A 115,649-nucleotide genomic window follows, 5' to 3' on the forward strand; every position below is an offset into this window, starting at 1 on the left:
CCGGCTCCGGGCATGGGAGCCGGGCCGCCCCCCGGGCCGCTGCCCCTCTCCGCGGGGCCGCCTCGCTGAGCGCCCGCGCGGGCAGGGGCCGCGGCCGTCGCCGCCGGAGCCCGCCCGGGGCGGGGAGGCACCGCCCGGGCCGCCGCCGTCGCCCGGAGGCCCGGGGCGGAGTTGGCCCCGCGCCGTCCCGGGGGCTCCGGGCTGGGCCCGGGGTCGCCGGCAGCCCCGGGGCCGCGCCGTCCCCCCGCCGCCCTCCGGAGCGTCTGCCCGGCCGCCGCGGGGAGGGAGAGGATGTCTGGCAGCACGGCGAGGAAGGTCCAGCCCTTCACCATCAGCACCAAGCTCTCCCTGCCCAAGTGTGCCGCCGACTTCTCCGGGGATGCTTGCCCCGGCATCGCTCTCGCCTCCGCGCTGGATAGCCACCACGGCCTTCGACACAACCTCAATGAGCGCATCTCCCTCTACCTGGCCCAGGCCCGGGCCAGCCCCGCTCCCCCCGACAGCCAGCCCCACAGCGCCAGCCCTGCGGAAGAAGAAGTCACCGATGAGGACCGGCTTAACCGCAACTCTCTTGCCCGCTCCATTAAGAAGATCACGCTGTCCAACTGGCATGGGGAGGCTGTCTCAGGTGGCGCAGGGGGACCCGGGGACCCTGCCTGGACTGGCAGTGAGAGGAACCACAACAACAACAACAGCAGGCCAGGGAAAGCTCAGTTCAAGGTAAGGACTTTCCATACCCTGCACCCTGCTCTCCCGGTCCCTTCAGGGCTGGTCCCTCCGCCCTGCGGTCCCCATCCCTGTCTGCGAGGGGATGGGTAGGTCTTAGGGGAGTCCGTGCCCAGGTGGGGGGATCTCTGCGACCTTCTCTCTGCCCTCCCTGAAAAGCCCTGTCTCCGGGGAGAATTCACTACAGGGCTCCTGGGATAGCTTGCTTCCTCTCTGCCTCCCACGCCCTCGCTTCCCAGCACCGTGAGGCTGGAGGGTAAGAGGTCTTTTGAGGGGAGAGCTGGAAATGTGCTTTCCCTGGGACTAAAATGAAACAGAAAAGCTCTGCCCCAGAGCCTAAGTTGTGTAGGGCTCTGCTCTTTGGATGCCTGCGATAATCCGATTGTGTGAGGAGAGCTGGGAACACGCTTTTCCTTTTACCGGTAGGGAAACCGAGGCTCAGAGAAGGGAAGTGACTCACGAAGGGCCACACAGTGAGGCAGAGCCAGGACAAGGCTCCTGCCTGTCAGTCCCCTGCCCTGGCTGGGAGCAGAACCCAGGCGTCCTGGCATCCCGCCCTCCCAGTTTCAGTGCTAGCAGACGTGGACATCCTCATCTGTCAGTGCTGGAGCTCAGGAGACCCCCGAGTGGCTGGGACGGGAGGAAGGCAGCTTGGAGACCTCGTCCTCCTAGCTGGAAAGAACAGACAGGAACTCCTCGTGATTTAACCCTGACCCGCAGCAGCTGGTTTCACAGTGGGATAGCGCTAGGGAGAGCAGTGCAGCTGACTGCCAAAACCTTCTTCTTCATTGCCAATAAAGGCTAGGCACAGCCCCACAAGAGCTGCTGGTTGCTTCAGCACAAAGGCAGGTCCTTGCTGCGTAGCTTGAGCCTGCGCAACCCAAAGGGGATCTGCCTGAGGGCTCCCCTCTTTCAGATAAGGTGGGGGGACATGTGCTCGTAATGGTGGTGTTTTTTGGGACTCAGGAGCTTGCCAGGATCAGCCCTTCCTGTCTGTACAGCATGGGGGGGTGGAGCTGGACGGGAGGGGAAGACTACAAGATGGAGCTTTGGGAGGAAGAGCGAGAGAGCCAGGGCACAGTGGGAGAAATGGCGTGCTACGTAGGGTGGCAGCCAGGGGAGAGGAGGGGAGTGCTTTCCCCTAGTTCGGGCATGGGAGCTGGGCTGAAGCACAGCCAGAGCAGCTTGCTAGGGCTTACCCAAGCCTGTCCCACAGCCCCTGCTAGCCCCGTAGTCTGCCCCTGCCCCATGGCCCCTGCCAGCCTGGCCCTGGTTGCCCCAGCTGTGCCCCTGCCCCTCACTCCTGCCCCCACCTCCCTGGCATCCAAGACCTCTGCCAGGACTAGCACAGCCCAGCAGCAGCCTGGAAGGGTCTGGCCCTCCTCGTCTTGCTTGTATGAAGTCATTGGCACCTACTCTTCTAAGGGAATGCAGTGAGCTTATGTGCCACATTCGGTTTGCTTTTAATAAGGGAAAAAAGCATCGTCAGAGGATGAAGCTGAGGCCACTACACTCACTTCACTTGTTAAATGTCTGTGAAGTCTAGGTTCCTGCTGGTGACTGGTTAACGCATTACCTCACAGGCCCCAAGGAAGAAGTCTTTCATCTGATCCCTAGCTGTGAGCCAAGAACATGCTCGTGTATGTGTGTTCACGTGTGTGGATGCACATGTTTGTGAGGCCTGGGGGTAATGAACTGTTGGGTTAGACCTCTCTAATTTGCGTGGGCAACAGCGGTGGGAGGCACAGTTCCTCATCTGCAGCCTTCGGTCCCCGAGGCAGTGTGAGGCCTCAGAGAGTTTGTTGTTTTCAACGAGCAAGGACCCACCTCTGGCTGGACGGGCCTGGGGAGGTGTGTGGGGGCAGCCCCGGTGGAGCAGCTCTGCAGGAAGGATGAAGTCATCCTTGTGCTGACAGCCCTCTTTTCCTATGGCTAACGGATCGCAAGATACAGCCCTTAAATAAAGTTTCCATGTTACCTGTGGGCTTATCTCCCATGGCTGAGTGCTGGCTGGGGAAGGGCCCTGCAAGCTGCAGCGAGCGTGGGGCACTGCTGCTGAGAAGAGGGTCTTCCTAGGATCTCATGTGCAGCAAACTTTTTGTCTTTAGCTCCCTGCCGTTCCCTAAACAGGTATTCAAACCTCTAGGCACCGCAGTTGGGGCGGGCGGGTGCGCTCTCCTCAGCAAGAGAGCAGTGCTTCCCGTAGCTGCTGGCACGGCCCTGCCAGAAGCACTGAGCTCTTGCTGCCTCGGCTGCTCTGTGACTCAGCCTCGCTCCCTGCCCACTCTTCCTGCTCGGGATGGGGTGCTGCTGCGTGGCCTGCTGAGGGCGGCTGGCTGCAGCCAGCGGCGCAGGCTCTGCTGGCCATCCGGGCTCGACGGCCCCCTGGTAGTGGTCGTCTGCTATGGAGAGCCCTGCTGAAATCATTTGCAAGAGGGTAAACGGGGTCAGGGCCAGAGTGTGCCTTAAGCAAGGGGTGCCTGATGTCAGACTGTGCCAGAGCTGGGGACAGATTTGTAGGTGAGGGCAGGCAAGGCTTCCCACCTGTCTGTAGTATGCTTCCCTTCTGTAAAAGCACCTGTGGGGGTAGGAAGCTGTAGGATCATGAAGCTGTTCATGGGGATCTGAGCCTTTCTGGTGGCAGGAGCTCTTGGGCTGTGGTACTCCTTGAGTCCTGCTGTGGCACTAGGAAGCTGCTTTCCGCTCAGGGAGTGAGCCCTGCTTTCTCCGGAGTGGTCCGAGTGGTGCTGGGCCAGCTCTGGTTCTGGCTGATTCACCGCTTCTTCTGCTGTGGCCTCAGGGGAGACTTGGGAGTGTGTGTTAGGGCAGCACACAGAGCCCAGCACCTCATGTTGTATTGCGCATGCTTGGATGGCTATTATGGAGAAAGCAAAGTGGCACTGGGCAGGGGGTGGAAGGAGATCCCTAAATTGGCCTGCTATATCTGATGGTATAAGAAAAGGTTCAACAGTACAGGATAAGAGTGACTTCCTCTGTGTATGATCCAAGCAATCCCACGCATCTCTCGTGCTGGGGCTGGGCTCCATTAGCAATAAGGTAATGCAGAGTTCATCCTGGACCTCCTCTCCACGCCTGGCCATGGCTCCTGGACTTCCTTCCTCCTGCCTCTCCTGCTCACGCCTGCAGCCCGTGTCCCAGGGGAAGCCCTTCTCTGTGAGTCAGCCACCCTCTTAACTCTTACCTCCCAGCCAGGCTGCGGTCAGATATCAGTGGCTGAGACAGTTCATGCCAATGGTGTCAACCTTTTCCTGTGCCCTCCACCCCTCTGCCCTTGCTGTCATGAGGAGGCAATGGGGTCTACACCTACCCACAGGGAGAAAGTCATGCTGACACTGCCAGGGACTGGAGGAAGCCACAGAATGGGTTTCTGCTGCTTTTAGAGACAGTTCAAGGGGAAAAAGTATGGGGAAGCTAACACGCGGAAGGCACTGTGCAAAGCCACCTTAGAAGCCCTTGCTGCTTGCTGAAGGCATGGAGGGAGCTAGTGGATGCTGCCTGGAGGGGCCTGGCCTGGATGAATGAGGAGGGCTGGGGAAGAGCCTCACCAAGCTGTGTCTGGGTATCATCAACAGCCTCCTCTGGCCCGGGGCAGGAGGAGGCTGGCAAGACGTGTTAGGACTCCTTGGCCACTCAGAGGGTCAGATGCTGCAAGACTCATGGGGCTGCATCTCCTCCTCTCTAGGTCTTTCTCAGAAAGGAAGTGGATATGGAGGAAGAGAAGCAGGAGGCCAGGAGCCCCCATACTGGTGGTTTCTGCTCGCCGGTGGACCGAGGCTCCCCCTTTTATGCAGTATGTGCCCCAGCTCTCACGGTCTAGACAGGCCTTACCAAGGGGTGCAGTCTGGCTAGGGTTGGGGCCAAGCAAAGGCGGGCTGCGAGTCAGCTGCCAAAGCTGCAGTGTGCAGTCAGAGCACTGAGGCATACCTGCTATGGGCTGGTGGTGTGCCTGGGAACAGAGATGGATGGAGTGTTTCCGGTTTAAACTAGCAAGGGGGCAAGTTGGGCACAGTGGGGCACTACGGCACAGTAGCTGGGGTTAGTACCTAGGCCATCCCCTGTGTCTGAGTGGTTTTATCGCTTCCAAGTGGGCCGAATTAAAGGCGCTTCCAGCACTGGCCAGTGTCAAGAGACCGAAGATCCTGAAGTCACAGGAGGGTCTGAGAATCTGTGTTTCTACAAAAAAACAGGGAGGGGGAGGATTGTGGTTAGGCAGAAAGGCTTTGAAAAGTGACTCCCATGTCATCAGCGGGGCAACACATGCCAGAGTGGTTAGAGAGCCTGAAACAGTTGCCTGAAACCTGCTGCTCCACAGACTCCCTGGAGATACCACCCTGGCAGGCTGCTGGGTACAGCTGGGACCCCCAGCGGGGCAGATCACAGCCGAGCCCACCAGGTGAGCCCACCAGCAGAGCCTGCCCTCGGGGGTGGACTGTTTTCCAGTGCAGATCAAGGGAGCAGTTGCTGCCTGATCAGAGGAGGCAGCAAGCAGAGTCCTGCACCTCCCCACTTGGCTGGGCTTGGGTTTTGACTTGGGAGAGGTTTCTCCAGCAAAATGCTTCAATGCTCGGTCTCCTGTTTACCTTAGCTTAGCACTGACCATCATGTGGTCAAGGGCTTGGCCTGAGTTAACCTGGGATGCAGAAAGTCTGACTGCTGAGGCCTGGGGGAGAGCACACAGCCACCTGGCTGGGTGCTGGCTTGACCTCGTGTGAAGCTCAAGTTCAGCTCTGGGTTAGTTTGACCCCCTGCTTAGAAAGTGGTGCTTTGGACAAGACCAGGCCCTAGGGGCAGCTCTGTTCCTGAGCAGCAGTGGGGCTCTGGGCTCCTCCGCTACGCTGGGAAGTGACTGCCTCTGAGGCTGCGCCTACCCTAGGGGTTTCTGCAGCTGGGCCTGGGGCTGAGCTTGGCATGGGGCCAGCTCTTTTTCTGGCTGACCTTCACTGTGGCCCCCGACAGGGCTGGAGCCCTGATAGAGCATTTCATCAGCGCCGGCTGCCCGTGAGACCGAAGCCCAGGGGAAATGCCATGCTTCTCCCCCCGCCGCCACTCACTGAGAATAAGAGTCTCCAGATGCCCCTGAAGGAGCCACGGGCTGAGCTCATCGGGAACGGCGGCTGCCCTGGCACCGTGTAGGCAATGGCGGGAGACAGCTAGGAGAATCACCCTTTTGTTTCTGCAGCTCTCCTGCCTCGTTGCTCGTCTCATCGCTCAGAGGGATGGGACGTGTGTCCTGGGAAAGGCTGTCCCCAGCACCCGGTGGCACTCGGCAGGGGAGGGTGCAGGGGCGAGCAGGACAGCTACAGAGCCAGGGACCTCTTCAGGAGCTCCCCGTCTGTCTGGAGACTATGTCTTAGGAAGGTTGTTCACAAAGAGAAAAGCAAATTGCATTCTGAGTCAGCTCTGTGACACTCTCACTGCTCCTAGAGAAACCTCTCCAAGCATGGCTCCATGCTCCAGCTCTGCCCCGCAGCGCCCAGCCCCATGCCCTGGCTCTGGCCCTGACTCTCTGCAGCTCCGGCAGGATCTTTCATGCGGTAGTGACTGTGATGGCTGGGGAGCTGGCTGCCAGCTCTGCTCTGTTTGCCATCGGGAGCAGCAGCACAGCCCTCTCGGGTCACTTTGTCCCTTTTGGGGCTCCGTGTGGAGCCCTGGGATAACCTGGGGGCCCTGCCAGGGCGATGCAGAGCGAACACCATGGATGCATATGCTCCTTGCAGAAATGGACAGCTTCAGGCTGGAAGGGCAGTAAACGCGGCATCTGCCTCTGCCAAGGGTGCTGGGACAAGCCCAGGCGTTAGATGCCAGCCTGTCAGCTAGGAGTGACCTGGGAATGAACAACAGCCTGGTAACCCCCCTGCTAGGGCTGCGAGCGCAGCCAGCACGGCTTCTGCAAAGGGAAATTGTGCCTCAGGATGCCGTGAGAACACTCCAAATATGTCAGTGAAGCAACAGGATTGGGGATGAGGGAGGCTGACATAATTTATTTGGGCTTCTAAAACGCCGTTGACAAGCTCTCTCCAGAGAGGCTCTTGGAGGGCTCCTCAGGGAGGCATGCTGACTCTTCCCCCCTCTGCCCACCCCAGCTCACAGGAGGCACCGCAGCGGCTCCTCAGAGAGAAAGCCCCAAGAGCAAGGAGCCCACCGCAGCTGCTGCACCGAAAAGCAGTGGGCGAAGCAGCACAGGACCGGCCAACCTTCTCGACCTCAGCCCCTTGATAGCCCAGTTCAACCGGGAGATGCTGCAGGTGAGCCCCCGCCGGGGGTCCCTGGCCTCAGGGCTGTGCCCATGGCCCAGCTCTGGCAGAGGGGCGAGGGGGCCGCCTGCACCCGGGAGCCTTTCAAGTGAGCTGCAGGGTGGGGTGTGCTGCGGGGAGGGCTGAACTCTCGGCCTTGAGCGAAGCCATTGTTGTGGCATGAGATCATTTTTGGCTGCCTCTCCCTGGCTGTCAGCCCCAGGGAGAGGGGGTCAGCTTGCACCAGGGCCCAGCTTCCTCCACACATGCACACACACGTTCCCCCCTCCCCCTCCTCTTCCTCCCTCCCCCGGGTCCCATTCCCTTGCCAGCAGCATAGGAATAGGGATGGCGAAGAGGGGCTGCATCTGCGTGCTGGAGAGGGCACGCATGCGCATGCACGTTCGCATGGGCGAGGAGAGCAGATGTCTCGCACGGGGACGTCTCGCGCAGAGCCTCCTCACTCGGCCTGCCGCGGCTTCTCCCATCAGCCCGCACCAGGCTGGAGCAGGCAGAGAAAAGAGGTGCCACTCACCTTCCCATCCCCACTGCCACGGCCTCGGGGCTCTTGCAGAGCCAGAGGCTGCCCAGCTCATGGCTCTTCCCCGTGTGGCAGGCGGAGGGTTGGGTGCGAGGCAAGCTGCGGGACCTGAAAGACGGCTGCGACATGCAGGACTGGGAGCAGGTGGCTCAGACCCTGCAGAGGGACATGAAGGATTTTGAGAACACGATGATAAAGCTCAACCAGGTGAGGCCGGACTGCGGCGCAGACCCCCTCGCCGCGGGGACCTGCCCTGCTCCGAGCTCTTCTCTGCCATACCCAGGCAGTGCCGGCATCTCCGTGCTCTTCCCATGCCTCCCTGGTGGGCTGGGGCCCCCGGGGCAGTGCCTTCCTCTGAGCGGGTCCCTTGCCCCCACAGATGGGCGAGCAGCTGATGAGCCGGCCGAGCCCCAGCACTGAGACGGTGCGGCGGCAGCTGCTGGCCCTGCGGGAGCAGTGGCAGCTCCTCCGGCAGACGGCCGCCAGCCAGAGCAAAGCCCTGGGCGGGCTGCGGAGCCTGCAGGACTTCACCAGGAAGGCCGAGCAGCTGGAAGCATGGATCAGGCAGAAGGTACAGTGTGCCAAGAGCCCGGCCGGATCAGGGTCGGCCAGGATGAGCAGGGCCTTCTGCTGCTCCCTGTGTGTGCTGTAAGCAGCCTGGCCACCCACGGTGTCCCTGAGGCCCAGTGCTGCATAGCCCAGGAGCAGGCATCTGTCCCTTGGGAAAGGCCATGGGAGAGGGGTCCTGGACTCCAGCAGAAAGTAATGTGTCTAAACCTTGTAGCTCCATGCTCCTGCTTGTAGATGGGGCGCGTATCTGATCCTCTACAAGATCCAGGTCCCTGCTCTCGCAGGCAGTGACACTGCTCAGTGTATTATCCCGGGGGTAGAAGGAGACACAGAGGTATAAGTAAGGGACATGAGGCACCCATAATCATCCTGTCGGTCAGGAATGGGATGTGGGAGTGACGGGTTTAATTACCCTCCATAACTGCCCTGGCTACCCTGCTTGGCTTAGGCTGGAGAGGGGGGCAGCATGCCTGTCCTCCTGTGCTCTCGCCACCTCCTCACAGCCTTCCCCTGTTCCAGGAGGAGAAGCCCTCTCTGGCAGCCCTCCTGCAGGAAAGCCTGGACAAGATCCAGCTCACCCGCCGCATCCTCGACTTGAAACAGGTAAGAGGCTCTTGGGATGCTTCTGGGGGGGCAGCTCCTGGGGAAGAGCTTGGCCTTCCCACCCAAGTCCCACTCTATCTCCCCCTTCCTGCCCAGGAGTGAGATCTTACAGTATATGGGTAGTGGGTGGCCCAGTAATACCGAGCCGTGTCCATCCACTGTGGTGAACTGGGTCACCGAAACCACCAACATGCTCTCCAAAACCTATCCAAAGTCTGTAATGCCAGGAACCCTGAATCTCACCAGCCCTGGGACCCCAATGCTGGGGCAAGGCCCAAGTGCAAGATCTCTGAGAGAGTGGCAGGCGGGACAGATGGAGGACCAGCCCTGATGAGGGATGGTGCTTTCTATCTCTCTATTTGGGCCAGGAGGAGCAGCAGTTCCAGAGTCTGCATGAGGAGTTGAACAGCCTGGCCCAGAAGCTGGAGAAACAAGGCAAAAGCGAGAGCAGGAGCATCTCTGCCCGGCGCAAGCACCTCAACAAAATGTGAGCGGAGGGTGTACAGGCTGAGTGGGGTGGGGGCCAGGCACAGGATGCTGAAGGACATCATAAATCTCCTGCTTCCTGTCCTGCCCCTCCTCACCTCTGGACAGCTTCCTGCAGAAATGCTGTGGCACAGGCTGCCCTTGACCTCTTCCCATTTATCCATACAGGTGGCTGCGGCTCCAGGGGACCCTGAAGGAGCAACATGAGGCTCTGCAGCTGGCCTTGGAGGTAGCTGCCTTCCTCCAGCAAGCAGATACCCTTCTCGCGGCCATCCACACCAAGGTACTGAGCACTCAGGCTAGCGTCAGCCCCGAATTGCACAGCCTCGTGCTGAGTTACTGCATGTACAGAGCGAAGGCTGGGTGGAGAGGATGTAGCTCTCATCCCCTGCATGGAGGCTGCTGAGGACCGAAGTCAGGGAGGGAGCTGGAGGCTGGAGCCCAGAGTGAGATGGGGAGCCAGAGCAGCAAGCGTGGCTCTGTGGTGTGCCTCTCTCCTGAAGCAACGTGCGAATGCTGGCACCGAGGGCAGGGCCTGGCTTCTTTTCACCACTGACTGCAGCTTCTTCTTGCAGTGGAGGAGTGTCTGTGGTGTGGGGAAGCAAGGGGAGGCCGAGCCAAGCCGGGATTGGGACATCAGGGACATGGCCAGCCAGGTGATGGTGAGTGCTGGTGATGCCAGGGAACTGGGGAGGCAAGCCCTGCTCCCGCTGCTTCTCCTGCTTCTAGACAGCTGGCTGTGCGTTGCTGTCGCGGACTTGGCACTGGTGCCACATGTGGCTTCTCCCTCACCAGTCGTGTCATACTGGCCTGCTCTCTCCCCTCCAGATGCTGGATGTGACTGTGTCCCAGCTCCTCAGCCTTCAGCCCAGCCTGGCAGCACGAGTCACCCACAAGCACCGAGATGTGAAGGAGAGCTGGGCCCAGCTCCAGCAGGCGCTGAGGTAGGACACAGCCTGGCAGGAGCCCTGGGGTCCAAGCCCCGCTCCCTGCAAAGTTCAAAGCTGAAGTGGGTGGCCACTTCTGATTCCCGACAAGGCTGAGAAGAAGAGCTCATGTTTAAAGTGTAGTTCTAGAGTCTGGACTTGGTCACGTTGCCAGCTCCTTGACCTTAGAGGGCACCTCCCCACCTTGTTCCTTGCCTCAGTTTTCTCATAAATGCACTGAAAGGGATGGTCTGACTCTCTCTGATACAGGAGGGGCTGCATGCGCGAAAAGCAGGGGTGGCTGGTTGGAAGAAGCAGGTGGAAGGGCCAACATGCCCTGCAGTGGTCTCTGCCTGCTGAGTTATCACAGGAAGCAAATGCCAGCTTTTCTGGGCTCCCATTCATGCAGCTCCAAATTGGCCTGGCCACCAGGAAAACTGACCCACAGGAGAAGTTGGTCCCACTCTGATCTCTGCCATTGACTGTGCTAGAAATCCCAATACTGGAGCGAGAGGCTTGGGGAAAGACTTTGGTTAGCATTTAGTTCTTGGCAGGCTGTCTCTGGGGGACCAGCTCAGCTTAGGTCTCTTTTCTCCATCCACTGCTCCACCAGGCTTCCCTCACATCCCTTCTCTGCCCCTTTCCCAGGAATGAGAAGTCTCCAGTGCTGGGTCTAGCGAGCAGCTTCTCAGGGGGTGAAGCTGCTGCTCTGAACCATGAGTCCCAAGGAGATGGTAGCAGCCATGGGGTAGCGGGCAAGGAAGCAGGAGACAAGCAGAAAAGAGGTTCTGGGAGCACAGTGAGTATGGCAGCTTGGCATCTGCTTAGAAACACGGGGAAACTTGTGGGGGGAAAGTATTCGGTTGTTGGCCAAAGCCCACCCCAAGTACTCCACCGTGGCTCAGTGACCCATCATACCCTTTCCACTGAGCCCAAAGCAGTCGGTCCCGTGACCTGCCCCCACTGCTCGTGGGAGGCAACAAGTGCCAGGCCTGGAGCAAAGAGAAGAACATTTTGGTGTGGGCAAAGGAAGATTTGGGGCTTTTGTGCCGCAGGTGCAAAAGGACATTGGAAGGAGCGTGGTGGAGCATGTGAGAGGCGAGGAGAGCAGCCCTGGCTGTCTCACAGCCAGGCAACCCCTTCCCGGAGGTGACAGCAAGAGGTACCAGCACCCAATGGCTGCTGCCTGCAGCAGGGGCAGAGGGGAGAGCTGTGAGATTGCAGAAGGGCGGTGGGAGCAAGGGGCACTCTCTGGGACCCAGCTTATTCCTTAGTTATGAAGATCCGTCCCCAGGCCTATTGCATGGCCCTTAAAGGGCAGGGATGGGGGCTAGCTATGAGGACAGAAAGGGGCTCTGAACTGGGGGACCTCTGTGGCAGGTCCCAGCCCCTCTTCCCTCTGGAAAATGATGAGGAAAGAGGGGTCCCTGTGCAAAGGGAGAGCCTGACCTTCCTTCTTCCCACAGGAGGAGGAGGATGCCAGGACGCCCAGAGGCTGAGTGGGGCACCCAGGAGCCGGAGACCCAGGTGCAGGACTTCTGCCAGGCTGCGAATGCGGTAACGTCTCCCCAAGAGTCAAGGCGCGTCCCCCTTCCCCTTCCCGTTCACTCCCAGCCTGTCCAGGGGACCTGGTGTTGGGGGATCCCCTTTCCCACCGCTCCCTCTGCTCATGTGCATGCATGCTGGCACATGCGCACCCATCCCTGATCTGGGCACTAATGCACAGTGTCTCCCCTGCTCCTCGGCAGGCTGTGTCCCGGCTCAAGGAGAACGTGGGTCCCAGTGTCCACTTTAGTCCAGTGGAGGATGCTGAGAGCCTGGAGGCAGCACAGACACAGCGGGCTGCGCTGCAGCAAGAGATCCTGGACAACAGCTCCAGCATTGAGGCTGTGCTCCTGGTGAGCCCCCTCGGGTGCAGGGCAGAAAGAGGGATACAAAGCAGGGCTGGCTGTAACACCCATCCCTTCCTTCTAGGAAGGGCAGAAGCTGCTGGGCACAGGGGCCAGGGGGAGCCCACAGGTGGAGGCCATGCTGCGGGAGCTGGGGGAGCTCTGGGAGAACTTGCAGAGGAAGCACCAGGAGAATGGGGCTGTGCTGAGAGAAATTGATAAGGTACGTGGAGGCAGCACTAGAGCAGAGCTCAGGGATGGACGTGGAGAGACATCTCCATTGCACCAGGCTGCTGGGGATGGCTTTGCCACCTGCACCTTCTGGCCTTCCTGGCTGAAGGGGGTCCAGACCTGGCCTGACCTCCACTTGGATCAGCAAATGGGGTTGGTGCCCATGGGGACAGAATCCACGGGATCGACAGTGACATCTCTGGCTGGTCTGGCTATAGCCTTGTGGCCTGCATGCCACTCCGAATGGCAAAGCTGGAGCTGCCTGTGCCTCAGGCACCTTGCCGTGGGGCCCTGCCCTGTGCTTGGCCTTCAGCGTGGCTCCTGCCTCCCTTGGCTCAGAGCCAGGCAGATGGGGCCAGTCCCACCTCCATGCTGTCCCTGCAGGCCCTGAGGATGGTGGGGGAGCTGGACCAGGCTGAGCGGTGGCTGCAAGCCGTGGCCAAGTCGCTCTCAGAGCCAGCCACCATGAGAAGCCCCGCAGAGCTGCGCAGGGACCTGGAAGAGACAGGGCAGCTGGAGAGGCAGCTCCTGGCCTGTGGCCTCAGACTCCAGGGTCTGCGAGAGGAGGTGGCAGATGAACCTGCCACGGAGCATGAGGCGGCAAGAAAGATGCGGAGGAAGGTGGAGATGGTGGAGGAAAAGTGAGTCCTGAGGGAGGCTCCCTCCTCTCTCGTCCCCCTTGGGCCTTGGCAGAGGGTAGGGAGAAGGAGGATGCTCCCCACAAGGGCTGGCCGCGCGGTCCCAGCGCCTGAGCGAGAGTTGGGTGACGCCTGTGCCCCGGCAGGCTGGCACGCGTGCAGACAGCCCTGCGGCGCCGGGCTGCGGACCTGCGCGACTCCCTGGTGCTCTCCGAGTTCCTGCAGAATGTGCAAGAGGAGGAGGAGGCACGAAGCCGGCACCAATCCCCTCCGGTGAGCCGTGGGACTGGGCCCCACACCCCTCGGCATTGCTTGGCACTGCCCGTTTGCCTCTCGGGGTTCCCCTCACCTCACTGCAGCAGGCACTTGGGTCTGGTGCCACTGCCGTCAGCGCACAGCAGCCAGGACCAACCCAAGGGTTGACCTGTGGCTCCACGGGTCCCCACTCCAGCCAGCCATTTTAGGTGGTTGCTCCCCATCTTCCTCACACCTGGTATCTCTGTTGGCTTCAGCCAGGGAACGGGCATCGTGGCTCGCAGGGGTCTTTGCCCCTGCTCTCGGCCCCAGCCAGACAGCTGCCAAGCAGTGAGGACATGAGCAGCCCCTTGGGACAGCTGCAGGAGGCCGTGGAGATGCTGAACGATGCAGTGAAGGAGCGAGAGCGTGTCGTGGAGGCAGCGGCGGAGATGGAGAACCTGGAGCGCCTGGTAGGGGCTGGATCCAGGGATGCCGTCTGGGTGGCTTATCCAGGGCTGGCCATGCCACCTAGCTGGAATGGGGAGCACAGCTGGGCCTGTCCCAGTGGGATGTAAGAGAGCCAGGACAGCCAGGGACCACTCAGTGCAAGGAGGGTGTCCTTGTCCCTGCTGTGGCTGGTACTCCCTGCCCTGCAGCAGAGTGCCCTGTGGCTGTGCCAGGCGCAGGCTGCACCACGAGGCTGAGGAGCACAAGCTGTGGCACCGGGGCTCCCACCTTGGGGCTCATCTTTCTTGTCCCACACATTCAGCTGGCAGATGTGTGCCCATGCCTGGAGGCCATCCGATGCAGAGCCGAAGCCCTGGCTCGAGACACTGCCCAAGTGGAGAGCGATTTCGCTGTGGTGAAGAGTGAGAAGGACCTCCAGGGGCTGCAGGGCTTGCTAAGCCGGCAGCAAGAGATGGAGGTGAGACCGGGTAACAAGGAGGCACCCTGCCCACTCAGCGTGTGTCAGGAGACGTGGTGTGGAAGTGTCCCAGCTGGACAGGGCTGTCCTGGGGAGGTTCTGGCCCCTAGGGGCCCAGGTGTCATAAGCTTTGGCCCACTGCAGAGGGCTGGGCTGGAATTTTCCAGCCGAGCGGAGCCTGGCCCCGCTCCCCTCTGCCGGCCTCGGCCAAGGAAGGGGGGAGAGATTGCATCAGCTCCCGTGTGCCAGCACCAGGCTGCCAACACCTCGCTCATCTTTCCATCGGCGGGGAGGTGACTCACACGGGCAAAGCAGGCTGGTTTAGAGAAACCACATTCCTCTGCACTCGTGCAGCCCTTCGTGTTGCCCGTCATCCCCATGGAGCATGGCTTTTCCTGCTCCCCACAACCTGGACCCCCCATGCCCTAGAGTAGCTCTGAGCTCCCCTCCAGCATGCTTCTTTCATCCCCTGCATCCTGGGGCACAGAGGAGACTTGCCACAAAGGGTTAGTGCTTTCTCTGACCTTATCATGCAGAAGGAAATAGGATGGGTTGGATGTGTCCTGATCAGCAGGTAAAGTGTGTCCTCGGGCAGGATGGGAAAAGGAGTCAGGTGTCCCTTGCCACATTGCTCTAAGTGTCCTAACCTTTTTTGCCTTGTGATCTTAGTCTGCTGTGTCAGAGACCCTGCAGGAGCCACTGGAGGAGCTGGAGAGGGCTGCTGCCCGCTTGGAAAAGCTCTGCCCTGCTCAGATGTGTACTGTCGGCCCGGAGGTGCAGGGAGCCCTGCAGGCCTGGGAAGGACTGCAGAAGCTTCTGAGGGAGAATAAGGCCCACGTGCAACAGGCTGGCCGGCTGCGGCAGTTCTTCAAGGATTATTTAGCCATGATGTAAGTGGTGACGAGCGGTCGGAGTTGCCTTTGCAGTGCTACTCTGAGGGGGGAGCTGATGAGACTGTGGTGTTCCCAGAGTCTGGGTTGTTCACAAGTCCGTCAGCAGATGGTGGAGTAGAAACCAGGCAGGGACCATTTGTGACCTGAAACGAAGGGGTGCATTGGAACTGTGCAGACAGAACAGCCTACTGCGGGGCCCAGACCTACCATGGGCCACCACATCACCAAGCTGTCTTAAAGATTGTGACAGCAGGCAGAAGATAAATGATAGTTGCAGCAGAGATTTCACATGCCTCCTGATGATTTCCAACTGCTGTGCCAAAGGGGATCACTGCTTCAGCATGCTCTCCTACACACACACACACACACACACACACACACACGACCCCCATACTCCTGAGCCTGCCTGGGATGTCCCCATGGGGACTGTGCTCCCAGCTGACCCCTCTCGCCCAGTGCAGCCTTTGCTCTTGACAGCTTTGCAGTGCCTCCATCCAGCTGCATTCACTTTTCCCTTTGCTCTCTTTTCCTTGCATTCACCTGTCCTCTCCTCCTGTATTTCACTCCTGTTAGGCTTTTACCCTTCACATCCTCTTTCTCTGCCCTGCTCCAAGTTCCTGTTTTCAAACTGGAGAGCTCGATGATCAAGGTGGATGACTGAGAGATGGTGATTGCCTTTACTGGAGGAAGCCTGCTTGCTTTGCACCAAATTCTGGCAAATAGCAGCCTTCTTTACCAAGGGCACCATGCAGCCTCAGCTTGGAAGGCAGGGGCCACTTCTAGTAAGAGCCAAGTCCTTATTAAAACTATCAGGGCTCATATGGACAACACGTCATCCATAAAGGCAGCACATCTCATCGCCTCTTGATGCTCGCAGCTCTGTTCTTGGCTCAACCATGGGAGGGGATGGCAGGGAGGACTTGGGATCCTGCACAGCTCTCATGTATTTAGGAGTGCTTGGTATGAGTGGAGAGCCATGTCCCCCTGGAAAACAAGGGCTCAGCCTCAGGCTGGTTGGGAATTGCTTGCCTGGGATGCTGTAGGGCTGAGAATGAGCTGGGTTATTCTTACACCTGGCCTCCCCCTGTCCTTAGCTCCTGGACGGAGGACACACGGGCTCAGATCTTCTCAGAAAGCCTGGGCAGCCATGGCCTTTTGGACACTCACTGTGAGGAACTGGAGAGGAAGATTGAAGGCAAGTTCAAGGAGTTTGAGGAACTGGCAGCAGCGGGGCACACATTGGTGTCTGAGGAGCACTATCTGAGCGAGACGGTAAGTAGCAGGGAGCATCGCCCCCTTGCAAGGGTGAGGATCCATTTCTCAGCACCTCACTGAAACCCTCTGGGGCTGCTCCCTGGAGGAGAGAGAAAGCTGTGGACACAAAGTCCCAACAAACTGGCCAGAGCCAGCTGCACTTCTCCCATAGCTGCTGAGGGCTCCGAGACCCTCATCAGAGTGTCTCCAGTAGCAGGATCACCCTGTGTCTGGGAGAAGTTCAGAAAGGTGTTTCAACCAGTGCTGGATGCAACTGAGTCCTGGTCTCAAACACCTCCTGAACCGCTCCTGGTAGGAGGTGTCCTGGTAGGGTCTGTGTCCCTGAGCCCAGGCTGAGGGTATGAGCAGGGTGTCCTTGCAGACTGCTCAGCACCTTTCCCCCCTCTCAGATAAAGGAGCGCATGGAGGAGCTGCAGAGCATGCTAGGCTGGGTGCTGGTACGTTGGCGAGCGCAGAAACACCAGCGGGACCCTGGGAGCAAGCAGGAGGACAGAAAGGACCCTGAAAGTCCCTTGGGTGTGTCCCCCACTGGCCAGGTGAGTACCTGACTGCATGGTGACCATCAGGGAAGCGGGAGGACCTGCCTCAAGGGGCAAGGCTGAGGGTAGCAAAGTCACCGAATGGAGCAGGTGACATGGAAGTAGGAGAGGGATGTGTCACACCTTGGCGGTAACACCCTCACCACTCTCAGGTTCAGAAAGGACAGGGAGGGAAGACTGCCCAGAGAAAGCACCTGAGCTGCCAGGCCTGGGCTCCCTGCCTTCAAGGGGAGCTTGGGCAATCTCCATGCAGCTGTTTTCCTCCCTGAGCCTCTCTGGGAGCAAGAGTGGGGGCTGCGAGCCTCCAAGAGTGCTTGGGGACCCTGGAGCAGTCCTCTCCTCCAGCTTCCATGTTCCTTCTCTTGTCTTGCTCCCCAGGAGCAGCAAGTTCCATGCGCTCAGCCCTGTGCGGAGAACATGCTTGGCCTGAAAGGGTTTGCACCCTGCTCCCTGCCCGAATCTACACAAGGATTAGAGCTGCAGCCGCAGGTGCTGGAAGAAACGGCCATCTCACCTCCAGTGTCACCCCTCTCGGATACCCTGTTGGGACCGGAGCCCAGCAGCTCGGTGCCCCATGGTGCAGGACCCCCTGAAGAGGACAGTCTCGTCTGGGATCCCTCCGAGAGCTCCATGGTGTTGCTGCCGCCACGGGGGGCTGGCAGCCTGGGGGGGGCAGTCAACTTGATCCTGAGCATTGGCAAGAAGGGAGAGAAGAAGCAGCCGCAGCTGGCGTTGGGCAGAGAACAGCCTGGGCAGGAGGCTCCACAGACGGTACGTGAGGCTGCGCGGGGGCTGTGGCATCAACAGGGCCACGCAGAAGCTCCCCGTGCCCGTCTTGGGCCTGGCCACTGCCACTGCTCTCTGGAGCTGCTGTGGGGAACTGTGTCCCAACACAGATGTCCTTGCGTGGTGGGCAAAACCGGGTGGCTGTGGCTGTGTAGCACATGAAGGCTCCCGGATCACTCCCATGGGTGGGATCCACCTAGGCCATTTCCAAGAGAAGTGTCCAGGCTGTAGCAGAAAGACAAGAGGGACCTTTGGCTCTGTTGGATGTCGGGTGATTCCTGAGGGCTAAGCACCAGCTTGTAGCACCTTCTTTGCCTGCTCTCTCCTCTCTGTAGCTGGCCACCCTCGCCCTTCCCTCAACTCTCTTTGTGTCTCTCTCTCCCCATGCTCAGCTCCCTGCCACTAAACCCTCAAGCTGTAAAACCTTTTGGAAGCGTTGCCAGGGGCTTTTAGGAAACACTTGGGGTAGTTTAAAGCGAAAGAGAAAGCCGTCTCGCCAGTCCGTGGAAGAGGTAACATCCCGAGGAGGCTGCATGTGGGCAAAGCGGCTGCATGGCATGAACTTTGCCTGCTACTAACCTGCCTGGCCGTCCTGCTGTGCCCTCTCTGCAGTGCTACTCCCTGCCCTGGCAGGCTGGCTGCGGTCAGCTTTCCCCCCGGCAGGGCCAGTGGGTGCAGACATGGCGATGGGCCACCTTGTAGAGAGGGAAATACCACTGGTGTCCCGGGGTCCAGAGTGTGGGAGCTGGGGCATGCAAAGAAAGGTCTCAGCTGGAGGGGGCTGGCCGCAGTTTGGCCCCGGGGGTAAGTGGTTTTGGTGGCTGTGGGAGGTGCAGTGGGAGGGTCTTGTTCTAGTTGTGGGAAGGCAGGAGCAGTTCCTTGTGCAGCTGGGTGAAGGGGGCAAGGGTGGATGGGCCACGGAGCTGGCCATTTGCGTGTGAGTGTGCGTGTGTTGGGAGGGGAGCTTGCTCTGGGTGCATGTGTGAGGCTTGCAACCCCAGCGCTGGGAGCCTGGCATTTTGCCGGGGCTCTGCAGCCACATAGGATCCACTTGTTGCTCTGAACCCTGCGCAAAGGGCTGTTTGTGAGAAGCTCCTGATGCCAGCAGTGCCTCCCTGCATACAGCCAGGCTGGGTGACCAAGGGAAGTGGCCAGGGCTGCCAAGAAGGGGCAGGGAGGAGGGTGCCAGAGAGGCCAGAGGGCCTTGCAGCAGGTCAAAGAGACACCAGAAGGGCCTGGGGTGACAGGTACCATGCAGCCTAGGGTGTACAGGGAAATGCTGTTCCAGCTCTCCCAGGCAGTCATTTGCTTTCATCCTTGCAGCCACAGAAACCCAGAAGAGAGGCTGAAACTGCCGTGGGAAGGGCTGGAGACAATGCTCATGGGAAAGGAGAGTGTAGAGAGTGGAAAGGGACATGCTCTGCCCTTGCATTCACCCAGCGCTGCTGCCTGGTGGCACATACAGGTGGCTGCCAGCATGCCGCAGTGACCGCTATCTGTGTAGACCCCAAGGGGTAGCTCCTTAGAGGGCAGAAGTGCGGGAGGAGAGCTCTGTGCTGCAGGCAGCCCCCTTATGCTAGGGTAGCAGGACACACCTGGGGGGCTCTAACACAGGCAGGGTGCCCCCTTCCTGCATCTTCCACCACGTGCCGCGGTGGGAGCAGCCCTTGGGTGCCAAGGATGAGGCCATGAAGCTCCCAGCTATGGAAATGGTGCCAGCGCCGAGGGCGAGCATTTTTGGAGCATGACGGGGCTGCCTGGCCCCCCGAGTCCTCACTGCCCTAGCTGCCATGTGGGGAGAGGGCTCTCGGCGTGGGGTGAGCAAGGGCTGGGCTGTGCCACGGTGCCTACAGCTGGGGCTCCCCTGGCGAGGAGCTCACCCCTCTCCCCTGCGCTGTGTCCCCAGGCGAGCACCTCTTTGCGCATGGAGGAGTGCTACGGAGAAAGGGCTAGGAAAACCTCCGCCATGCTGCAGCCAGCAAAGCAAGTGCCTGCCACAGCGTGCCGCCCTCCGGCTTCGAGTGCTGGGGCCGCGGCGGCCTCCCACACCCTGCCCAAGGCCGGCCCCAGCTCCATCTTCAACAGTCTGCAGAGGAAGGAGAAGGTGAAGGCCGAGCATGCGCGGCTGCTGACGCTGCAGGGCATCATGGGCCCCAGCTCCCTGCAGCCCCTGCCCGAGGAGAGGCACGGCCCCAGCAACACGTGGCCTTTGAAGTGCGGCTGGAGGAAGGCGGCGCCAGGGGCGCCCGGCCCCCAGCTCGAGGAGCTGCTGCTCTACGTGAAGAACCCGCTGGTGCGGGACATCGATGCCGAGTGCGGGGCTGCCCCCGGGGACCCCAAACCCAGCATCCCCCACCACAGCGGGGGGCCCGGCGCCACACGGCCCGCCACTGGGCCAAAAGACACCTGCCCCCACCTCTCGCTCGGGTCTGTCCTCAGCCTGGAACTGCCCAAGGACTTGGCCGTACTGGGCTGCCTCCGAGGTGCCGCGGTGGCAGCACGGCAGGAGGAGGCGGAGGGGAAGGAGAAGAGGCAGGGCAGGGGGGCAAAGTGGTGGGAGGCTGCAGGAGGAAGCGGGCCTGGACGGCAGGAGGAGGACGCGGATGGACACAGTCCCCAGGGGCCAGGCGAAGGCCTGGGGAAGCCCCCCAAAGGCGAGCGAGGAACGTGGTTCGAAGAGGTGAGCTTCAACCCTAGCTACAGCCGGCAGAAAGCACGGGGCTTGGAGGCGGCCCGCAGCGCTGGGGAGGAGCAGAGCGGCATCGGCGAAGACCTGCTGGACTTCAGGCTGAACCGGCTGTCCTGCATCAGCGTGCTGCACGAGCAGGTCGGCCAGGAGTGGGACAAGCTGGCTGCCAGGCTGGGCCGGGATGGCAGCCCCGGCACCGCGGGGGCCGAGAGAGCGGCCGGCTGCAAGGCCAGGCTGTGGGAAGCCACTTGCGTGGAGCTCAAGCCCTCTCCCACCGCCCCGGCAGCCAGGGCGGACGCTGTCGCCGGCGTTGCCCGGCCGGAGCGGCACACCGGCAGCGGGAAGTCCAGCGAGGAAGTCCTGGCAGGACTGTCCAGCGGGGGCCTGGACTCCCCTCCCGTGGCCAGGCGGGGCCCCCGAGCCGCCCCCCAGCTCTCCGTGTTTGCCTGCGAGCTGGGCTGCCAGCAGCGCGGCCCTGAGACCCTGGGCCCAGCGGAGATCTGCCACCCAGCCCACGGGCTGTTTGAGGAGGAGGAGGAGGAGCTGCAGGCCATCTGGGACCACGCGGAAGAGCAGACGGTGCCGAGCCCGCCGGCAGAGAGTGGCACCCGACGCCTGCCGGCCAGCGGGACGGGCGGCCTGCAGAGCCCCAACATCGCCGGTGGGCCCCTGATCCTCTCGGCAACCAATAACGTGCTGGTGGCCAAGTTCACCCTTCCCACCTCTGCCCAGCTGCTCCACAGCCCAGCGGGAGAAAAGGGCCCTGACGATGGGCACAAGGGCAGTGGCAGCCCAAGCAGGCGTGGGGCAGCCCTTTCCCGCACGGAGGTGCCCCACGGCATGGGGCAGTCCGCATCCTGGGCAGATGGCCCCAGCGCACGGGATCGACATCAGGATGAGGAGCGAGAGGGCGGCAAGGTGAGACCCGCGGGCTGGGCGTGCTGTTGCTGGGGGTCAGATAGGTGCCCGAACCCCGTGTGAATGGCAGGGGTTTCCACTGCCTGGCACAGATGCCACCGAGCTGCAGCGCCCCGGGGTGCATGCAATGAGCTGGGAGGTGCTTGGGGAGCCTCAGCCCGGCCCCTGAATGGGCTGTAACAGCTAGGATGGCCCTCGGATAGCACTGGTGGCTGTCAGTGGCTTCTCCGCACCGCCAGCACCTGCTCCACTGTGGACCTTGACCACAGGCCACTGCGTGGTCCTATGCAAGAGGGAAGCATGACCTTGTGCCCTGAGCAGCACAAGGGCTGTGTGTGCCCACGCTTGGGCTTGGGAGGCAGGTACCTCCCATCGCACGCACTGCTTTTGCGACCAAGGGACACCTTGGGCAGTGGTTGCAGGGCTGAGGTTACCAGCAGGTCCAGGTTCCCAGGGCTGAGCTGTTACCATTATTCAGGGCTGCTTTGCTTATCTTTTGTCTCCTTGCAGGCTCCCCCCAGTAAAACAGAGTTTCAGATGATGGAGGGGACGCTGGAGAGGAAGCACGTGCTGCAGACAGGAGGCAGAAAGGTAGGGTCATGGCTGTGTGGCCCCTTTGGGCCCTGGGGCACAGGGGCATATGTGACATGTGAGTGTGGGGGCTGCCGGTGGGCAGGCTCCTCCACGCACCCCTTGGCACCCTCCTAGGAGCAGCTGGGCCCAGCAGGTACTCAGCTGTCCAATGAGGAGACTGACTTATAATGAACTTTCCCCTTGGCTGGACAGCCAGACTCCAGCCTGCAAAAGCAAAACAACAGCCCCCCTGCCGAAAAGGCACAATGCAGCCAAGCCAGCAGCTCCTGGGAGCTGGCTGCCACCAGGCCATGGGGGCAGAGATATGTTATCTCTAGCACACAGAATTGCAGAAATGTCACCTGAAAAGGACTCCATCTGTTCTGATACAGGCATCCCTAGCTTACACCCCCACCAATGTCACTTGTCATTGCACCAAGGAGGCTGTCACTGTTGCGTTCCCAAACACAGGAGCGTTTTCTAGGAAAGGCAACAGAGGACAGTATCCTCAGCACAAAGCCACTCAAAATACTGGCCCTCAGTGGGGAGCTTCTCATAGTCTCTGCTCCTGCCCAGCCCTCCCGAGCAGCAGTACCATGTCACAGCAGAGCTGCTGAGGACTTCACTGCTCACCCATGGGAGGGGAGGCGTGACTGCTGGAAGGGTATGCGCAGCACCTTCACCGGGTCTTCCAGGGGCCTAAAGGCTTTTCAGGTTTTAAGGAGGGACTGAAACCGGAGATGCTACTGGCACTAACATTGCACAGTTGCTGGCCTCACTGGGGTCACAGCTTACAGGGGTCCAAGGAGTGTTTTGGCTGGCAGCAGACCACCTCTCTTTTCCCAAACCTTGAGCAGTAAATCCAAGGCTGGAGGGGGATAGCGAAAAGGAGGTGTTGGCCTGAATGGCCCCAAAAGGGGGACAGTTGTGCCAAAGCTCCGTGGCCAGTGCTTCCAACCCGCATGGGGAGGTGGGATTAGCAGTGGCTAGAAGAAGGGTTTGGGGTGAGCTAGGGCTGCCCTGGCAGGTGTGGACAACCCTGAGGAGGTTGCCTGGGCATGCTGCCCCTGGGTGCCTCTGTCCATCCTGCCACTGCGGGGAGAGGGTGTCGGGCTGGCGGTGGGACTGCTCAGGCTGGGATGGGGCAGATGTCCCCGGCAGCTCCCACTACTGCATAATTATAGGCTTCTGCTGCAAAAAGATCTCCTTCACCTGGCAGGGCCCTGCCTCACTGCTGGCATCCGTTTGTGTCCCATAGGCGACCTGCCGCACCTGGAGCCTGTTCCACACGGTGCTGATGAGGCAGACACTGTGCTTCTACCAGGACCGGAGAGACAGCCTTAAGGTACCATGGGGTGGGCAACACAGCGGGAGTGCAGCGGGTGCAGGATGGGGAAGGCAGCAGCATCCGGGGCTGGAGCCAAGCAGACTTGGGTCCTTTATTCATTCTCTGTGCTTCTCCCATGCCTTCAGCCTCGGGAGCCCAGCTGGCCCTGCTGGAGCCAGGATGGGACTGGCTGGAAGGAGCAGTACAGCTCGGGGACTGCCAGGGGGTTCCCTCGCTCGTGTCTTTGCCAGCTCTGGAAAGGGGAGCCTGCAAACCCTGCTGTTGCTTTTGCTATTCCCTGTGCTGCAGAGCTCCGTGGTGGCCCTTCCCCTGAACCTCTCCGGGGCGGTCTGCACCGCAGACACAGAGTACACCAAAAAGACCAACTGCTTCAGATTACAGTGAGTAACTCCAGCCTGTGACACCAGGGGATGGGAAACTTTACAGCCTCAACACTCACTAGAGAAAAACCAGCCCCAAGGTCTTTACGCTGCTTGGGCAAGTGTGTTAAACCTGGCTGTGTGTTGCTGTTACGTAGTTACCTCCAGCAAGGGCCAGCTTAGAGAATGGAGCAGTCCCAGTGCCTGCATCATGATTTCTTTATTTCTTTCTTTCTCATCTGCTTCCCTTTTTTCCAAGGCTGGTGGGGGCCGCGGTGTCTGCAACCCACATTTTCCTTGTTGCTGACTTGCTGTTTTTCTCAGGCTACGGGATGGCTCTGAGTATCTTCTGAGGGCCCCATCCCAGCTGCTCATGAATGAGTGGGTCTCCAAGCTGCAGCAGAACTCAGGTGAGCAGCCCCTGGCCACAGGCAGGGGGGACATGCAGGTCCCCAGTGGGGCACACAGGGCCTGGGCCGGGCTGGCAGGGGCTGTAGGGCAGGAGAGAGGGACAGGGGCAGAGCTGGAGTGGGAGTACAACTTCACTGTCATCTTCACACACTCACTGTGTGCATGTAGCCTTTTCTGAACTCTCTGATGAATGTGGGATCAGAAGAGAAGAAATACAGCACTGCCTCTGATTTATGCAGTCTTCTAACCTGCCTTGGGAACTGCAGTTCTTTGCCAGGCAGGATTTGGAGGCTTTGTTTTCACACCGCATACACAGTTATAAATCAGAAATAACACAACTGACGTCAGTGGAGTCTCAGCAGCATAAAAGCAGTGTCAGGAAAATTACAATTGGGCCTTGGTCTTCCCATGCCTCTTGTTTCTCTGTCTCTTTTGTGGAGTCTGGAAACCCCTTGCCTGCCTTCCAGGCAAGGAGATCTGCAAGACTGAGGCCTTCCCACTGCTATAACCATTAACCAAGGGGGCTCAGGCACTGTAATGAAATGCTGGGCTGTGTGAGCAACAGCAAGCCCTAGAGCTAGGTCAGAGGAGCCAGCTCTGCGGTCTGGGCAACCCCATGATTCAGCTGGTCGGGCAGGGAGCCGAAGCCCGGGCTGGCTCAGTGGGGTGGTCCTGCATGCTTCCAGCACTGCTCAGTGATGCAGCATTTCTCTCTTGCTCCTCAACGTGTTGTTTTCTTCGCCCCCAGATTTCCCCGAAGTGGATTACTTCCAGGCAGCAGCACAGAGTGTCGAGGGCACCAGCTCTGCTGGGGGGTGAGTAGCCAGGAGCAGGCTAGCCAGGTCTCAGTTTGGCCAGAGCCAAGTCTCCTTGTTATGATGATATCCCACACTTGCTGGTGCAAGCCACTTGCCTCTTATCATGTTTCATGGTCAACACCATAGTAGTAAGTGTGCTGTCGTGCACCCTCCTGCTCCTGGAGGGGTCAGAGTGCCAAAATTGGGTGTTAGCCACTTCCCCACCTTGGCCCTTCGACTGAAACTCTGTCCAAGCTGCCTTCCTCAGCTTACAGCAAGCAGATCTTCTGTAGGCCAGTGTGATTTCGTGACTCTCTGCTATTTTTGAGTTTCAGCAAGGTCCCTGGGCCTGGAAGCTCCCACCTCCAGGGTCACTCTCGGGCCATGACTGCCAAGAGCCAAGAGATCATGGTATTACCCCGCTCAAACACCAGACTGCAGCTGCCTTTCGGGAGCCAGGATGGCCCAGCGGATGTAGCAGCATCCTCAGCAGGTGACTTTCCTGCCCCACAGGCCTCCCGGCCACAAGGCCCATGGGGTCTACCCTGCTCACTACACAAATACAGTACTATTAGGAGATCTTTGGGTTGCTCTGCTCCTGTCTGGGGGGTCCATGCTAGACAGCTAGGCCCGCTGTCGCATCTTGCGCCTGTGCCAGTGCATCCTCAGGCAGGGTGGGTAGGATGTAAGCAAGTGAATCCAGTGTTGGGGAGTAGGGGGAGCAGAGCCGAACAGGGGAGTCTGCTCTTTCCTGACTCCTCTCCCCAGTCCAGAGAGGGGTGAGGGGGAAGTTGTAATGCTATAGGTCAGTCTTGAATTCGATGGTGTCTGGGCCAGTAGTCCCTCAGTCCTTCACCCGGGAATGGGGTTGGGGGATGGACAGGGAGGTCTTTTGACTGGTTCGCAGAAGTTACCTCCCTTCACTGCCTGAGAGTTACCAGGATAACCAGGCCTCCATGTAAGTTTTCCAGTGCCTGCTGGGGCTGATACAAGGGTATTCCATGGTGACCTTGCCTTGTGTCGTAGTGCAGTGGTAGGACCTGCAGAACGTGTTGGGTTTGGGCCAAGGCAACCTACTTTTAGAGCCATCTGAGCATGTGTTCACCTGCCCCACCTGTCTCAGTTCCTTCTTGGCATGTCTCTGTTCTGCTTCAGAGGATGTTCGTGGAGCTGCCAGCCACACAGCCAGGCACAGGGAGCACCAGTGGTCACCCAGTGGGTCCCCTGGGTCATGGGACAACAGCTGCCCAGAAGATGACTACGGGTTGGTGGCCAACAAGAGGAGGTCCTACTCATTCACCTCAGGTATAGCTGTGTCAGAGTATATGCACACATGCATGGGGCAGCCTTGCCCAATGGTCACTGTGCCCTTCTGCTCCATTGCTTGTCTGCTCAGCACACAGACCATCCCACAGCCCAGTCCTGGGAGCCACTGGCCAGCCTGAGCTATGAGCCTATGGCCAGCTGGGACCCACATCCCTGGGTGAGAGCTGCAGCTGGAGGAGCATCATGTCTGGAGCTTCTCCTGGAGGGGTGTGCACTGGCTGCTGCCTGGTACTGCAGCAGCTCCCTCTTGCGGCATGGTACATCCATGTGCCTGCTGCCTGACCTGGCGTCCTCACTCCTCTCCTGGTGTACAGGGCAGCCCGTGGGGTCTCGCAGCCCGGCAAGGAGAAGGAGGCTAGAGAAGGGGGTAGCATGGGGAGCTGGGAGCTGATGGCTCAGGGCTCTGTGTCCATGAGGAGCGGACATTGCATCTTTGAGCTGCCTGCTGGCAGTCCTGGCCCAACTTCTACTGAGGCTGTGTTAGCACATAGGATAAATCCAGGCCAAGGAAGCTCCGGCTTTCTGGAGTTCCCATGAGACACCCTGCCCGGGTGGCCTTTATGCTGGGCCAGGAGGATGTGTTTCACTCGCCCTTGGACTGCTCCCCTCAAGTGTCAGTCACACATCTGCTCAAGTCATGCCAGCCGCTGGCACCCATCCCACCAGGAGCCACCTGCTGTGCAGCCTCTTTGTGTGGGGTTGAGGCACACTGTTGGGCAGCCCTACTCAGCCCCACAGGTATTACGTGGGGTAAGCTGGCTTCCCTGGGCGAGACCCTAGTTTCATTGTGACTGCCAGGAGGTGGCACCATCGCCCCTGTCCCCACAGTCACCGCTGGGAGCAAGAGGGGTGTGCTCAGGACAGGGTATGATGCTGTCTCTAACACCATCCTGGTGCCTGTGCCCTTGCAGCCTGGACTCCGGTGCCTCGAGCCCTGCACACGTGCCCAGCTCAGAGAGGTCCCTAGGTGAGCTGGTAGACCCCAGCTCGTGCCTCGGCTTCCCTGCTCACTGCTCCCTCTCTTGCAGCCACCTACCAGAAGATCACGCCCATAGCAGTGCCCAAGGAGCCCATGGAGCCCGGGAGCAGCTACTCCGTCACACTGTACATCGGGGAGCAAGCACCAGCCATGCCCAGGACGCGCTGCCACTCCTTTGTAGCCAGGCCAGGAAGCCCGCGGGAGGTGCTGGGGGAGAAGACCCAGGGCCCCCCTCGCCCCAAGAACAAATCTGTCTTCAAGAAGTTCTTTGGGAAGAAGGAGTGAGCCCCAGACGAGGAGGAGAAAAGCGAAAGCCTGCCCCTTTTCCTCCTCTCAGGCCTGCTTCAGGTGCAACCTTAGTACAGTCTCTCCTCCCAGCACCAGCCCTCACCACTCGCCATCGCCTTGGGGCGCCCAGCACCGCGCAGGGGAGAGATGCTGCAGCAAGCAGCTCTGCTTCAGCACAGGCCCAGGGGCTGCACCTCACCCCCAGACACCACTGCTGCCTTCCTCAGCCAGGCGCTGAGCCCCTCGTCCGCCCCGCGAGCCCTTTCCCGGCAGGCAGGGGTGTTCTCCTTGCCCTTGCCAAGCTGTTGGTGGCTCTCCCTGCCGCCGGTTCAGCTGGATCCCCAGGCATCCCTCCTACACGCAGCACAAGCAGGGTTGAGGGGATTGTTATTTTTATTAAAAAACGAACAAATGCTTAGTCTGGGAGCATCTTCCTCCAGCTCTGCCACTGCTGGGGGCCAGCGCCTGTGCTGCTGGCAGACAAGGAGGGGGCTCTGCAAAGCAGCCCTTGCTAAGGGGGGTGGTGGTAGCTTCAAACGCGAAGGGGGGCTCCCGCAGCCTGGGTTCAGTCCCCCAGGGGGATGCGGTCTGAGCTGCCTGGCCTTCCTCACAAGGAAGCTTTGTCCTGCAGTTTTCCTGTGCCTGTGTCCAGCCCAGCTAATCCCACATGGTGCCTGTGCCCCTTTTCCCTGCCCTGGGAGCTCAGTGGACCAGGGGGCAAGTCACTGCCTGGAGAGCAAATCCTGCCGGCGCAGCCCAGGGCCCGCGCAGCCCTGCCTAGCGTGCTCAGCACAGGGGCAGCTCCCATCTTTTCCTTCCTGTCTCGCAGGCTGGCTCTGGCCAAGTCACCATATCAGTGGTGTGTGGTTTGGAGGTGGCCAGGGGAGCTTGGCCGGACCCCGGGGCTCCTTGCATCCCAGATATTTTGCAATAGCTTCTCTAGGTTACGCTGGCTTCAGCCACTCCAGTTCCTGTCCATGCTGGGAAGGGGAAATAACAGCTTGCCCAAACTGCCCCCTGAGCATGCACAAGCCCTGAGAGGAGGAGGGGAAGTGTCCCGGGCTGGCGATCCTGGCCACAGTAGCAGGGTCTCTCCCTAGCAGGCTTCAGTCTCGGCCTTGCACACCGTCTCCTCCACACACGCAGGATGGGGCTTAAAATAGAACTGCTGGCTGCCTCCCAGAGCTGCAGCAAGTGTCGGGAGGGGAAGGATCTGAGCTGCGGGCTCAGGGCTGCTCCTGCTGCCCACCCCTGCCCCTCCTCTCCCCTCACTGTGGCCCCCGGTGCCGGCGGGGGGGCAAGCACTGTGGTGGGCGCTAGCGGTAGCAGGAGGAGCAGTGAGGAGGAATTGGGCACATCAGTGCCACCTGGAAAGGGGCTTGCTTTGCGCTCCCAAGAGGACGTGGGAGGAGATGGCAGTGCGAGGTGCTGCCGCCTAGGCGCGGGGTGAGTTTGGGGACCCGGCAGCCCAGCCCCATCCGCCTCCCCTGGGGCCTCCCCGCGCTCTGCTTGGCTCCATGGTTCTTGGCTCGGTCACCTGTTTTCCTCCAGCCCCGAAGCTGGGTCCGTGCGCGCTGCCTTAACGGGAAGAGACGAGCCGGCCAGCTCGCCAGCCTCCTCGGGGCCGGCAAAGGGGCACGGCCTGGGCTGAGGCCAGCGCCGGCCGGGCCAGGAGGCGAGCGAGGGGCGGCGCGGCCGTGCGCTGGGCGAGTGCCACTCGTGGGCGCCGGGTCGTCCCAGCGATGCCTGGGGGCCCGGCTGGGGGGCCGTGGGTCCGGGGCGATGGGCTGCAGGCTCGCGGCCCCGGGGCGCGCGATGCAGCCTCGAGACAGGTGCTGACCCGCAGCAGTGGGGTGCAGGCTCAGCAAGCGTCCCGCGATGGCCCAAGTCCAGCACAGTGGCATGGGGTGACACGTGCCACAGGAAAGGGGACGGGGCACCTTTCAGCCCTGGGTACACCCCAGGCGTGCTGGCTGGGTGGGCTTTTCTGACGGGGCTGCTGCCCGCGCGCAGCCTCCGGGCGCTCCCCTCTCCCTTTTCCTCGCGCTGGCACTCAGCCCCGCTGCAACCCGCTGATGAATCTCGCTTGCAGTTTCTATGGAAGAAGCCACTTCCCCCTGCTAATCCGTGTGTGCACGCAGCCCCCACCTGCTGAGCCAGCGGGAGCTGTGCTGAGCCGGCTGCAGCCAGCGCCGAGGCTTTGAAACCTGCTCTGGCCGCAGAGCGCGTGGCGCGGTGGCGGCTCCGCAGCAGCCCCTCCACGGGAGGAGGCCCCGCCGCCGCGGGCACTGCGTGGGGAGGAGAGAGCCGGCAGCAGCAGCCTCACCAGGAGAGCCGAACCCTCGAGGTAAGGGGCAGGGTGCAGGCAGGGTGCAGGCAGAGGGGCGAGAGCTGCCAGTGCTGAGCTTGCGCCAGGGTCCTGGGGAGGGAGGTTGGCTCTGAAGCCAGGGACTCGCGCTGCATTTTGGCAGCACGGCTGTCCCAGCACAAGGTCACCCTGCATTCAGGGCCCTGTGCTGACCTCCAGCCCAGGGAGCTGAGTCGAAAGCTGGGGCTTTCCAGCCCCGTGGCTGGGGAGCGCATTTGGAGCCCAGCACTGGTGCGAGAGGAAGTGAAAGGGCCGGCGGGGAGCCAGCGAGGGTGGCACCGGCACCCCCTGCCCTCCTCACACAGGCAAAGGCTCGCAGCAGGGCGATGCCCCACGGCACAGGCCCCCAGCCGGGTCCCCCTCAGAGGGCTTGGTCCCCACCAGGGCATGGTGGTGGGAGTGAGCCCTGCCCGTGGGGCCGGGAGGGGAAGCCCTAAGTCCAAGGAGAAAAGGAGACACTGGGGAAAGACAGAGCATGCGGCATCCCTGCGCTGGGGATGCCTGGAGCAGCGCGATGGAGGCAGCATCCCTCTCGCAGGTGCCGGTTCTGTGGTTCGGGGGGGGGGGGGGGGGGGGGCTAGGGCAGTGCTGGGTGCAAGGCAGGGTTAGGCAGCGGTGGGGGGTGCCGGGTTGTGGGACAGGCTGCCCCTTGCCCGGCCCTGTGCCGGAGGTGATGGCTGTCCTGCAGTGGCGTGCAGCGTGTCCTTGACACGGCGGGCAGCGCGCTAGGACCTGGTGAGCACTCGGCGGGTGCTGCTGTCTGGGCTCTGCCCCAGCCGAGCGGGATCCTGACTCGTCGGCCAGGAGCGCTGGGGAAGCAGCCTCCCTGACGGCCCTGTGGCCACCAGGAAAAGCATGTAAGCAGCCGTGGCTGTGCCCTGGGCCACCACCAAGGTGGACTAGCTCTGCCTGCACTGCGTCCCATGGGCTGGGACAGCCACCAGTGGGAGGGCTAGGGACCAGCGCTGCAGGGACTCACCGGTGGTAAACAGGGCAGGGGGTTAAGCGCCTGTGCTGGGTGCTGGGAAAGCCAGGACTTCAGCGCCACTCGCTCTGGCACCCGTCCCATGGCAGTGCAGGGCAGCTGGGGTTGGCGTGCTGCGCAGGTGGCGGGCTGCCCGACATGCGCTTTTACCCCTTTTGGCAAAGGCACACTCTCACCTGCACTCCTGGATGCTGCTCCCATCCCTCCTTGGCTGGGACCCCGCCACGGCGCTGTGTGCGGGACCCATCCGGCAAGGTACAGCTGGCGTCGGGGCAGCAAACACCTCCTGGCCCCTCTCCCACCCCGGGTCTGGCCAGCTGGGTGCGTGTGTGATTAACCTGCCCCTGTAGCAGGGCACTCTCCCACGACTCTTTCCATTTGTAGACTGACTGCTGAGCACCAGTAGCCCACCCTCAGCCCTTGCAACACTGCCCATCCGGCTCCTTCCTCCCCACAGGCTTCTCCCACGCTGCCCTCAATGGGATTTGGCCGGGGGGAGCTATGATCCTAGCCGCCCCCGGGCCCGAGGCGCAGCCCCGGCTTGTTTGCCCTGCATGCAGAGGCGAGAGACAAGGTACGGGCTGAGCAGGTTCACGGCGTGCCCCTTGCCCTTGCCGCACGAGTGCCTTGCAGAGTTGCAGCCACCCTGTTAAAGGCCTAGCACAGGTGGCACATGGCCTCTCTGTGGTGGGGGAAGCAGGGTCCCTGCTCCGGGGTGGCTCCTCTCTGCTCCTGTCCCCTCTCATGCCCTGGCGTGGCCTCCGGGAGGGAGCAGGCACTGTAGTGGCTCTATGGGGAAAGCTAAGGCACGAGGGAAGCCAGTATGGATCGATGGTAGGAAACGGTGCCAGGGGAGGACCTAATGGTCAGTGGGGGCAATTAGGGCCCAGGACGCCTGGGCTCTGCCTCTGGGCATTGCCTGCACTGCTGCACCTCAGGGCCCCCCCCATCCTGCCACCCCGTACAAGACAGGACTGGAGGCTCCGGGTGGCAGAGTGGCTCACAGGGCTGTGATCCTCCTCTGCTGAGGTCCCCGGCCCTTGCTGAAAAGGTGGTGGAGGATGCAGTGGCCACATGCTGTTGCTGGCTTGCTTGAGCGGGGCATTGCACAGACGTATAAGGAGACCCTGCTCCTTGCCAAGCAGAGGCACAGCATTTTTGAGGACAAGCTGCAAGGAGCTGTAACCAGCAGGAACGGGGCGGGAGGGGGGGTGCAGGACAGCAGTGGCCAGGCAGGCTGTTCTGTATTGGTGTGGATGACTGCTGACCTGAGCCAGGCAACTGCCAGGAACAAAGCCGCTCTGGGGCTTGCTGGGAAGCCTGCCTTTGGTGGAGCTCTTTATCTTCTCAGAAAGCAAGCTGCCTGGCTTTTTGCCTGGCTTTTTGCAGGAATCCTAGCATCTCCGTAGCTACATCTACATAGCAAGGGCAGAAGCATCAGAGGAGTAGCACTGCTGAGTGCCACACAGCAGCTCGGCTCTTCTGCAAAACCTGCCAACTAGCTAGCCCTGGACACAGCACTAGCAAAAGCCAGACAAGGTTTTTCCACACCTTTGCACCAGCTGGAGATGCCAGGTCCTGCAGGGAGAATGGAGAAGGCAGGGAGTAGATGATGTTTGAAGATCCTCCTTTTGCGGGGGGGAGACTCTTCCTGGGAAGCTGGCCACTGCTGCTGTCAGGACTGACCTTCACCTTCTGGCTTACCAGAAAGATTTACTCAGTCCAGGTCACAGTGTTAGCAGAGCAGGCTGTGCTTCCCTGGAGATGGTGAGTCCCATTCAGCTGAGAACAGATGTGTCAAGTCAGCCTTATGCCATAAAACCCTGGGAAGGCAGTGGAAGCCCCTCCTGTCCCTACTGTACTGGACAGCAGCACAAGGACACCTGGTTGCAACAGCCAGCTTTGTTCCTGCTCTTTGCTGCTTTTTCTTCCAGTGCAGACAGGAAAAGCAGTCTAACTTCACATTGCCCTGTAAGAAGTCAGCCACACCGAGGTGGCTGGCCGGGGAAGGAGAACCTCTTGTCTTTGCCAGTCCCATCCTTGTGAGACTCAGAGCAAGCAGAGGACTAGCCAGGACCCCTTGCACTGTGGCCTGCATTTGAGCTGCAGGCATAGCCCTGCAGGAGAGGTATTGTGCTCAATGCAACAGGTACTGTCACTATGTTGTGTCCTGCCTTGATCTATCCAGGGTGGCAGCAGGACCCCAAACTCTGCTTCCTAACACAGTCCCTGCCCTCTCCCCTCTGCACTGTGTATCACTTACAGGCAAACACTGCCCTGCTCCTTCTTACCAAAGAGCTGGAGCTTTTGCCCTTGGATCTCCCTGTTTACACCACAGACTTCCCGGCTACCACTCATCCCCCAGTTCTCCACTCTACCCGTCGTGGATTAGCATGCCACACAGAACAAGCCCTGCAAATTGCTTCCTGTACTTTGGCGATATTGGTCCCACTTTGCACGCACAGATCCCGATGCTGGTGACACCTGCATCTCCATGCTCCCTCACACTCGTGTTTGGACTCAGCACCGCTGGTGGTACAGTGGCTCACAGCGCTGGTCCTCACTTGGCCTTTGCTAGCCCAGTGCCCATAGAGGGCGGTTTGGGGAGTTTCATGGCAGAACTGGTGTCCGTGTCCAGGTTCCTCTCCTGCCAGAGGTCAGCTCCTTCCTCTTTCAGCCCTCTTTGCATGCCACTCCAGCACTCCCTCCTTCTGCTTTCTCACCCTCCCTCCCACATACATCCAGTCGCAAAGGCATCTAAATCTATAGGCCAGCTAAGCTGTTCCCCGTGAGCCTCTTGTGCTCCCCTGATCCCAAGGAAGGCTGGAATCACAGAGCAGGCTGGAAGGCACTCTGTGCACCCAGGAGACTTTGCATTTCTCTGCCCTGCTGCTGCAAAGGGTCAGGCCATCCACCCAGGGCTGACAGGAGCCCAGCACCTTCTGGTCTCCACAGTCCCTCTGGGGTTGAGCCAAAGGAGAAGGGTTGCACTAACCAGGGGAGCCATAGCTTGCTGCCCTGTGTTTGGATGTGCAGGGTCAGGCTGGAGCTCTCCGGCTGGGCATTTGCCAGCTGGCTGTGGGCTGGCAGTGGCGCCCCATAGCCAGCACAGCCATCCAAGAGCTGGCCCTTAAGAGGAGGCCGAGGCAGCTGGGATGCGGGTTGTGCAGGCCGGCTCCTGCCAGCAGAGGGTAGCACCTCCCCGTGCTGCCTCCCTGCAATGAGTTTGTCTGTGCTTTGCCCCCATGCTCCCGGAGGGAGGGGATCACCCCTGCTGCCACCTCTCCTGAGCACCCTGAGAGCAGGGAGGAGCGGCTGGTGTGCGTGGGGGCAGCGCTGTGGAAATCCCCGCAGGGCTAGCCATCAGGGTCCAGCGAGCCAGCATGATGGCACATGTTCCACACCACAGCAAAATTTGTCACCTCTGCTAACACTGCCATCGCGCTAGCAGTGTCCCCAGTGAAGGCTGTCCTGGGTCTCCCTGCATTCAGCCAGCTCTGAAGCAAGTGCTCAAGCCCAGATGTGGGCATGGGTCAGCAGTGGGTGCCTCCCCTAGGTGCCATGGTCTGCCAGGGCTGCCGGCAGCACACACACAGGGAGACGTGGGCTTGGTGCTTCCTCCCGGCCACGTGCCCCAACCCTGCACATGAGGGGTCCAGGACACCCCTTGTGCCTTGGGCAGGAGAAGGAGCAATGTCTCCCCTCTGGTGCAGGTGCCAAGGCATGACCAGGCCTTGTGATGGGTAAAGTCAGCAAGCAGTAGAGAGGTGGGGGGGGGGATGTCGCTGGGGAGAGAAACATAACCCCCGTCCTGTGTCCCTTGCAGGCCACATGGCCAAGCCTGGAGAGGAGTCAGGGACTGCAGCCCCATAGCTCCTTGTCACCTGACATCTCCTTATTTCAGGGAAAGGGATAAGGCCATTCCCAAGCGCAGCACAGGAAGAACAGTTGCCAAGCCCTAAGGCTCAGCATCACCGGCCTCAGCTTATCTTAAACCCAGAGAGAAGCAGGTGTGGCTCATTTTGAGGTCTGTCTCAGAAAGCATGTTACGTGTCATGCTCCCTTGCACACGCCTCTCCGATGGAGCTGGGGACATTTGCACGCCAAATGCTGGTAGTACTTGACAGGGCAGCTTCTGAGGGTTTCCTTCTCCCCAAGAGTGGTATCTGATGAGGCGCAGGCCTATCTTCTCCCCTGGGCTGGCCATGTGAGGGTTGCTTGGCTGGAGGTCATGGTTTTGGCCTGCCATTTGTTTGATGTCTCATGGCTGTGCTCTGTCGGTTGGCCTTGAGGCAATGTTATGGTTTAGAAACACATGAAAGCATGACTGGCAGGGGAGGTGAAATAATGAATAGCTTGTACTGTTGGAAGCTGTGGGAAATGTCCCTCCTGGATGCCTCCCCAGGAGATGTTTGGGTGCATTCAGGCACAGCTCCACAACTGAACTGCCCAAAGGGAAAAAGCATGACAGGATAGAATTCATTCTCCAAACAGGATTTAATCAGCCATGCCAGACATTTACACAGAGCTGAATTCCTACACGACAGCCAGAGACTGCATCGGGCCTGGGCACAGACTTGGGCAGGCACCGCTCTAAAAGCTACTGGGGCTGTTTCAAGCCCTCGTCCCCGTACGTGGCCACATGCCGGGCCAGGGAGGGGAGGGTCCTCGGGGCCATGGCAGCTGCAGTGCTGGTCCAGGTATAGGAGCTTGTTGCTCCAGGCCAGCAGTGCCAGGAAGCGGCAGGGTGGGAGAGCAGTGGCCCCTTGCTCCTGCCCTGCGTGGAGGGCAGCCAGCCCCTTCCACCACGGCAGTACTCACTGGGATTCAGCCACCCTCCCAGAAAGGCTTGTTGTGGCTTTCGAATGGGTGTGAATAAGAGGGAGGACGTGCCCGGAAATCAAAAGAGCACCCCTGCGACCCGGCTCCTCGTGGGTTTGGATGGGCACAGAGGGCTGGAGGCACCGGGGAGACCACAGGGAGGGAGCGGGACCACACAGTGGCTCCAGCCCTCCCTTCGCCCTGGCAGCGTCCTGCTTTCCCAGCCACCCGCAGCTCCCCTGTCGGGTTTTACGAGTGTGGCTGGGTGCCAGCCAGCTCGTTCCTCAATGGCCCTGCTCCTTCTCAGGGCGCTGGTGCTGCCAGCCAAGGAGCTGGCTGTGCCCCCAAGCCCGGCTTTAATGAGCCGGATGACCTTGGAGGTACATGTGGCTCCCTGTGCCCACGCTGCTCCTGCCAGAGCAGCCTGCCAGTGCCGTCCTCCGCCAAGGGCAGCCCCACGTAGATGCTGGGTGGCGAGGGAAGGCTGTGGGCTGTACCCTAGGCCTGGGATTTCCAAATCCCGCAATGCATTCCTGCCTACCTCGCCTCGGAGTAGCCAGGGAAGGCCCCGCTCTCCCAAGGGTTAAGCCTAGCACCTCCTGTACTAGCCTGATCCCACACATTACTAGCACAAACTCAGTGCTAGCATCCTGAGTTCACCATGATCTCAGCTCAGCCCCTTGCAGGTGGAAACTGCCTGCTGCGGGAGAGAGAAAAACCCTTTACCCTGGGCCTGGTGGCTGCTCGGCTGTCACTCAGTAACCAGCCGCCCAGCAACTCCAGGGCTAATTGGCGTCATTAGGCAGTAAACACTTGTAAGAGAGAGCAAAGGGGCAACCAGGGCTGAGCGTAGGGCAGTAACAGGGTGGCTGTTGGGGCGAGGGAGGGAGGACACGTGGGGTGTGGAGAAGGTGGAGGAGATGGGGATGGAGGAGGGAGGAGGTGGGACCTCCAAGGGGAAGCAGGGATGGGAGACCTTCAGCAGTGGCTTTGGCGGGGGCGGGGGGGGAGGGCTGCGCCTCAGCATCATTCCCGGCGGTGGCCCCGGGCCCGGCGCGGCCTGGACCCCTCGAGGTGTCCCCGTGCTGAGCTGCGCCCGCCCGGTGGACAATGGGGCTTGTTTCCGCCTGCCGAGCTGGAAAGGCAGAGCCTGCGGCCCCGTGGCCCCCCTCACCCGCCACGGGGCTGGCTGTGCCGGGGGGCTGAGGCTGCTCCTGCTGCGTCTCCGGGCTGTTTGCTCACCACGGACACAAGTGCTTTGGGGGGTAGCAGTGATGACCTGTTGCATCTCGGTGTTATCGCCACCTAAAGGGATGCTGAGGGGAGCGGGGAGATGCCGAGGTTGACTGGCAGCAAATGCTTTCCTCTGCCTTGGCTCTGCTTTGCAGGTTTTCCCCCATTTCTGTCCTAACGTGCCCTGCACACACTCCTTTTTCGCCCTGCATGAGCACTTCCCCCTCCGAGGGTGCTGGCAGCCCGCCTGGTGTCACTGAGGAGCCCAGGGAGAAGGGTGGCGGGGAGGCTGAGTTGCCGAAATGAACGTGCAACACGCCACCCGGCCCTGCCTCACCGCCTGAAAAGGGAAGAGTCTGCCTGGCGCAGAGCCCTCGTGGGAGGAGGAGGTGGAGGCTGCTGTCAGGCTGCAGATGGAGGGGGGCGCAGGAGCCTGCAGCCCACCGGGGCAGCCCCGTTTCTGCTTTGTTTCCATTTTGGGCTGTGGCCTGCGCAGGCAACCACAGGCAGCAGAGCAGGTGAAGCACGGCATCGGGGCTGCTCCTCTGCTGGCGGCAAGCTCCTGCCGTCCTCAGGCCACCCGGTGAAGGAGTCCCCGGTGCCTGGCTCAGCGGGGAGCCTGGCACGGTAGCCGGCGGCCGGGAACTTTAGCCAGGGACCAGTCACTGGAGAGGAAGATTTAAACAGCGAGCTGTCTAACTTTATCACGGCAGGTCGGCTTGTGTGAGAAAGCTGAGGGACGGTGGCACCCGGCCACCTGTGTGGCTCCCCGGGAGCGGTCACACGCATGGCCGGGTTCCCACGCTTGGGGGGCTCACGGTCCGCTCCGTCCCACATGGCCCCGCAAGGCGCTGGCGGTCGGGCGAGTGCCACCTCTGCCCGCCACCTCCCGCAGCGTGTCCACCCAGACGTGTTCCCAGGGGACCACCAAAGGGCTGCCCGACAGCGCTGAAACAAGGACCTGCTCCTGTGTGCCTGCAGTAGCCAGGGCAAGTGAGTGAAGAGCAAAACTGAAGCGGTCCCTGGATCAGTCGCTGAACCTCACGTCCCCACAGCAAGAGGCTCAGGCAGCTGATTTTTGTTGACAATCAAAGCGTGCAGAACTGTTAGAGTATCATTATAACTGGATTTCCAGGGGCCTATAGTGTTTTTTTTCCCCCATTGGCTAATAGGTTAATAACCTGCTGGCACTTGACAGAGGTCCAGCATCTTCTATGTTTCCCTCCATGTGACCGATTAAAATGCCCCTTCTCCCCCCTTTCCAGCAAGGCTCTGCTCCCGTGGGCTGTCACACGTGCACAAAATCGGATACTGATGCTAATCCGCTTGCCACCCTCCCTCCTGCTTGTCTGCTCTGCCTTTTAAACACACTAGGTCTCTGTTTCTTGACAGCCTCAGGTTTTCTGTGGTGCTTGTGGTTGGAGCAGAGGGTCTTTGAGCTGGTGCACCCCTGCCTTCTCCGGAGGCAGCATGGGCCTCCCTGGACGCAGGTGGAGGCAGCTGCTGGAGGCTGGCAGGGGATGTTGCAAGAGAGGCACAGCCCTTTGCTGAGCATGGCCTGCCAGTGCCTTCCAGCCCCCGCTGAAGGTGTTCACTGCTTTCCCCCACCATGCTGCAGAGCGGCCCGCTCTGCAGTGCCCCGCAGGCTATGCTAATATGATGAGATCTGGTTTTCCTCCACCCTGCTGAGGGCTAAGCAGGGCAAACCAGCTTCGCGTTGTGCCCCGAGTGCCTGCAGGCAGTGGGGACCTCTCCTGAAAGTGGGCCAAGGCACTGCATTATGCCAGGTGTGTTTTATGGCCTTGCTTTTGCGTGAGCAGGACACTGGTGACGCAGGTTCCTGCGGCTGCCTTTGCTCTCGCAAGGGTCTTCTGAGAGCGGGATGCCTCAGCATCAGCACCGTGCCTGTGGCTGCTGGACCCATGGCCCAGCTGGGACGAGCCTGGCACAGTCCTGGCGCTGCCAGTCCCAGCCTCAGCTTGGGAGGCAGAAGGTCTCTTGGAAGGCATGGGCAGCAGCGATCTGCCTCACCCCTGCCCTGGCAGGACCATCCCTCAAAGAAAACGTAGTCCCTGGCCCCAGCCTCCACACAAACTCCCTATGTGACTGCGTCAGCAGGGGAAGTGGGAAAATCCCACTGATAAGAACTGGGAAACCTGCCATTTAAATGCCCCTTATTCCAGTCCCCTGGAATAAGAGAGCCTCCGTTTTGGACCCTGACGGAGCAGGCTGGGACTGTAGACGCCTGAGGTCCAGAGGGCAGCCTGAGACTCTGTTATTAGCTTAGAGATAGGGTTGCTTGTTCGTGGTGAGCAAGGCCAGCAAGCGGCAGGCTGAGCTCCTGGTTGTTCTGGGGTTGCAAAGGGAAGCATGGTTTTGTGATGGAAATAGGAGAGACTGTGTGGAGCCCCCACAACCTGTGCCCTTCGCAGCCTGATGTCCTTGCTGGGCCTTGTGGGTTAATTCATGTATGGTCGCAAAGTGCCTGGAAATCTCCAAGGAAAAGTTTCTATGTGGGTGCAAAGGGTGGAGGATTCTTGAAACACTTAGTTTATACAAATATTGACTAGCTCCTCAGGCGCCAAGACTCAAATATTGCCCAAGAGGCACAGAAAGTATTTCTTCAGATCAGACGATGCATTACCAACTGCCTAGAGTACATCTCACTTTTTGCTCTTGCTTTCAAAAACAGCTGTTTGTTTGCCTTCCCCTTTGGATTTTGTCACTTAAATTGAAGCAGGGAATTGCTACAAGAAGAAAAAAGAAGCTTTTGTAACATGTTTGGCAACAAGCGTACCTGAAAGGAGAGCACTTTGCCTATTTGTTATGCCTGTTAAAAACTAGTTGTGAGCATAGCCTACAAATTGGGCCCCAGGTGATGGCTTTCTTGCCTGTGGCACACTTCTGAGGTTCAGAGACAAAACTCGGTCAGCTGAGCAGCTTTTCTGTAGAGCATGCTGATGGGACTCACTGTGTTATATAAGAGAGGCTTTGCTGGCTATCTTCCTCCTGGAAAGCACATTTCTTCCCTCTCCCTTTGGTCTGGGGAGCATAGCAATCTGCCAACAGCAGCAGCATACTTTGGCAACATCCTGCTGGTTAGTGGAGAAGCAGGGTGGAAGAGCAACAAGCCCCCAGGCCTCATTTCAGGCTAGTTTTTCTCTTTATGCTGATTATCATACAAGAGAAAAAATAGCTGTGTGCGTTGTAATGGTATCCTATAGTGATGGTCATGGTACCAATTGCTGTGCAAAGCACCACTTGTTTCCAGTTTGAATAGTTTCCAATAGAAATAGTTTCCATAGCTGTTTGCTTCTTCCAGGAGGCTCGTTCCTATACTCACAAAAGTGAATGTGATGACATGAGAGCCACTTGGCAGCAGAGGGCTCAGCAAAGGTAGTATGTCCTGTCAAAATTAAGGTGGTTGTCCCTTCCATGAGGGCTCATATTTGTCTGCATGGTGATAATCAAGTTGTGACCAGCAGCACGGTCTGTTCATCGCCCTCCCTTACGGAGGAGGTATCTTCCCCGGCTCTAACCGCAGGCCTGAAGCATCATGCTGCCTAAGGACTGCCTGCCTGGGGTGGCAGCACCTGGCTCTTGGGAGCGGACCTGCTTGCAGGGAGCCTCGAAGCACCTCTCATGAGACAAGACTCATCGGGTGAAACCTCTGCTAATCTGGATCGGGCAGGTGAGCTCTTCTTAGGGCTGGAATTTAAAGGATATTTTTCCATAGCCCTATAGCTTTCCATAGCAGGACACAAGGCATCCTGCTGCCGCCAAGTCACCCGTTTGCCCGGAGAGCTTTGTCGGACCCAGCCCTGCAAGCAGGCGTTTGGTGGACTGAGGATCTGCGTGACGAGAAGCAGCGAGAGGACCGTGCTGTACTTTGGAGCTGGGAGCCACCGTGCTACTCGAGCCCTCTTGGGTGTTCAGCTGTCTCCCATCTGCCTGCGGCCACTGATGGCTGCGAGGCTGTTCGGCGCTAATGGATTTTAACCTCCATGTCTCATATTAAGAGACATCTCTATTAAGAGATGATTGTTCCAGTTCTTGGGAGCTCCTGCGTTGATGGAAAAAAGAGCTGTAAATTAGATAACATTTAATCCAGTGCTTTAATGATGGCAAGTGCAAAACACTGCTGCTAAAAGCCTGGGGTGAGGCAGCAGCTATACCCACTTGGTCCTGACACGGAGACTTCCTGGACTACCCTGTCAGAGGTAGACTTTGTGGTGTTGCTCCTCCCCACGCGGTCTGAGTCTCTAAATGGTGCTAAAAACTTTGGTGCTGGCTTCTGGAAACCCAGTGGTTCAAATGGGCACCAATGGTCTGGACCCAGCACTGAGGAAACCATGGTGGATTGGTTACCATAGCTTTTAGCCTGTGCTAAAATTGGATTTTATATATAAAAATAAAATTTTATTGATGCTAAAATTTGAGCTTATGCTGCTAAGCTTTGAATGTGGATTTCTCAAGGGGCAAGGCAGGGCCTGAGCAGCTGGGGCACCAAGTTCCCACAGCCCTGCAGAGGAGCTCACCGCACCAGGTAGGTGACCATGCGGCAGATCTCGAAGCTGGAGAGGGGATGGCCTTAGACCACTATGCTGTTTTTGTTTTGTTTTCCCTTGTGGATTTTGAGATGATTTTGGTTCATGTTTTTCCCTTTATACTGGAAAGGGTTTTTTGCCTGCTTTGGAGCTCACCCAGAACAAGCCCATCCAGATCAGAGAGGTTTAGGGAAAGGCCAGAGAAAGGCAGGCCCTGGTTTTGGATCCTTCTTTGCCTGGCTGTGGCAACAGGAGATTCAGCAGGAGCTTAACTGGAGGTGGCAGCTTTTAAAACTAATTTAATCTAATTTGAATTTCACACTTTGTATGACCGCCCCCACTGTTATTATTTGGGAACATTTTATGCTGCTGATTTCCTGTTTTCAGCCCACCCTAGAACCTGTCCTCAGAAACTTGTAATTGCCATAAATATATGCCATGAGGGCAGTGGGAGAAATCCAGCAGCCAGAGGCTGCTGCCAAATGAGCAAAGAAGTGACTTCATAACAGTGACACTCCAGTGTCACCCCTGGCCTTCAGAAAGCACTGGGAGCTCTCTCACTCATGTCCCCACTGCCTTTTTCTCTGGCTTTGTGCACTCTTTGCTTACACGTAGGTGTTTTGCTGTTCCATTTTAAAATGAAGGCTTAATGTTTGGATATGATTCAGCAGAGAAATATGTATGATCATCTTGCCCAGAGTAATGAGGATGGGAATCTACAAGACGATATGGGGTTTTTAAACTTCTAATTTTAGTTCCAAACTGAAACTGATTGCTATGTGGAGCAAATTTTCTGAGGTTGCTTATTAATGTAGAAACCCTGTAGCAGTCAAACCAGGCAGTAAGTGTATAAACCGTTGCAGGAACTTCCTGGCGTCATTGCCTGCGACTGCGCTGTATAGGTGAACAGATACAGAAGAAAAGGGCCATGTGCTGAGTGTGGAAGCACTCTGAAGCACTAATCTGTGTAGAAATATTTCTACGGATGTTTAGCCAGCTGGGTTGGGACTGAACTCACGTGCCCTCCAAAGTAGTTTGCTGTGGGACAAACTACCCTGTATTCCAGCGCACCTTACTTTGCTTATGCAAAAAAAAAAAAAAGTTTTTGGTTACAGGTGAGTAGGTAGATATCTTTTCTGCTTGATTAGCATGATAGGCTGTGAAAAGGAGCCTGGAGATGGCAACCTGGCAGAACAGCCCCTTGGTGTCGATGCCAGCCCACCGGATACTGGCACAATACTGCTTGCAGGCAGGAACGATTACATTTCAGGGGGTCTGTGGACTGGCCCTTCCCGGGTAGCAAAGCCACGAATACATATTGCAAAAGCCTCCTCCATCGCCGGCGGAGCCCGCGCGTTTTCGGCGCGGAGGCTGCGCCCTGCCCCGCGGGGCGGTGGCGGAGGCGGGGGCCGGCAGCGGGGCAGGCGCAGGGGAGGGCCGGGGGCAGGGCCGGGGCCGGCGCGCCCCAGCCCGGCCCTGCAGCGCGGAGCGCGGAGCCGAGCGCGGAGCCGGGCGCAGGTGGGTGCCGCCGGCGGGGCGGGCACCGGCCGCCCGCTCCCGCGGGGAGACGGGCACCCTTCTTCCCCTTCCCCTTCCCCTTCCCTCCCTCCCTCCCCGTGGCGCGCACCCGGCGCGCACCCCCGCGCCGCCGCCGCCTTCCCGCGGCTGCCGGCGGGCGGCGCCGCGCGGGGACCGCGTGGCGCTGGCGGCGCTTGAAGGCGGCAGAAGCGGGAGGAGGAGGAGACTCGCCCCGTCCTGGCGGCTGGCGCGCAGCCGGGCGGCGGGGCGGACGGGGACGGGGACGGGGACGGGGACCGTATTTCCAGGCGGCCCGGGGGGACGCAGGGGGCTGCAAGGTCCGAGGAGCGGCGTGCGGCGCCGGCCGCCGCCTTCAGTTCCTGAGGTATTGACCCCGGATCCCCCAATTTCTGCCCCCCCCCGCCCCGGCTCACCCTGAGCCCTGGGGCTGGTCTTCTTGCTAACGGCGGTAGCGAACGAGCGCTAGCAGCGCGGCGGGACTCCCGGGCGCCTGTGGCCGGTGCCCCGGCAGAGGGGGAGGCTGCGTGTGGGTCGTGGCTCTGTCTTGGGGGAGATGTTTAATCCCCTAACTGCCTTTTGGGGTGCGCTGTTTTCCTTCCTGCCCGTCAGTGCTGCTTCCCACTGGAAGTACAAATCCCCTCTCAGGGCTATTCCCCGAGCAAGGGGGAGAGCGTGCCTGTGTGTGGTTTGAGGGACCCAAGGCACACTGGTGCTGTGATCCCTGCAGGTTGGGTGAGTGGCTCCAGATGCAGGATTTCACCATGGGGTCTGTGCAGTGGTCCCCACTCTGCGAGGATGTGTGTCTCTGGCAGTTGGGATCAAGGCTTGTGTGTTTGCACAGCAGTTGCTGCTGGACTGCTGCAGTCGTGCAGGTGCTGCGTAAAGCTGCTGGAAGGCGCGCGGGCTGGGCACCACGTGTTGCTGTGCAGGGAGGCGGGCAGAGCCCCCTTGTCTGCTGGTGGAGCAGGTGGGCTTGAGAGGCCCTTGCTTCAGAGCCCTGGTTCCGGGTCCTGCATGAGGAAATGCTCCGAGCTGGTGGTGGGATGCAGTGGAAGGTTTCTGTGAGTGTTTTTTTATGTTCCTGTGCAGATGAACTGTGCTAACAGAGAGTCTGGTCCAGGCAGGAGCACAGATAGCTCCACGTGGAGCCCTCTGTGCTGTCCTCCCCATCCCTGTGGTTAAATCCGCTCCCTGCTAGGTGCTAATGCTGGCCCGACTGACACAGTCTCTGCCTATACTCGCCAGTGCTCACATCTGCCTTTCAGGGGCGGTCTGTGGAGCTGCAGACTGTGGGAAGTCAGCAGTGGCCAAACCCCAGAGCTGTGGGATCGTGGACAAGTGAGCCTATATTCTTGAGCCCCATAGACTCCCCAGGGCTAGGGGCAGCAGTAGGAATTCATGCAGCTGGTGGCCACAGCTGGATGTGCTTCCTTGCTGATTTGAAGCAGGAAGCTGCTCGGCTGCCCCTGAGTTGCCTGTTGCAAGCTGACACAATTGAAGGAGTGCTGTGAATGCCGACACAGGAAATCCCACTCCCCTCCTGCCCTGCATCTCGTCTCGGCTGCATCTTTTCCGCTCGTCAGCCCCAGCAACCTGCTGGGCAGCCATGGGCTTCCCAAGGCCTGCCTTCACTACAAAGCTAACACAAGATGTGACTACACAAGGATACCTTTCTTTGAGGCTGCTGGCTGGCTGAGGGCAACTCGTGGGCTGTTGTGCACACAGTGCAGCATGGATACTGGTGAGCCCTCTTGAGCACTCCTATTCCTGCTGTTGCCTTCTCTTCCCCGTGAGGAGAGGTAGGCTTTCTCTCATGTCACTGAGAAAGTCTTCCTGGAGCAGAGGAGCTTTCCAGATGGCACTAAGGGCTGTAGCATAGGCAATAGAAGGGAGTTTGCAGCCTGGCTATTCGCCCCTGCCCCAGCTATTTTGGACAAGGGCATACACTGTGCAGGGTACCTGGAGTGAAGTAAGGGGAGAAGAGGCTAAAGAAGGTCACCTCAGCCTGACCCAGCAAGCACATCCCCTGCATATAGGGCAATAAGGCAGCTCCATCCTGCTATTGTCCCGCTTCTCCCTCCCTCCCCAAACTGCACAATTAACTACTGGCATCATTTCCCCATCATGGCATTCCTCCTCTTATTATCTGCGGGGTGGGGGGTGTTAATGAGCCTCCTGCTCTTTGAAGATGAATATGGGCTTTGTTGTTGCCCTGGCCTGACCAGTCTTCTTCCTTGTTGTGGTCTGGGAGGAAGCCAGAGCACAGAGGATACAGCACCCCGTTCACCCACTCCTGGGCTCCACCTCCCATGCTCCATCCTCCGGCACCACTCAGCTCCCCTAGCAAAGGCAGAGCTAGAGACCGACCCTTTGGGCAAAGGGGAGCCCAGGAGCAGCCATCTCCCCTGGCTGGATGGGAAAGGCCTGAGCCTGGGCTTTCGGAAGCCAACAAGTACCCTCTGGGCTTTCATTGCTTTTTCTGGGGCAGATTAGATCCTGGTTGTTTTCGCCTGGGTTCTTGGCAACTGTGAAGGAAACTGCAAATCCTGCTTTTATCAGCATGGTGCTGTTTGCTTGCATTTGTTGCCAAATGAGTACTGACCCTGAAGTGCAAACTGCACTGACCTCCACACACCTTCCTGAGCACCTAGCTCTACCTCATTATTCCCATCAACCTAGTGCTAGCTCTGCTAGTGCTGCAGCCTCGCAGAGCAACAGGGTGAGCAGCTGAGGGGTCGGAGCAATGCGAGCTCTCAGATTCTCTTCTCCATGCTAACTCGGCATTCCCCCATGCTAACTCGGCATTCCCCCATCCCTTTACTCACCTGCCAGCAAGCTCAGGCTTAAAGTACTATGTGCAATGAGCTATGGCCTTCTGCGGATGGGCAGGAGTCAGTGTTAAGGGCCACACAGCTATTATGATTTGACTGAGTGGTGTGATGGAGACAAGGTGCTTCCTAGATTAATAGTGTGCAAAACATAGGATTGGGGAAGAAGCGTGTGGAGTAGATGTGGTTGGTCACATCAGGATGTGTGGTCTGGTGGACCCTGGGAGTAGGACCCCACTGCTCCCAGCTGAACTAGCAGCGAAGCGTTGCACCCCCTTTCCCACTCCAGGATCCTGCTGGCCTGGCAGCAGGGATCCCAGCATGGGAGAGGAGCCATGGTGCTGCAGGAGGAATGTATACGAGAGTCATTGCTCCCACAGGCCAAGTGAAGCTGTTGGGTAAGGGCAGTGTTGGCTTTTGTAACTTCATTTCTGATGCCAGAGGTGTGAAGACAAGTCAGCTTTGTGACATTTTGGTCCTGCTCTGGCTTGGACTAGGCTTTGCCCTGATCTTACCATTCTCTGATAAAGGGGAAGCTCAAAGCACTGGATTTACATGCCCATCCCAGAGCCAGGAGTGACACAAGTTGGTGAGCCTCGTGTTCTGGGTGCAGCACTCTAGGCTGTCTCTCAGTCTCTTGGATAAGCTGTGGGTAAGCACAGACAGGATGCATCTCTGGGAGACCTGTTTTTGTTCAGGCAGATGAGGGGCAGAGCCTTACTGTCTGCCTGTTGGGTCATACAGAGGAAGCCAGCAGAAAATGAGAGAGATTTCCACAAAGCCTTGTGTTCTTCCCCTCACACCAGTGCCAATGGGTTTTTCTTTTAGTTCATTTCCTTTAGGACTTTTCTGACGGGAAAGTACCTCACTGTGAAATTTCCAGTGCCTCCCATTGAGAGCTGGAAATTCACTGAGTGAGAAATCTAGGAAGCTACAGAGAGAGGAGGCAGAGAGGGGCTGGGAAATGGAAGAAAACAGGGCTGAGAAAATGGTTCGGTGAGTTGGGAGCAGCGGTAGTACCAGTGGGGTGCACATTTGGCCTCTTGTGCCAGGCTGCGCAGCCTGCTCAGGGCACATACCAAACCGCCGTACCAAGGGTGAATCACTGCAGTAGGGCTGGGTCTCCTTGCAAATGTGTGGCGTCAGTCTATGAGCTTCGCTGGGCAGAGGACAAGATGTCAACCTGAACTTGTATCGTCACCCCCAAACTGGGAGCGAAGCGGCTCCAGCCTCCACTGCTGCAAGGCTCCAGGAGAGCCAGCCTGGGCCATCACGCCAGCATGCTATGCACTTCTGGGCGCTGGTGCCTGTGGCTGTGAGTATGGTCATTGCCACTCCTTGATAAATCACACCTAGCACAAGTAGCCATCAATCCCAAACAGTGACAGGAGCCAATATACACATGCGGCTGAAAGCTGGGGCAGTCCCCGGCAGCAGCCACACTAGTGACTTCCAAAGCACTTCAGCCAGAGCTCCTCAAGGAGAGCAGGGATGGTGAGGACTTTCCGAGGCGCGCAGCCCTGTTTCTGCCTCTGCATTTCTGCAGGCTTGCTTGTGGGAAACCCTCTTGAGAGAAGCTCCATCCTTTAAGGCTTGGGAAATACCCGCGGAGAATAGATTGGAGAAGGTGGGAGAGACTGATCATACGTCCCCTTTCTTGGTACAGCCAGGAGCTCAGGGTTGATGAGAGCCTGCCCTGCTTTCAAAAGTCCTTGTCTTTTTCTAGCTTCAGGACCAAGATGGAAACAATTTCTTCAGATTCCAACTAGGGGTTTGACTTTTTTTTCCCTTGGTGCTGTGGACAAGCTCCCTCATGGTGTTTCTCTGCATGGCATCTCTCCCTCCTTCTTGGAAAGCCTCCTGCCATGGGGTACCCCAATGCCTGTGTGCACCCAGGGAACATGTGCCTCTCTCCATCCCAGAGCCGTAACCACAGCATCTCCGAGGAGCAGCCAGGTAGAGTACAGACCGAAATTAAGAGAGAGGTGCATGTTGGTGGAGGCTGTGTGACTATGGAGCCAGCGCAGTGCTTTCAATCAGGATTAGTAGGCTTTGTGCTGCGGTTGAGGACTGTGGTCAGTTAGATCTCTGTGCCCTCCATACAAGAGCAGGAGCATTATCCATTAACTGCGGGAGGCAGATGATACCAGCACTCAAATTGAAACTCAACCAAGCTATTAAGAAGCAATCCACCTTTCCCTGCAGCTTCTCCTTCCTGTCTTCGCACCCACTCCCCATGGCAATACGAGACTGGTATGACCATGTGGCGAACCACATTGGGGAACCAATCTGCCAGCATGATCGAGGCTGGGGCAGTTATCCCAGAAGCAGCAGGAGCTGGGCAGCAAGGCAGAGGAGCTCTGGCTTGCCGGGGGACACGGGAGCTGGCCAAGGGGTGCCGCTGTCCCCAGCGCTCAGGCTCTGCAGCTGGGCTGGCTCAGCCCGTGCTCGGCAGGCTTCCGGTGCCCTCTGGCTAACCCTCCCCATCCTCTGCACACAGCAGCTGCCGAGTCAGGGAGGCAGAGGGGGATGTCTCCTCGCAGCCACGTGCCTCCTGGGAGCTTGCCCAAGGGCTGGGGACGCCAGCCCCTGCCCACAAGTCGGCCTTAGTACCAGGCCTGCTTGGCATGGCCGTAGGGGTTGCTGTTTGTGGTATGGGGCGTAGTTTCCTCGCCCACCACAGCAACCTTCCCCAGACACCTCCCGAGTCCTGGCTCACAGGCTGTCGTTCCCTGCTGGGCTTCTGGCATGGGTATGAGCTCCAGGAACTGACTCCTTTCTTATGGCTGCATGGGGGAGAGAGCAGCCTCGTCCAAGGGTGAGTGCACAGGCCAGAGACTCGGAAACTCCCTGTCCCCCTAGAAGTTCAGGCAGCGACACTCTTTGTGGCCTTACAGCTTTATGGCCCCCTGCTCTCCTTGTCTCGGAGATGGGCTTGGGGAGGGATCTGCCTCTTGGCTTGCACAGCTGCACTGCTCAAGCAGTAAGGATGTGGTGCTCCTAGGAATTCTGCTCTCCTGGAGCACTCAGGGGCAGCATCCCACACTTTCAGCCTGCTCCCTAGCTGCAGGCCCTGGGGGGATCCTGCTCATCTCACTTTAGGACGGCCTCACGTAGAGATGCCCTGAAGTTCCCCAGGGAAGGACCTGCTCTGGCTGTGGGGAGGATGGGCAAGACAAGGATCTCGTTGCCAAGCCTGGAAATGGGGCCAAGCTGAGACAGGAGCACATCTCCCACAGCTGTGTAGGGGCAGCTCTTATAGTTACCTTCCATCATACAGCACACATCTGGAGCAAAGAGGAGCTTTCGGCAAGAAACAAAACATAACACTAGTGAAGTGCCTGGCTGTCTACAAGTCATCTGCCACCAGCTGTCCCTCCCTTCCTTCCCCTGGGTTCAGAGGGGGATGTGTGTGCCAAAAGCAATTGCTTAGGCAGGGTACAGCCAATCGAGTCCATATCATCTGGGATCACCGTGTGAGTACATCAACATATTCAGACATCTGGACAAGCTCCAGCAAGACTTGGGTGCATTGCCGGATGGCCAGTCCGCTCTGACAGAGGGTACGGTACGCTCGAGTCTGCTCAGCAGAGAGACTCAGATCTGTCCTCATCTCCTCTGCTCCTTGAGTTAATGTTCAGGAGACCCAGTTGTAGGCGTAGTCCCTGCCCTGAGGAGCTTGCGCACTAACACCAACATCTCCAAAACCCCGTTCATCCAGTTTCTGGATGAGCAGAGGAGGCAGCAGGCGGGCACGTGCGAGTTGCTTGTGGGGTGGTGCATGCAAGGCCTCCATGCAGGAGGCTTGTCCTTGCGTGGCTGGTGGTGTCCCTGAGGTGTCCCTGCTTGTCCCAGACAGCCCTTGACTTTGTGGCTGTGGCGCAAGGGGCGGGTGGCTGGTTACGTGGAAGTAGTGGCATACGCAGGGAGGGATTTAGAGGGGATCTGACTTGCCCTTTCCTAACTTGCAGACAGACTTCTTATTGTTGGTCATGCAGGAGAGTCTGAAGCCCTGTTTTGCTGGAATTTGGGCAGACGTGGGGGAGACCTCTGTACCTCCTGTTGGCTCTGCCTGACTAATCTTGCTCACATAAAGGTTTTCCTGTCCCACGCCAGGCTGATTGCCACGGGTTAGCTGAGGCCAGTGCTGAGAGCAGGAGGTTTGTGCTCTGACTTATTCCCTCCTAGGGAGGTGTCTGCCTGAGCCAGCGACACTTGGTCTGGCTGCACTCTGCGAGATCTTTAGTCCTGCCAGGGCATTTGGGGAAGCTGAGTTGTTCACGGAGGAGGGGAAAGGGTGGGAGAGGTGCCCTGTGTCATTTCCGCCACGGGTGTTTACTCCCATTCCTTCTGCTTGCTGCACTCTGCTGATGACTTATTGCTGCCTTTGCTTTCTCTCCCCTTGGTGCACAGACCATGCACAGACCACAGGTCCCTTTTGGAGCTGCCACAGAGCAGGGACGTGGCGATGCCAGTTCTCAGCACCCATGTGACAGCAGCAGCATCTTTCCCGGAGCCTAATTTAAAGGCAACTGGGAAATAGTGTGTGGGGATCCTGGAGGTGCCCCAACTCCTTAGACTTACGGGAATGGCTTTGCCCTGCTGTTGGGAACTGTCTGCAACTTTGGAAACGAATGGCTTTGAGTAGGGTCTGCATGGAGCGAGGAGACCAGCTAGAGCATCCATCCCTTATCACTCCTTTTGGTCCTGGAGATTGGGAAAATAATGGGGTGCCCCGTGGCTGTCACAAAGGGTATGTATGTGTGATGCAGTGACAGAAGTGCCCCATAACCTGTAGCAGACCTGTTGTGTCCCTGTCCGTCATGAAATGGCTATGTTTAGCAGCTGAGGCCAGTTTGGGATTTGTGAGATGCGGCGGCTGTCCAAGAAGGAAACTGATTCTTGGCAGGACAGGCAGCTGGCAGAGGGACTGTGCGGGACTGCGGCTGGTGCCAAAACCTCCTTTCCTGCTCAGCATCCCCTGTTTCCCATTTGGGCTGTGAACATTTCATGCCGAAAGCAGCGGTCAGCCAGGGTCTGTGTTCCTGAGCTGGCCTACAAGTGAAAGGCCACTTGGTATGCGGGGGCCCAAAATAGCCCTTATATTTTTGTGCTAGCCACTGGCCACAGCTGACGCATAGAAGTTAGAGCCAACCTCAAACCGCCAGAGGCTCACAGTGGTTGGATGGGCCATGCATCCATCCCAGCTTTTGCAAGGGCCTGCCAATCGTTGGGGAAGAATTGCCCCTCCAAATTTTGGGAGCTGGAAGGATGGTGGCGCCGGGGGAACACTGTGTTGCTCTGGCTCTGGTTTCACTCCTCCATTCCCCCCCCCCCCCCCCGCCCTAAATTGGAAGCAGTTGCAGGGCTTTGCAGCTCACTTGGGCTTTCTAGCCAGCCTGCCTGAACCAGCCTCCGAAAAATTGCTGAGCAGGACCACAACTAACTGAAGGAGAACTCTGCCCCTGTGAAAGCATCCAGGAGGTATGGCAGCCTCCAGCCCTTTCTGCACAGTTCTGCTGGTGCAGAGGCAGGTTTTGCTCCATCTCAGCTCCAAAATCAGGTCTCCCACCTGCTCTTGGAGGCTTGGATGGGAGAGCACGGCACAGCCGCGTGGGCCAGGTTGGAGTCCAGCGAGCCAGTGCAGGACAGAGGCTGCCTGAGGCTGCTTTCTTGAAAAGGTCATGCTGTGCTGTCTCCCATCCCATCCAATACAGGGCAGCTCATACCAGCTCAAGCCAATGGTTTGAGCCCCAGGACAGATTGGTTCAGCAACTCCCGCTCACTGCAGGGAGGTCTTGCTTGCTAGGGGGTCCTGGCTGCTCCAAGCTCTGTGTGTTTCCATCTGGGACCAGCTTGATATGGGAAAGAGCCAGGGCTGGAACAAAGCAGCAGCTCATGAGCCTTTTCCCCTGGATGCAAAAATACCCCAGGATGTGGGAAGGTCCTGGGCTCACAGCAGGGAGGGGGCTGCTGTGGGAACATGTGATCTCCTCAGTGTTTGTCTGCAGGCTTCCCCCGCACTCCCTCTCGCAGGCACCTCTGCAGCTGCATGAGTCCTTGCTGGATTTCACTCCAGAAGTGCCCTGTTTTGGGGATGCGCGAGCGAGCCCCAGGGCTGTCTAGGGTGAGAGGAGCCCTGGTAAAGTGCACAGTGACATCTGGGAAGAGGATGATTGCTGGAGTTGAGTTGAGCCCTCCAGATTTCCTCCTGGGGGGATCCGCGCTTAGCTTGGGGAAGGATATAGAGGGGGCTTTTGAAATCACTCTCCAGTGATTTCATAACCCCATCCCCCACCCCTCACTGTAGGGGTGTTATGAGGACCTCCCAGCTGCAGCATAAGTCATTGCCATCCTTCGCCCTACAGCCTCACACCGTAGGTTGCTCCTTGCTCAGCTCACTTGTGTCGCTTCTGGCCTCACTCCTTCCCGGACCTGCCAGCTCTGAGCTTGGTCCCAGGGCCAAGGACATGAAGCGATGAGGGAGGAATCCTCTCCTCCCTCCATCGCAGCACCCCAGGGCCCACTGATGGGCAGGTGGCCTCCCTTTCCCCCCCCGAGCAGTGGCCTTGGGGCTGAGGTAGCCACATGTTGCTGTAGGTACAGCCATACCAACCCCAGCAAAAGGTCATGTATAAGGAGACTCTTCTTACCCCTCTGTTTCATTCCCTAGCCATGGGACTCTTTCTTAACCAGCCTATGGGTTTCTTCCCATAAATTTAGTTGAGTCCTTCTCAGCCTTGTCTGGCTGCAGGCTGTTTCTGTCTCACCCTGCTTCTCTGCTGTGTGTTTCCTCTCTATGGTTCTCACCCCTGCTCCTTTCAGCTGGGGCCATGAGGGAGATGGTGAAAAGTTCTTGTAGACTTGGCCCATCCCCTTGGCACACTGTTGCCCAAGGTGCAGCCTACAGAGATACCAGCTGTACAGACAAGGATTGATCTTGAGCAAGCCTGGGCCTGATGCAAGGGGAAATCTGCTAAGTCAAAAGAGATGCTTCTGGCAGCCATGCTCCGGGGGGGGGTGGGTCTTACCTAAGCACTGCCCCGGCCCGTCACTTGCGTGAGGCCCTTGCATCCCGCAAGGTCTGGCTGCAGGGAGTGTCTCGGCTCCCACCCTTTGGAGTGGAGATGAGAAGCACCTCCTGCCTGCAAAGTGGGTGTTGCGGGCAGGTAGGAGCCAGCACTGTGCCTTGTCCTGTGGCATGATTGAGATTGCCTGTAGCCACTGTGCATGGCTCTCCTGGTACGTGGAGGCCTGTCTCGCTGCTGCAGCAAGCCCTGAGCTCCTCCATGCAAGGAAGACCTGTTCCTGCCTGGGGGCTGCTTCTGGGCTCCCATTGTGCTCCCAGCTGATTTTTACATTAATGGTCTCCTGTCATTCCCCCCAGGGGTCCTACAGAGTTTTCTTGACTGAGAAGCGGAAACGCTGCTTCCTCCCATTGTGCCGCTTCCCGATGTGGGCCCCCGGGCTGGCCCTTGGGGAGCCCCCAGCCTGCAGCACCTCACACGAACAGCATTTATAGTCCCCTGCGGCACCATGGCTGTTGGCCACAGAGGACCAGGGTGAAGGTGAAGGTCTGGGGTGAAGCTCTTCAGGGTCTCCTCAACAGCACAAGAGGCTGCCGTGGGTCTCGGAGGGTATCATAGGCTAGGATTGCATCTAGACAGCCCAGGGGTGCGTCTGCCTTGGTCTCTTGCCATAGTTGTGTGCAGGAGATGAAACCATTTAGCCTCCTGCAGGCCAAGCCCTTTTCATCCCACATAGCTTGTCTTCCCCTTAATTAATCAGGTCTAGCCTGTTAATTAACCGCTAGGCTGTGCCTCCCAGATACCTGCCCCACCTCACCACCTTCTGTGTTTTGTGCACAGCTAGGTCACCTGCTGGTCCCGCAGGAAGTCCTGGCCAGACGGTGTGAGCTTTGCACAAGCCTCCGTGCCTGCCCATAGCTGGCCAGAGCCCGCACAGGGACCACTCACTCATTTCTCCTTCCCTTTCCCCACCTGCAGGACTGAGAGCTGGAGGGAGGCACTGACAAGGTCCCCGTGAATATTTCTGTTAGCTTCTGCTCTTTTTGGAGGTTTTTGCAGATGCATCGAGTAGAGCCCAGAGCAAATTCCACCCTCCACCCTTGGGAGAAAGGATCTTTTCTTTATTTTTCTAAACATCTGACAAAGGGGGCCTGAACCCAATTCTGGAAAAAAATGTCTCCTTTCCAAGCCTGGCAACCTTCTGAAGAAGCAGGTTGAGGCCTTGGTGTGGAGCAAATAGTCTTCTTCCCTAAGGGTACCAGTCAAGGAGAATAAGTGCTAGCTCATGTTTTCCAGGACATGCTAGTGTGCCCTAGGGAAAGCAAAGGTGGGAAGTGCATTGGGAAATGAGCACAGAAAATAGCTCTTGCTCAGTCCTGGGTTTTTTTGTCCTTCATTTATCACAGTTTTTCCCCTTTGAGAAGGGCTGAGGTGACAGTTTGTCTTTGAAAAGTGTCCTGGGGCCCTTTACCCCGACTGGGTGCAGCAGGAGGTAGAGGTAAGGTATCATGTGCGTGAGACGGTGCCATCCAAAATGATAGCTTGTTGGAAATGCCGTGACGAATCCCTGTCTCTGCAAACAGACCTCCGAGAGCAGCTTATCTCTTCCCCCTCTGCTGTTGACCCTATCTAGAAGAGTTACTTCTGCTTCCTCAGAAATAACGCTCTCCTCTTAACTCCTGCCCTCCCCTGGCTGCCCTATCTCCTCTCCCACTCCTAAACCCCTGGCCTTGGAGCAGACGACTGCTTGGATATTTGCAGAGCTTTTCCGGCCTCTCCCTACACCATGCCATCCCCAGAGTCCCAGCTGCCCCACGTGGCCTGAAGTGACCAGGCCTGAGTGTCTGGGACCAACCTGCCCTTCTGGTAAGCTTTTTGCTGCAACAAATGGGGGGATTGGCCACTGAGCCAGCTGTAGGGTCCAGTGCCTGATGGGAAGCTTAGCAGTGGGTAACATCCATCTCTGCTACATGGTGTATAGGTGCCTTGAGGATTTTTCTCTGGCCGGGAGACCAGGAGTGCCCAGGGTTGGGCACTCACTCTGTGCTGAGGAGAAACATGTATGCCTTTAACTGTGGGGCTGCTATTCCTAGGGCTTCTCTTCTGCTGTTTGTGTTTTTTTGGTTTCTTAGTAGCCTATCTTTTCCAAGTTGTATGACAGGGCTGGAAGCATCCGTGGTGGGGAGACAGAGGCCGATGGCTGTGGGGTGAGAGAGCTCTTTGATGGGCGGCAGAGTCCAGTCTGCATTGGTTTGAGGGGTTTTAGGGCTGGCCCTGCCCTGTTGCTGCCCACTCTCTCTCGTGGGACGCCCTGCAGAGACAGCTGATACCCCTGTGACCTGGCAGCGCTGGCGTCCCTCCAGGCCCCCAGAGCAATTTCCAGGCTGCAGCCCACAGTGACCACACTCGGGGTCAGTGTGGTGCAGTCAGAAGCTATGACAAAGCAAGTGGCCTGACGCGGGGCACGTAAGAGGGGGGTAATTGCCACATTTAGGACAGTACATGACTTGTGTGTCAAATTAAGCAAATAAACAGAGGGTGTGAGAACCCTTCTTCACAGATTAATTTACACGCACACCCGGGTTGCTTTACCTGCTGGGGCCCCGGAGCCTCTCTTGGCTTGTTTTACTGTCCAGATAAGGGCTTTTGCAGCTGGCTGATGTGTGCAGTTCAAAACATATCCCAGTGCTGAATGCTCCCCCCTCACCTCCCCACACCACCCGGCAGGCAAGATAACAGCCAGCAATGGGTGCTGGGAGTGGGGACATCCCCCGTATCTCTGGAGCTTGCGTGGTGGCTGCAGAAATCCTGTGTACGTGCTGGAGCCTGAAGGTGAAGAGGCTACGGAGCTGCCTTTCCCTTCCTCAGTAGAGGAGCCGGGGTGCAGCAGGCTCGCGGTGAGAAATGGTGCCTTGGAGTTGGGGCAGTTCCCGGGAGGCATAGAGGAGGCACAACTCTGCTGTGCATGGAGCAGGAATCCTTGTGGGGTGAGGGTGCTGGGGCCTGTTGCTTTGCAAGAGTTTTTTCAGCCTGCCAGGGCCTCGCAATGTGAAGGGGGTTGCAAGCAGTGAGGCAGCGGGGCTCAGAGATGCTGCTGTCCCGCTGCCTCACTAAGCTGCCTTCTCAGGACCCAGCAATGAGCAGTGATGGGAGGAACAGATGCGGCAGCGAGCCTGTTGGTACAGTGGCAGGACCTAGAAAGAAGGAGAACAAGAAAAATAGGAAGTATTATCAGCTCTCTGATGGTAACTGTAAATCACATCAGGAGTAGGAAGCCTGCCATAGTCAGTTGGAGCAGCAGGCAATCAGAGAAAATGAGGCCATAGCAAAAAAACTAAAGGAAGGTTTTTGCCTCTGTCCATTCTAGAGCAGCCTGGGGGGTTTCTTCCACACCTGCATCCTTCTTTTGGGGACTTCTTAGAGAATCTGAAGAGTCCAGAGGAAAAGTTACAAAACAGACAATACGAACGGCAACAGGTTGCTAGGACAAGACGATATTCACCAGGAGGGCTATAGGAAGGCAGAGATGGAAGAGTTAACTATTATCTGTCATATACAGTCATTCGTTCACAACCACCCTGGTCCCTGAGGAATGGGAGGTGGAAAAATTGTGACGCTGAGTTTTAAGAAGGGCTGGAGGGAGTGTCACGGAAAAGCTGCATAGTAAATGTGTGTGCCAGGCGAACGAGTAGATGTTAGCGGCAAATCAAATCAGTGGCACTGGGAGAGCTGTGTTGTCTGGAGGAGGCACCTGCTACTGGAAAGGCAGCCTCCCACAGCTATGGGAGTGCTTTGCAGGGTGAGGGTGAGCCCTCCAGGTGAGGGATGAAGGAGGTAGGGCTGCTGGTGTCCACACAGCTTTCCTAAAAGCATTCAACAAGGTCTTTCACCCCAGACTTTTAAGGAAACTGGCTGTTCAAGAGAGGAGGTAGTTGCATGGATTAATAATTGGTTAAAAAAACAGCAAGCAGAGAGCAGGAGTAAGTGCTCAGTTTTGCAATGGAAGGAGACCACGAGTGGGGAGCTGTCAGTCATACACCCGTATGGGGCCTGTGTTCAGTCCCGTGCTTTTTCAACACATTCATGAGTGATCCGGAAAACAGGATGTGCAATGAGATGACAGAATTTGCTGATGCTATCAAATTGTTCAAGTTAGTGAGGACATGAGACAACTGTGAAGAGTTACAGAAGACCGTTACAAGACTGGGCAGCAGGCAGATGGAATTCAATTTAGATAAATATCCAGTGAAACGCAAGGGGAATAAATAGTCCCAGATTTGCAAACAAAATGACACACTCTGAGCTGGCCACTCACAGCAACATTTGGGGTTATTTCAGATAGCTCAGTGTGCAACCACAGTCAGAAAAACACATCAAATCATTAAGAAAAAAAGAGAAAACAAAGCAGAAAACAGCTTTGTGCCACTGTTGAAATCTGCAGCTCACCCACCCTCAATCTCCATGCAGTTCTGGCCTCACTGTCTCTAAAAGGGTCTAGCAGAAGTGGGAGAGATTCAGAGAAAAGCAACAAGGAGGATCAAAGGCATGGAGCTGTTTCTGTATGACTAAGTAAGCTAGAATTTTTCTGTTTGGAAAACATGATGTAAAGTGGATATGATCCAGGCCTGCAAAGTCATGGCTGGCATGGAGAAGGGATCTAATATTCATCTGCTCTTTGAATACAAAAATGAGGGAGCATCAAATGAAGCTAGCACGTCCTTTGCACAAGGTGAACTGCCCTTCACAGGTGTAGCATAGCTGAGGAACTTCTTGCTGCAGGATGTGATCCTTCCCAAAGGACACATGAGTTAGAGCGGAAAGAGGACGTTTTCACAGAAGCAAAGCCTGCTGAGGGTTACAAAACACATAAAAAGTGCATCTGGCTCAGGGAGTCTCCAGAACAGAATTGGTTGGAGCCTGGGAGAGTAACTGGAGACATATATTTGCTTAACCTGTCCTTACACTCTTTTGGCATCCACCTTTGGCCTCTGTCAGAGAGAAGATATTGAGCTAGACAGATTGATCCTGTGTGCCTTCCCTTATTGTGTGAGGGCTTGCCTTTGTTGCAGTATTACAGTGAGATGCACAACTGTGCAGACTCATGCATCTTGTGAAATACAAGTGCACTCACAGCTGAAGGTGGAGGAGTGCAGGATGCTAACTGCAAAAGGAGGGACTGGAGCTGCAGTCTCAGCGGTTGGTTCCTGGGACACAGCTGGCGCAAGACACAAGGATCCCCCCTGCACATGCAAAGGGCCAGTTCAGAGTTCAGACACAAACATGAAATGTCAACAGGCAGTCTTAAAGCATTTCCCTTCATCCAGCAGAGTCACGGCCATGAGGGTTTCATGTCACTTGTACAGCAATATTGTGCCTGTTCCCTGCCCGCAGGTAAACCTTGATGGGCGCCCAGATCAGCCTCTCTGCCCAGAGGTATCTGCTGTCTCGGAAAAGAGCAAACTGAAATAAGGGATGGGGTGAAGCCTGGGAAGGCATCTGGCCCTGCCCATCTTGGCTGTGCTTGGAGGAAGTGTTGACCTTATCCCTGCAAAGTGATCCATTATAATCAGCAGTGGGAGGACGCTGAGGTATTCACCATACTGCCTGCCAGCAGCCCCTTATCTACAAGATGTAAGGAAAGTGCTGCGGCTCTAATGCAGGGTAAAGAGCATTTCTTTAAAGGATTGGTGTTCCTGGGTGAAAGCTGTAGCATGCCTATCCATTGCCATGAAACCACTCCTAACTGGAAAGCGAAGCTTGTGCTTGCTCACCTTCAGTGAAAGCAGCAGATGTGGAAAAAATAGGTGACACATGGGAAGGGAGGGAGAGGGAAATCTCCAAAGCCCTGTGGCAAACTGCTGCCTTCAGGTGTGGCCCTCCTGCAACGCAAGTTTTTCTAGGGAGGTTGGGCATTTCTCCACGCAATGGTTCTCTGTGCTGTGAGTTCCCAGGGGTTGGCCTGCAATGCGCTTGTGTATGTCCCAACACAACAGGTGTCACTTCGAGTGTGTCATGGCCTTTGTGTTGAGCAAATGGGCAATTATAATTATGCTATCTCTGTTTGTATTTGGTCAAAGGAAATAACCTGTTGTTTGTTAAGCCAGTCCTGCTTGTTACCTTGCTGTAACATGGGCATCCACAGCAGTGCTTACCCATCATGTGTGAGAAGAGGGGAAGGACGGAGGATGGATGCTCTGTGTCCAGGGACAAACTGGGTGCCCTTACGCCAAGGCCCCTCGTCAGGCCCTCCGCCACACAGCCCGTAGGGAGACTGTCGGGAGACCTTGCTGGGAGATGAGTAAGGTTAGAGCTGCAGTGTGCCAGCGAGGTGGCAGGGGGTGGCCGTGTGCGGACGGCTGGTCTCTGTCCCCCAGGCAGCTGTAGTAGGGTTGCTCTTGCTGGGTCGGAGCAAGGTTGCCACCTGTTGCTTGTGTTGGTGTGTTTGACCTTCTCTGTTTATTGTAGGGTTATTTGTAAGAGCTGGCGGCTGGATGCCTTTCCTGCTGTAATGAGCACTGACCGCGCGCCCCTTGGCAGGGACTGGATCTTTGTGGAAAACATTAGAAGGCACTTAGCAAAGTGAGACAGAAAACAAACAAAGCTGGCAGGAGGCTGCGGCCAGGCGGCTGGGCATCGCCTGCCCAGGAGGCCGGTGCTTCTGACGCCAGGCCGTGGGCGCTCTGCAGATGGGAGCGGGGGCCACAGGGCGCCAGGGGGAGCAGCACGCAGCCGTACCTCGGCTGGCGGCTGTACGCTGCCTCCTGCACGACACCCTTCATTTTCTCCCTTCCCTGGGCGCTGCGGGCAGGCGTCCGGGCGGCAGGACCCGGGCTGCCTGCCAGCCATGGTACCTGACACCTCTCCTCCTCCTCCTCCACGGATGCCGCTGGGCCTGCACGGCCCTGGACCCCGTGACTCAAGCAGGGGCCTGACGCTCGTCCCTGGGAGGCGGGGGCGGGCACAGGAGAGGGGGGACACACCGCCTTCAAATACACTGCCCGGGCACAGGGAGAGGATTGGCTTGCAGGGCCTGTCCTGGCTCCGTCCTCCCCAGGTACGTCTGTGGGGCCTGTCCCTTTCCTGGCCCCCCTGGACACCGGTGGGAGCAGCGGGAAGCAGGGGGAGGCTGAGAGCGGAGCTGGGGGCTTGTCTGCCCGACGGGCAGCTTGTTTTGGGCTTGCTCGGGACCCACTGATTGTCTTCTGCCCAGTGCAGGAGATCTCTTGGGAGAGATCATTTTGCACAGGGGCGACCGCCAGTGTATGTGTGTATGCGAGGGGGCGGCAGCCACACTGGCAGATCCTCCCCGCTAACCCAGTGCTGCAGCTCAGGGAGCCTCCTGCCTGCCGAGGCACTGGCAGCCTGCCGGGAGGGGAATTTTTGTACATTTTCTCTGGAAGCCTGGGTTGCGCTCAGGGGCCAGAGAGAAGCCATCATATCCTGAGCTGTCAGCGTGGGAAGGAAGAGGAGCAGTCAATGCCAGCATTATGGGGTGGGCGCTGCCAGCCTGGGGGGCTCTCAGTCCCATTCTGCACAGACCTGCCTGTTGGCCTGATAAGCCTTTTCTAAGCAGCTAATGGGCTTCCCAAATCCCTCTCCACACCTTGTCAGCTGCATTTTGGCTCTGGTTTCTCCTGTCATACCTGTAAGCTCTCCTGCACTACACAACCTGCGGGACCACAGTGCCTCTTTCTGCCTTTCTCTGCAAGGAAAGTGCAGAGGTGAAGGACACATGTACCTGCAACATGGCAGGGTCTCGGTTGCCTTTAAGACAAGCTGAGTCTTGCGTGGACTACAGATCCCAGCATGCCGCTGTCTGCCAGCCTCCTAGGACGCCTACCTGGCAGGCAGCGTGCTGCAGGCAGGCGGGGATGCTGCAGCTGCAGCGGGCCACGGGGCAGGAGGGGAAGGAGGAGAGGCAGGCGGCCGAGGGCCATGCCTAGGGGGGGCTGTGGGCTGCCCTCCAGGAGCCTTGGTGTAGATGAAGCCCTGGGAGAAGTGACTGGATACCCAATGCTGCACCAGCCGGACTGGAAAAGGATAAGGCAGGCCTGCGGCTTCTCCCGGGCAGCTAATTCTGCTCTATCTGAAGAGGGAGGGAGGGAGGGACAGGGCGGGGGAAAGGTCTCTTCTCAGAGGCCTCTGGGGATGTGTCTCCAGAGCTGGCCATCTGCAGGCAAAGCAATGCCAGGGTGGTGGTGGGGGCTGGACTCAGCGGGAGGTTTCATGCCATGCAGTGAGGGCACAAAAGGGAGAGGTGAGCAGTGTCAGGGCCCACTAGGGATATCCTGTGCTGGACCTGGAAATGCTGCTTCCAAGAGCGACACAGGAAAGGGCTGCAAGAGCCCTAGGGAAGAGGGAACTGGAAATGGAGGGTTGGTTTTTGTGGCTCTGACCAGGGGAGTCATTGAATGAAATATGTCTTTTGTCCCACCATGCCCCAGGCATTGGATGGACACGGGGATGGCAGGGGAGGGACACAGCCCACTGCGCATATGCTTTGCTCGCAGTGTGAGGATTGAGGGCAGAGAGGTACAGGCTCAGAAATCTCTCAAGCGCCTGCAGTGGAGTAGCCAGGCAGCTGGGGTAGAGCAGCTTGGGTAGCCCATAAAAGCGTTTTCCCTTTCAGAGGAAAGGGCTAGGCATCCTCTGGTGAGCAGCACATGGCCCCCTGTGTCAGCCTCTCGGCCAAAGACCTCTGAGCTGCAGGTTTCCAAAGCTGCTGCATGATGCTCTTGTCAGTTAAAGGACTCCGTTTGTCTCCCAAGGTTGTGGAGACCTCACCCAGAGTGGGTGGTTAAAACCAGTGCTGTCCTTGCCTGGTCTGTGGGCCTCACTTCCCAGTAAAATCCTCTATTTGTTTTCCAGACGGAGAACAACCACGAGACTTGCCGGGACCTTTGCTGAACCACGCCGCACAAGATGACAGCAAGAGACGGGCCCCAAGACAGGTAATGCCAGGCTCCTGTGTGGGGTGGGGGCATATCCAGGATACCAGGAGATCTGAGAGGACAGAGGTCCAGTCTTCCCCCTGTCCTGCGAGTTTTCTGGGCTAAAGAGCTATGATACCAAAGGGTCCACCCATGCTGTGCCCCTCAGGAACACCACATCACTGCGAGTTGGCAGCTGGAGGGAGCAGAGGTGGCTCCAGGCCTGGAAGCCCGTTGCCCAGCCTGGCATGCCCTGCTTGCTGCCTGTTCCCTTGAAGCTGTGGGCTGGAGAGCATGTCAGGGGTGGCCATACTGAGTCCCAGCCCGCTGGCAGTCTGCTCTCTGGATCTTCGTGCTCTGTCCCCGTCTGTGGAGTCCCTGTCCCCAGGACGCTCTTGCTGTCAGTTTTTCCATAGCAGATGGGCTGTAAACAGTCAGTGCTCGGACACGGCACCGCTGTTCCTGGGTAGCGTGACTCCCTCCCAGCTCTGGCAACAGTTGCTATGCGTCTGGGTGCCAAGGAGCAACCAGCCTTCCCCTGCTTTCACAACCTGCAGGAAATGCTGCCAGGGCCCAGGGAAGGGCCTCCCGTGGCCCCTGTGCAGGGCCACATCTGCTCAAGAGAGCCCAGGGCTGGGCGAGGAGGGGCTGTGGGGAACTGGTGAGAGCCAGTGGCAGAGCTAGGGGGAAATAAATCCCTTGTGCCATCCTGCTATAAATCTCCTTGCTATTAAGAGCACTGGTTCCACAGACAGCACTGAGTTGCGAATTTCCGTCGTCGCTCCTCCTCCTGCTCCGTCCCACAGTGGATCGGAGAACAGTCAGGTTGGCTCTGTCCCCTGCGCTGTCCAGATGGTGCCCTGCACTGAACCGCTTTGTCCCCCTCACAGGTATAAAGCTGTCTGGCTGATCTTCTTCATCCTCGGGCTGGGAACACTGCTGCCATGGAATTTCTTCATGACTGCCAGGGAGGTGAGAGCTTGCGTCCCACCATTGTCGGTGGCACTAATCATCCCATGTCACCTCTAGGGATGGCAGTGTGGGCGTGACAGCACGGGACAGTGTAAGGTCCCCAACGTTTGCAGATGGGGAGACAGGAATGTGGGTAACCCAGGTGGGACACATGTGGCACTGAGGTGGCAGGAGGAGCCCTGGGCTCAGGGGGGTGACACGTGTACCCCGAGTGTGCCGGGGGGAAGCTTTGCAGCAGCTCAGCCCCGCCTGGCTCCTTTGCTCGCAGTATTTCATCGGCCGCCTGGCAGACCCGGAGAACATGGACCGCCTCTGGAATGAGACTGGTGGGGCCACCTCACCCCCCTCCTACCTGCAGTCCATGTTTGACAACTTCATGACTCTCTGTGCCATGGTGCCGCTCCTCATCTTCACGTGCCTCAACTCCTTCATCCACCAGCGGTGAGCCTTGCCCTATCCTTGCCTTTGCCAGCCCTCACAGGACAGCCCAGCCCTCACCTGTCCTCCCGCCCCAGCACTGAGCCAAATTGCAGCCTGTTCAGAGTTAAGTCAAAGACAAAACACCAGTCTCCTGTGCTGTGGTTTGGCTGGGCCTCCCATGGGAGAGTCTAGGCCCTGGCTTTGGGTGCCTGTGGAGGGTGGGTTTTCCTCACTAAGACCCTCTCTTGCAGGATTCCCCAGCAGATCCGCATCTCGGGCAGCTTGGTGGCCATCGGGCTGGTGTTCCTAATCACTGCAATCATGGTGAAAGTCGCCATGGAGCCTCTTCCCTTCTTTGTCTTCACCATGATCAGTATTATCTTCATCAACTGTGAGTGGGGCATGGGGAGGAAGGAAAGGGGCAGAGCCCCACAGCTAGGACTGATCTCTGCGGCGAGGAGAGCACAGACCCCACTGCAGGAGAGTCAGAGGAAGGGGGAGGAGGGGGGTCCCTGCCTTGCTCTTCAGGACTACACTGTTGATTGCAAGGTAGTTCCCTGCAGAGATGCAGTACTTCCTTGCCTTTGGTTGCTCATCTCTGCTTGTCCTTCCCCTCTGCAGCCTTCGGTGCCATCCTCCAGAGCAGCCTCTTCGGACTGGCGGGGCTCCTGCCTGCCAGCTACACAGCTCCCATCATGAGCGGGCAAGGCTTGGCAGGGACCTTTGCCGCTCTGGCGATGATCTTCAGTATTGCCAGTGAGTAATCCCTGCCTCATGGGTGACAGAGCCTTCCTGGACCACTGCTGCTAACAGGCCCAACTAGAGACTGCAATCTGTGCCCACAGCAAGCGGAGGGGGGCACAAGCTGGGGACCTTGTCCCCTGCAGGGCCTCATCCTGGGATCACACTGTAGGGATGGGTCGGAGATGGCAGCAGGACCTTGTTGTCCTCACCTCCTTCATCCTCTTCCTTTTCCTCCCTTTCTCCTCCCTTCCTGTGCTCCCAGTTGGTGCTCAGCAGCTAGAGAGCTACATTGGTTACTTCACTACAGCATGCGTGGCGATCGGGCTGGCAATCTTCTCCTACATCCTTTTGCCTCGCATGGTAAGACTTTGCCTTCTTGGTGGTGAAGGTATGGGGACATGGGATCTTTGCGCATTGCAGCACAAGGCCCTTGGCCCACTGGCATTCCCGCCTTGGCTTCTACCAGCATCCACCTCCTGGGTCAGGGCAGGCCCTCTCCTGTCCCAGGGGAGCTGTCTGTGGGACTTCCCAGCTCAAATCTCTGTATCCTGGGGTACTGCATGAAAATGAGCCCCTGGGTGAGCAAGAAAGCATGGGTATCAGACACACCTGGAGCAAATACTTTGCCCATATTGCATGATCTGCTGTTACCACATAGCCCCAGACACCCGTTCCCTAGCAGCCTTCTTTCCCCACACATGAATGAGTTCTCTGTGACTGTGTCTCTGCAGGATTTCTTCCGCTACTACTCCATGAAGGATAAGACAGAGTACCGTGAGTACCATGCAGAGCTGGAGACCAAGAGAGACCTGATTAAGAAAGGTGAGAGGCTGAGAGGAGGAAGAGAAAGGGAGGAAGAGCTGAGGGGAAGGATGAGACAGAAAGACTGAAAATCCCTGATGTCCAAGGTCAGCTACATCCTATTCTCATCTCTCCCTGCAGACGAGCCCAATGGGATGGAGCAGAATAACTCAAAGATCATCCCTATCCGCAACCCTGATGAGAAGCCCTCAGTCCTCTCCATTTTTAAGAAGGTCTGTGAGTTGCCAGCAACCCCTGCCCTTCCCCTCACGTCAGGGGATGGACACAGCTGTAGGACATCACAGGGTGTTATAGCCACCCCTGCACTGGCCTCTTCCCCTGTGTCTGGTATCAGCCCCTTTCTTTCATTTCCCCAGCTCTGGGTCATGGCTTTGTCCGTCTGCTTTGTCTTCACTGTCACCATCGGGGTCTTTCCTTCCATCACAGCTAAGGTGTTGACTACACTTGGAGAGGGAAACAAATGGGGTAAGTGTGGCCAGGTATGGGGTGGGAGAAAGATGAGACTGGGAAAGAGCTAAATGAGAGGAAAGAAACTGGGGTTTGAAGTTGCAGGAGTGCCTGAAGGGAGGAAGAGACCATTGTGTGTGATGGCTTGGATGCAGATGCTGACCTGACTGGGAGAGTTTCAGCCCTTTGTGGGAAGCCAGGAGGGCTCACACCTGTGAGATGGTCTCTGTGCAGTTGCCAGGAGGGCCTGGGGCACCCTGAGCTTTTCAGTGACGTTTTCCCCCCTTCTGCAGGTCTCTACTTCATCCCTGTCTCCTGCTTCCTGATGTTTAATGTCTTTGACTGGACAGGACGGAGTCTCACAGCCCTCTTCACATGGGTAAGCATGGGACAGGGAGGAAATGCTGAGGCTCTGCTCCTGGAGCACCGAGGTGCTCTCCATCCCCTGGCCCCTTGGCCATGCCTCTCACTGGGGCTGCCATCTGGGGCTCCAGGGAGGAAGGAGGCACTGGGCTGACTCCTGCCCTGGCTTTGAGTGCAAAGCAAGAATTTATGAGTTAGATCTGAGAGTCACAATATTGTCCCATCCTCCTCCACCTCTTTTTTGCATGGTTTGGACGAAGCTGCCTTCTCCATTCCAGCCTCTCTGTAAACAAACCTTCACTCCAGCTATGCAAACAGCCAGGCAGGATGGCGGCAGGGCAAGAGGGTGAAAGACAGGGCAGCCCAGAATAAAACCTCTGGCCTCCATGTAGGACACAGCTGTTTTAAAGAGCCCTGCCTGGGAGCAGGGCAGAGCCATGCCATGTGGGACACTGAACATGCCCTGCCGTGTCCCACATCCCCTCGCTGCCATCTCCCCTGCCTGGTTTAGAGCTGCTGAGGTTGAGGTGGGAGCAGAGGCTGTGATGGCGGTGGGTGAGGAAGGGGGCTGTGCTGTCTGCATCTCTTCCTGCCCCTTCACTCAACCCGCAGGCCCTGTTTCCCCCTATATTGTTCAGGCTGTTTGTTTGAAGAAACTCCTTACAGTGCCACGTGACATGGGGGCTGTGCTGGGTTTCCCTGCAGCCTGGAGCTGCTTCTGCTTCTCTCCCAGCCATCGCTACTGGCTGCCCTCGGCCTTGGCCACGAGCTGAACTGCCTGATGTCCAGGCCACAACCCCAGTGGTGGGATGACCCAGCAGGAGATATTTCCAAAACAACACTGTGTGGAAAGTTTGACTGCATGTGGTTTGGGCCTCGTTTCCCTGGTTGAGGCCCTGCTCTCTCCTTTTCTTCTCCCACTCACTGAGCAAAACAGGATGCTGCTCTTGTGGGTTTGCCCAGACACAACTGTTGGTGTTACTTCAGTCACCCTATGTGCTCATGAAGAGTCCCACGGTGAGGCCAGCCCAGGCAGGGCCACCAGCAACCAAGGCAACTGCAGGTCCCTTCTGACCTCAGATCCTGTCATCTGTAACCCTGCCACCTCGCTGAGGGGACTCTAGACAGAGCCAGGCACATCCATGACATGTCCCCAAAGCCTCACACAGCCCCTGTACTGGGGTCTGCCTTGATCTCGGCTGCAGGACAACATAGGGTGACAGTGCCTGCTACTTTGTCCCAGCTCCACTCATCCAGGGACTCTGTTAGGATCTGGAGAGTCAGTGCCTTTCCCAGCACTGTCCGAAACAGTCCCAGTATGATCCCTTTCCCAGATTACTGGATCTCACCCTGCTTGGCTAGTGGATGATGTGGGAGGCTGAAGAGCTGGTTAAAGCCCAGTTTGCAGGCACTGATGTGCCAGAAGGGATTTACCTCAGCCAGCCTTGTCCTGCACAGTGGTTTGCTGCAGGACAAGACGGCGTCTGTGTGCATAAGGCTCACCTGTCTGTTTCCAGCAAGTGCTTAGCAGTTGCTCGGAAGTCCAGCTCAGTATTGTGGCTCTGGTGTTACTGCCCTCCAAGTCAGCTGGGATAGCGTTTTTAGGGCAGTAGTTAGACCTGGTAGCATAGGTGACCTGTGTCTCTTCTCTCTGCACACTGACTTCTCTACCCACAGCGAGTCATGTACTCCTGCAGAGGCAGGACAGCCTGCACTAAGTCATAGCAGAGCAGCAGCTGAGCTCAGGGGATGCTTGCCAGGCTGAGATAGCATGCCCTACCAAGGGAGGGAGGGAAAGATGAATGGCAGTGAACTTTTCCATATCTTCTTACTGGGGAAGAAGTGTTCCCCACTCACATCCCTGCTGAAGAGCCTACAACAGTCTGATATTTTTGCCTCTTCTTTCTTCTGGGGACCAGAACAGGCTGTCTGCATGATCCCCTCTCAAGCCAGATGTTCTCCACATGTATCTGGCCTTTCCCCACAGCCTCCGATGCTAACATATACATGAGGCTTGTGCAGTCATCCTTATCTCTGCTCCCTGTTGCAGCTCTCCTTCAATGCCTGCTGAAGCGTGGCTCCAGGCAGTGCCCATATCAGTGACAGATGTCTGGCAGTGAGAACCTGCTTGTGAGTGATGGCCTAGCAGTTACCAGGAAGGCTAGGGGAAAAGAGACAGAGAAAAGCACCCCAAGTCTCAGATAGCTGTATCTGATGCTGGGGGACGCTGCACTGCTGGATGCGGGAAGCTGTAGGATCAGGATAGACAGACCCAGAGGTGTATGCTGAAGGACAGCAGCCAGGAGCTGTGAGTCTGGAAGCCCTGCAGAGAGTGGGTCAAGAACTGCCCTGATCTCTCCCTTGCATCAAAAGGTGATGCTGAGATTTGTTGCAACAGAAAAAGTCTCGAGCAACTTTGCCCTCTGTGTGGCTCCTTGTAGCCCCAGAACAGACAGCAGGGACCCCTTCTGTAGCCCTTGCTGACATGCCATGGGACAGGGAACTTGGCTACTCAGTGACATGTGTTTCTCTCCCAGCCTGGGAAGGACAGCTGCCTCCTGCCAGTGATGGTGGCCCTACGTGTCATCTTTATACCCCTTTTCATGCTGTGCAATGTGCATCCCCGCAACTACCTGCCTGTCGTCTTCTCTCACGACGCCTGGTACATCATCTTCATGATCTTCTTCTCCATCTCCAATGGCTACCTGGCCAGCCTTTGCATGTGCTTCGGGCCCAAGTGAGTAACACCTGGGAACAAGGGAAGAGCTGGTTATACCTGCGGATGCTAGCCCAGGCCCGACTCCTTGAGTCCAGGCTCTGCCTAGCTCTGGCATCTGGATTCCCCCAGGGCAAAGAGGAATAGTTACACCACCTCCCCTGCGGGAAGACAACCTCAGTGTCCTCTCTCCTACCCTTGTGTTACATCCTAGAGCTGAGGATGCTATTGTTTGGGCTCCCCATTTTCCCTATGTGGCACCCTGGGGAAGAGGCTGAAGACAACAGGAGTTTGGAGGGGAGCAGAAGGTAGTGTAGCATGCACAAGGGGGTGAGCAGCCTTGCCCAGCACAGGAACAGAGGCAGCACAAGGAGCCTTGCTGGGGCTCAGCCAAGCAGCCTGCAGTGCATCAGGACAGGAGCCAGGGAGGGGTGTCCATGGCACCAGGAGCTTCAAGGCAGCCTGCCTGCCACTTTTTTTTATGAGCCCATAACTGAGAGGCAGGCTCTTGGAGTCGAGTGGGATTTGCTCTTGCCATTCCCCTGCCACAGAGGGACACAGCTTCTGCTTACTGTGTGGTCTCCCTGCATCTCTGCAACTGAGCTCTCAGCAGGGCACAGAGCTTGCTTCCCCAAGGATGGGTCTGACACTTGTTTCTCCCACAGGAAAGTGCTTGCCCACGAAGCAGAAACAGCTGGAGCAGTCATGGCCTTTTTCCTCTCACTGGGCTTAGCCCTAGGAGCTGCCGTCTCCTTCCTATTCCAAATTCTCATCTAGCAGAGGCACCTGGAGGCTGCACAGAGAGACAGACAGCTCCGCATCCTCCTCTGAGGCCCTGGGCACCTCAATGCTATGGGGAGAAAACACCATTCCTGCCCCTGACGAATTGTACTGCCGAAGCAGGTGTTACAGCCAGAGACAGTTCCACTCCTTCGGGCTGGCCTGGCTCCTGCCATGCTCAGCTGTGTGATGCCTTCAGGCCCACGTGCCTTTGCCATGCTGCAAGACCCCTGGGATCTCACAGAGGTCCAGCCATCCCCTCATGCTGTGTATCTTCCCCAGCTCAAGACCTAAAGCCATTCTCACTCAGCTACCTCCTCTCTAACAGGCAGAGTTGAGGGCTGGTATCCAGTGTCTTTTCATCTCCCACCCTGGTTCCTGAGGCACCTGGGGACTGGATCTCCTTTTGTCTCCTTCGAGGGGGCCTGGAAACATCCCGCACCCCAACTTCTCCCCTACTGGGGAAACTGCAAATAGGAAGGAGAGCCCCAGACAGCTTTGCTGTCCTCATCCCCACTGTCTGCTATGAGCATGTCCTCCTGCACACTAGTATCTGAGGGACAGGTCCATGTCCCACCCAAAGAGCTGCCATCCAACACCATGGCTAGACTGAGGGAGGAAGAGGTCTCCAGACCCTGCCTTTTCCCAGTCTCTTTGCCTTTGTTCCCTGCCTGCTTATTTCCCAGCCCCCTCCAAAACTGGTTAGTGATTCTGCCACTGCTTTCTGTCTCCTGTTCATGTGACAGGAGATGGCACCATGAAGTGTCAGAGGAAAGCAGGCAACTCTTTTCCCACCAGGCTGCCCTGCTTACCCCTGTGCTGCAGGGGGAGCCTGACCTCCCTGCTTTTCTCTCCCCTGCCTTGTAAATGTATCTGTACAGTTGCCTTTTTCTATAAAAAGACCAAAATACCCTGCTGGGTATGTGTGTCTGTCTCCATCGCCACAGGGAGGAGGGCCATGGGGGCTGAGCAGGGCAGGAGCTGAAAGGAGCAGGTGCCAGCTTATTCTGGGCATCCCCAGGGTCCCCTGTGGCCTGCACCAGGCAGTGAGTGGTGCATGCATAGAGGATGGCTAGGCCCAGGGCCACACTGCTACATTACATGGCCGAGATGGGGAGGGGGTGCTGGCCTTGGTGCAGGCCCCTGGCACCTCTGCTAAGGCAGGAGGCACCTGCACGTTTTGGGGGCAGCAACCAGAAGCCCATGCACCCAGCAGACTTCCCTGTGCCTGGAACAGCTAGAGTGCCACCTCCTGCTCCAGGGGAGAACTGCATCACCTCACCAGTGACCATGGCCCCACACACTGCCTCTGCCCCGTATGGCTCATGGCCATCGCTTCCTCAGCTCCAGGGGCTCACCTGCTGCAGCACCACAGCCCCCCAGGCTCAGAAGGGCCCAGACCCCCTCATCCCACCTTCTGCTAGCAGCCACCTGGGGCTACTCTTGCAGCCACGCGCAGAGGTCAGAAATCGCCCCAGCTCTGCCCCGTGAGGGATTCAGATCCACATGTCCAAGAGAAAGGATAAGGCATGGAATTTATCCTGTGTGCCCTTAGCTGCTGCTAAAAACAACACTTCCCAAACACCTTCCCTGCCAAGCTGACTTCTGATCAGGCAAACAGGCCTGCTCTGCTCTCTGAACCCAGCTCTACCAGCGCCCCGCAGTCCTGACATGATCCCTGCAGCATGTCCTCCCACAAAGCCCATACGCCTCTGCCTGTTCCCTCCATCCTGTGTGTTCGCCCTCTGCACTGCCCCAGTATGCTCCTTGCTTGCACCCACCATCTCGGAAAAATCAGCATGGCAGAGCCATGAGTTCATCAGCCAGAGATGTGCCTAGAGCCAGCTGCTCTGCACTTGGCTCTCAGCCTCAGGAGAGCTGTTGTCACCCCATACCAAGTAAAGAGCCCTGCATGCGACAGGTGCCAGCAATGTAGAGCATGAATAAAAAGGTGCCTTGTTAACTGCCCAAAGGGCTGACACCTCCCTGTCTTTCCCTGCTGCTCCCCCGCCCGAGTTACCTTGCATGCTCAGCCTGGAGCTGGCATTTCACATATAGCCAAAGGTCCTGACATAGCAGGAAGTCAGAACAGGGGAGACTGAAGGACATCTCTGTGCTGCATTGCCCAGCTGTAACCCCCCAGGAAGATGGGGTGGGCAAGGTACGCGTGCCCTAGGCCCCCGGGGCTGTGGCTGCACCCCAGCTTGTTCCTATAAAACACCCCCAGCCTAGGTCCCAGCGCTGCAGCCTGGGGGAGCTGAGCAAACACTAACACGGATTAACAGGCTCGTTCCCCTTCTAACACTCGAGGCGCCCAAATAACTGCGACAACAACGTGCCACTAGACATGCTGAGGAGCTGCTCTGCTGCGAGGGCGGCCAGGGGAGGACCCGGAGACCAGGACCTGGGCGGCAGGACAGCAGGTCCCAGGCGGGGCCTGCCCCGAGCGCCGCTGTTGCTGCCTTTGCCCGGCCTGCTACGGACGCAGGCGCCCGGGCACCGCAGGGCTGGGGACAAACTGCCCCGCACGGCGCCCGCAGCGCCCCGACCGGCCCGGCGCCTCCCGTGGAACCCTCTGGAAGGGCCGCTTCACTGCCTCACCCCCTCCGTGCGCCTCCGCCGCCCACGGAAAATAGTCCCCCCGCTGCCGCGCCGGGTGCGGAGGCCCGCGGACAGGGGCGGCCGCGCGTCGGAGACGCCCTGCCGGCCGGCTGCTCCCTGCCGCGGGGCGGTGCGGGCCGCCCGGCCGCGGCAGGGAGGCCCCGGGGCAGCGGTGAGGACAACCGCGGGCCGTGCGGGCGTGATGGTGAAGGCTGCAGCCGCGCCGGCGCTGCCCGAGTCATGCCGGCCACCGCGCTTAAACGGGTCTCGGCGATGGGGCCCACACCCCTGCCTGCCGTGGGTCGCTGCCGGGCGGGAGGACGCTGCAGGCACCCAACGGAGGGTCGCGACCTCACCTTCCCGGCGGCGTGGGGCGAGGCAGGCGCCGCCCGGCTGCAGGGGCCCACGTCGCCCCGTGGGGCCAGCAGCGCATTCCACACCCTTTTAAGGCGGAAGGAGCCGGCGGGCGGCGCCGCCGCGACACCGTCCCTATAAAGAGCGGCTGGGGGAAGCTGTGCCTCCTTTTGAGGCCCGCCCTATTGCTGCTGCTGCGGACTGTTGCTGCGGAGTGCTGCCGCGGTAAGGGCGCCGTGCCCGCACTGTCGCTGCCCGGGGCGCCCCCGTCCGCCCCCGGTGCCAGCGGCCTGTGTTTGCCTTGCAGATGCCCGAGGAGGTGCAGCATGGGGAGGAGGAGGTGGAGACGTTCGCCTTCCAGGCGGAGATCGCCCAGCTCATGTCGCTCATCATCAACACCTTCTACTCCAACAAGGAGATCTTCTTGCGGGAGCTCATCTCCAACGCCTCCGACGTGAGCCCTGCCGCGGCCCGCCCCGGGCCCGCCCCTCCCCGCCCGCCTTCCCTGGGGAGCCCAGGTCGCGGTCGGCGCCCGGGCGGCCCCGGAAGAGGTGGCCGCAGAGCGGCGAGGCCGAGGTAAGCGCTCCGCTCTCCCCCCTAGGCGCTGGATAAGATCCGTTACGAGAGCCTGACCGACCCCTCCAAGCTGGACAGCGGCAAGGACCTCAAGATCGACATTGTCCCCAACCTGCGGGACCGCACACTCACGCTGGTGGACAGTGGTATTGGGATGACAAAAGCTGACCTCATCAACAACTTGGGTACTATTGCTAAGTCTGGAACCAAAGCCTTCATGGAAGCCCTGCAGGTGGGTTGCCTTTGGCTGTGCTGGCTCCCCGCAGCCTGGGCCCCAAGCTTTCACTGGGGCGTACATGATCCTTACAACGTGAACATGCACGGCAGTCAGCACCTAGCTCTGCCTTGATCTTGCTGTGGGAGCTGTTGGCTTGCCTGAGTGTGTTTCCCCACCTCTCCTGCAGCAGGGAGGAGCCCAGGATAGGGCTGGCTGCCTGTTGGCACTTCGCACTTTATCTCTGCATGCTGACCCAGTTCTCTGCTGCTGTGAATCAGTTGCAGACATCTCTTGGGCCCTCACCTCTCCATTTGTTTTCCTCTACTTTCACAGGCAGGTGCAGACATCTCCATGATTGGGCAGTTTGGTGTGGGTTTCTACTCAGCCTATCTGGTGGCTGAGAAGGTTGTGGTTGTTACCAAGCATAACGATGACGAGCAGTATGCTTGGGAGTCATCAGCCGGGGGTTCCTTCACTGTTCGGACTGACCACGGTATGTATTGTACAAAACCCAAGTTTATCTCTCTCAGCCAGAAAGCCCCCCTTTGTGGTGGTCTCCTGGGCTGGACTGGGTTTTTATTCACATTTGTTAACATGAGGTATATGTCTAGTAGTGGCTGGGCCTGAGGAGCTGCCCTGTGCTTTTAGCGCTAATGTTTCTCTTTTTACACCATAGGTGAGCCTATTGGACGGGGCACTAAAGTTATTCTGTATCTGAAAGAGGACCAGACAGAGTACTTAGAGGAGCGGCGTGTCAAAGAGGTGGTGAAGAAGCACTCCCAGTTCATTGGCTACCCTATCACGCTCTATGTACGTAACGGAAGCACTTTGGGGACCAATTGGAAAGCTAGAATGGAGGTGTATGTTGGGAGTAGAGAGACGGAAAAAGGCAGAGTATTGTCTCTTCCATTGCCTTCCCTGGTTCCTGGCTGCTGCATATTGAGCAGTGGTGTTCCTAGCCTTATTTGGCCAGAGGTGAATTTAGGCTGCGGGCCTATTGCAGGTGGTGGGTATCCAGCCATGTTCCTGGCCCTTGGTCTCTGTGGATGTAGAGATCACGTAAACCAGCCGTGGAGAGAGGAGAGTTTTTTGCCCCTCACTTCATCTCCTCAGACACAGACCTTAGTCCTGTGAGCAGTGGGAAGTCTCTGAGAGCTGTTTTGAGGACAGGTTTCTGTGTATTGTATGGGCTGGGCTCTGTGCTACACCCAGGAGTGCATATGTTCCTCTCTGGGGCAAAAGGACTCCTGATACTGTTTGCATGGGGCTAAGCCTGGGCCCATGGCCCTGACTTCCTTTCGTTCCTCTCCTGGTAGCTGGAGAAAGAGCGTGAGAAAGAGATCAGTGATGATGAGGCAGAAGAGGAGAAAAGTGAGAAAGAAGAGGAAGAGTCAGTCTCTAAGGATGAGGAGAAACCCAAGATCGAGGATGTGGGCTCTGATGAAGAGGAGGAAGATAAAGGCAAGAAGAAGAAGACCAAGAAGATTAAAGAAAAATACATTGACCAGGAGGAGCTGAACAAGACCAAGCCCATCTGGACACGCAACCCTGATGACATCACCCAGGAGGAATATGGGGAGTTTTACAAAAGTCTCACCAATGACTGGGAAGACCACCTAGCTGTCAAGGTGGGTGCTGGGCTATGCTGCCTTGCTGGAAGAGACAAAAAGTCCTTTTCCACTCATGTCTAAAGCCACCATGTTTGTGCTTCAGTGCAGGGCTGAGGGTTGCTGGGACATTTGGTGGTGCCTCAGCCTGCCCTGTGACTTCTGTGCAGGTGGTAGGATGAGCTGTGCCACCCTTGAAGGAGAATGGGAGGGTTTTCGGCTTTGAGTAGCATGACTTCTCCATCTAGGGGCTGCTGGATGCCAGGGAGTCTTGGCACAGTCAGGGTAGCAGGGGAGCTGAGGAGGGTGAGGGAAATGCAGGACCCTGCTGTGTCCCTCTGCGTGTCCTGTGGGATGGCAGTTCAGACTGCCCAGAGCAGGCTGCTGGGTCCTGGCAGAAGCTGTAGAATGGAATCATCACAGCACCTGTGTTTCCTTCCTGGCCCCACAGCACTTCTCTGTAGAAGGGCAGCTGGAGTTCAGGGCCCTGCTCTTCATCCCGCGCCGTGCCCCCTTCGACCTTTTTGAGAACAAGAAGAAGAAGAACAACATCAAGCTATATGTGAGGCGTGTCTTTATCATGGACAGCTGTGATGAGCTCATCCCTGAGTACTTGAGTAAGAGCTCCCCTGCCCTCAGCTGCCCAGCTTGAAGCTGGAACCCCCACAGCCTGTGGTACTGCCTCTGGTACAGAGTGGCTGGCTGAAGCACTGGGCTAATGTGGGGGGACAGCAGGCAGTGTCTTGTTCAGCATCTCTCCTCTTGTGATGAAGCTCAGAACTCTTAGCCTGACTCTTGCTTTCTTTTTCCGTCGTTAGACTTTATCCGGGGTGTGGTGGACTCAGAGGACTTGCCTCTGAACATCTCCCGTGAGATGCTCCAGCAGAGTAAGATCCTCAAGGTGATCCGTAAGAACATTGTGAAGAAGTGCTTGGAGCTCTTTGCTGAGCTGGCAGAGGACAAAGAGAACTATAAGAAATTTTATGAGGCCTTCTCCAAGAACCTTAAGGTGAGAGCTGGGCACCCTGCATCAGGTCTTGGTTCCCCTTTCTCCCGGTGTGCTGAGGAACAGGCTTGTCCCTGCATTATGAGCATCTAGTGGGTGCTAGGGTAGAGGGAGTCTCACAAGTGTCCTAGAGAGCCTTTGTGGGCAGCTGGCCCCTCTGGCTTGCCCTTGGCCCAGAGTTTATGCAGTTAGGGTATCAGCAGAGATGGCTGTGCCCTGAGGGTGACTGAGTGGATGCAAGCCCCATCCTGGAGACTTCATGTGTCTTCTCTAACCCTAGCTGGGCATCCATGAGGACTCAACCAACCGAAAGCGCCTATCAGAGCTGCTGCGCTACCACACGTCCCAGTCAGGCGATGAGGTGACTTCGCTTTCAGAATGTGTGTCCCGTATGAAGGAGACACAGAAGAGTATCTACTACATCACAGGTGAGCCAGACCTCCCCTGTGTCACAGTGAGGTGGAGGAGAGGTTACCTGCCTAACAGCCCTGTCTTCAGAAAAATGTCCCCAGGCAGGTCCTGCTGCCTGTAGTAGGCCCTGTCTACCAAATCACAGCCCAGCCCTGTGGGCTGGGGAAAGGAAACAGGACCAGAGTACCATCTGCAGCCACATCTTTATGCCAGGGGCTGTGAGAGACTGGTGCTGTTCATCACCCTATAACTAACTTTTAAACCTTGGTGACATCTCATTTCTACCCCCCACCAACACAGGGGAGAGTAAGGAGCAGGTGGCCAACTCAGCCTTTGTGGAGCGTGTGCGGAAGCGTGGCTTTGAGGTGGTGTACATGACGGAGCCAATAGATGAGTACTGTGTGCAGCAGCTCAAGGAGTTTGATGGCAAGAGCCTGGTATCAGTCACCAAGGAGGGGCTAGAGCTGCCTGAAGATGAGGAGGAGAAGAAGAAGATGGAGGAGAGCAAGGCCAAGTTTGAGACCCTTTGCAAGCTCATGAAGGAGATTCTGGACAAGAAGGTAGAGAAGGTGAGATGGGCAAGGAGCTCAGCCCAGGGCTATGTCCTGGGCTGGAGGGAGAAGGGCTGGGCCCTCTGTGATGCAGGCAAGGGCTCCAGCTCAATGCATGCCTCTGATCTCCCTCATCTCCTGCAGAGGAGCCGCTAAAGGAGACTGGAGGTCCCAGCATGCACTGCACCATCTTGCTCTAAGCAGCCAGGCTGCAGATGAAGGGCACTGACCCAAATACGTGCATTGATGGGAGAGGGTAAGTGTGGGAAACATAGTGAGTACTGAAAGTGCTGGTTGAGCTGCCCACACTGTCTTGTGCAGCAATCCTGGAGCTGCTTGGAGGATCCCTGTTTGCTTTGGGTTGTCACCAGGTGAACCTGGGACAAAGACCTGGGGTTTCCTGTGTGTGCTGTGGCTAGGCCCGGTCCAGAGCACATGGGGGACCATACTCTAACTCTTGGCTGCAATCCGCAGGTAACTATCTCAAACCGGTTGGTCTCATCTCCTTGCTGCATCGTCACCAGCACCTATGGTTGGACAGCCAACATGGAGCGCATCATGAAGGCCCAGGCACTGCGGGATAACTCCACCATGGGCTACATGATGGCCAAGAAGCACCTGGAGATCAACCCAGACCACCCAATCGTGGAAACCCTCCGCCAGAAGGCTGATGCTGACAAGAATGACAAAGCTGTCAAAGACCTGGTGGTACTGCTCTTTGAGACAGCTCTGCTGTCCTCTGGCTTCTCCCTGGAAGATCCTCAGACCCACTCCAACCGCATTTATAGGATGGTCAAACTGGGGCTTGGTAGGTGTCCATACAGCTCCTCAGGCCTGGAGCAGGTCCTGAACCATGTTTGTGGGTTGGACTTCAGCTCCATTGCAGGTCTGCTTGTAATGGTGGTGTCATAACCTGTTGTAAATTCAACTGTATCAGCTACTGCAAGGGTGCTGACCCATGGTCCATTCTTACCTCTGTTTCTGGCCTGACTATGTGCCCAAGCTGCCTGAGATGCCTCCTCCAACACAGGCTATGTTTGGAAAGGGGTGGTAAGCCCATGGGAGGGTTGAGCATCCTGGCTTGTGCTGGCCTGGCCAACTGGGTAGCATGTAGTTGTCTTGAGGGCTGGGAGGAGGCAGGTAGGTGAGTCATGCTGGTGTGACATGCAGAACTAGGCATGTATGTCTGGTGGCTATGGGCAAGTGGAAACCTGGAGCAAGTTGCTTATGGAGGGAGGGCTCTGTGCTCGTACTGTCCTCTGTGAGGACAGGAGCTATCACTCAGACAGAAAGCTGGGGTTTTTCAGGTCTTCACAGTGAATATCAAAAGCTTGCCATGGGAGATGAGGCCCATCTGGTGAAACAGCTTGTGCTTGCACCCAACTTTTTCCCCCAAGTGGGCTTTTTACACAAAAATAATTATGAAGTGGCATGGTTTGGGATAACCCCTGGGTGCTGATAGCCCTGTCCCTCAGGCAGTGGGCAGGAGCCAGCCTTTGCTCCAGGAGAAGCTGATCCTCTGGGGAAAGGTATCACCTGGGAGCATCATCTGTTCCTTCTCTTCCTTCTCTCAGGTATTGATGAAGATGAGGTGACTGCAGAGGAGCCCACTGCAACTGTCCCGGATGAAATTCCCCCTCTGGAGGGAGATGAAGATACATCCCGCATGGAAGAGGTGGACTAAAGTAGGAAGAGGGCTTTTCTCTCTCCTGCCAGGCCTCTTCCCCATCTTATCTGTGCCCAGAAGGGGGTCTGATCCCACCAGCTGCTACTGACTCCTTGGTGGTGTCTCATTTTCTGGATTTTTTTTTTTTTTTTTGAGGGGGGAGGGGTTCTGTATTTGTCAGTAATGAGTGAGATGGGTGGCCCCAGGCCTGTCTGGTCCATGTCTTTCTGCCTGTGTAGGAATAGCTGATGGGGAAGGGAGGTGGAAGGGGTTAGGCTTCCTTTCTCTCCATGGGGTCTCCTATGTTTACCAGTAGGCATCAAACACTCGGTTCAGTTTATTGAGTTGGAGAGCCCTTCCTCTGAGCTGCTGACTCCCTGCATCCCCAGGGAAGGATGTTCTATTTTGGTTGGTTTGATTTTTTTGATTATTTTTCTATTGTTTTGTTCTACTGGAATTAAAGTATCAGAATGTGGTTTACATAGGGGGGGTCCTTTGTGTTTTGTGCTTGAGGCTGGTGTTGCCCAGAGGAAGATGAGGAGCCTTAAGTCCAGAGAGGCTGTGAGTCCTGGGAGAGGGTTGGGCAGAGCCTAGCTGCTGCTCTGTGGAGGAATGGGCTAAGTGTACACCTCTGCACAGGCCTGCTCTGGCTGCAAACACAATTCCCCTGTGTTAGAGGGGTGCAGCAATTGGGGTGAGGGCTGTTGCCCCCTGCTAGGAACAAGTAGGGCCATTACATAGAGTTAATGCCGCACTCAGAGGGGCCAGGTTGGTAAATCCTTATTCTAGCTTCTCCTTATGGAAACTGCTGTGCCCTGTGTCCCCTGTGAACAAGGGGAGGGGGGGATTGCTGCCTCTGAGCTGAAATGGGAACCCACCTCCCAGACCTTTTGTCTCCTGTCCTGCATCAAGCTTATGGCCTTAGCTCCCTTCCTCCTTGGTGCAGCCCCTCACATGCTGTGAGGGCTGAAATGCAGTCAGAGCATCCTCTGGAGGGATGAACTGCAGGCTTTTGACTCCCCTTGCCTCTGCACTTTAAAAGCCACCAGGCTCAAGTTGCTCATGTTCTCCCTGAATTGCCATATGGAGGGAAGAGGGCTCAGCATGTGTCCCAGGGTACCAGGCAGCTGGTCTCATTGACTGGCTTTCAGAGCTCTGCTTCAACTGATCCTTTCCACCTGCAGTCCTGCCCAGGCAGTACCAAGGAGGTAGGTGAGGCACATCTGCCTTCTGCTGGCAGGAGGGGTCATCTCTAGCTTGGCACTAGTTCTCCCCTGTAGAGTCCTGCACGCCATACAGCCTAGCAAACAAGCCTTTTCAAGCTGCACTTGCCAGCTGGGCAAGCTGTGCCAGGATTTGAGCTCACACTGCTGCTGGCTGGTCTAATCTGAGCTTTTCTGTGGGCTGGAGCTGTGGCAGGAGCCACCTGTCTGTTCCCTTGCAGTGAAGAGCAGGGGGGAGAAAGGACAGCTCAGAACTGTACTTAAAGATGCCTCTGTTCAGCTTTCATGCCAGACTGATTTCACTCTGTGCAATAAACTCCAGCCTTTCCTTTAACTGCCAGTATTTTGTTTTGGGGCTCTTGCACACGTCTGGGCTGTGGCAAAAGCCAGGGGGTGGTAGGCTGCTGCTCTGTCCTAGATGACTGAGAAGCCAGGGGTGCAGAGTGTCACCTCTGATCTGTCTGCCCCTTGCCTTGTGCCATGCTCGTACACTAGGAGCTGCACCCCTGGGGTGGGGTTTGTCACCCTTTGTCAGAGCAGCCCTCAGGGTTTGGCGGGGGAAAGTGACACCAGCTTTTGAGTGTAGTGCTGGCTGCTTGCCAGCAACCATGGGCACAAAATGGAGTGGGCTACAGCCAGCATCCATCTTGCACGTGGGGGAGGCAGAGCCTACGTGTCCCGGCATGCAGCGCAGCCAGGCCTCGTAGCCCTGGGGCTTCCTGGCCCTAGGCAGCAGAGGGCAGCCTATGGCAGGAGCTGGAGGCCCTTGCTGCATACTCTCACTGCGTGGTACAGCACTGCTGCCTGCAGTGTCCCTGCAGCATGGCCACTGCTTGGCTAATGTGACTGTGCTGGAGCTGAGCTTGCTAGTGCTTCAGGGTGGTTCTCTTTCCCTGAGACGGACAGGAAAAAAAGCCTAGTTATGTTCCCAGTGTTGTAGGAAGGGATTTTGCCAAAATAGCTGGGATCAATGAAGTCAATTCTTTTTAACTTGGAGGGGAAAGTTGTGTGTGTGGTGTGTGGTTTTTTTTTTTGTTTAAGGGAAAAAGAACTATATTAAGAACTAGATTTAAATCAGAAAGGGGTCTCCTTATTCTTAACCTGGCAGGCAAAAACTGCTTGGTTTTGACCGAAGAAAAACTATTCCATTTTCGATTTGGGACAGCAGTTGATGGGGAAAGACATTTGGGGGAATTTGTAGCCAGGGAGGGGAGGCAAGGGGAAGGATATAATGTTACAACACAGATATAAGTGCATCTGCTGGAGGGCTGCTGGTGTACTGCTAAGCCTGGGCTGTGCTCAGCAGCAGCTCTGTTATCTCTGCAGGGTGGGCTAATAAGCCACTCTGCTCCCTCCCACCCCAAGAGCGTGCCAGGACTACAGCCCTCTCCTCCATCTGCTGCCCCTGCAGTCCAGCCTGCCCACTGACCTGTGGGCTCAGGCCCCCTGGATCTAACAAGAACCAGCCCCATCCACCAGTGCATTTGTTCCTGGCAAAACCCCACTAAGGGCTGTGCTGCTGCTGCTGTGTGAGGAAGGCTGTCCCAGCACCAGCATCAGGAGAGCACTGGTACCAGCACAGCCTTCTTCCAGCGCATACCACACGCCACTGCTGCCACACTTCAGTGTTAGCATTGAGCCAAAGGCTGCCAGGCAGTGCCTTGCTTGCTTTCTCCAGCCCACCCTGGGCTCCACTCTTCACTCAGCGCTGTGAAAAGCAGCTCCTGTCCATACGGTGTTGTTCTCTGTCTTGCCCCTAGTCCTCATCTGAGTCTCCACCTTCTCTAGCTCTGTTAAGCCAAGTTCCTATCTGCAACCCCAGACCTCATTACGACAGGTCAGCATTAGCTTAAAGACAAGGTTTTCACAGGCCTATGTGAAATGGGGATATACACCTCACACCCCACCCTGCCCCCTTGCTGGCTCTGCCGTGGGACATACAGAACTGGTGTTGGTGCAGCAGCACTCCAAAAAAAAGGACAGGCTCCTCCAGGGCCTTGCTACAGCAGTAGAGGCCATGGCTGGCAGGCACTCAGCAGGCCACAGCACTGTCTATCCAGCTGCACAGTACAGATGCCAGGGCTGACCTTGCTGTACCACACAGGGATCAAGCACCCATGAGCCGAGCCAGAGACAGGATTAGGTCAGTGCAAACTCACAGCTTCTCCATGTGCACCCCACCCCCCCACTCCTGCCCAAGGGCAGGCCTGTGTCCTACACACAGCCAGCACAAGCAGAGGTCCAATCCTGGCTCTGCTCTCCAGTCATGCAGGCAAGACTGCTGCTCAGAGGTGCCATCAGGCCTTGTAGCTGTGCGTCCAAAATTGGCTGATACCCACCTGGGTGAAGGCAGATGCACCTATATTTGGAAAGGAAAGATAGAAGGTTTCACTGTTCTAGAAAGACTAAGGACATGGGAGGGGTTGGGGAGTCTCTCCCTTCCTTCCAGGTACATGGAAAAATAAAAATGAACATTTACCCTCAGGGCATGATATGCAGCATATTTTTAATTTAATAAAATAAAAAGAGAAAAAAGTTGCCTTTCAAAAGTACCAAAACCTGCCAGCTTGTCAGTCAGGTTATGTTAGGGAGAAAAGGGTTAACCACTAAAACCTGGGCTCCTGGGGAAGAGCTGGGGGAAGTAGCTTCCAGTCGCTTCATCCCTGCTGCCTGTGGAGCAGGAACAAGGCGCAGCAGTGGACTCTGCCCCATCTCTGGTTGTGGCCAGGCCCCAAGAAAGCTGGGACTGATGCCTCCAGCCAGCAGGAAATAGAAGGAGTATTTGTGCTTTTCTAAATGGCAAGTACGAAGCCCAGAAACCATGGTACAGAGACACCCCAAGGTGGTGCTGGGGCATTCTGGGCATTGCAGCCTTTGGCCTGTGACAGCAGCAGATGTAACCGAAAAGCAACTTAAAACAACTCAGCAAGCCTTCAGCTGGCCAGCCTCAGTCTGCATAAAAATCAGCCTGGATTCGGAGAAGCAAAGAAAAGCGACTTGGAACAGGGGCAGAGGACCAAGAAAACCAAACTGGGAGGTACTGGTTATGACTCCAGAGTGCTCTCCCAAAGCAGATCTCCCACCTAGGGCAGGACAGGCTGAGAGTCCTTCCCTTAGCCATGCCTATCCCACCTGGAGCACCTCCTGGCTGGGGAGCAGAGGCTAGGGGGCTGAGAGCTTCCACCTCGCTCCCTCTTGGGACAGGCTCAGCCTGGCACTTGCCTCACATAGAGGTGTTGCAAAGATAAAGTTGTGTTTTTCTTGCCCTTGCCTCCTACTAAGCTCTGTAGTAGTGATAGAAATGCAGGAGCGTGAGGCAAGATGGTGCCAGAGAAAAAGGGTCTCTTGTTCACCAGTGACCTTGGAGAGAAGCTGTGAGTCACAGGTAGGGTGAGGGCAGGAGTCCCAGCAGCCCCATGCCGGTTTTCTCCCTGGATCTGAGCTCCCAGACCCATGCCTTGGCTGACAGCCTCAACCCATTAAGGCAAATGGAAAGGCTTGGAGTTGCGGCAGCTCGAAGGATGCCTGGCTTCCCCGGGCTTGTTCCAGCCCCTTCCCCAGGAAAAGCAGGTGGAAAGGTGAGTCACTGGTCCAGCCTATCCATCCTACCCTGCTTCTCAGTGGGTTCACAAAGAAGGGAGAAATCAAGCAGGTGCCCCCGACCGGAGGCAGGACAGCGGGGACAGCTCAGATGCCATGGCCCCAGTTCCTTAGACCTTCTGTACAGGGGTTTCGCCTGGTGGTAGCTTCTTACTTCGCTTCTTCATGCGGCTGCGAGCGTAGACACGAAGGAAGAGGGCCATGAAGACAACAGCTACACCCAGCCCTCCCACGACGGTGACAGTGTGCCCGTAGATGAGGCAGGAGAGGAGGATGGCAAAGGCCTGGCGGAGTGTCATGATGATGGTGAAGACAGCAGCCCCAAACTGGTTGATGGTGTAGAAGATGAAGAGCTGGCCACAGGCAGAGCACACCGACAGCAGCACAGCATGGGCTGTGAACTCCGAGTGGCGGGCCATGAAGCGTGCTGACTCCAGCAAGGCACCCTGCTCCAAGAGCGAGCCCACTGTGAAGAGGCAGGAGAAAACGTTGACGCCAAACATCATCTGCACAGGAGACATCTTGTAGGTGAAAAGGGCATCCTGCCAGTTGGAGGTGAAGCTGTCAAAGATGATGTAGCCAGCCAGGAGGACTATGCCCGAGAAAGTAGTGACAGTGGACACATGCCTGTTGGGAGCACTGGAGAGCAGGAACATGCTGACCCCCACAGAGATAAGGGCAGCAGTCAGGTACTCCCAATACTCGTAACTCTTGCGTGACACCAGTTTGCCCATCATCATCACAGGGATCACTTTGGAGGCCTTGGCCAGCACCTGTGTGGGGAAGCTGATGTATTTGAGTGCCTCATACTGGCACCAGCTACTGAGGATGTTGGAGAGGGAGGCAAAGGAGTATTTGTACATAGGAGCGCCGTGGCGTGGCTGCTTGGTCAGGGCGCAGTACAAACCAGCCACTGTGAAGGCCAGGATGCGGTTCATGAACACCAGGAACTGGGAGTCCTTAAAATTCTCGCCAGGGTCCGTGTCAGTGGCACCATACGTCCTTGTCATCACACGCTCCTGGAGGATACCCCATGTCAGGTAGGAGGCCTGTGCAGCAGGAGGAACACGAGGAGAGTCAGGACCAGCAAGGGCAGCTACAAGCAACCATAAAGAATGGACCCCAGGAGATCCCTGCTTGTCCCAGCACGGCCTTATCCTCTGCATGGCAGTACTCTCCTGAGACACTGTGAGATGGGGCTGCCCCCATCTTTGGGAACCCATTATCTCACATAGTTACAGCAAGGAACATCCAGTCCCAAACAAGCAAAAACAGCCCTTCTCAGTGTACGGCTACAATTTTCAAGGGAAGAGAAGCCCACAAAGCAAACAGCGTACAACGAATGGTTATGTTTTAGGCTGCCTGTTGAACCAGACGGACAGGATCAGAGAACATCACTGATGCACAGTCGTGGTTTTGGTGCCAACTTCCCCTGGCAGCTCCTGGCAACTTTCCCAGTGGCCTCTGCACGGTTTTCACTTCCAACTCCCTAGGCCCAGTTCCTCTGTCCAAAGCAATTCCAGTTTCAAACCCAGCAGAGGAAATTGTCCTCCAGGGAAGACCACTGGCTGCCTATCACCTCCCCTACTCACACAGCCCTGGTGCCACAGTACCAAGCCCCTCACAGAAGTAACACAGTCATCCTCTCACCACACACCCCCTTCTGGGAAACTGAGGCACAGAGAGATTAAATGACTTATGGGTGTCCTCCCAAAAGATCTGAATGGTCTGGGAGAGTAGGCCAGAGCATGGCTGTCTTCTACTGGCTGCAGGACATGTTGATTTTGTATCACGATTGCCCACTTTTCTATTTTTAGTCCTCACAGACCAGAAAGCTGTCCTTCCTAAGGTCACTCGGGTTGTAACTGGGACTTAAGGAAACAATGATTAAAAATTCCTCTTTATCTGTAGCTGGATTGAATACTTCTCCTCGGTATCCAAATCCAGTCCATCAAGGATAGGACACACCACCCCCAGAGGGAGACTTAGAGAAGAGCCTGAGAGATGAGAGGGGTCAAACTGTCTGTCACCCTGATCTGCAGCGGGGCCAGAACAAGAGCAGCCTTAACCATGCTGAATCACAGAATTTTCTTTATCCATGACTGCAGATGACACTGATTGGACAGACGAGAGTTCCCAACCCTGATGACACCAGCTGAATGGACTTCCAGAGGCCACACAGCAGTCATGATGGACTGTCCTGGCCAAGAGGCTGTGCCTCAGCCTCCAGCCCTGCCCGGATCAAGGACAGTGCTGCATTCGTCGACGTAAAGGAGCTGGTGGCCACAAACCTGCTGTCTGCCTCCTCCTTGCAGAGTGGGATGGCCACACATACACACACATGCAGAGGGCTCCTACCTGCAGGCCAGCAGCACAGAAGAGCAGCTTGAAGACCTGTCGAGCTGTAGTGGACTCTGTGGGCTCTGCTCGGGCCGGGAGAGAGCCATCCTCTTGGTGCGCAGACTTCACCTCAGAGCCGAATACACATGATTTAATGACAGGAAAGCAAATGCCCCGGCCTGAAGGGGGTAAGAGGACACAGAAAAAGAATCAGCCATGGTCTGGGGGACCACAACCCACACTGGCTTGGGAAGGGAAGATTCCCCCCACACACACTAGCCAATTCACTACAGTACATGTGGTGCTAGACAGAGCCTGGGGCCCTGAGCAGGCTTGAAACCACCTCCTGCTTTGCCCAAAGTCCTGCCTAGACTGGCAGAGCGAGCAGGTCAAGATGAGCTCTTGTATTACTTAAGCACCCTTGGACTGGGCTGCCTCAGGCAGACTCCGAATTGTTCAGAGAACACCTCCACATGTACTGGCGCAAGGGCCTCAGAGAAATTTGAGAGTTTCAGGGTAGCTCCTGGACAGCTCTGGGAGGCAGCTCTGTGAGCAGCTCAGACATTGTCCAACAGAGGGTCAAAGAAACCTCTCATCCACGCTGATGGGGTTCACAGAGGTGACAGAGAGCTCACAGGGAGGCAGGACGTACAAGAGAAGCTGCTCCCCTTACCTGTCTCCAGGTAATTCTTTCTCTTAAAGTACTGGATGAGGAGGAACCCTGGCACCACAATACTCGCGTAGCCAGCAGCGTTAATGAAGAAACGGAAGAGCCAGAAGTCGCCCCATGAGTCCTGCAGGGCAGCGGAGACTTCTTCACCGGCAGCCATGGCAGGGAGAGCAGCCAGCACGAGGGGGATGCACAGCCTGCAGAGAGACGGAGCCGGGCGGTGAGTGACTGGCACAAGGCCAGCTCCGTTCAGCACGTCTGCACCACTCACTTCCCAGCCCACTCCCCGCGAGCACACAGCACCCAGATCCCACCACAGCGACGGCAGCAACTGCCACAGCACATGGAGCAGAGAAAGCCCTCTGGAGTTCAAGAGCGCAAGCACAACGTTTATTTTTGCTTCTGTTAACACCGTTTGCTCTGGCTTAGGAACACGTGGCCTTAGCAACTTTGATTTCCAGGCTCAGACAGGATGTTTGAACGCTTCTAATGAGCTGGCTTTGACAACACACCCTTGCATTAAATGCTTTGGGAAACTTTTCCAAGTTAAACTTTAGTGCAGCCCCTGGGTGGAAAAAGGTCATCAAATGGAGCAACTTCTACCTGGCAGCTCACATTTCAAGCCCACAGTCTGAGCAGCCCTCCTTTCAGAGCAAACGGCTCAGAGCTTCCCTCTCCAGCTGCAACAGGCAAGTGGAGGATTCCCGGCGGAGGAGCCAGGGCTGCCAGCCTCTCCCATCTCCTGGCCGGGGCAGTGTGCAGCCCCGGGGCAGCATGCAGCCATGCCAAGGCATTCCCTGCAGCTCAGCGGAAATTACCAGGGCTTGCCCGCTCAGCAAGACACAGCCAGAGCGCAAGGCTGGGAGGGAACTTTGCCACCAGCTTGCTGATTGGAATTTTACCAGCACTATCCGACAGGGTAACCAATATTCTTAAAATACAGCATTAGCTGCTAATCTAGCCAGCTTAAATCCAGCAGCAGTGCCCCAGACAGTTCTTCCCTCTGCCATCCCCTCACCCAGGTAATCCTGTGACATACAGAGGCCACACGACGAACGGGAGCACCAGGTACACAACAGCATGGCGCAAGCCGGCAATGATTTTCGGCGCCCCAGGCCTCCCGCACCCTCCCCTCCCACAGTGACCCGGCCTGGGGGCCAGGCAGCCTCCCGTGTCAGGGCAGGAGGTGCCCCGGGTCCCTGCCCCGTTCCTGCCTCCGTCTCCTCGGTACGAAAAGCCGTTTTGCGGCCCCGGGGACCAGGGGAGGGTGCTGTGGGGCTGGCTACCTACAGGAGCCACGGAGAGGAACTGGGCTCCGGGGAGGCAGCGGCCGGAGAAGGGGAAGATGTTAATCCCAGCGAGAGCCAGGCCCACGGGGACGCGCCTTGCCCGGACACAGCACAGCCGTAACCCCCGGCGGCCCCAACGCGAGACTCGGGCGCGGAGCCGCGCGGGCGGGAGGCCCCGACGCCCCGCGGCCTGCAGCCCCTCCGCACCGCCCCCCTCGCAAAGGCCTAACCGGCTTCTCCCACCCGCCGCGGCCGGGCTGCGGGTGCCGGGCCCGCCGGGAGGCGGCTCAGGGCAGGGCGCCCCTGCAGAGGTGCCGAGGCTCCCGCAGCACGGCCCACGCTGCCGCCGCAGGCGCCGAGCCGCGACAGGCGCCTCCGTGCGGGCCCTCGGCGCGACCGGGGCCGGGGGGCAGCGGGGCCCCGCCGGCGCCGGCGCCGCCGTCCGCTCGGGGCCGGCGCCGCCCCGCCGCGCCGCGGTCCCCCGCCGCCCACCTGCGCGCCATGGCGCCCCGCGGCGCCCGCTCCGCTCCGCGCGGCTCCGGCCGGCTCCGCGCGGCTCCCGGCGGCGGCGGCGGAACAGCCGCCTCCCGGCGTGCGCGGCCCGCGCCGCCCGCAGCGCCCCCTGCCCGCCCGGAGGCGCCGCTGCCTCGCGCCGGCCCGGCCTGAACCGGCGGAAAACGCGCCCGGAGGGCAGAGGCCCGGCGGCCCCTGCGCGGTGCAGCCCGCGCCGCCGCCGAGCCCCGCAGGGCGGCTGCGAAGGGCCCGGAGGGGGCCGAGGCCGAGGCCGAGGCCGTCGGTGCGGTGCGCCGGGCCTGCGCTGGTGGTGCCGCCTCGAAGGCGAGGCCTGCCCCGTGCCCCCGGCCCCGCTGCAGACAGGGACGTGTGGCCGGCGCTACCGCCGGGTGGCTGCCCAGCATGTGTTGTACAAGACGCTCATTTGAAAAAAAAAATTTATTAAAAAAAAAAGAAAAATAGTACAGATCACTATTGTTTCTACCTCTTTTTCCTCTCTCCCTGCACAACCGCCCCCTGCAGCCCGCGCGGCCCAGCAGCGCCCGTCGTTCCCGCTGTAGGCCACTTTGAGGCGAGAGTGTCCACTGCCCCGGAAAGGCAGCACTGCGTGGCACCTGGTCCTGGTAGGTGCTGGTCGAGACCAGCAAGCAGAACATTGCTTGCTTGCAGCAGGGTTGAGGTCCTGCCAAATGGTGGAAGAGGGAGGCTCAAAAAACTGGAGCAATCCAGGCAAGGGCTGCTGAAGAGACCAAACAAGCTCCAGAGAAGCTTGGGGGAGCCCGTGCTGCTTTCCTGCCAGCATTCCCTTGCATCTGTCTTTCCAAGAAGGGAGGAGAAAGAAGGCAGCTGGGTCTGGAGCATCTCAGCTGATTGCACCATCCAGGATTTGCCCCAAAAAATAGCAGCTGATCCCAGGCAGCAAGTGGGGAATTTCCCTGGCTGAGGTGGGATAAGACACGCTCAGGGTCTCCGTTCCCACAGCACCTTTGGTCCTTGATTCCCTAATGCTTCTTTGCACGTGCTCCTCTCGCTTGGGGAGGGGGCAGGGAAGGGCGCTGAGCTGCACAGCAGGAGGGATGGGGAGATAACCCTGCCACCTCCTTGGCCTTCAGCCTCAAGGAATCTGAAGTGCAGGAAAGACCCATGCCCTATATTTTTTAAACACCATCTCCTCCCAAGCCAGGATGTGGATCAGGATCTTTCCATCTTCTTTGCCAAAGAGGAAATCAAGGCACGGTAAGGCAGAGAGGTGTCAGTCATGATAGCAGAAGCAGGAATCAATAACCTGGTCTTCTAGCACTTCCTGTAGACTGTCTTCAGCTCCTGTGCCAGAAGGCTTGGAAGGACAGCATGAGAATGCAGTGCCAGGTTGGGATCCCCCAGGGCTGGCCTTGAGCACTGGAAAGGCTCTGCAAGCAGGGACTCTCCTGCCTTCCTCCCCATTTCTGTGCCTCCCTGCCAACCTCCACTGCATGCAGTGCCAGGGCTCCTGCTCACCTGCTGCTGTGCTAGGAAGGCAGCAGGACCCGAGGGTACAGGCAGGCTAGGGCAGGATGGGAAACACCTGCAGCCCTCACATGGCCAGGGGCCCAAGGTAATTTTCTGCCTTTCTGATGCTGCGGGGGAGTGGAGTGGATTAGATCACATGAGACCTCAAACACTCACAGCAAGAACAAACATTTATTAGAGCATTAACTCTCCTCACCCCACACTTATTCAGATAGTGTTCAGGGGTGCTGAAGGATGCTCCATCCACTGTACAGTGTGAGAAGGAGTCCATTCCTGCTCCTTCCCTGGGTAAGCTGGAGCCTGGAGATCCCTAAAATTCAGCTCCATGGCAGGGACAGGAAATTCAGTCCCACTGGTCTGCAGCACAGACCCTGCCAATCAGAAGTCCTAAATGAAAAGATCCCCCTCTGTAGTGCTCATGGTGCCACCTTCCTCCATGTGGGAAGGCAGCCCGAGGCCACCAAGGGGGGCGGGGGAAATAATGTCTCCCAAGCTGGCTCTGTACCCACTGAACTGCAGGCAGACAATGTCCCAGCAGGCATCAGGGCAACAGCACAGAGGGAGGAGGCAGCCCTACGGGCCAAAGCTGTCCAGCCACTCATTCAGAGCACACAACAGGCTTCCCCGAGATCTTCAGGTCATCGAAGGGCAGCAAGGCGAGGAGCTGCAAAGGCCAAGGGTACAGAGGTATAAGGATCCAGGGTCACGTCTCCACCAAGCTGGGGTAGGGGCCCAGAACTGCCCAGCCAGCCCTGCAGACTCCCACCTCCCCAGGGAAGTGCCAAGAAACCGCACCTGCGCTTTCCCTAGAGCTCAAGGCCACAGGCAGCCACCCCACTGTCCCCCAGTGCCAAACATGTACCCCGATGGGGGAGGCTGGGATGGGCATGGCTAGAAACTCCTGAGAGGACCCAGAGTGGAGCAGGAGCTCCCCTCTGTTTATGCTCCAAATCAGCCGACTCCTGCACCCCTCTACATGCTTCGAGAGCCACAGACCTCCCCACTCACAAACTCACATCATCGTTGCCATCAGCGAGGTCCTGGGCCGTCTCATTCTCCATGTTCCTCAGCAGGGTGTCAGCCCCAGAGTGCGAGAGGATGGCAGCAATGGCAGCATCCTTCCGGCCCACAGCCAGGTGGAGCGGGGTGCACCCGTTATACATCTGGGCATCCACGTACGCCCCCTTGTGCAGCAGGAATTGAACAGCTCTGCGATTGTGGCACTCCACAGCCAGGTGCAATGGGGTCTTCCCACTCGTGCCCTCCTGGAACAAGCAGATGACAAGGACATGGGTGCAGGGTCCCCTCAGATGGGCCTCCCTGAACCCATCTGCACCCCCTTGGCTGGGTGAAAAGGAGGCAGGCCCCTGCCCTGACTGCAGTCATGCAGCCAAATCTCCCCTTGCCACCTGATAGCCCCTAAAAGGCTTTCCTCTCTGCTCTCTCAAAATCTGGCATTTCCAAGCCCCACAGCAATCTCTACATTGCCTGGCAGTACGAGCCCCGAGGCTGGAGGGAGTTCACAGAACTGTGGATGCAAAAAGGAGCCTTGCTGAGCAGCACCCTGGCACCGTGCCCAACATTACCTGAACATCGATGTTGGCCCCACTCTGCAGCAGCAGAGACATCATCTGGATATTCCCCTTCAAGGTGCTGATGTGCAGACAAGCTAGGCCTGGGGTGGAAAGACAGGAGAGAATGCCATGGTCACTGCAGGTCACCCTGAGGCATGCTAAGCCCAGCCCTGAGCCCACTGTTACACACCCAGTTTTGCTACAGATGCAACATCCAGTTTCCAACCCAGACACAGCAGCTGGCCCCCCTTGCACACAAACCCCGCAGCTCCAGATGCACGCCTGGCACTTGCACCCACCACTGCAGGTCTGGGCTGCCCCCGGATCTCACCTTGCCAGTTCTGGAGCTGCAGGTCCTGCTGGTGCCCACTGGGCTCGGCTGTGTCGTCTGGGAGGACTGTGCCCTGCAGCAGCTGCTGGGCGCACTGCACCCGCTGCTGCTCACAGGCCAGGTGCAGCGGGGTGTTGCCATTGCGGTCCTGCAGGCCGGGGTTGACTCCCTTGTGGATGAGCGCCTGGATCACGCTGGGCTGTTCCAGGTACACGGCTAAGTGGAGCGGGGTCTAGTGAGGATGTGGGGACAAAAATTAGGAAGTGGGGGATCTCCAGCAGGCCAGACAGGCTTGTTCAGCAATGCCAACCTACACGAACCACCACAGCAGCGTGGGCAGGCTGCTGTGTAGGAGTGGTTCTCTGTCCCAGGGCTAAGTGTGGCTGTCACAGAGAGGCCGCAAAAGGTTTGCTGCCCAGCTGCTCCCCGCACCTCAGCTCGGGGATCACCCATGCAGACTGCCGATCCCAACAGGCAGACCTCCCTGTCCTAGGTTATTTACTCTACCATGGTCATGCTGTGGCTGCTCCACCCTCTGGGGCTGTCTGTCATGTCTCAGGGCCCCAGCTGTCTGACAGCTGCCCAGGTGTGTGTGTGGTAAGAGGCCTGCATGGGCATCCCTTCCACCATGTGGTGCTGGGAGCAGTCATCTCCCTTTCAGGATACTTCCTGCAGCCTTCTGCCCCTCCCCAAAAAGAGACTGCTCGCATCGGACCTTCACCAAGCTCTGGAGGAAGGGGGTGGGGGAAGCCTTGGAAAAAGGACAGGCAGATTTGGCACCTATTCAGGAAGCAGCCTGTGGCACCTGCCTTCCTTCCTCATTACATCTGCATACCTGGAAGAGGTCATTTTGGATCTCCAGCACTTCTCTGGGCAGCTGAGCAATGCAGCAGAGAGCCACATCTGGGACACAGTGGATAATGGCCAGATGAACCAACCTACAGAAGGGATAAAGAGGGGAGGGGAAAAAAAAAACAACAGTGATGAGTGTCATGATCAAGAGCACAGATCCTCCAGCCACATGGAGAAATAATCTCCCCGCCTTGCCCCCACTTATCTTTCCTTCCCACCAGTTCAGAGCTCTGCGATCCTATCCTCTCTCTGGGGAAGCCCAGTAGCAAGACAGAAAGGCAGCCTGAGACTCCCCCGGGCAGACCTTCAACCTGATCATCACAGCAGGATGTGACCCTTCTGTCCCCTCTGAGCAGCTAAAGGGTCCTCCTTCGACCTCACGACATACACAGGACTCAAACCTAGCGAGAGCTGTCCAAAGCCAGGCCTCCAGCCTGAGGAGATCCGAAGAGCCTGGGATCCGTTTTGCAGAGCCCGCGGGCTGGGCTTGGATGCTGCGGAGGGAACTGGAGGCTTGGACTGTGGCAGCTGCCAGGGGAATTCCACTTCCCCTATTGCCGGCTACGCACGACACTTCTGCTTTCCCCTCTGCAAAGGCGGGCAGCAAAAGCTGGGCAGGAGCCTGGCAGCCCTCCAAGATCACCTGCACAGCACAGTCCCCATGCCAAGCTATCTGCCAGTCCACGCCAATTTCCTCTCCTCCACACCCTTCCCTTTTGGCCCTGCCACAGCAAGGCTGGCACAGAGCCTGCCAGAGCAGAGGGACACCAGAACTAGACAGCCTCAGCATATTCGACTGAGCTGGGTGGCCAGCAGAGCTCCTTTCCTCCAGACATGGCATTCATAGCTGTTTGATGGTTCCAGAGCCTGAGGTTTCACAGCCCAAGGTTTTATTTCCAGCCTACCCTTCCCCTCCTCTGCCTCACCACAAGGCCCATGAGCGAGAGCCTGCAAACTGCACTTGTGTGAGTGTCACGCCGGCCCTTGCTGTCCTCGGTGCAGTCAGAACAGAAGCGAGAGAGAGACAGAAGTGAGCTGGGAGGGAATTTCCAGCCTTGCATTGTTAACCTGCTCAGCTCCAGCCTGCCAGCAAGCAGCCCCATACTTCTGCTCCCCAGCCTCCCTCCTGCCAGAGAGGGTCTCCATCCCCTTCAGCACGGGAGCACCCTCAGGGCTTGCACCCAAAGGCAGCCTGACAGCAGGCTCCTGCCTCCCCTCTCCCAGGCTGCAGGCTGAGCTCGCAGGCGCGTGCAGGTGAGGGGCACCAACAAGAACGAGTGGGCGTCAGCTCCCACTCTGCAGGCTCATGACAGAGATGAGCCTTGTGCTGCCTCCTCACCATGCTGGGGCCCCATGGTTGCTTTTATCTCCAGGAGGGATCAGCTCCAACTGAAGGCCGAACTCTAACTAACCGAGCTCATGCCACCCACGCTGCTTGGCAGAGCCAGGCAGGGCCGAGGGATGAAGAGTGAGAGCTCTGTTAGCCTCGGCAGCCCTGGCCAGACACCCCAACATCAGGCTTTCCTGAGAGCCAGGTGCCACCTGCAACTGTGAGGGACCAGCCAGCATCCCTCCACACACAAAAAAAGCAATACTTGGCCCTAAGAAGGTGAAGTTGGGCTAGGGATTGCCTTCTACTCAGCTGCAGGGGAAGGACATGGATTTGCTGAGCAGCCCAGAGGCCAGCTCCTCCAGAAGTCCTTTATCTACATGACACACTCCCCAGCATGGGCTCTGCTCTTTGTCCAGTTGCCGCCTGACAAGGAAATGCAGCACGTGGAAAAACAGGAGCAAATGCTCCTGGGGCAAGATAAAGTGGGTACCCCACAGGTCACTAACCCAGAGTCTCCCCACAACAGGGCAAGAGGGAGGCCTGGGCTGCAGGGCAAGGATACACAAGGTGAAGGGATGGGAGGGCCACGTGGCCCTCAAAGGCTGGAGGGAGGTAGAAGGGCTACAGTGCTACCTCCTCCAAAGCACTGCCCAAGGGTCGAGCCAGCACGTGGGACCCGAGAGACCCTCAACCAAGTCCTCTTTCTGGCGACAAAACAAACAGGTTCCTCTTTGCCTTGCCGCCAGGGGAGAGGCTGTGCCTGAAAGGTTGTGTCCCGGGGAAGCCCCAGGTCACACAGAGGCAGGGAATTCCCCGCTGGAAGGAGAGGCCACCCACATTTGCCTCCGCAACGCCATGGGGTGACCCCCTTGCCGCCAGTGCTCCCAGGGGGAGGGGGAGGGGGCCTGTGAGGTAGGGCAGAGGTCTGGCTAAGGGGCCACGTGGACAGGAGGCAGCATCCTTCAGCAGGCGTGGGGCAGGGGCCAAGCCGGAGGGCCCAGGGCTGGGCTGGCGGAGGGTCGTGAGGCAGGAGCGAGGAGCAAGAAGAGGGCCTGGGGCCAGGCTAGCGGGGGCTGCTGGGCGGGGGCAGAGCCAGGGGGCCAGCTGCAAAACTCACATGGTGGCACAGCCCTCTCCCAATGCTCTCTTGCTTTTCCTAGCCCTGGTAAATCCAGACAGGGAGATTCCCTAGTGGGTTTTCGATCAGACAAGGCTGTGGCACCTGTGCCGAGGTGTTCTTTGCCCATTTTCAGGGACAGCCCCTGTCCTTCCAAACCCACTCCCAAGTGCCACGTGTTGGAGGAAGCTGCAGGATATGCCTTTTTTCAGGTATAGGACAGATAAGACTGCTCAGGCAGGGGACTTTCCAAGGCAATTCAGGTTGAACTTTAAGCCTCTGCTGCTTTCACTTTCCAGAGCCAAACTTGGCTCCCGGGGGACAGAGCCGCACCAAGCAAGAGTGTACGTCGGGGTCACACCCCGCTGCAGTCAGCCTCCACACCTCCCCCCACCCCAGGAATCCCCCGGTCCCTTCAGCAGCTCCCCACGTCATGCCCACATCATCACATGGGGCAGGTGGGGCAGTCACACGCGTGAGGTGGAAACCCCAGGCTGCCTCCCCCGCGAGCACCTCACTCTTCCTGGCTTTGGTGGCTCTGCAGTTCAACGAGGTGGCTGAGTGCCAGGAGATCAGGGTTCAGCTCCCAGAGCTGAAGCCGAGGACTAGCAAGTTTGGACACCTATGCAGCAGAAACATTAAAAATTATACAACCAATGACTTTTCCCACCCAGGCAGAGCTCAGGTTTTCACCTTGAAGCTGGGACATGCCTGTTTCTAAGGATTGGTTTCCCCCTCCATTCTCCCACTTCCTTCACCACCCAGACACAGCCCTCTCCTGTGCTCTCATTTCTGCATTAATTCTCCTCTTTCCTTGTTGCCAGGCCTTGACTTCCTGAAATGGGTGCAAGAGCCATGAGCTACTTAGGGGAACCACAGAGCAGCCACCAGAGTGGGATGAGCCCATTGCGTGTGTGCGCATGCGCGTGCGTGTGTGCGCGCATAGGCATGGGGAGAGGGAGTCTTTGCCATGGACAGGTGCATTACAGTGACGTGAGCCAGGAATTCGGACTGTCTCCTGCTAACCTGCAAACCTCCTAACGCCAGGAGACATGAGGCACAGATGCCATGTGAATCCCTGCTTTATCCCAGCCAAGGCTAGAAGCACAACTCCCATTTCGGCACAGCAGCCACAAGGCCAGGCCACTGGCAGACTGCTACCTGCCAGCACGCAGTGCTCACAGCTGAGCCACGAACCCAGGGGAGTGGGGATGGAGAGATCTCCATCTGCTGCTAGACACCTGTCCTCTTCCAGTCCCAGCCCCATGCCTGTGCCAGAAGAAGCCCTCTACCCTGCCACACACCACGCTCAGACCTCTGCCCTTCCTTCAGCCACCTGCATGCTTCTCCTCTGCCTTGCACCACTTCCCTGCTCACTCTCTCCCCACACTCATGCCTGCAGCCATGGGGGAGGGCAGTGGGGACTTCTGGAAAGGGCAGCAGGGAGTTTTGGAAAGGGCAGCAGACAGAGGAGCTGTGGCAGGGAAAGCATGGCCAGCCTAGGAGTAGACTGCTGGGTCCGTCCTCAGCTTCTCCGCTTGCTCACTAGCTCCATCCTGGGACAAGGGGACTCTTTAGTGCTCTGAATTGCAAAGGTCCATGGATAGAGAGCAGCCATGGCAGAAAATGATCTACCTATCATCAGAGATATCCATGGTATCATGGATAGCAAAAAGGTCAGAGCTGTCCCTGGGGGTGAGCATAGTCCCAGGTCTGAACATGCAGCACTGCCATGTCCGAGGTGGTCCTGGATGAGGCACAGCCCATTTCCACAGTGCTGTCCAACTCCCAGGCTTGCAAGTGATCTGAAGTGCCTGGTAGGAAAAGTGTCCATGTCTGCTGAGGGTGCCTGCAACTAAAGGCAAGGAGAACGGGCTAAGGGTGACACTCTGCTCTGACACACAAGCAGAACTGATGAAATTATTTCCATTCCCCAGCTATTCTTTCCCCTCCCTCTGGAAAAGGGGCTGCCATGGAGATCCGCCCCCAAGCCACAGAGCAAGGAACCTTGTCCCTCAGAGCAGCTTTTCACTTCACCAACTCATACTAGAAGTATCTAGGACAAGGGATCGAGCATCCAACAGGGTTTGCTCTGACAAATTTCTCTCCCTCTCCAGGTAAGCTCACAGTCCACAGACCATAGCGGGAAGAATTTGCTCCTGGCTCCTTGCTTTCTCTAAGCACATGGGTAGGAAATCATGCAAACAGTTCACACAAGAGAAGTTTGTTAACAGGAGGAAATGGCATCAGCAGCAATACAGAGGAGAGATAGCAGAGAGGAAAACAGCAGGGGAATTCCACACTAATCCTGCTCTCCCGTTCCAGCCCTTTAACCTGCCCTGCTAACTGCTTCCTTGGAGACCAGCATGAACCTTTGCCAGAAGGCTCAGAAAACACAGCACTGTCCTGCCCTGCAGCCCCCTGCTAGCCCAGCCCTGGGCTCCTTTCCTCCCTCCATACAAATGCAATTCTGTCCTGCTCTGTTAAAACTGTTCCAGCTTTCCCCTGACCACTCTGAGGAAGCAACTGATCCCAGCCAGCTGTAGCCTTATCCCTGTGCTCTCTGCTCCTGCCCTGGGTCTCCCATACACACTTCTGCAGGTTCCTTCTCTCCTCCCCAGGGCAGCACACAGCTGTGATTTGAGGGGGGCTGAGAGGATGCTGTGGCTAGCAGGAAGCAAAGCCCTGTCAGCCAGAGCACAGCGGGATCGCTCTCTAGTGAATGCTTCAAGTTTTCTGTCTTCAGAGACCTCACTGAAAATGAACTGAAGCTCCCCAGCTCCTCTGGCAGCACTGCTGGAAAGGCAGTTGGGGAGAGGCAGTGAGGTAGAAAGGGGGGGCCCAAGTGCCCCTGATCTCCAGCCTGGGCAGCACCACTCTGTTTCCCAGCCTGCTGCTCCTGGGGGCAAAGAGGGGGTTGCAAGCAACAAATAACAGAGAGGGGAGACAGCCTCCCCCTTCCTGTGTCACCCTGCAGAGAGTATGTTTTGGGTGCTGGCAGATGAGGGCAGGAGGTGGTGAATGAGGGCTACTGAGGGCTGACTTGCAGGGGAGGCACTGAGATAGGGCAGCAGGCACCCTGTTTTTCAGGCACACACCAAGGTGGGAGAAGCAGAGGTGGAGAAACGAAGGTGCCTCGTGACTCATCCACATACTGCAGCCCCTGCCTCCCAGCCTCTGGACTCTGCACCCACAGGTTTGAGCATTTTGAGCAGACGATGGGCCTCAGATCACAGGAATACTGAACATCAGGTGCACTTGGACTGCCCTCTTCAAAACAAGGGGTCTGTCCTGCAGTGCAGTCACCAGAGGGATGGGGCAAGCCAGAAAGCGGGTCAGCCCATCCCAGCCCAGAAAGGTGGAGCTAGTTTCACAGACACAGGCTGAGAAATGAGATGAAGGATTGCAGTAAAACCAGGAAACAACCTGAAAGGTTCACCAGCTGACACAACTCCATTTCAAACAGACCAGATTCCCCTTCTTGCTCATCAAGGAGCAAAAACACCCTCCTACAGTTTCCATACACACACAGGTATCTTCAGGTCAGAACAGCCTCTTCCAAGAGGACAGTGCCTGGACTTTGTCAGAGCCTGTGCAACACACCCTAACAATCATTTACAGTCCTGCAAAGGTATCCTCACTGCCACAGGATTTTCTTTTAATGAGGCACAAGCTTTGGGTCTAGGATCTCACAGGGCTCCCCTTTCACCCTTGCATCTGCTCTAATCAGTGGGACTTCCTGTCTCTGGGAAGCAGAGACCATCCCACATAGCTCACTGAAAGGAGCACAGTAACCACTTTCACAGCTCAGACCCCACATCCTCTCTTCCTACACAGTCAAATCTGACTCCTCTTTTATCCACACTGGATTTTTAAAAAAAAGCAATAACAACAACAAACCCAAACCTTTCTTCAGTAATTCAGCTGAGCTCAGCATCCAAGCCCGCCTGCAGAGTGCAAGGACCCAAAGCCCTCCCATTTCAAGTGATCTATTATAATCAGACAACGGGCTTCTGCAACCCAGGGCATGGAAATTTCCAGCCATTCTTTCCTTGCCTTCTTGACGAAGTTCCCTGTGTCTCCCCCCAGCTCCAAGGTAAATCTGTGCAGGCGGAAAGTCTGAAGAAACTTCCTCTAGGCCAGACTGAAGTCATCAGAACAGGGAAAAATCCCTACCTCAGAGGACCAATCCCCACCTAAGAAGACTTACCCATGTCACATCAAGTGTTATGCATGTGTGTGACCCTGCAACACGCAGGAATTTCTGGCGTCTGGGGAAAACTCAGGTAAGAAGTTGCAGACAGGCATCCTAAAGGAGTCTTGCCCAGAGCAGCAGCCTGCACTCACTTTAGGGAGCTCCAAGGCCTTCCCTGCCAACCCAAGTCCTGACACGCACAGAGCAAGAGCTGACAGTCCAGGCAAAGGGAGCTGGACACAGCAGATCTCCTCCCTCCAGCCAGCCACGTGTTAAGCCTCATTTTCTTCTCTCCTCCACACCATCAATGTGCTAAGGAGCAGACAGGGATGGACTTGAACTAGCTTGGCAATTGAAAGGGACAAGGAGCTTTCCAAACCCCTAAGGAAAAAAGAAGAGCAGCAAAACAAAGGTTTCAAAATCTGTCCAAGCCACGTTCCATTAACCTCGTTTGCACCGACTAGCTCTCCAGAGATCAGTTACTCACAGAAGAGTTCTGCCAGACATAAGACCCCAGAACCTGGCCCACAGAAGGGAGAGGCCACACTGGGTCCCATGAGGACTGTCCCCTGAGATAAGGGCTTCCTTGTCTGCATGCCTGCTCATATCTGTCGTGAGGTCTGTGCCTCTTAAATGGCACCAGCTAGTGTCCTGCATGCCCAATCTTGAGTACATGGAGCAGCAGGGGGAAAGTGAAGCCAACCGAGTGCCCAGCCACTGGCACACGTGATTCACAGCCTCTGATACAGAGGCACCTCCTCAAAGCATGAGGCAATCACACAACACATCCGACAAGTGCCACGTGCTTATTAATCAAAAGCAAAGCGGAGAGACTCAGGCTGCGAGAATGCAAGCATTAGGCACGGAAAGGCCCTGTGAGACCATCCAGCTCCACTGCAGGATGCCAGTCCCCAGTTCCCATTAACTATGGCCATCCCACTGCTGGGTGGCCAGCAACAACCCAGCATAGCTCAGCAGAGGGATTCTCAGCCCTACCAGAAACAAGGAGGTATGGTCTCTGCACTGGACTTCTTTAATCCTTCCCCTAAAACTGTGTCCCTCCAGTCCCCTGCTCTTTTCTTTTACAGCAGTTTCTCTTCTCTGCTCTCACATGTTGAGTTTTCCCCCAAGTCTGCAATGCCTGCAAGCACGCACGCTGGGATCCAGAGGGTACAGAGTATTCAGCAACACCTGTACTCAGCAGGGCAGGCTCTGAGCAAGTAGCAACACAGGAGCAGACAGTCTGAATGGGGAAGATCTCTATTTCCCTGAATGGAGAAGAACTCTAGAGCAGGGCCACATGACATGGGACAGTTAAGGCTGGCACATGCTGGTCAGTTGTTAAATGGGACTCTTGGCCCTACAAGATGAAGCTTGATACTTAGTGGCTACCCATGCAGGCAAGGGCTCAGTGGGAAAGACTCCCTTCACTACCACAGCTGCCAGTTACCATCACTGGGAGGAAAGCCCAGAACATCAGTTCTTGCGGGGACCAAAATTTACTTAATTAACTCTCCCCGAACCCTTGTTAATGCATCTCAGCCCACAAGTCACCAGCACGTGATTTTTTATCAGCAGACATGGCAGCAGTTGTCTCTAGTGGAAGGAGGAAGTCAGGCTTCCTCTGCCACCCTCTTTCCCCAAGACACTACCCACCTCCTACACACATGTGCCTGACCAAAACTGCTCTGTCCCATTTTCCATCTGAAGGATGCCGAGATCTTTCTTCTCTGATTTGAGCTGGGGACTCCCGAGCTTCGCCCCTGCAGAGAAGCCATGCTACTTTGCATAGAGAGCCTCGTGCAGAAAGCAACCGCCCTTCTGCAGAGGTGTAGTGCCAAGCCTTTTGCAGCACAACACGGCCAACTGGCTCAGAGCAAGACTACGCATACTGACATGCGTCATCTACACTCTGCCTAGCTGCCCACTGCCAAGGAGTCCATCACTGTGGCATCAGTTACCAATGACATAAACTGACACATGGCCCAAGGACCATGACAGCAAGAAAGGAAAACATTTAAGATAGAACATATAGTTCTAGAGAGGGGAAACTCATCCTAACTTCCTACACTGATAAATCAACTCTGTCTCTCTAGAGCTGGCAAAGGGTGCCACAAGCCCTAGCGAATGGAGAGGTTTTCCCTAGTGCTGGAATGCAACAGACAATCCTGTTGCATCCCATCCCACCCCACCCCACTGGAGCTGGCCCCACACCCACCGCTTTCCCAGGATACTGAAGCTTTCGTGCCTGGTGAGGCCAGCAACAAGGGGGTTTCCTCAGTGACTCCTAACAAAGGTTGAGTTTGTTTGGAGGCCAGGGCACAATGATAACAAACTGCGGCCTGCCCAGAGTTAGCCATTCCTGCAGCTGGAAAGCCCCTCTCTTCACTTCCACGCAAAGCAATCCCATTGGGATTCAATTCAGCAGAAAAGGAGCTGATTCAAAAGTAAGAGACAGATGCTTGGAGGAGACAGCTTGAGGGCAAGGGAGCAGCCTTCTGGCAGGCCTTGCTCTCTACCCTGACACAGAATAACCAGGGTATTGTTGCCCTAAGTGCACCCGCCATCCAGGTTTCCTCCCATTCCTTGACCTCTCCTGCTATTCCAGCTCTGCTGATCCTGCTCCAAGGCTGATGTGCCATTGCCCAGTTACTACAGCTCTGACTTCCTCAAGGCAGAGAGACTACCAGTTGCACTGGGGAGGGGGTGGTTGGGTTTGAGGTTTTAGGAAACGATTCTTGGAAGATGGCTGCTCAAATGGAGGTACCCACACATTTCACTGGCCATTACACCCACACCTCCTGTGTTAGCTAATTTCCTTCCTACATAACCAGGCCCCTCTAATTTTGAGGGAGTGAACAGTCAGTTTTAGCCCCATTGCTTCATCCTGCCTCAATTAACATTCTTCTCCTGCGGAAGTGGCAGGAAGTAATCCAAGGTAGATCCTGCTGAGACTTTAACCGTCTGAGCACATGCTTGTCCCCTCTGCTTCACCTTGTATACTTCTGCCACAAGTGCCAGACTGACAAACGCAACACCCCCCACCCCACACACACGTCTCGGGGAGGCACGGGTAGGCAAGCCTGGGGAAGCTATGCATGCTGGAAGGGTAGTGCAGATGGGCACCCAATACTTTCATCAGCTCCTTTTGTGCGAGCACAGTGCTCCTCTCCACTTGGTACCAGCAGGGACAGCTGGAGAAACAGGAACTGTTTGAATAAACCCTGAACTTTTTGTATTTCCAGAATTACAGCGATTACAGGGAAGTGTTATTGCCCAATTCTGCTGAAAAAATTAATGATACTATGATTCTGAGCCTTGTCCTGGATCTGTCTTGTGGCAGACATTCAAGCAAGGGACACGAGGTAAAGTGCAGCTGACCAAGATGAAAAGAAGTTGTGAGGTCTGCCTCGCTAGATGAAAAGGAAGCGGCCTACAGCCATCGGATCCCTTTTTTCTGGAGACCTCCAATCACGTGATGAGTGATTTTTCCTTAGACTTTAGCATTACTATTAGCCCCAATCTGTTTTTGCATAGAAAAGTGGTGGCAGTTCAGGGAGATGTTGGATGCTCATGGTCCTATTTGCATCGAGTGGAGTGGTAGATGTTCAGCATTGCTAAATATAAATGCCGCCTACCTCTCTCACAGAGTCAGGAGACAAGTCAGGAATAGAAGAGGCAGAAGTCCACAACCTCACCACTCTGACCACAAGAATATGTTCTTTTCCCAGCACTGGGAGCAGATCTCAGGAAAGCAGACTCCCTGCACTGATCTCCCTAGCCCCAAGTTGTACGAGCTGCACTAACAGCAGACTTTGCACTCCCTCCCTCTTTACAGATTTCCTGTTCTAAACTGCACTGCACATGAGGGAAAACAGAGGAGTGACTGCAACGGCTTGGAAAGCTCTCTGAAAGCCTCTCCTGCCTAGAGTAACTAAGGCAGCGCCAACTAATGTTTCCCTAGTTAATTAGATGCTTGCGTTATGTTCTAGCCAAGCAAGTCTGACAAGCAGTGGGTTCAGCCACCTTGCAAGACAGACTCAAACAGGAAAAGCATCTCCAAACAGCTGCATGTACTGGGCTCACTAAAGAAGAGAGACTGGTGAGCCCTGGCACAGCATAACGTAACATAACGGGACCGGGGCGGGGGGGCTTTCCTGCAGCATTACTTCCACCGGCCTAATTAAGACCTGTGGTTCTCTCTGTGTGCACGTTGGCTCTGGAGTGACAGCTGCGTAAGCTAGCGAATTTTCCCATGCAGAGGATCTGCAGAGCCAGCATATAGATAGGACAGCACTAGAAAGCTATCCAAGCACCCCGCTGGGGAGCGTGGGAGGCTGCGTTTAGTCTAACCTTGCTTGCTGCGAGACTTCCAGCCAATCCTCTGAGCAGATCCCACAGTGAACATTAATTAACTAATTAGCACATGTACAGGTTCCTTGCTAACCAGGAAGTAAACACTTGGTCTTGCTCCCATCTCATCTTCAACCTCAGAGACAAATGTGCTTTGCCAGGCAAGGACAGAGTCTCCTTGCAGCTCCTATTTAAGCCTGCTGCATGGACACCACTAAATTCATCTGTCTTGCTCGTGTTAGTGCCTCTTAGTTTCTCTTCCTCTTGCACCATTACTCAGTATTCAACTCTGGCCTGCGTTTGGGTCAAAGCTTTGCGTTTCTCAGCTGCAAGCATATTTCACTCACACTCTGCCCTCATTTATGATTAAGATCTTCCGTTGAGGGAATGTACAACAGGAAAGAGACATGATTAGCTGAATGCAGTTACCAGAAGCCAACCCAAATACCTCCAATACGAAGTTTCTGCTCTCAAGAGGGCATTACGAATGCGGGAAGCCCCTCTCATCAAGAGCAACTTGTTCTCTCCATCACAGAGACTCAGAAGGGCTGCCCCTTAGCAGAGCGTGCAACACAAATTTGTAGAGAACTGTCCCTCAGCTGGTGGGTAGGCAAAGCAAGATGGTTCTGACCAGAGAACAACTAGTTCACAGGTTGCTCAGCTGAGTAGCATCTGTGGGCCTAGCAGAGCTGTCACTAGGTCTTGCTCTGCATAGGTGATCTTGTTTTGGGTCTTGCTCGCATGCCATCTTACACAGACAAGCCAGCCCCATTGGTGATGAAGTTTTGCATCCTCCAGGGAAGGGGGTGGGGGGTTGATTTGCTCCCACGCCACCATCTAGTTGCTAGTAGCCCCACAGCAAGTGGAAATTGGCTTCCTGCAGCAGGTCTGTTCTGTGCCATGCTGCCTGCACCCTGACAGCACAGGGCAGGAAGAGGAGCAGGGTTGCCTATCCCTGCTCGCCCCGCTGGACCTGCCTCAGGTGACTTGTTGGTTATCCACCCAAACCTATGCCACGGAGCCGAGCACCTGCGCATGACCCGAAACAAGAGGCTCTAGGACAGGGGATCAGGGAGTCTTCCACAGCCCGGCCTGCTGGGTGTTCCTCGGGAGAAAACCAGCGGTGGGACCACTGCAGATAAAGACCTCCTTATCTCTGCGGCACCGGCTCCCAGCTAGCAGCCGAGGGGGCCACGCGCAGGGCTGGCAGGGGATGGAGGGCGCCTCTGCGCCCCGCGGGAGAGCAGCGGTGCGGGGGCACCTGCGGGGATAGAGCGCGGCTCCCGCGGCGGGCGCGGAGCGGAGCGGAGGGCAGAGTGCCCGGGGCTCACTCACGTGTCTCCGTCCTCCGAAATGTAGGTGAGCGCCTCCAGCTGCTGCCGGCTGAGCCCCTCCGGCGACGGCGACGGCGACGGCGACAGCGGCGGCGGCTCGGCGCGGCAGGCGGCCGGCAGCCCGGGCAGCGTCTCGGGCAAGGCGCCGGAGCCGTAGCTGGAGTCCAGGCGCTCTTCGGCGGCGGCGGCCGGGGTCTCGGCGGCGACCGGCCCCTCCCGCCCGCCCGGCAGCGAGCGCAGCGACTCGATGCCCGAGTCGCACTGCCCCTCCTCGCCCTCCCAGCCCGCCGCCTCCTTGCGGCACTCGCCCGCAGCCCGCGACATCCCGCAGCGCTTCAGCGCCCGCTGCCCGCCGGCCCCGGCCCCGGCCCCAACCCCGCGGCGAGCCCCGGCGCCGGGGGGCTCATGGCCGGAAAGCCGGCGACCGCGGCCGGCGCAGAGGCTAAGGCGCCGCGGCTCCTCCTCCTGCCCGCGCTGACTCAGCCGCGCCCGGCCCCGCCTGCCCGGGATTCCCCCCGCCGCCGGGCAGCGGCCCCGCGCCCGCGCCCGCGCCCGCCTCCGCGGCGCCTCCCCGCAGCGCGCCCGCCGACCCGGCCCCGGCCCCGGCCCCGCGGCTCGGCCCCGGCCCCGGGCTTTGGCACCGCGCGCGGACGCGGCGCCCCGGGTCGCCCGCCCTGCTCCCGCCAGCCTCCCCTAGACGGGGGCTGTTTTCCCTGTCCGTTTTCCCCTGCCGCTTCGTGCGGGGGCGCTCAGGAGTGAGGGAGAAGCAAATCCACACGCGGGTGTGTGTGTGTGTGTGTGTGTGTGTGTGTGTGTGTGTGTGTGTGTGTGCGCAAGGGCCCGGCAGCCTGGGGTATGCAGGGGACGTTGCCATGCTGTATTTCCCTATGCAGGACAGTGTGTGCTGATGTGACCTGCACCTGCCCCCTCTCTCAGCACGCTTGTTTTGGTTCTTTAAATAACTGGCAGGTTTGCCGGAGGTGGGAGAGGGACCTTGTCAAACCAGGGTGTATGGGTGAGGATGCCGTTACATGCGCAGGTGCTGACTACAGCCTCAGGCTCTGTGGGAAACTATATGGTGGATGTCACTTACAGAGATGTAGTAGAGATGTATGCTTTTTCCCATGTGAATGGTTTAATTCATCTCACCCACTGAGACACCGTCTTGCCTGTTCTGCCTGTACAGGTGAAGGGAAAAGCCAGGCAGTTGCTACAAGTCACTCCGCCCTGAGCTGCTTCACACCATATTTGTGTTACTAATAGCAAGCCTAAAGCACAGAGTGGGTGCAAGGGCATCCAGTACACAAAGATGAAAGCTGAAAATAAAAGCTAAAAACAAAGGCCCAGGTCTCTGTCTGAGAACTAGTGACCCAGCTGCATTTCAGTACTCTGCTTCCGAGATCAAAGTTACCCAGCTGTGTTCCTTACGGACCTGCATAGCCTTTATCTAGCTACTTTCTAATGTCCTGAGAAATGAGCTTTCCTCAGAGGAGAATCTAGATAGCTCTGAACACTGAGGACACTTCTTTAAAATCAGTTTCACTTGTTACTTCTAGTGCTTGAAGTTCATCTGCCCCTCTGCAAGGTGGACAGCTTTCCAGTTCATCCAGTAGGAGAGGAAGGATCTGTCCAAGCCACACACCTGCAAAGCAGCTTGGGAAGAGCTTAGTGGTGGATGTGGGGGCAAAGCTCACACAAACCACGTGCAAAGTGCAAATGACTTCCCCCTCCTGTGCTGCAGCTGCCACTTCGGGTTTGCGTCACTCTCCTAGCACTGGCCAGCCAGGCCTTAAACCGCAGCCTTGCTGCATGCAAGCTAATCAAGACAAGCACCTCTGTACAGGCAGGAAGAGATGTTTTGGGGCGTAAGGGCAGGGGAAGCACTGTAGGAAGCAGGCAGAGGAAGTCTCTGTGGGCATCCATAACTTCCATCCATAACAAGTTTGCCTCCCACTCTCAGGACCTGTTTCAATTTCTCCACTTGTGTTTTTGGCACTGCCTGGATGCAGGACCGCCATTGCTGTGGGAAAGGAGGCTCTCCTGTATCTCATCCCCTCTGTTCAATGCAGAGCAAATACCCAGGTTATATATCCATATATACCCTCACATCCTGGCAGTGGCTGCATCCAGACTTAGGGTGCATCTGCAGCTGACATTCCTGATCCCCTTGCACACAAGGCTGATAACCTGTAAGGCCCAACACTGGGCAAAATCTTGCTGGGACTGTCTTGGATCTTGGGTGTTCCCCATCACAGCCAACCCCAATTGAAGTACATAAATTGTGGAATTAGACAATCATCTCAGTGTCTGTAAGCCATATGCCAAACCCTCACATGTGTTCCAGTGCAGGCTGCTATCAGATCCATAGAGCAAAGCCAAAGGGCTACCCCTTTCTTCCCACTCACCCAGAATTTCTGCTTTCAGCTTTATGTACCCAGCTGCTGTTGGATTGTCCATAAAATATCTTCCCAAAATGCCTCTGCCACTTTTCCAGTATCCTACTGAAACCCCATCATGGACTGATTTATGAAATTCTTTTCCATGGATGAAATCAGGTATTTGGTGAAATCCATATTGGTGAAATCAGTACTTTCCTAATGTCCTGCAGACTGATGACTGCTGATACACAACAGGCATGTGATCTCCCCAATGGGCATGTATCCTCCTTTCACATAGCAAAGCATCGCTGCCTTGTCCTAGCAGTAACCAGGAACCTGTGTGGTAACCCACAAAGGATTCATTTTTCTGTTAACTATTTGCTGCTTGGCTTTGCCTCTAGCAACAGTCACACCTCAATTATCTCGTGATGCCCTGTCCCAGTTGTGGCATAGGTGTGGAGACTGCTTCCAGGGCTAGCATAGGTCCAGGAGCAGTTCAGCTAAAGCGCAGAGCCTGAGCTAATAAGCCCTGGAGAGCTGAGCCAGCTCTGTGGAGATGCAGTTCAAGGTCCTTGACCCTGGGGTCCTTGTACAAAAAAACCTTGCTATGTTTCCTACGCAGTTAGCATAGATCTGTCATATGTTCATTCACATGGGCTTGGTACAACTCCTGCCAGTTGCAGTCTGGCTTTATGAAGCATCACTCAGTCATCTTCCCATGCTACAGTTTCTCAGGGCTCCTCAGCCTCAGCACAGTGCAAGGGAAATGTATGCAGTCAACTCATCTCACCTGGGAAATGGGAACGCTGGGATTCGCAGTATGCAGACACCACTTTTGACTCTACAGTCCAGTCCACAGCAAACTGTAGTACATATCTGGCTACCAAATGGCTCCTGGAAGTGATCTTCCTCTGCTGCTGATGTGAGCTTAGCTGGAGTGAATGATCTAACAGCCTCCCTAATGTGAGCCTTGAACTTTCTAGAGCAGGCTAGTGCTCTCCCAGGCCCATCTTGCAGTGGTCTACTGCGGTGGTGTGTGCTGATCATGAGAGACCAGGTACTCATGCCCTTTCCCCATAAAAGTCACCTATACAGCCCAGGCATCAGGTCCAACCATTCTGTGCTCTGACCTTTTCACTACTACCTAGCTGACTTCTGACTTCTCATTAATACCCAGCTTAGTCACCAGGGTCTTGCCACCTCTCTTGCAGGTGTGTGTGCTTCTACTGTCCCTTTGGATAATTTGAATGGAAAATCTCAGACATGAACTTTGCTTGACAGTCTACCTCCTTATTTGCCTTCCGTCATTCAGCAAGGCTTGGGCTCCATTTCATGATCTCTCCTTAACAGAAAAGTTTTCCGTCTAGCCACACTGGTTTTGGACTTCCAATCTCTTCAGAGGTTTTAAATCCAGACCGTTATATATACATTGCGGGGGAGGTGGTGGTGGAGGGAGTAGGAACATTTAAATACAATATGTGGCCAATCTTCATGTTCTGATTTGCTTTTGAGAGTTTAAAAAAATGAAGCTCTAATTCTGCCCTCTCTCCTGTTCTCTTTAAAATGTGTCACTTAAAGTGAGAAAGGAATCTATTCCCACTAGAGGTCAGTGTCAGCACATGCCACTCAAAACTACCTGCATAAAATAACCTCTCCAACAGAGACAGACAAGAAACCCAGCTCAGAAAGGTGCTCCTACCACACTGCACTGCCAGGAGCTCTGGGACAGAGCTTGTCCATGGGAAAGAGTCCCCAGGTGATCTGCAACTCGCAGTACTGTCCCCTATAATGTACTGCCCTGAAGTACAGCCCTTTAATTTCCTAAGCGAAACGCAGATCTCTGCACTTGACTTTTTAGACCCAAACTCTGCCTGCTTCAATGGCAGTTTGAGCCACGTGCCTTCCTCTTTTCCACTGTTCCTCAAGCTGTTAACTTGGTGAGATAAATGAGATGAGTCTGGGACACTTGCAGAAGGGGAGTTTATGCCCAGTCTGTGTTTGGTCTGAGGAAAAACCGAGGTACCTTAACTCCCAGCTGTGTTCCCCTACCACTACAGACCAGTGTCTGTACCTGAAATCATTATAAACAGTTATTGCAATAGTAATTCATACCAGAGTTAGACATTATGTATTTGAATTTTAAGAGATGGAACATTTGGGATCGTTGCAGGGTGAGGGTTAGATCAGTGGTTACATCTGTATTTTAATAACCATAAAACAAACTCACAGCCTCTACACTACAAATGTCACAACTACAAATGCAGCTCTCTGGAGTCCAGCAATCCCACTCCCTATGGCTGGTTCTGGTTATTTTCTCATTCACCATTGAGGTTAGGCTAAGATCATCTTAACTATTGATACTAAAATTTAGGTGCTCTTTTCTATGACACTTTAATAATTTCTTTTTGGCCCTCCACAGCGCTAGCCTGACATTAGGGAAGAATCTTCAAAGTGAGACATTTTGGCCTTAATGAATGAGGGATCAGTCTGCTTCCCCTTCATTTTATGTCTCACTTCATTACAGGATTGGCCCAGGACTGCATGGTTTACTAAGTAATAAGGTAAGGCTCCAAATGCTGTCTCCTTAGGGAACCAGAAGAGCACTGTGATGGCTGCTGAGCCTCCTTCAGAGTGCAAAACTCGCTGGATCTAACTGCAGCAACACCACTGCTGCACCACTGCTGCTACCTCAGCCCCCATGTGGATTTTCCCCCATGCAAACTGTCCACCACAGAGCTTTAGTCCTACTCCAGCACAGGGCTGCTCTGTTCCCTAGGGATGCAGCCTTATCTCCCCTGTCTCCAGCAGCGGGGTTCCCGAGACCATCAGGAAGATGCCAGAGCCCAGTCTGGGGAAGCTCCAACCAAGTTTTCAACACCAGGGATGTCTTTGGGTACCACAAGCAGCAACCTAGACCTCTACCTGCAATTCCAGCTCCAGCTCAGCCCTTGAAGAAACTACATGTGCCAGGCTCCTGACTTGGAGCAGAGGCCCCAAGAGCACAAGGAAAGCCACATAAAAAAATGACAAGGTTTCTTTTTGGCTTGCTCTTCTGTATATCTCACAGCAAATCAGCTCTGTGATACACCAAACTGGGTCACTTCACTTTCTGACCTAACAGAGTAAACCAGGAACATGTTTATCAAAGGATTCAATGCCTGTAGGCAAGGCCAAGTTTTCTAACATACCAGGGTAAATTGGGTTCTGTTCAGGTACCATTTTTTTTGGAAATGAGCCCAGCTGCCCTCTTGTGGTAACTCTGACTGAAATCACAGAGTCACTTTGAATCTCCCCAAGGATGCCTCTCTGGGCACCTCTTCCAGTACTTGACCATGTTTGTAATGAAAAATTTTTTCAGTCAGAGTTTTCCTCATTGCAATTTTTGTTGGTTGCCTCTTGTCCTTTCATTGTAAACTCCTACGACATTATGGGAACCACCACTTGAATAAGGTGACCCAAACTGCAGCAGGAGATCAGTTTTGTCTATGTTTGGTAGACAGTCAGCAAAGTTCTCAGTTGATGCATTTCGTGACAAGGACATGCAACACCTGCTGTTGCATAGAGTACTGCAGGGGGCAAGGCAATTTCTAGTGCCTTCTGTCACTTGTGTATAAGTATGTATGAAATGTATGAAATTTGGCAAGAGGGATGATTTTATCCTTTCAGTGGGGATCATACCTAACTCATCCTGCTCTTGGACACTGGCTGGCCATTGCATTCACTTCCTAATGCATGATGTGATAGAAATAAAGGTGCACTAAAATCCTGAAGCTTATAAAGTGAACAGACACAAATCCAGACATTTTACCAGAAATTCATTATAAACATGATCCTTCTTGTGTAACTGTCAGCTCAGTGACTTTAGCAGCAATGCTCTGTGTTCACATCTGTGCAAATGAATGGATAATAAGGGCTGGAGTAAGTATGTATATATATTTGTGTGTGTTCATGTGTCTGTGTGTGTTTTTTTTTAAAAATAGCCCTTTATCTGAGGGATCTACAGTCAAAACACTGTAGCCTGGGAAAATGCAGGACAGCCTGAAACCACAGGCTTGTTTGTACAGGGAAATAGTCTGAAAGAGCCTATGCTGTACAGTCTTTGGACAGGATTAATCTCAGCTAAGTAAAAGTGCCTAACTATGACACCCAGTCTTGCAATTTTGTGATGGGTTTAAGCTGATCTACAGAGAGGCTGCTGCTAAAAGGATCTGTCATGTATTTCTGCCCACAGTGGGATCCCTAGGCTACAGCTGTGGGAGCTCTAGAGCTCTCCCGAAGGAGAAGGCACATGTGGCTATGAACAGGGGAAGGATGGCAGATGATCCTGGACAATTGATAGTGAAACCATGCTTACATTCACGGTGAAACTGTGCCCTTGGTGAGAAATCTCATCACCCGAGCCTCCCTTTATAGCTAGTGGGAAGACAGACTCACTTCAGGAGAGTGGTTCTGATGATCTTTGTCTGGCCATACAGTCTAATGAGAAGCGCTCCTCCCTCCTGTGGAACAGCAGTGTGAGCTCAGTGCTCCATTGCTGGGCTGTGATTTATTCATGACTCTCTAAGCACAGTTCACCCAGCGGGGCTATCCAAGATGGAGCAATAACCTCAGCTCACCCCACCAACCCTCAACTCACCTTGCCAGAGAGTGCAGGATGCATTTAGCCCCTGCCAGGGCCTGAATGTACACACCATTTTCCCCGGGAGGATACAACACGCAGTCTGCTGCCTGCAAACCTGGGGTGCAGAGCCGCCTCTCTGGGCCTGATGACAGTTAGAAAGGAGGATCAATTAGCTTTCATTTAATTAACTTTCATTTTTGAGTTGCTGGCTTCCCACCATTCTGTCTTTGCCCCAACCTCTCGCTACAGCCCTGCAGCCCCCCTGCTTGCCCAGCTCCCTCTCCTCCACCCCACCCCCCACGCCCCAAATGTTAAAGTTGCTACCACTCTGGTCCCTAGTAAGCTGCACAGTGCTGCCAGAGGTATTACTCACCCAGGCTCGGCTGTGCTTTCAGAAGAGTTAAACCTCCGAGCTGCCACACTGAATTAGAGCTTGTGTCTCTCCACACTTGCATCAGAGTGATCTGGGAATAGGCCTGGTAAAGCCACACTGCTGTAAGTAAGTGGGGAACCCAGGGAGTGGTTAGGAGAGATGGGTGAGTAGGAAGAGCTGGCTTTGGGAGGGGATGGAGGGGAAGGTGGGGGTGAGCAGGCTGTTTGTCTGTTGAAATATTCAGGTGCTGAGCACACAGCACGCAAAGGGCAGGTGGCTGCTCCCCAGGGACTGAGGGGACTTGGCCTAGTGTGGGCTGCAGAGACCAGACTCCATGAATAAGTGATGAACTAGTCTACGTTGCCCAGGTAACAGGCTGCTCCCGGTGCCCTGAACCTGCGCTCAGCGTTCGTTCCCCAGGACGTTTTCCTTGCTGCCAACCCCAGCCAGCGTGATGGCTCGTAAGTAATGCAGACAGGCAGGAGAACAGCCATGCAGGGGCTTCAAGCCCCTTTCCCCCAGCTCCCTGGGGGGAGTTGGGTGAAGTGAGGGTGCTTCCACAGAAAGGTGTGAGCTCCACTCAGTGAGGGGAAGGCAAATTTCAGCAGAGACCTATTTTCTGCTTTTGGGGAAGCAACTCCCAGGTCTATAACTACTGATATGCCAAATTCTCTAACGGACTTATTCCTGTGCTTTATTCCTTTCTGGGGGTGACAGGCCAAAAAAACATGCAGGAAAAAAACGTTTGCAACGGTAGTATTTGGCTCAGTTTCTAGGCATTTGGGGAGGTTTCCGCTGCTCAGGAATTATATCAGACAAGATAGTTGCCCTGAGGACTGTCAAAAAACATCTGGGTAGCTGTGAATCCCCTTTTCATTTCTAGAGAGGGATATGAGGAAGGGCACTGGATAGCCTGCTGGGCTGCTTTAGAGAGGAAACCGATCTAATGTGAGCCAGAAGTCTCAGTGGAGCCTCACAGATAATTGTGATGAAGAAATAGACTCTCATGAGGCTCAATGGAAAATAAGCACACTGCACACATGTAGTCTGTTGGAAAAGTGCGGAGAGTTAAGACACGGACTCCTGAGGCAGGTGAATCAGAAGACCCTTTATTGAGGTTCTGCTCGTACACTTATACTCGTATAGATTCTTTACGCGTAGCCTTCTCCCTTGCGATTCGCTAATGATCGTTGTCCATGCGTCTAGCTCTAGCCTATAATTGGGTTAAGCTACAGGAACACGCGGCACATGGGCTGGATTAGTAGGACGCTGACTTTGTTTTTTCTCTGCGTCTTACTTCCTCATTTTTGCCTTGTGCAAACACCCTTCTTCCTCTTTTCTCATCATTCAAGGTCCTTCAAGGACTTCCCAGCAGTTCCGTTGAACTGCCTGCTAGCTCCTCCACAGAAAAGGGAGGATCAGAGCAGGAACCAAAGTGTTTCCAATGACAGCAGTTCCCATGTGTGAGATAATACCACTGAGCATTAGCTACAAAACCACCTACTTCATGGGTTTTCAAACTTTTCCAATTTGTGGACTACTGGCACCTTGCTGGTGGAGATGCAGACCCTGTCATTATGTTATGCTGAACAACATCTAGCATGTTCCACAACACACCTTAAGAAACTGATTCCCCAGTCATTAGTGATTTGGCCAGAGGCAAAGGCCCCATTTGGTTTCAGTGGATTTCCTTCCCACAGAGAAAAGGTTGCAAAGAAGGGGAAATTATGCTCATCTGGATCTCCTCCTGGCAGACATGAAGCCCAAAGGTAGTCAAGAAAAATGTAACTAATGGCACAGATTTCCTGTGAGAGCAATGACTGTGGAGGCATGGCACCAGAGCAGTCAATACTGCTGAACAGCAGTGGCAAAGGGATATTGTTTAACTGGACCAAGAAACACATTCCATCACCCACATTCCTGTCATTGCATTATTAAGGAGTAATTTAATTGGAGCAACACATTCTGGAAGGCTAAGGCAGTCAGTACAAAATATCCTTGAAATTTCTAAATATAATAGACTGTAGTTTCCAAGCTTAGAAAATCTTGCATCCAACATGAGAGGGATTCTTTGTTACATGTCTTCTTAAGAGAGAAAAAGAAGCATATCAGTAGAAATCAGTGATTGCTTAGGAACAAGAGACTAAAGGTTGATCACATTTGCCCTATGTGAACATACATAACCTGCTATATAAATATATGTGTGTGTATACATGTGTGTATATATATATGTACACACACACACACACACACACATATAGGATGCTACAGAAATTTGCTACAAATACAGTTTTATATTTAGGATACGAATCCCAGCACAACGACAGGTATCTATGCTCATCTGATTTAAAATGTAGCCTCCTTCAAAGTTAGCCTGGAAACTAAATGTGAATTTACTGCATGGGCAAAAACTAACCACATACTTAACCAGGAGTTAAAAGTCTGTTTTCAGTAAATGCCAGGGACAGAGAGAGTGAAACCGTTTCTGCCTTGGCACATTATGGAAAATGAATGGAGAACACTGTTGATATGACTTACTGTTTTATATCTGCTTAGAAGAGATACGGATGTTTCTGCTATATCTGGAGAATAAACCTAGGTACCATCTCTACCTAAGTTGCCATATCCTCTTACAAGCTTCCCTACTTCTTTCAACCATTTTAGCACATCAGAAATGCCCCTGTACCAGAAATGCCTTGCTCTCCAACATGATCTTTCAGTAAAGCATTCCTAAACCTACTAGAAAAACTGTGAATGATTATCATATACTGGAGCAAAGATGTTTTTGCCTTTTGTCCTCAAAAGGGTATTTGTGTGGTTATGCAGTGGGTTATAATTAGCACTCCTTGGTTCTCTCTGTGATGGTGACACAGGTCTGCATGACACAGCCATGGATGTTGGCCTTGCTTCAGTTTCCGCTAGCATAATTAACTACAGGAATTATACTGTCACATAAGCTTTAGTGAGAAACAGGGCACCTGGAAGTTCTGGTGTGCCAGTAAGTCACAGCAAGTTGTGGCACAGGGATTCTGAAAACTGGTTGTTTAGGAGGACTGGGTTTTCATTTCAGAGAGAAAGGGGACTAACTCCAGGAAACGAGGTAAAACACCTCCTACTACTCCCTTTCAACCAGAGAGAGACCCCTTCCTTCATACAGAGGTGGTTGTCAGTCTGCAGAAAGGTGCCCTGGGCAAAAAAAAAACCTCTGCATCTTATAGTTTTCTCTCTCCCACTCTCTGGAAGGTAAACTTCTGTGTTCTTTCCAACCCCTGTTGTCAGCCATGCCCTCAGATTCCTATCTGAGGGGAGAAAGCTGTCATATGCCTCTTTCACAGAGAAAGTGAGTAAGAATTTGTACAAGTTCTGTTCAGATAGAGCAGGGCACAGAACCTCTTTGTGGCTTCTCAACTCAAAAATAACATAGCAGATGATGTGCTTGGCAGTGTTGTCTCTAAGACACAGAAAACATTCTGCCAGGGCCAGAATCCAAGACGCCTGATAAAAAAAGCCTTCTTCTGGCTCATCAATAGCTACAGAATCCACTGATTCCACCAAATCCACCAAAAAGATGTGCTGCTGGGCTTTGTATGGATGGATCCCCAAAGAGGGTAGCAACATGTCTCCCAATGGTTAGTCCTAACAGGTAGCAAGTCAAAGCAAGCAAAGAAAGGGATGCGGCTTCTCACAGTTTGTAGTTATGCTGTGGAACTCCTTGGCACAGATTGTTGCACATGTTAAAAGTTAACATGAATTCAAAAAGTGAAAGGACAAATTAACTGGAGAAAAGGCCACCACAGGCTATTAAATACAAAGACATAAACTTTTCCCCCCTTTTTTTCCTCGCCACTTTTGCTTTGCCCTTTTTGGGTGACCCTCCCATCTTTGAGAGAAAACCAGAGATGTTCCTGGAGGGTGATCTTTCTTCAGGCATCTTTTGGTCCAGCTTAGGTCCCTTCTTCCAGGATCATTATGCCCATGACACTGTGAAAAGCAGAAATGCATGTATGTATGCACATTATTTGCTTATGTCCACTAGTGTGTATGCAATAGCATACAGTACTGCTACAGAATACCTAGCAGGTATGGGCTTGTGCCTCTTTACCTTGCTTTGCCATGGGATCCATCCAGGTGAGCTCTCCTTGGAGTTATGGGATCTATCACTTGAGGGTGGTTTGGAAGCCCTTGAGAGCCAAAGTCTGCCTACAGGACTGGAAGGGGGATGCCTGAGCAGTAGGCAGTGAAATTCAGAGCAGGCTGCTCCTGCTTGCTGCTGTTCCCATGGAAACAGGGGAAAGAAGAGAGGAA

General features: G+C 56.5%; 5 protein-coding genes across 16 annotated transcripts; 3 read left to right on the forward strand and 2 right to left on the reverse strand.

The window, feature by feature from the left end:
- Positions 1-286: 286 nt before the first annotated feature.
- Positions 287-27,625, forward strand: LOC112997153 (uncharacterized). Of its 6 annotated transcripts, none has more exons than XM_064509517.1 (34): positions 287-720; positions 4,430-4,537; positions 5,060-5,140; positions 6,831-6,992; positions 7,597-7,728; positions 7,901-8,092; positions 8,611-8,694; positions 9,063-9,181; positions 9,349-9,463; positions 9,756-9,842; positions 10,009-10,124; positions 10,755-10,905; positions 11,162-11,268; positions 11,573-11,663; positions 11,855-12,004; positions 12,081-12,218; positions 12,611-12,867; positions 13,011-13,137; positions 13,377-13,571; positions 13,871-14,026; positions 14,696-14,916; positions 16,014-16,191; positions 16,584-16,730; positions 17,112-17,504; positions 17,912-18,031; positions 19,426-21,126; positions 21,637-21,717; positions 22,958-23,044; positions 23,336-23,427; positions 23,731-23,816; positions 24,566-24,632; positions 24,944-25,107; positions 25,770-25,919; positions 26,969-27,625. In XM_064509517.1, the coding sequence occupies exons 1-34, from the start codon at positions 292-294 to the stop codon at positions 27,202-27,204; spliced, it is 6,720 nt and encodes a 2,239-aa protein (XP_064365587.1). In that variant the 5' UTR covers positions 287-291; the 3' UTR covers positions 27,205-27,625. The 6 variants fall into 6 exon arrangements, with proteins under 6 accessions (XP_064365587.1, XP_025978809.2, XP_064365588.1 ...); XM_026123024.2 differs by having other exon boundaries at positions 24,950-25,107; XM_064509518.1 differs by lacking the exon at positions 17,912-18,031.
- A 1,874-nt stretch (positions 27,626-29,499) lies between these two features.
- Positions 29,500-69,661, forward strand: SLC29A1 (solute carrier family 29 member 1 (Augustine blood group)). Of its 6 annotated transcripts, none has more exons than XM_026123014.2 (13): positions 29,500-29,554; positions 61,425-61,507; positions 62,377-62,458; positions 62,727-62,899; positions 63,130-63,269; positions 63,500-63,634; positions 63,885-63,982; positions 64,354-64,444; positions 64,565-64,656; positions 64,801-64,909; positions 65,185-65,270; positions 67,792-67,991; positions 68,636-69,661. In XM_026123014.2, exons 2-13 carry the CDS (start codon positions 61,479-61,481, stop codon positions 68,745-68,747), a joined length of 1,347 nt encoding a protein of 448 aa, XP_025978799.2. In that variant the 5' UTR covers positions 29,500-29,554; positions 61,425-61,478; the 3' UTR covers positions 68,748-69,661. The 6 variants fall into 6 exon arrangements, with proteins under 6 accessions (XP_025978799.2, XP_025978794.2, XP_064365590.1 ...); XM_026123009.2 differs by lacking the exon at positions 29,500-29,554 and adding an exon at positions 42,560-42,679; XM_064509520.1 differs by lacking the exon at positions 29,500-29,554 and adding an exon at positions 42,882-43,064.
- Positions 69,662-71,823: 2,162 nt separating this feature from the next.
- Positions 71,824-78,219, forward strand: HSP90AB1 (heat shock protein 90 alpha family class B member 1). 2 transcript variants are annotated; one of them, XR_010388516.1, is made up of 12 exons: positions 71,824-71,930; positions 72,013-72,159; positions 72,307-72,513; positions 72,832-72,991; positions 73,175-73,308; positions 73,815-74,126; positions 74,557-74,722; positions 74,924-75,114; positions 75,392-75,539; positions 75,823-76,091; positions 76,218-76,329; positions 76,548-76,685. XR_010388516.1 is itself a non-coding variant. In XM_026123005.2 (12 exons), exons 2-12 carry the CDS (start codon positions 72,013-72,015, stop codon positions 77,755-77,757), a joined length of 2,178 nt encoding a protein of 725 aa, XP_025978790.1. In that variant the 5' UTR covers positions 71,824-71,930; the 3' UTR covers positions 77,758-78,219. The 2 variants fall into 2 exon arrangements, 1 of the variants encoding a protein (XP_025978790.1); XM_026123005.2 differs by lacking the exon at positions 76,218-76,329 and adding an exon at positions 77,648-78,219 and having other exon boundaries at positions 76,548-76,881.
- Positions 78,220-81,451: 3,232 nt separating this feature from the next.
- Positions 81,452-87,508, reverse strand: SLC35B2 (solute carrier family 35 member B2). Its single transcript, XM_064509521.1, has 4 exons — positions 87,354-87,508; positions 85,576-85,769; positions 84,921-85,081; positions 81,452-83,611 (listed from the first exon to the last, which is right to left on the reverse strand). The coding sequence occupies exons 1-4, from the start codon at positions 87,362-87,364 to the stop codon at positions 82,673-82,675; spliced, it is 1,305 nt and encodes a 434-aa protein (XP_064365591.1). The 5' UTR covers positions 87,365-87,508; the 3' UTR covers positions 81,452-82,672.
- A 1,527-nt stretch (positions 87,509-89,035) lies between these two features.
- Positions 89,036-104,447, reverse strand: NFKBIE (NFKB inhibitor epsilon). The gene is made up of 6 exons (XM_026122962.2): positions 103,974-104,447; positions 91,624-91,726; positions 90,789-91,020; positions 90,470-90,558; positions 89,900-90,148; positions 89,036-89,547 (listed from the first exon to the last, which is right to left on the reverse strand). The coding sequence occupies exons 1-6, from the start codon at positions 104,294-104,296 to the stop codon at positions 89,482-89,484; spliced, it is 1,062 nt and encodes a 353-aa protein (XP_025978747.2). The 5' UTR covers positions 104,297-104,447; the 3' UTR covers positions 89,036-89,481.
- Between the last annotated feature and the right edge of the window lie 11,202 nt (positions 104,448-115,649).

The sequence above is a fragment of the Dromaius novaehollandiae genome, chromosome 3 (genome assembly GCF_036370855.1).
Source record: "Dromaius novaehollandiae isolate bDroNov1 chromosome 3, bDroNov1.hap1, whole genome shotgun sequence".
Lineage (NCBI taxonomy): Eukaryota > Metazoa > Chordata > Aves > Casuariiformes > Dromaiidae > Dromaius > Dromaius novaehollandiae.

Coding starts and splice junctions, on each gene's coding strand:
- LOC112997153 (XM_064509517.1), top strand. CDS start 292: ATGTCTGGCAGCACGGCGAGGAAGGTCCAGCCCTTCACCATCAGCACC. Junction 11,269..11,572: donor CCCGGAGGTGACAGCAAGAG/GTACCAGCACCC, acceptor TTCTTCCCACAG/GAGGAGGAGGATGCCAGGAC. Junction 12,219..12,610: donor TGCTGAGAGAAATTGATAAG/GTACGTGGAGGC, acceptor CTGTCCCTGCAG/GCCCTGAGGATGGTGGGGGA.
- SLC29A1 (XM_026123014.2), top strand. CDS start 61,479: ATGACAGCAAGAGACGGGCCCCAAGACAG. Junction 64,657..64,800: donor TCCTCTCCATTTTTAAGAAG/GTCTGTGAGTTG, acceptor TCATTTCCCCAG/CTCTGGGTCATGGCTTTGTC. Junction 65,271..67,791: donor TCACAGCCCTCTTCACATGG/GTAAGCATGGGA, acceptor TTTCTCTCCCAG/CCTGGGAAGGACAGCTGCCT.
- HSP90AB1 (XM_026123005.2), top strand. CDS start 72,013: ATGCCCGAGGAGGTGCAGCATGGGGAGGAGGAGGTGGAGACGTTCGCC. Junction 72,514..72,831: donor CCTTCATGGAAGCCCTGCAG/GTGGGTTGCCTT, acceptor CTACTTTCACAG/GCAGGTGCAGACATCTCCAT. Junction 75,540..75,822: donor GAGTATCTACTACATCACAG/GTGAGCCAGACC, acceptor CCACCAACACAG/GGGAGAGTAAGGAGCAGGTG.
- SLC35B2 (XM_064509521.1), bottom strand. Junction 85,082..85,575: donor AAAGAATTACCTGGAGACAG/GTAAGGGGAGCA, acceptor TACCCCCTTCAG/GCCGGGGCATTTGCTTTCCT. Junction 83,612..84,920: donor TCTGTGCTGCTGGCCTGCAG/GTAGGAGCCCTC, acceptor CCTGCTGCACAG/GCCTCCTACCTGACATGGGG.
- NFKBIE (XM_026122962.2), bottom strand. CDS start 104,296: ATGTCGCGGGCTGCGGGCGAGTGCCGCAAGGAGGCGGCGGGCTGGGAG. Junction 91,021..91,623: donor TCCAAAATGACCTCTTCCAG/GTATGCAGATGT, acceptor CATCCTCACTAG/ACCCCGCTCCACTTAGCCGT. Junction 90,559..90,788: donor GCAGCTCCAGAACTGGCAAG/GTGAGATCCGGG, acceptor TTTCCACCCCAG/GCCTAGCTTGTCTGCACATC.